The sequence below is a fragment of the Lissotriton vulgaris genome, chromosome 10 (genome assembly GCF_964263255.1).
Source record: "Lissotriton vulgaris chromosome 10, aLisVul1.2, whole genome shotgun sequence".
In the NCBI taxonomy this organism is placed as follows: domain Eukaryota; kingdom Metazoa; phylum Chordata; class Amphibia; order Caudata; family Salamandridae; genus Lissotriton; species Lissotriton vulgaris.
Genome location: NC_141698.1, coordinates 45,910,354 through 46,054,532, shown reverse-complemented (window position 1 = coordinate 46,054,532; position 144,179 = coordinate 45,910,354). Strand labels below are relative to the sequence as shown.

At 43.0% G+C, this 144,179-nt stretch overlaps 1 protein-coding gene across 1 annotated transcript; it reads right to left on the bottom strand.

Annotated features, from left to right (window-relative positions):
* Positions 1 to 51,457: 51,457 nt before the first annotated feature.
* Positions 51,458 to 116,468, bottom strand: LOC147684543 (extracellular calcium-sensing receptor-like). Its single transcript, XM_086939702.1, has 4 exons — positions 115,824 to 116,468; positions 95,522 to 95,749; positions 55,444 to 55,567; positions 51,458 to 52,377 (listed from the first exon to the last, which is right to left on the bottom strand). Exons 1-4 carry the CDS (start codon positions 116,466 to 116,468, stop codon positions 51,458 to 51,460), a joined length of 1,917 nt encoding a protein of 638 aa, XP_086795828.1.
* Positions 116,469 to 144,179: the final 27,711 nt, after the last annotated feature.

Genomic DNA, 144,179 nt, shown 5'->3' with positions numbered 1-144,179 from the left:
TTGTACCTGAGGGGTGTTGTTGAACTCTGAGGACCTCATTAATAAAAAGTGATGCATCGCTGTGAGAAAACAGCAATACGTCACTTTTCCTTGCGCCCTCCTTGCGACACCAATTTTGCGTCATATTTACAGTATGACGCATCAAGGATTTACAGATATGTTAGTGTTTCTGACGCATCTGTTGGTGCAAAAATGACGCATTGCTGGAGTGTGTCACAAAAGTGACGCAACTCCAGCAATGGGTAATTACTCCTGGGCAAGTCCCATGTGAAATGTGTCTTCGTCAGTCTTACGCCTGCCATGAGGCAGGCGTAAAATATTGACACATTTGCGTCCCAGAAGTGGCACAGTGAAATCTTATGGATTTCACTGCGTCACTTCCACGAGGCTAACTTACTTGGGAACGTCCCCCCCTGCATACATTATACCTGGCGCAGGTATAATGTGACGCAGGGGTTTACAAAGTGTCACATCTACCTAGATACGTCCTTCATAAATATAGTGCAACAAGGCACATTTTCTATGCTGCTGGTGCGTCACAAAAAGTGACGCACCAGCGGCGCAAAAGTGACGCAAGGGCTCATAAATAAGCCCCTCGGTTTCCAGCTATGGGCACAGTTGAAACATCGGGACTTTTAAACTAACACAATTTTTCGACAATCTGTAGCTAGCCTTTTCTTTAAAATATTTCTCTAAAAATTTCAGATTTACTGAAATGATTGATCATCCACCATATTTGCTAACACATCGTATCTCCGGAAAGTTTTTGTTTGTATACATAGCACCATACTCTATATAAGGGCATCAGCCATATCTGTACAAGGATATTTATCCCCTGAAATGTGATTCTATTGTAAGAAGCTAATTCCATTGCCGAAAAATGGATATGCTTACCATATGCTATAAGTATGGCCAATTTATTGATATCAGGCTCATTTTTGCATCTTAACGCTTGCGTTAACATAACTGTCCCATCTGAGGAATATCCCCAAATGCACTCTATTTAACATGGTTATTCATGCCTAGTTTATTATATTAAAGATTTGTATCATACCTGGGGGATTCTGTTGACACCTAGGATTCTGGCCATTGACACAGCTGATGAGGAGCGACTATCTCCAATAAATCCAACCATCTTGGGTGTTGGACAACAGATGAAGTTTGGAGTGGTCTTATTTCTGCCTGAGAGCAGCTGCAGCGTCACGGCAATGGGCCCGGCATCTGAACCACAAGAGTCGAAAATCTTGAATCCCAAAGTTGTTTTAGGCAAAAGCTTTGCATTTTGATTGATCTCATTGGTGGCAAATACCATGGCCAGGATAGTGAGGTAGGTGTCCATAGAAGGACTGCAAATACAGCAGGAATGATACATGTAACTGACCTGAAATTATACTTAAAACCAGACTGCTAAAAATACATCATTTACAGTAACTATCTTTAAAAAAGACAAGTTATGTGCATGGGTAATTGCCATTATAATATGCACACAAGAGTGTTTTCAACTTTGGATTACCCATTAAAATGAGTGTTTTAGAAGTCTGTATTAAGCTGTGCCAAAACCATTGATAAATATATCAAAAATGACATACCTGCTGAAATAGTGCCAATACAATATGAGACAAAAGTTGTGTCACAGGTTACAATTTTAGCATTGGTATTATCCCTTCATACAATATATTCATATGCATACTACATGGGCAATATTGGTGGACATATTGATTATCCTCTGGTACAAGCAAACCTATGCTGAAGTAATAAGCTGTACATCTTGGGACAACACAATTAGCAGAAAAACTCTGATTGGTTTATGGCAGTGCATAATCCTTGCCCCAATGATCTTTCACCTCTATGAACCAGATGGCATAGAAAACATACAGGAGACAAATTCATCAATGCTTAGGGCTGAATGCAGAACTTTTAGTATATACAATGCTTAATTTGTAAAAGAATAAGTGCAGGGGAGTTTTGCTCAGAAACCTGTGTCCGACACTATTAAATACTGGTGTCCTGAATACCAAGGCTGCATAGTCTTGATACCACCTCATGCCGCTTTAGTTCACCACCAGACACTTCCTGCCCATTTATCTTATGCTATATGATTTTTTATCCATGCTTGCTCCTTTTGTCATGCTTTTTTCTTTTCTTTCTCTTCCTTTTTGTTTCCTACTTGGATGCTTGTATCTCTCTTGCTCTGGGTCAAGGTCTGATGAGTAAATGTAAGTACCATTCTCCAAAAGTGAGTGCTGGTGGACCCTTTTCTGCAACCGCCGGTAAAAAGTAAGCACTGATCTTTTCTAGTGTTCCAAATATACTGTCAGACAAGGCACAGAAACAGTTACTAAATTCACTGAATAACTGGAATTGGTCCTGATTCCCATATATTTAAAATGGAAAGTAAAGAAAGTAAGAAGCAGTGTGTATGCTGGTTTGGAGGCCCTGTGAATCTGGCACTGGGACAATTGATAACCCAAATATAAAATGCATTTTCAGGTTTGCAGATCCTGCCTTTTTTTATATGGTGTGCGTATGTGATCATATGCTCTAAAACAGTGCTTACATTTTGAGAGCATGTAGTTCATTGATATTAAGGCTTATAAATATCCATGTTGGTTTTGGAAATGGATCTTGTAGATATATAATTTGATAAACACAAAAAGAAGAGGGTCTCCGTTTGCAGAATCGCTGTGATCTAGAGTCAGGCAGACCACCAAGAGTTTTAAAACTGCCCTTGCACACAGTATACTGTGTCATGCTTCATCATAGGGCTGCTAACACACCTCCGCGCCAGCCAAAGCTGGAGGTGGAGCAATAGGGAAGGGAAGACAATACAACACAAAAACATGTACCGAACAAGAGATCACAAGTGAATAAAGGTGCAGAAATAGTACCTAAAACTAGGCACCGGATATCCTCAATTCCAATTTAATTATGGATTCCTTGCCCAGGTTAAAAAAGGTCAAATAGGTGACAGATGGATGGTGGTATGGAAGGCTTTTATGAGTCTTCCACCTCTCCATTCTGCTATAATGTCAACATGTTTCAGCCAGTGAAGATAAAAAATACCCCGGCTTCCATGGACTCACAAAAAAGATCCCTTGGATTGTAGCCCTAACTCCTTGGTCCAGGGATAGAGGGTAGGTACACCTCTCAGTAAATTCTCCAAACTAATTCTGTCGGACTGATTTCCGCTGGGAACCGAGTTCCATATAATGAGAAACTTGAAATGGTGGGGGAGCCAGGGCAGCTCCCTATTGTCACACTTCCGTCAAGGGTAGCTATCGCTGGACCTGTTGTCCCTCCCGGCGCCGTGTAGAGACCAATATATAATATGGGCAATCCCTGACATTTGTTGAAATTGTACTGCATTTGTGGATTTACTATATTACCAAGTATAAGGTATCATGACTACTAGTAACCTGTCTAATCCAAGTGCTATGTGTAGTGTATGTGTTATATGGTCAGCATATTTTAAAACATTTCATTGCAAATGCCTTAATTGAAAATCACTACATGTACCCAGGGCCTGTAAATTAAATGCTACTAGTGGGCCTGCAGCACTTATTGAGCTGCCAGCTTAAGTAGCCTTTCATCATGTCTCAGGCTTTCCAGTGCAGGTCGTGTATGCAGTTTGTTTTAAACTGCCATTTCAACCTAGCAAAATAAACCTTTTTCCAGGCCTAACCCTTAATTTTAAGACTAGGGTAGCCTCTAAGTAGCCAATAAGGAAGGGTGCAGTGAATGTTAAAATATGGGCATGTACTTTAAACTTGTACATGTCCTGGGAATGCAAACCTTCTAAATGTGTTTGTCACTACTGCAAGGCCTGCCCCTCCCGTAGACAAATATTGGGTTAACTTATTACAATTAATACATGATAACTTTCAATTGAGAGCAGGTATGAATGTTGAATTGTATGTCTAACCCATTTTATTTTAAACCCCTTTTTGATGGTAAAGTTAGATTTTAAGTCACAATTCTGAAAAATGCCACTTTAAGAAAGTTTGTATTTTCTTGTACCAACCATTTGGTGTCTGCACCCTGTATCCTGTGTCACATGACTAGGTGTTGCTGGTAGTTGATCTTTGTGTATTGCTTTCAGAGAGTGAAACAAAGTGCAATAGGAGTTGGCAGGATGGGTAATCTCTGCCTTGATGAGGGGAGGAGTGGTCTCCTACCACACTTGCACATCACAAAGGTTCTCCCTGGGCATCCTCATAAAGGGTATGACACTAGTCTTTTGTAACCTCAGACAGGCTGGGGCCAGGGCACGGAGACAGAAAATTCCAAACACCTCTGAGGGTGGAAACCTCCAGAACCTTCTACTTCAAAGCTGGCACCAGGTATACATATTGAACTCTCAACCCCAACTCTTCAGTACACCTCTGGACCACTCGAAGACTCAAGTTGTGCTGCTCTGCAAGAAGAACTGCTACTCTGTTACTCTGCTGCCTGAGTGAAGGACTGGACCTGCACCTTAAACCAAGGATCACCAAAATGACTCCAAGGGCCATTTTGCTGGCCTTCTGATCTGAGCCTCAGGGACATAATAGGCTCCAACAACCTGGTCTCTCCCAGCAAGGACTCTTGACCCCCTCAAAAGGGTGGATCAATACCCCAGTCCTGGGCCATTGGAGGTGGGTGCTCTGCCAGCCCATTTGTGGATCCAGCCAAACTGACGCAGTGTGGCACATCACCTTAAAAGGCCCTGCATCCGAACTGCTGCACGATGCACCCCAAATGCAGGACTTCGCTGTGCAGCCGCTCGGAACCGCAACTGCATGATGCATCTCCTTGAAGGCCATCACTTTGCCACTGGATGCGATCAGAACCAAAGCTGTACTATATATCTCCATGCAAGACATTGCATTGCCAGATCAGCACCTTGAAACATCCACTGAACAACACATCACCGCACAAGGACCTCTGCTGTGGAGCACATCATTGATGCAAGACTGTGGAACACTCCACAAATAGGATTTAAATTTAAGTTACCTTTGTTCAGCGGGCCTGACTTGGTCCCTGTAGCCGGCCAACAGACTTTTGCAGTTGATCTGAATTTGTGACTTTTTATTGGTCTGGCATGACCAAATAACCACAGTTTGTTTTCACTTTAAGGGACTATTTTCACCTAAATCTTTACATCTGAATATCTTCGGTTACACTGATTGGATTTTGCCATTTTGGTGTTAAATGATTTATCACATTCACCTCTATTTATCTAAATTGTTGGGAGATTTTTCTTGTGTTGTGAATTCACTTTATTACTGTTGAAAGTGCTTCATCAATACCTTAGACATTGCTTCTAAGTTAAGTCAGACTGCTTGTTCCATGCTACCAGATGGGTTAAGAACAGGCTAATTTGGGGTTTGTTTGTAACTTCACTCTGATAAGAATTGTGGTGGCTGCTTGAGTAGGGTTCTACCCCCATCACCAGTAAGCCAGTTTCAAACAGCTACTTTATCTGTGTATTTGTTGCTTAAAAACTTCTACCACCATCAAATAGTGTTCAGGGGCACAGCAGTTTGGTAACTTTTCAGCGATCTGCTCCATAGAATAACTACATAAACAATACATAAGTAAAATAATATAACTTGGGAAACATTTTAGCAGGGGGATTTGGAGCTCTGAAGTGTGCTATTCATTACCACCTCTGAAGGAAAAGGAAATATATGTTACTTGCATTGGATTTGAGGACTATTGAATAGCCCTTTATATTGTCAAACCCTAAAGCTATAAGATGGACAAAAAGAGGAAACGTTTTTGCCATATCTCTCCTGTAGTATAGGCAAAGCAACAATATAGTAGCTGATACTTCATTTAGTTTCTTGTATATGTGGTACAGGGCAGCTAAACTTTGCAGCCCTAGGTGGCTGTCCACTATGGTAAAATCATTGCTCTCTGAAGTCTCACATTGTGGCTCTGTTTAGCATTCAAAACTGTGAATCTCAAGGGCATAGACTCGAGGATATTTCCAGTCTTTGCATAGATTGTTGGATTAAATTATGCTGGGCCTTAGTACAGCCTCATCCTAGTTTGATCAGAGAGAGATTCTGAAGTTTTTTCTTTCCTATCTTAAGATTTCACCATTTCTGGTGTTCCCTATTTCATATCAGTTTTTTTCCTTAATCTGGTGAATGTGTGAACTGGTATTCTGATCTTTTATGGTATGCCTCATTTATAATTGGGTTGTACAACACTCTTGGACCAGAAATTGTATGGCACACATTTTATCAGGAGTGGAACATTCAGTAAATTAAAGGAATACCTCTGGCAGCGCCTGGGAGCGGGGATGTCCTGGAATCGTAAATTGGAATCAGGAAAAAAGCTGTCCACATGAAAGGGCGCGGTCCCCCCGAAGATGAAATCACCTTTCAAGGAGTAAGCCTCTGTGTTCAGGCTGGGGAGCACACAGAGTGGTCTGGGGGTCTCCTGGGCAGATGACTTATATGCCCACAAGTTAAGCAGCAGAATCGTGCATATCAGCTCCATTTTTGGTGGTCTGTAAATATGCAGCAACACCAGATCTAGAAATGGAAACAGACAGCGTATTCATATTAGCTCATAGATATTTGTTGTTGTTTACACTACTGGCACAGAGGGTCAGGTGCTTCACTGGAAAAGTGACCAGTGGTTCCGGCTAAACTCCTTATGCAACACTATTAAACATTATCCAGGTTACACATTATCTGTGGGAAGTTGCATACATTGGGAAAGAGCTGGGTATCAATGCAAAACAGGTTCATTTATTGGCTTCCTGTCAATCTCTTCAAAAGTACTGGATGAGGTGTTTATGAGTGGCTTGGCAGAGTGAGGGGGTATGCAGGGTGGACAGATGAGACAAATAAAAAAAAACACTTACCTGCCACATTGCTAAATGCTTGATGCTCTTAGGCCTAGATCTCTGTACTGGGGTGAATGTATGACATAGTTCTGCATTCTGTCCATCAACTGTTGTTTTTGCATTTGTCACCCCGAGTGGCACGGGTATGCTCAGACGTGAGTCCCGTGCTCTCCATGCCACTGTAATCAAGCTATCCAGGCTGATTAGGGCTGAAAGCCTGAAACCGGTCCTTGGATGCTTGTTTCCAGGCGAGGGAGGACCTGGCTTGGCAGTTCCGGCTGGACTGTTCCCATGGGGCACAGGATCAAGATTGATTTGCATATGGCTGGGTTCAAACTGGAATTGCATGGTGAACAAAAAACGATGGATTTAGGCCCAGATCTCTGTACTGGGGTGAATGTATGACATTGTTCTGCATTCTGTCCATCAACTGTTGTTTTTGCGTCTGCAGGCACAGGCACCCAGAGTGCACTGCAGCCAATTCTGACGCTGATTACATGCTGCTGAAAGCAGTATCAGGATTGGCCTGACCGCCAATGATTTGCATTGCCAGTTAGACTGGGAGCCTGTTCTAGCTCTCTCCATCCAGGTAATGCAGCTCAGGTTGGAAAGAGCTTCAGTGAGCATGACGGTTTGGCCGTCCTGAGACAGCCAGTGAAACCGCAATGTGCACTGAGTAGCTGTCATTACCCTGGTCTCGCACCCAAGCCTCTGCTCTGAGAGAAAAAACAAAATGATCATAAACAAAGGTTTATTATCATTTTATTTTGAATTTTTTAGGCCGCTGGTAGGTGGGGAAATGCTCCTCCACCTTAGCGGAGAAGCCACCACTCTAATAATTGGCCTTTGCTGTAATTGCTCCAATTTCACAGTGATACTTCGCTTTCAGCTGTAGAAGTTAAGAGTCTCACAATTGCTTAACAGTGTCAAGAGCGTGGCTGACACTTGCTCCCCTGTTGTGGGCCGACTGATACTGGTCTGAGCAAATGACTCAACCCATGAATAAGACATAAAGAAGACTTAGGGGGAGATTCCGATGTTGTTCGGAAACTCTTCGACCAAATCAGTTTTGGAATCGTCTCTGACCGAATCAGGTTCTGCGAGTCCGACCGACAGATTATGATGCTTCTGTTTATCGTTCGGTCAGATTCGGAACAAGAACACAGACTCCCATTGAAAAAAGGGGTGGTTGGGAAAAACCATGCACCCTGTGACGGGCATCACATGGTGCCTGCCACACTGTGCGTTGTGGCAAAGAGGGGTCCCAGGATTACCCCCACGGGCCCCAACCGGAGGACTCCAGGTGAAGGGGGCTTGCTATAGACCTCAAAGTCAGATTCTAACAGCCATTTTCAAGTGGGGCAGACCAAATCAGAACAGCTGTCAGAATCGGTAATTGTATTCACTCGGTTAGAACCCGTGTCCAAAGAGCTGTACGATTCGGCTACAAATTACTGAATCAGACAGACCAAATGGTTTCCTTACATCATTATCGGTCGTTCAGAAATCGATCCGATTCGGTCGGAAACATGGGTTCCGATATGGATTCTCAGATTCTGAATCCCGTTCGGATACTTTCTGAAGTACATTGTATTCGGCACCTTAATAGGAAATGGAAACCGGCAGCCTAAAACATAAGTTATCAAACCAAATTGAGAACTATTATAATTTGCTGATGAACATTCTCAGGAGAGAAGATGAGGCTGGCCACAATGTTCAATAAATACTTGCTTCCCTTGTGACATACTGCTCACCAGACACAGGCCAATACTATTGCACAGCTTGGTCATATTTAATAAAGAATAGATTACACTGAGCTTATAGCGAGCTACAATGGTCAAATGTAATACTAACGTTTTTTTTAATGTTCTGTTAAAATATTTATAGAGTGCATGGCTGCACCAGCAACGGGGCCTCCCAGCGCTAACTGTCTAGTAAAGTGGGAGGCAGAGGCAGTTTAGCGATTGGAGAAGAGCCAAGTCTTCACCATCCTTCTAAAGGTCAAGTGATCAGTGATACTACGGATCAGGGGAGGTAGAGCATTCCAAAGGGCAGTTGCGAATGCTCTGAACAATCGGCCACCCGCTCCGGCCCTGCATATCTGTGGTACTTTTGCCAGATGCAGATCTGCTGAGCGCAGGGCACGGGTGGGTACATGAGGAGAGCACGTAGTGCTCAGGATCCCAGGGCAGAGTCAGGAAAAGATTTTATGGATGATACATAGAGCTTTGAAGTGAAATCTTTGTTCCTTGGGTAGCCAGTGTAGCTGGCGGAGGAGATCAGAGACGTGGCAATGTTTAGGGAATGCAAACAGAGCATGAGCTGCAGCGTTCTGGGCATGTTGGAGGCTTTGTATCACCGCTTTGTTGGATCCTATGAGTAACACATTGCAATAGTCCAGTCTATCCATGATGGTGGCTTGGAAACTCAGCTGACAGATGTGAGAATCGAAAACACTTAAAATAGGCTTAAGGTCCCTTAACAGTCCGAAACAGGTGCCTGTCACGGATTTGGCATGAGCCTTAAAGGAGAGTTTACTGTCCACCCAAACGCCCATGTTCTTGACCACAGATTTAGGTGAGAGGGGTGCACCTAGCGCAGGAGGCCACCACTGGTTACCCCAGAGGTTGGACTCCCTGCCCACCAAGAGGATTTCAGTTCAACTGAAATTATTGTTAGCCATCTAGTCAGAGATGGAAGTGCGATCTTCCTGAAATTTTGTAGAGTCCTGGCTGGGGTTATTAGAAAAGGTAAACACCAACTAGGTGTTACCCATGTATGACACCAGAGAGATTCCACGGGCTTTAGCCATCAGAGCAAATAGTCTGACGTAAATATTGAATAATGTAGGGCTCAAAGGTGAACCCTGGGGGACACCCCAACAAAGCAGGTGGTTATGGGAGGAGAAGGGGGGTACTGACTTGAAAAGTCTGGTCAGCCAGAAAAGACAAGAACCAGGAAAGGACCTTGCCCTTGACACCGATCTCCATCAGATGATGGAGCAGGATCTTGTGTGAGACTGTGTCGAAGGCTGCACTCAGATCAAGCAGAATCAGTCCTGTGGTTCTGCCCTCATCCAAAGAGAACTGCAGCTGTTCTTTGACTGCCAGCAGAGGGGACTTGCTGCTATGTTACGGCCGGAAGCCATTTTGAGATGGATCCAGTATTGAGTTGATTTCCAGGTATTGGGTTAAAATAGAGTTTACATAAGATTCCATGATTTTGGACCGATACGGGAGCAGAGAAATCAGACGAAGGTTTTCAGGCTTCGACACATCCAAAGCTGGCTTTTTCAGCAGTGAAACAACTTTGGTGTGTTTCCACGAATTAGGGACAGATGCCGAAGATAGGGACAGATTGATCAGCTCTAGGCAATCAGGTAGAAGACAATGTTGGGATTTTAAGAAAAAGTCAGGTTTCAGAGAGTTATCTGTAGACCTTGATTTTATCTTGGCAAACAGAGTTTCCAGAGCATTGGGGAGATAGGAGAAAACAAGGGAAGGGAGTGAGTTTCAAGGCCCAAGGAAAGTCTTCTCCCAAGGCAGTAGATATGCTCTACTTTATTAATATATAAAAAAATGTGGGCAGTACTTCGCAATGTATATTAGAGGATATGGGGCTGTTATGGGCCGGGGGGGGGGGGATTTTACCATATCCTTCAGGAGTGTAAAAATAGTTTTGGTGAGGTTGCTGCTAGTGGTGATCATGTTGGCATAGTGTGTGGCCCTAGTCTTTCGGACTAATTTGTGGTATGCTTTCATCGCAGTTCTATACTGTGCCATAGCCACCAGGTCATAGGATTGAATCCATGCCTGTTCTTGGACCTTACAGTTCTTCCTAGTTGTGGTGAGTGTAAAGTTCTAAACCCCACATTCTTGCCTTTTCTAAGTTCTGTAAACAAAAGATCATATTTGTAGCCTGGTTAGGGTCCTAATTTAAATCTGCAGGAGTGTACAGTGGTCAGCATTGCTCGGTCAACTGATAGACAGGTCTCTCAGTGCATTTCAGGCTAGTTACAATGCTCCAAGACCACTCATGGCATCAGCTGCTTTGGGAGTTCTTCCAAAAAGCATTGTAGGATGGCTCAAAGACAGTGTGTAGGCCTATGATGTGAGAATTCTTGGTCCAGTTTCTCGCATTGTTTGAAGCTTGAATGTTAAGCAGTGGCATTGGAATTATGCAAATGTTTGGACGCTGCTTTTGTGCATAGTTATTTACTTGCCCTATTTGCCACATAATCCCCCATGTGCTGCATAATACGCAGATTAATACAAAAATCTCTTTCAAGCTCAAACAGCTCAAAAGTAACTAAAAAAGAAGTGATGTGTTTGCTTGTGAGAGAAGGCCCTCCGCAAAGGTTAACTGGCCATCTTTCAGTTACTTGTTTCTGAATATGGCTATTATATTGGTACTAACGAGATGAAATCTTTGCCCTTACAGTATTAATATATGTAAACATGTCAAAATACTTAAGTAATACTATAAACCAATGCGCTACATTATGCTGCATAATTTGTCTTTTCTTCATGCTCCCCTGATGCATAATTCCAGTGGCCCTTATGTTAAAATCCATCAGACTATATCTCTCCAGCAGGAACCAGATGCATACAAATAGATCTGTCACAAAGGCAAAGGAAGTGCTGAGGGGACATTTCTGTCTGTATTACTTATTATAATATCAGTTCCTTAGACCTTATTGTCATTTACACTGATCTGGGTCATGTGACAAGAGGGGGGATTTTCCTGTGATGTCCATTGCAGGCATGACATGAAAATGTGACTGGGAGCAAAAGCACAGAGTTTGCACCAGACAAAGGCTTGGTGCAAATCTGAAATCTCACTGAGCGAATAGATCTTTAACTCAAATTGAGGCTTAACAGTGCCTGTTCAATAACGTATGCGTATCAATAACAGTGAAACATATTTTACCCCCCCAAAAAATGACAAAGAATATTATATGTGCAAACCTTGATGGTTTATTAGTAGATTAGCAAATTACATACTCAAATCAGCTACATTAGTCTTAAATCAATAGTCATCTGGTTACAGCAAGTGCCAAAATAATACAAGCAAGTCAAAATAGTAAATATAAGGTCAAGTCTTTGTAGGATTATTGTAGGCAAATCCTAAAAGATAAGGGGGCATATTTACAAGTCCTTAATGTGACGGGGACGCCACTTTAGTGATCTTTCTGTTGTGATAGGGTCTTTACCTTATTTACTAGGCAGCGTTAAGCTACTTAACATGGCTTAATGCTGCTTGGTAAATAAGGCCCCTTTCTCTCTATGATTAGCATGAAAGGGGTGGGCAGTAGGTGTTGCGGTGGCAGTTCCACCACAACACCCATTGATTTTGATGCTGCCCCCTATTTACAAGGGCAGCGTAAATGGGAGGCATTGCGAAAATTAAGACCAAGGAAAACCTGGTCTTAACCTGGCGAAACGAGGAGAAATGCTTTCTTTCTCCTCATTTTTGCTTTTTCCATGTGTGCCGCCTTGTGCAGCACACATGGAATAAGCCAAATGCCTTGGATTGTTCATGTGTAGGAAGGTGACCCTTCCTGCACATAAACAATCCTTAAACAAATGACATTTGGTCACTTCCATGTGTGCTGCATTAGTCTCTTCACTGCGGCGGTCCTTCCGCCGCAGTGCTCGACATTCCAATCGCCGGCGTGGTCATGACGGCTCCCGGGCATCACGAGCGCACGCCCACCGTGACTCATGATGGCCAGGAGCCATCATGAGCATGGTAGAGGTTAAACAGCAAACATAGAAGTGACAAAATGGCATTTCAAGATTGTTTATGTGCATGAGGGGGGACCTTCTTATACATATACATTCTTCGCCTGCACGCAGACACCCTTGCATTATGGTGGAAGGGTGCCTGCATTGGTGCTACACTGCTAAGTGTAGCGCCAGCACAGGGGGAAACGCAAAGCTTCACTATATCCTTGTAAATATGGTGCAGCCTTGCGTTTCTGAAGTGGTTGAATGAGATGTTAAGCCATTAAGGCTAACGCCTCACTCCGCCACTTCTCTGTAAATATCCCCCCTGGTTCCCTGGAAGGGAAAGTCCCTTATGCTAAATTAAGGTTTCAGAAGAGAAGTTGGGCAAGTTTAGACAGCAGGTGCCATCAGATATACAGCTAGATGCATCAAGCGAAATACTGTTCGCAAAGGGGCAGATTCTCACAATCTGCCCCTCTGCGACCGGTATTTATGCATTTGGGATTCATCATCCCAAATGCATAAATCGCTATTTGCGATTGCATTTAAGGAATCTCAAATTGAGATTCCTTAAATTCAATGCATGAATGTAAAATAGCTAGCGATTTCGTTGATAGGGGTCGCTATGTATGTTACACACACACATGCCCTTGGGACATGTGTGTGCGCAATACCAGTGTCGAACGTCAATTTATGGGGTGCAACAGGGTGTCCTGTGGACACCCGTCAACTTTGAGATTGCATTCTCAAATTGCGATTAGCTAATTGCTAATCGCAAATTGAGAATTCCTCCCCATACATTACTATGGGCCTCTTGGCCCATAGAAATCAATGAGATGTTGTTCCTTATTTGCGAATCGCACCCTGCGAGTCGCAGATAAGGAATATTTAGGAATTGCTAATATTTTAGCAAATCCTACATGCATCTGATTTTACGAGTCCCTAAATGTGAATCCTTAAACTTCGCAAATAAGGACTCGCAAAATTGAACGTTGATGCATCTAGCAGTTAGTCTCTAAGGTAGATGAAGGTTGCAATCAGACTGAGAAGGATTGTGCTTGCTCGAGTGTGAGCAGAAATAAAATAGGCATGGGTCTAAAGAGCAGCAGAGGGGCATCTCTACTTAAAGGTAGGCAGGCGCAAGTCTGACTGCCAAAGAGAGTGATCTCCATTTAAAACATGAAAATCGACAGGATAAACTCTCCGTACAGATCCCACAGAGAAGAAACCAATGACAGCTAAGCAAAACTCCTGGTGATGACCCTCTTCTCATGACTCATAACGAGGAAGATTTCAGATTTGTGGCTTTCACATATATCATACAAAATGGGTGCATTTTGACCAGCCAATCTCACACGTAGACGTTAAGATTTATGCTTCAGCTAATGAAAACTTACATACAGTAGCCTTCACACACAATCAAATAATAACAGTACAGTTTAATGAACATGTGGTTGAAACTTGGCTTCTGAATTGATAAACAGGATTATGCACAGCAAGCAGAAACACATTTAATTTGAAAATGGGCTTTTCAAATAGAAGCCTACAGTATCTATAGCTACTGTTTTGTGAGCGCACTCCATCTATGATTTTTTGTTAAATAAAAGTCACTAACTATGGTCAGTCTAAATATAAAATCATACATGGATATAAGTAAGCACTGATTATATGTAATATGCATGGACATGTCATCAAATAAAAATTAAAAATAGTGACAACACATCACCAATTCACCCCTCTGATGGCTTGCAGAACCATGGCAAAACAAGAAAATGTCCCAAATTTTCTTCATGACAGCTTCAGATACCTGTTATTCACTATTTCTGGTTATGTCTAGAATCCTCTAGTTCCTTCAATTCATCATAAACATTACATTGTCTCCAGTCTAATTATATCTCCTCTCAGTTTCTTTTCAGTCCCTTACTCTCTGCTGATTTATCTCCCTTGTTCTGATCCCTTCTTTACCTTCATCAGCTTGAATCCCTGCACCATCAAAAACAATCAATCACATAAACTGAGATAATGAATATGGCCTCAATATAGTGCCTAGTAGCCCAGTACTAATCTTGTTGAGCTAGTTACCTACTGTAGGAAACCCTTTCCCAATTTCTTTCCGGACACCTCCCTTTTTCAGCTCTTTTAAATCTTTATATAAAGTTGTGGTATTCTTTACATACTTGTTGATCTCCCAGCTCTTATCTGACACAGATATGCAACATTGCCAGAAGTGTAGCATCTTACAAACTCTGCCTTCCTTCATGAGCAAAATGTCTAAAGCAAGCCTATTTTGCAAAAACATTGCCCTAATGGCTAAGAATGCTGTAATAATGGATAAACACTAGCCGTATTGGTCACAAGCCTATTGACTAATGTAGACTGCTTTCTAATCATTAGGTGTTTAAAACTACTCCTACAAATCAATTATTGCTTCAAACATGTTGCTTACCATTTGTGAAGCACTACACTTGGCTCTTCCATAAACTCAATTCCCTGGTCACCTAGGCATCTAAATGATGCACCTTGGGATACACTAAGCTAAATAGCAGCCCCCTTCTCAATATGATGTCCTAGATATAGCAGGTCCTTCTGACAGTGCTGCAATTTGGTTGTGGACACCTTCATATCGATTATCAGTCAGGGCAACAGTTTCTTGCCGGCATGCATTCTGAGTTGTTGACACCACCAATAACCCAATGGATTTACTTTATTAGTGGGTATCTTCCGTATTATTGAAATCAAGGTGGGATGATAATCCGGTGAAATGGCTGATTCATGCAATTAAAGCCAACACATTTTCACCCTTACTTGTGTTGGCTATGGTCAGGGAAATTTGTCAGGGCTTCTGGGATCCCTATGCATAGACTATTTGCATGTTGCACACATACGTTGCAAAAGAAAAGTAGAAATCCTACCTCACCACTATTTCCATTTGCTAAATATCCACAATAAATGTCAATTTCATAACCTGTAGAGCAAATAACATGTGAATATAACTAATGTTAATATGAAGGTAGACAACCTTGTATCTATGGGTCATATGTAGAAATGTACAGAATTTATTTTTCCTAGTTACGATATTCGTGTATCACAATTAGGAAATCGTTATTCTTAACTTGTGAAACTCATTGAGTATCATGTAACAATACCTACTGGGTCTCAAATCAACCTATCTCATGAATATTAATGAGATAGGTTGCAGTTTGTGAGCCATTAGGAATTGCAACATGTCTGCGATTGTTTTTTAATATATACATTCTTTTTAAATGTATACCATTTTCAGTAAATGCAAACGTAATGCATTAAAAAAAATTTAATGAAATGTTTAAGTTTCATTTTTTAAGAGTAGGCAGTTGTCCTTTATGGTATTTTTTCAGCAAATGGGAAGGAGTCCCATGTGGAACCCTTCCCGGTTGCAGAAGGTTACCCCTACCCATGAGGTGTCAGCAACAAACAAATGTTTTGCGACCATAATTCGGTTGCAAAACATTCATACATATTACTACAATTCGGTATCAGGAAGGGTCACCCTCAACACGCCCCTTCTAAATGCCGAATTGCTAACCACAAATTGTGATTCGGTAACATATTACAGAATTGCAATTTGTGTTTGCTATGCATGAAAAGGCAGTTTTGAGGTAAAAAATAGACCGATTTTGTGAATCAGGCCATTTTCGCCCACAAAAATGTCTTTATACATATGGCCCTTTATTGCTTTAGCAACTCTCAAGCATGATGTAGGTGTGGCACAGCGAACCAACGTGCAAAATACACATGCTCAGTGATGTGTGTCCTCATTAGTAAAACAAACGACTTATCCTATCTCAAGGTTTGTTTTGGGCCTCATGGTTTGGTCGGTGGAGAGTAACCCCTATAGTCACACACTTATAAACAATTAAAAAACAATAACTTAGGTTAACTAAGTTAACTAAAACTAACTTAGTCAAGTTAACTAAAGTATCTATGCATCCATACATCATTAAGGGCAAAGGGAGCAATTATGGTAACATTTTAATTCACAACAAATGTGTATATGTGACACAGACTATGAACTTGCTCAAGATTATCGTAAGTTAAATGATATTGAAGACTGGTAACCTGTGAATTATGCTGAAAATATATCAGAATAAAAGCAGTGGTGGCAACAAGACATGCATATATCTGTGCATATATATGTGCCCATGCATGTCCTCACAAAAACAAAACACTCTGCTGAGTCAATAGCTGCCTTCAAATAAATTGGAATTTAAGTGTCCACCACGGGAAAAACACATACATTGGATTACAAGGATTCCCTGATATCCCCTTTAAGATGCCTTGCTCTAACATGGACTCATTTACCAGAGTACATCAAGCCACCACCTCTGGTGTGAAGTTGTACTGGGGCATTCAGGGGTACTCTGCATTCGGTTTTATTGTTATTCTCACAGGTTCAACAACTTTGACCAGGCCAATGTTTTCACCATTATAACCCCAGATTTCCTCCTTCACACATTCCCTTAAGTCAGGGGGTTAGTACTCTCTTGTCAAAGATGTGAACAACCGTCCTGCTGGTCTATGTGTGCTCAACTGAAAGTCTGCATCCTCATTGAGTGTCTGAAGCTTGACAACATCTGGTGTGCAATAGGGCGGAAACATAAAATGTCTCTGCCCTACAGACTAGCTGGACTTGAGTCACATATCACAAACTGATGGTACTTTTCAATGGGACCTATCTACGCGGGGACATCAACTGAAACAGGATTCACTAGCTGCTTGTTGGATATTCCTACAACTTGGAGTTATTTTCTTGAGAGGGGTAGGTTTGGGACTTCTACAGTTCTTTCAGTAGACTAGATAGCTAGACCGTTGAAAGCAAATGACATGCGATGGCTATTCATGTGGACTCTCAATCCATATAGCGGCCACTCTTGTCTACCTCAAAGAGAGTATCTTGCAGTCATTTTTCCTCCACACTTAGACACTGTCAGTGTTATTGATCACACCATGGATCTCTGAAACTGTTGAAGACTAGGTACTGTTGGAAAGTGTCAAAATTTGGGTTGAACTCTGGGGTTCTGGTTCACATTAAATCTTGGGTTATTCAAATGATGCTGTATTAATGTAGTTTGGGGCATATTAGGACTCTGCGGTCTTGCCATTTACATGAAACATTTGCCCATCAAGCTACATTCCAATCTGTTTTGATCTACACTCTCACTTCCAATGGTCCAACATGCTACAATAATGACATGGCGTAGTTTACTTTAGTATGGCTATATCCATCCCTAAATTTGGATCAACTGGCATACCTCACCCTCTACCATGTGGGACATCATTCTCAGTCTCAATCATCTGACCACCTCCTGGATATCCACTTCCCTGCATTCCATCACTAACACCACAACCATAACAATGATTTCCCACGCAGAGACCCCCTCTGAAATCCCTAATGCACTAACATTGTTTCAACCATGAATTTTGATTTTCCTCTGTCTTATTTCCAAATCATGATTGAAATACTTTTGTATTGCAGTTTTTCATCTAAGGGCTTAGACTGTTAATAAATCACATTCTGCTGAATATGCAAGCTAATTTGCGGGCACAATCCATCCCTCCAACTTTTACACTTTACGTTAACACTGACAAAGGCGGCAACGCCGAAACGCGTTTGTTAACTTAAGCCGCAGCACGAAAATAAATACGGCAAATTGAACTACGTTTAATGGCTCAGAGTGCTCTCTATATTGGTCTGCTGTGGAATGGTGACCAAGTGTTGGAAAAGTAAATACGCACTCCACCGTCGAGCAAGCACCCGTGGCATTGTGGAGCAACGGCTGGTGGTTTGGAGTGAAAGAAAAAAGAAATATATATATATATATATATATATATATATATATATATATATATATATATATATATATATATATATATATATATATATATATATATATATATATATATATATATATATGTGTGTATATATAAATATATATATAATATATATATATATATATATATATATATAATATTATATATATATATATATATATACACACACACACACACACCCTAAAGTGTATGCCTTACCCACCTGCCACTGTATGCATGATGCATGACTCCCTGTTTGCATGTAGTCTGTCTTTGCCTCCATGTGCATTGTCTGTGTGTATGTGGTAAGGTATGTGTTGCTTGTATTTGTGTGTGCCTTTGCTTGAATGCTTGTGATTTTATGTTCGGGCAGGTACCAGCATCTTAATATGTACCAACGTTTTGGATTACGAGTTCCCAAATGCGAGTTTTGGGTGTTCACATGGGTGTCTGCTGCTCTGTCTGCATTTATAAGACGTTGTTCCTGTGTTTGTATACATTATATTAGGGTCAGAACGTGTGGCTTTCTCCGTTCTTGTTTCTGTGCTTGAATCGATTTACCGAGCATGAATTAGCAACAAAAAAGCAACTAGTGTTAAAGAAAGTAAATGAAGAAACTTAGACTGAATAATACACAGTCTACTCTGGTTCTTTTCCGGACGAGGTTTGTTTATAAAAAACATGCCAAGCCTTCTAAAGAGCTGCCCCTAGAAATAATTCAACAGTACATAGGACCAAATATCTACACGTGACAAACGGTGACCTCTGAAACCCTTCAAAACAACTTAAGTTCACAAAAATGTGCTGTGATTTCCCTATATGTGTGCATGGGCAGAGGTGCCATTTCTAAGGTTATTCTTTCATTCTTGCCTGACTGGGAGGTGTGTGGTTGTGGCAATTTAAGCAATACTACATGCCCTAATCAGAAACAGATGAGGCTAATTACAAACATCAGCATCCCTCGTTAACCTCCAAGTGCACACGATCACCCGGAAGTGCTTGCACAGAAAACACAAGGATGAATCCAGATCCAGGCCTGCAGTCACACCCAAAACTGAACCTGCGCCTTTGTTCCACACGAGCAAGGTTGCACCAAATGAATATTACCATGTTTAAAGGTGTAAAAATAATTGCAGTAATTTTTCTTTACTTGTTTAAACCGTATACAATGACACACCAGATCACAGACAGGCAACTAGGCATACCAGCTCTGCACCCGCACACAAGGCACAACACACAATGCAGACCTGTGGTAATGCTCTGTTTGGGCTGAGAATGGGGCTTTGATGTGCGACTGAGGGGCAGATTTACAAGCCCCTTGCTCCACTTTTGCCTCATGTTTAACATGGGAAAAATGACGCAAAAGTGGCGCAAGGGGCTTGTAAATATGCTCCTCATAGTGTTGCGGGTCAGACACGCACCACACGTGGAAGAGGGAGTGGGATGGGTGACTTGAGGAATCTGGTTGGGGAGTTGTGAAAGCTGCTCTGAGATGCAAGTCAGTCTGGTACAGCCAATAGATAGACAAGTGGTACAGTCAGTAGTGCACGTCAGTTTGGAAGTGTGGCCTGGAATGGTGTGTGACTGTCGGTGAAGGACAAGCTTTGATATGATCACACGATTGGGGATACGGTACAAGAATCCGTGCAGGACCGTGGGTCCCATTCAGCACTTTCTCCCAGTCAGGGATGCTGGTCAGGGAGGGATGATGGCTGTTCAATGGTGAGGATCATTACATATTAGTTTTGAATTTTCCGCAAGAGCTGAAGGTGGAGACAGTCATATCTATGAGACTGACAGAACACTGACCATATTCATACAGTGAAAACATCACTCCTGCTATAAGCTGATATTCCTCATCACAATGGTAGCTACTGGTCTTCAAAGGCAGTTGTAGCACTGCCCAGGCAAGAAGCCAACTATGCAACACCCTTTGGTGGATGCTGGTGCAAAATACAGCATGATATTTTTTTTAGAATGGTGTATATTAGTGTTTTGGTAATATCTTTGGATGGTCAGTACTTTTTTCGCCGCCCAGTCATACTAATATTGAAATAGCTTCAGATTGCTAAATTATGTTCAAGTAATGGGCATTTGTGAAGCACCCATGGTTCAGAGGATTCTAGTGACCAAGCCCTCTGGAAATACTGATGCCAGGACATTTAGAAGGAGAGGAAGATTGAGGGAGTAGACAAGTCTTCTATGGCATCCAAAAAGTTGCAGAATAAGTTGAAAACAGAGATGCAAGAGCCAGAGTTCTGTCTGTACAGTGTGATACCCAAGAACAGAGGCTGTGGGATCTTAGGCTGGAATTTAGCATCTGCTGAGGGTGCAGTAAAGAGCTTTCTCTGTTGGAAAGTGAAGTTTCCATTGGTAAAATGCACTTTGTCAAAGAATAATCCAATAATGCTTTGAAGACTCAGATTTTCATGTGGAAGAGATCTAGAAGCCCCTTATCCTAAGAAGCTGTAAACTGAATTTGGCAGAATGGTTAATCGCGCTTAGGGGCACCCAAGAACATCTTCGTGGAGAAGTGTGGCTCAGGGGTTAGAGGCGGCAGACCCGGAAGCTGAGATTGGCCCTGGACCAGGGTTCAATTCCCCGCGTCGGCGGGTCTTGGGCTAAAAAATTCCACGGACTCGATAATTCTCTCTCCGGTGCCTTCTCGACTCATGGGTTCACACTCTGCGACTCTGGGCAATAGCTTGCTTAATCTCCACAACGGCCCCTCGCGGCGGGATGCCTGGCTTTCACCTTGTGGATACCCTGCTGGGGTTATCTCACTGGGGAATACCAGGACGGGTTCCCTAAGCAAGCGCCGGGACACCCACTCGGGTAGCTGTGCGCTATATAAGCTCAAATACATTTACATTTACATTCAATGACTAATTCTAACCACCAGGGTGGTACCAGCCAAGTGACTGATCATATCATAGACCCACTGTTTTTCTTTTACTGAAAAAAATGTGACGGGGTAGGTATAGCACAGTCGTGCATGGGAATGTTCACTTTCACTACTGTAAGAGGACATTGACCTAAATTGAACCTGATTTTATTTTTTGGGGCTAGGGTTAACTTGACCAACATATAAGTGCAGTGGTGGCTTCTGCTCAGAAGCGTAGGAGCAATGCCTAGCCTGCTGCAGCGCACAGACACACGCGAATAAATAAAATGGCATAGCAAGTTTATTGCCATGCCCTTTTATTTTCTACCTGCTAGAGCTAATGTGAGAGCAGGGAAAGGGGCCCAATCTTGCATTGTAGGATTACTGCTGACCCGGCAGTGCACATGTTGGGTTGGCCATCTCTCTTGCTACGGCCACCCTGGCATGCGCACTGTAGACCCAGCAATCCTCTGCCTGTGCAACAGCCAGGGGATTGATGCCACATGTTCCGAGCCCGAAAATGAGTGCTGGGAAAGCCTGCTCCTACCAATCCAAGAGCTGTTTGCAGCATGAGAGCTTAGATAGGATTGGTTGGATTTGCTTTCCATGAGCAGGAAGGAAGTCCTTCCCTTTCCTGCTCTTGGACATGATTGGGGATAGAACTGCTGCATAGGAGGGAGTAGTAGAGGTGAGTTTGGGGCCATCACACCCACCACATTTTTTATTGGGAGCCACCCCTGTATAAGTGTGGATCACACAGAAGCGACAGAAAGCAAGACGTGATGCTGTGTAAGTAAAACAATGTTGAATGATCACAGTAAGTACACTCATGAATTTACTTTTAAACTTATTGGACTAGCTGTGGTGTGCAGCATAACAAAGGAGAGATACTGCTTTAATTTGACTCATTGTAATTTCATTTGGATGCAGAATTTATATAGAGCAACATACATGATGAAATTGCTTCTTGATGCTATAAAATCAAATGCAGGGGCTGATCACTGCAAGAAAACACAAGGAGCAGATTTTGATAAATATCCTGCTGCTAAGAGTGAAGACACCTAAATGGGACATAAACTACATTCATAGAAGTTACACCATTTGGGTAGCAAATTAATGAGAGAGAAGTGTCACTAATAATTTGGCTTTAGAACAGATGTTGCATAACCTTCATCAATTTTTTCAATGCGCCATTGTGGTTTATATTGGTTTGACACCAGAAATGGATGGCCTTGGAAGGCACCCCAGTTTGGAAAGTAATCAATCCATTTGTCACAGCTTATCTGCAACAAAATATAGGCCGAATGCCCTGCTGCTGTACAGTCTTAGATTTTATTGTAAAGCACATGCCAGCATACCTTCAAGTTCAAGCAAAAAAAAAAGGGTCTCCTTTGACAAGAAATGATTCCCTCAATGTACTGATAGGACCAAAATGGGCTGCCACATGCCACCCATATAAGCCTGATGGCATTGGTATTAGTGCTCAAGGATTACCTTGTAAGCTGGTATGTCTTTTCAGACTGGCAGAATTGACAAGTGCATCAGGCACCTTCTGTCTCTCTGTTCAAGGTTCCCTATGACATTAGCATTCCCTCATTTGTGGATGGAACACACCTTGCTGGATGGCAGAGCAGAAGTCTAAATTGACGTACATCATCCTCTACCAAACATTGACAGAAGAACCTGTATCATCTATTAGGATTCAGCAGTGGCCACAGTACAACCAGTGTCAACATGAAGATTCCTGAAACCTCTTGCCAACTATGTGCAGAAATCTTAACATCTAAAGAAGAATCTATCATGGAAATATTTTGAACGCCTTACCGGTTGTATCAGTAGCTCATTTGGTGGCAATACGCAGTGAGCTCTTCAATGGGTGGTATGGGTCCTTAACGGAGAGATGGAATAGATTTAGGAAGATGACCTTCCAACAAATAATGTAAGCCTTTTGTGGCACCGGTTAGGAGAGAGCTTTTATTCTGAGTTCCTCATCACCCCACCTCCTGGGCACAGACAGCTGATTGCAGTGACATCTTATCATGTTCCCTTGACAGCCCCTCCTCATTCGAGTCACTCGACTTGCTATCTTCTCATAATTGTTAGGTAAATGTTGGACAATTACCAAAGTAACAATTATAATTAAATTGCAGGCTTTGAAGATGTGATTTGCAGATGTGAAATGCACAGTGATTTCTGTAAAATATTATTAGGTTGTGGCATGACTTTCTCTAAACCACATTTTCCACAGTCCTTCTACACTACAGTTTCATTAGTCTCTGTACCCATATCGGTTCCACATCATTGCTGTCCTTGTGTGTTGATGTATAATATTCATGGTTCCATTGAGATATCTATCATTTATTCTTCACTAATAAAATGCTGCCCTTCTGAGTAGGACCCTGCAGGCTCTTTCCTGATACCTTGCTATAATATTACTAGCCACAAATTGCATGACTATGCCGGGTTAGTAAATTACCAGTAAAGCATAGGGACACCTGTAGGACACTGGTATGGCACTGTACCAGCTGTGTTCATCAGATGCTTCTCTCTAGAAATAAGTTAATGCATATTTTTTGAAATACCTCTATGTTTCTTTTTGCACTGATGTACACTGATGTACACTGTACCTCTATGTTTCTTGCTGCACTGATGTACACTGTCTCCCCATCCACGTTACCTAATCCCACAATGAGGTCGATCATTCTCCTACATCGCACTCAAGACATGGAATGACCTGCCTTATCGCATCAGAGCCTCCTCCTCCATTCTTGAGTTCCACAAGAATCTGAAGACCTGGCTCTTCACATAAGCACTTTGTCACCACGAATCTACACACCTGCCCAAGCACAGGATACCCTCTTGGGTGATTAGTGTGCTATACCAATCAACATAACATACCATTATGCAATGTGAAAAGTTGCTGCTAGTACCAATCAAATTGTTTCTGCTCGGGCTCTATCTGGTGTGGTGACATAATTCATACATTATCCCTGTAGCTACCATCATTTAGTGTTCTGAAGAAGTTTTTTCTATCTTTTTGACTGTTTGCTTTGGACTCCACAGACCTCTCTATTACTGTTACAGCCTAGATTTTGTGCAAATGGAAATTTCTTAAAACTTGCACATCAGGGAATATTTGTAGCCTCGTTTAAAGCACAAGTCTAGGGGCCTCATTTACGAGAAATGTCGCATCACTGCGTGAAAGCAGCGATGTGCCACTTCTCAGTGTTCCCTCTTTGCGACACCAATGAAAAGTGGCGCATTGCTGGAGTTGTGTCAGAAGCCTGATGACACTCCAGCAATGTTCCTTTCACATGGGGCAAGCCTCATGTGAAAGGGCCTGTGTCACCCTTATGCCTGCCATGAGGCAGGCGTAAGGTTTTGACGTATTGGCGTCCTAGAAGTGGTGCATCTCATAGATTTTGCTGCATCACTCCTACGACCCTTTCTTGTGGGGGTACGCCCACCCTGCATACATGATACCAGGTGCAGGTATAATGTAGCGCAGGGGTTTACGAAGTGAGGCATCTACCTAGATGCGATACTTCGTAAATATGGTGCATCATGGTGCATTTCTTACGCCACTGGTTCGTCTCAGATAGTGACCCAATGTTGGCCAAAAGTGACGCAAGGGCTCATAAGCCCCTAGGTTTCCGGCGGATGTGCTAGATTAGGGGCCATGATAACTTCAGTGCTCAAGGTACAGGCTGAAAGCTTTCGGCATTTAATGATAATGATATATCTTAAAAAGTTATTCTACATTGTTACTTAGTTTCATAAACATCTAACACACAATCATGTCTAACAGTAAATGTTGCAGTGGGTAAAATGTCACTGCTGACTTACTCATAAAATAAACCCTACAATGAAATGTGTTCTTGTGAAGGACAGGAAAGCTAGTGTGACAGAATTCATTGTGACATGAAAAGAAGCTGAGGCAAGACACAAGCCAAGATTTACTAAGGGATGGGGGAGCTAGTGCAGCACAGCACAATTTTGAGCTGTGCTTACAGGTCTTGTTATTGGCAAGTGACTCAAGGTGATACTTTGTGTCTGAACAAACGCCAACATAAAGCAAATAACTGGCAGAATGTTGAGCTGCCTCTTTGAGCTAATACCCCCAGCCCCTCAATCTAGCCAGGCAAGCATTGTTAGCTACAGCTAGATAGAATGAGGTAAGGCTGCGCAATGTCAAACCAGAGATAAGGGCCTGAGAACACTTGGATCTCCAAAAAGTACTTTTGCGGTGTGCAATGTGATATTTCGTAGCATAATTAAATGTAAATAATGTAAATGTAAATGAGTATTTCTTAAGCGCAAGCTGTCACTCCGCAAGGCAGTCCGTCAGTTAATGCACAGCATACTTGCACCAATTTAACATGAGAAAAAATACGGCGCACCACAGTAACCACAAGGCCATGCAAGAGGCCACGCCCACTGGGGGTTAAGATGCGAATATTTAAATTGGTGCAAGTATGCTGTGCATTAACTGACGGACTGCCATTGAGGAAGAGATGTTTATCTCGAAACGCGTCTGGCACTTGGCATTAACCATTAATGAGGAGGCTGGTGTTCACGCTCGTACCTTGTGCAATTTGACCTTCAGTAAAAGAAATGGATTCAATTCTGCCTGTGGCTTCTCTCTGTTTTTGTGGCTGATTTCGATGGATATATATATATATATATATTCGGCATAAAGACGTCTTGCAGCAATGCAGCAGCAGAGAAGAGACGAGGTAAACCCAATTTCATGAGTAGTGATTTGTTTGCTAACCACCAAACCACCATGACGCGTTTCGGTGCAAACAGCACCTTGATTACATATATATATATATATATATATATATATTCACTGAAAAAACCATAGGTTTCACACCAGTTATAGTTAGGAATTAGCATTTAAAAAACCTATTAAATTAATTGAAAAAACCATAGGCTTCACACCAGTTATAGTTAGGTGGAAATTTTACTCGCATAAAACCATTGAAATTCCCACGTTACAGTTAGTTGGACTCACTATAACTTGCGCGTGCAATGCACTGCTGATGACGTCACATATTACATCACTCATGACATGATCAGTGACATCACTCATGACATCACTGACGACATCTCAAATGGCATCACTGATGACATCCTCCAGTGAATGTGTATCTTTTTTTCAAAAAATAAATATTTTTTATATATGTATATCTAAAGGTTGATGGAAGAATAAATGGGTAAATAAATGTCTAAATGGATGTTTTTTTTTTGTAAAATTGATTAGTTAACTGACTTATTAAATGTATCTTAGTGAATACATATATTAAATTGAAATTGAAATTGAAATTAAAATATTTATAAAGCGCACATACACCACGCGGTTTCTTGGCGCTGGAACATAAAACCAAGAGGGAGCGAAAAGACAGCCAACTAACATGAGAAAGCTTGAGTGAACAAAAATGTTTTTAGGGATTTGCGGAATTCTGAATAATGGGTGGAAAGTCTAAGGGAGGAAGGAAGGACATTCCAGAAGGTAGGCGCAAGCGTAGAAAATTTTGCGCCACCTGACCTCTTCTTCTGGGACAGTATGCCTTGATTCCAGAGGAGATAAAGTGAGGGGCTGTCCCTGCCCTTGCCTGGAAGGTGATACAACCCATCCTAAACAAGGCACGCTCCCGGATAGGCAACCAGTGCAGAGCTTTGAGCAGCGAGGTAACATCACAGGACTTGGACAAGTTGTAAACGAGTCGGGCTGCCTGATTCTGCACTAGTTGGAGTCTCCGAAGATAGTAGGCGGGGACTCCATTATACAAGGCGTTGCCATAGTCCAGGCGGGAGATCACCATTGCAGACAGAATGAGTTTGAGGGCACAGAAAGAAAGAAAAACGGGACACCTTACGGATCGTGCGAAGAGTGAGAAAGCACGAAGAAACAACTGGACTGATCTGAGAGTGTAGTGAGAGGTGCGCGTTAAGTTTAATCCCTAGGGTTTTGACCGAAAAAGAAGGGGTGGGAGGGGGACCCAGGGAAGAAGGCCAAAAGAGAGAGGACCAGGGACTGGAGGAGCCTCCCGTTAGTACCAGCTCGGTTTTGTCAGGGTTAAGCTTCAGATGATTAAAGCTCATCCAGTCCCTGATAAACAACATAATAGAGTGTAAATTGTGAATGGACTCAGGGGAGGGGGATAAATTAAAAACCAGTTGGAGATCGTCAGCATAGTTGTAAATGGTGACGTCCATCTGCTGAAGTGCAAAAATAAGAGGGGAGATGTACAAATCAAACAATAACGGGGACAAAGAAGAACCTTGCGGCACTCCGCAGTGGACCAATTGAAGGGGAGCAGAGAAGTTGGCCAGATGGACGGCCTGAGTGCGGTCCTTTAAAAAGGATGCAAGCCAGGCCAGGGCGGACCCCCTGATGCCAGCCGCCTCGACACGGGAGAGAAGGGTGGAATGATCCACCGTGTCGAAGGCGGCGGATAAATCAAGGAGGACCAAAGCCTGGGGCCGGCCAGCATCCATGCCCTCTCTAAGGTTGTCCAGCACAGAGAGGACATCAGACTCCGTGGAATGCGCCGGGCGAAACCCAGCCTGATGAGAGGCTAGGCAGCCGTTCTCCTCCACGAAGTTACTGAGCGTTCTCGTGATGTGGCGCTCCAAAATTTTGCCAAGGAAAGGGAGGAGGGAAATGGGATGGTAATTAGTAAGTGAGGATGGGTTGGAACCAGGTTATTTTAAGATGGGAATAATGATTGCCGATTTATGAGTCTTGGGAACAACACCATGAACCAGGGAGTTATTGAGAAGAGTGAGCGGAGGGGAGGGACAAGCCAAATAAATTTGTTTTAAGATATGTGCAGGGCAGATGTCAGATGGAGAGCCTGACTTAACCGTCGAGACGAGAGACAGGAAAGCTTCTATAGTCGGGGGGAAAAAGGTCCAGATACGTCTGAGGAAAGAAGGGCTGTGGATCCAAGTAGGAAGGGGGAGGGGGAACAACGTTAGACTTAATAGCCAAGACTTTGTCTAGGAAATAGCAATTAAGTGAATTGCAGAGAGTCTGGGAGGGGGAGGGTTTGAGGGTTACTCTATCAGAAAATGCCAGATCTTGCACAATAGAGAAGATTTCTCTAGGCTGATTTTCAGCGAGCAGAATTTTAGAGGAGAAGTACTCCGTTTTAGCCAGAAGGATAGACTTCTTATATCGGTTCAGAGTGGTATACTCAGTTTTAAGAGTAGGGCAGTAGGCACGTCGGCCAGGCACGCTCCGCTTGCCGGAGGGTCAGCTTTTCCTCTTTCAATGCGGTATTAAACCACCTATTGGCGTCATAATTGCGCCTGGCAGAAACTCGTCTGAGAGGAGCCACCTGATCACAGCCTCTACTGAGCCAATTATTTAGAGAGTCCATTTGCCGGTGAAAAGGGAGGTCTTGAAGGTTGGGGCAGGAGACAGAAAGGGAAGAGTAGAGTGATGGCACGTCCACATGAGTCCAATTCCGGGCCCATGTGTTCCTGGGAAGGGGGGATTTCCTAACAAGACTGGGGTGCAAAGAAAACAAAACTAAACAATGATCAGACCAAGTACAGGGGGAGACCACCAGGGAAGAAACAGGACAATTAAGCGACCAAACCTGGTCCAAAATATGACCCTGGATATGAGTGGGGCGGTGAACTTGGGACACCAAATTAAGAGAAGAAAGAGAGTCAGACGAAGGGTCCTCAGCTGCATCAAAAGGCCAGTAATTGAAGCCGCCAAGCAACAGGATAGAGGAGTTATTGACTGCTAGAGTAGCTAGCAAGTCCTGGAAAGCGTGAAGGAAGTGCACTGTGGTCTGTGGGGGACGATACACGAGCAGGCAGGTGAGGGGGGGCGAGAAGGAAGCAGAGCGAACAACCAGATAATCAATCATAGCAATGGGGGGAGCTGGTAGTATCTGGAAGTGAAGTAATGTTTAAATATTTAAATATCTGTATCTGTGTCTCACTTTGTGTATAAGTGGCTGCATGGGTTGGTGAGTGGCTACATGAGTGTGTATATGGGTTATTAGTTGTTTTTTTGAGTATCAGTGTCTTTATGGTTCGGTGGGGGATATTACTTAGAGCACAGATGCATGAATGAGTGACTCACTATTTGTGTGTATTTTGAAGACAGCATGTGTGCAAGACTGTATGGGTGGATGATTGTGTGTATGGGTGGGTTAGTGAGTATGTGTTTTTATAATTGATTGTTTAAGAGAGTAAATATGTTTCTGTAGAAGTATGTGTAGTGGTGTGTATATAGGCGTATAATCAAGTAAATGGTTTTTTGATAGTTTATTTGCATGTGTGAATTTGTGTGTGAGTAACTATATGGATGAGTATTAGTGTGTAACAGGATGTATAGGTGTATGAGTACATATGATGAGTAAGTACATGCATGAGTGACTATATAGAACTGTTGGTGAATGAGTGGATGTGTATGTAGATGTTGGAATTACCTAATAAGTTGTTGTAATTGGTATTGGTTTCTCCTTTTTTAAGAAAATGTTAGTTTCTATTTTTGAATGTGTGTGTCAAAGGTTATTTTATGCTGATAGGAGGTCTGCCACTTTGTCACAAGGATGTTGTCATCAATGATGTCATTTGAGATGTCATCAGTGATGTCATGAGTGATGTCACTGACCATGTCATGAGTGATGTAATATGTGACGTCATCAGCAGTGCATTGCACGCGCAAGTTATAGTGAGTCCAACTAAATATAACGTGGGAATTTCAATGGTTTTATGCGAGTAAAATTTCCACCTAACTATAACTGGTGTGAAACCTATGGTTTTTTCAGTGAATATATATATATATATATATATATATATATATATATATATATATATATATATATATATATATATATATATATATATATATATATATATATATATATATGTTTGACCCTGGACTCCCCTCTGGCCTCTGATTTCTTCCTACGAGGGAATGTTTTTGCCATATTTTTTGCACTGGTCGAGGGTGCAACACGGAAGGCCTCGCTCATCAAGTGTCCCGGAGTCTACTCGGCGCTTGGCTGCTTGCAGCGTTTCTTGATCGTGGTAACGATAACTCCGGTGACTGCCAGCCAATTCCAGGCATGTAAAGATGGACTGAGGTATTTGACCTCGCAGGGTAATGTTGCTTCCACAGGGCAGCCCCCACCTTACAGTGGACCTGGAACGACCGGCCGAGCGGAACGAGGGGACCCAAGGTCACAGACGCGGACTTCTCAAGGGACCAGAGTATTCCTGCACCTATTTCCTGCTTGTCAAAACGGACCTACCGTCTGTCCCACTCTCCCTTGCAACCAACCCAGTAGCGCCGACACAGTGCACTCTGGGATTGGTAGTTCCTTGCCACTTCCTGAACTACCATAGGTGGGTCTATCGCCTCAAGGGGAGGGGCACCAGTGCTGACAAGTACTTACACGCAGGAAATGACATTCTGGTGATGGACTCGTTACAGCGCAGGGCGCTGAGGAAGGCACTACTGCCGAAATGCATTCGCCGCCACTGTAACCTGAGAGAATAAAGCTGTGTGTTTGACCCTGGACTCCCCTCTGGCCTCTGATTTCTTCCTACGAGGGAATGTTTTTGCTATATATATATATATATATATATATATATATATATATATATATATATATATATATATATATATATATATATGCGGAGATGATTGTCCAGATGATGACCTGATGCCTGGAGCAAAACTTTTTCATCTTCAATGAGGTCCACTATAGACAGAGACAAGGAACGGCGATGGGTACTTGCTTTGCTCCCAGTTACGCCAATCTGTTCATGGCGAGCTGGGAGCAGCAGGTAGCGAGTACCCATGCCTTATACCGCAGCCACGTGAAAATGTGGCTACGGTATATAGATGAACTTTTTATCATCTGGGAGGGCCCTCAGGCCCAAGCTGAGCTCTTCATTGAAGATCTGAACAGAAATGATTTAAATCTTGCATTAGAAGGCCATATCAGCAACCAGACGATGGTGTTTCTGGATTTGACCATCAAGGTCTCTGATAAGATACTGGTGATGTCATTGTACTGCAAAGATACAGTGGGTAACACTTTGCTGCACGCTGAGAGTGGTCATCCGAAATCTTTGATCTGCAGTATTCCATTTGGAGAGTTCCTCCGGGCTCGGAGGAACTGTAGTACGGATCATGATTTCAATTTAAAGAGTGAGTGCATGAAAGAACGCTTCAGGGAAAGGGGATATCATCCCAAAGTCATTGAGGAAGCATTTTTAAAAGCCAGCAAGATTAGTCATTCCACTCTGCTGGTTCCCCATGATAAACAAGAATCCATGGACAATGGAAAGATAAGATTCATCTCAACATTCCATTCTAGATCATGGCAAGTTCGCAGTAGCCTTAAAAGACATTGGAAAGTGCTCAAGACGGAGCCTTCTTTGATGGACGTCTTGGGTGACATTCCTAACATGACATGTTGGAAGGCTGATTCACTCAGGGATAAGCTTAGTAAAAATGAAGTGAGTACCAACATATCTAGATACAGTGGCAATAAAGGTTTTTTTACCTGCATGAAATGCAAGGCCTGCAAGTTTAGCAATAATGTTAAAAAGGTCTTCTACCCTGTAGAAGAAAAAGCCCGTGCTCAAAAAAGTACCTAGGAAGCACGATGTTCCCGGCAAAGAAACTTGTTTTGGAACACATGCGGGCTATTGAAAATAAAGATCAGTCCTCGCCAGTTGCCCGTCATTTCGAAGAACTTCACCACAGTAATCACAATCTTTTGAAATTCTTCATGATTGATAAACTTCCATCTATGAAGAGGGGTGGGGACAAGATTCGTAAACTATGGCAATTAGAGAATCGTTACATTCTAGATCTTGATACGCTGATTCCCAGAGGTTTGAATTCCGAAGAAGAAATGATATGACACTTGGGGAGTAACATCTCTTTTTGAGCTAATATGATCGTTTTCTGATGGTATTCCTATATATCTGTATTTCCAAATTGCAGTATATGATTTTAATACCATGACCCTTTGAGTAATCCTATGTGCTATACTGTTGTTTTTCATTCTTAATTTTTAATTTGGTTTCTAGAAAGTGAGCACATTTAGAGTTTTTTGTTGACAATATAATGCACTATGCCCTGTTGGTCTATGATGGTTACACTGTGAGGTTTGTAGTCAGAGTCTGACTGACTCTTTTTCTCTTTTTGTTTAGGCACTACGAAGAAGCTGGTCACCTGTGCTTTATACCCACTGAGGTTGTAAAAGTTGCTTAAGTGTCTTGGTGTTCTTAAAATCACTCCCCTCCCACTAGGGAGTATGAACATTATAACAGAGCTGTATTACAGTTTTCTATTATTATGTCTGCAAATGTACCCACTGGGGTTTAGCATTCACATTATCACTATTACCACGTTTCTGACTCATACAGCATTAAGGCTGTGCGTGCATAGCCTTAATGGGATATATCCAAGTTTCCAGGAGACGTTATGTTGGATGACTGTATATATCATGAAATCACAGTGATGAGAATTAACTCAGTGTGAGATAACACTGAATTCTAATTATGTGTAGGATCATGCTTCTCTGTGCATTTTCAATTAGCACTTGCTAGATATGTCTAACAGTCAATCCATAGACATTAATGCTGTTGTATACCATTACAAGATGGCCGCCATGTAACGGTGCTCAGTCTTTTGTTTGTTTTTCACATTGGTAATCACATGAGATTTGTGTTCAGGAAAACTTTATTTATTGTTTTCAAACGCATTGTTGAAATCACCCGTGATCAAGGCGAGTTAATTGCTGAAACGCGTTTGGGCTACGGCTCTATTGCCTGATTTTCATGCTGAAATGAAATGAATAAATAACCCTTGGACTGCAGTTGGATTGGTGTGATAATTTGCTCGGATTGGAGTGCATTGGCGTAACAACAGTTGCGCTGTGTGAAACTGAATACATTGTAACAGGGAAACTTCTGACCCTGTGATGCACCGCTGTCACGGTGTCTCTGTGCCTTGTTGGAGGATGTGAAAATGGAGATATATATATATATACATATATATATATATATATATATATATATATATATATATATATATATATATATATATATATATATATATATATATATATATCAATCATGTGATATGTCATGTGATCAAGGCTCCGTTGAGCCGAAACGTCGGTGACTCTTTCTGCTTAATAAAGATCGTTTATGCACCTCGAGGTCCGTGTCTGGAGTCTGCTTGCTGGCGGTGCGAGCGCGCGAGCTAGGAGACAAACGGAGTACAGGATATATATATATATATATATATATATATATATATATATATATATATATATATATATATATATATATCAAGTCCGGGTTTCCCGGACGAAACACGTCATGCTGCCATCCCCATTGATGGAATAAAAGCACTTTATTTTCTTTGAAATCCTTGGTTTGTGGTCTGTACCTGGCTGTGTCCGTTTGGTTCCTTCGGCGCTTCAGGATTGTGGATTCTATTATATATATATATATATATATATATATATATATATATATATATATATATATATATATATATATATATATATATATATATATATATAATCTGTATTGCTTGATTAATTAAAAACATTGCAATCACAACATCTTACAACTTCAAGAAAAACACAATTAGAATACAAACATTGTACAGTACAATAGTTACCTATGAACCCCACTACCCTATTCCCTAGTCTACTTCTTACCTTTTCAGGCCTTACCAGCGACCTGCAAAGAATTAAATTTCACATTACTTCCTTATTGATCTTAAAGAAGGCATCCAAGGAAATACCTATTTGCCTAACACAAATAGAGACACCTTTGGTCTCTGTGCACACTACACCTCGGTCCTGAAGAAAGCCCATTTGACCGCCTGGCAACCAAAGGGCTGAAACATGTCGACCTAATGTTCACGAATACTAGTGTGCGAGAGCCAATATCACTCTCAGCCACACAACCTCAATATTAATTCTCACTATCTCAGAACTGGAACGAATAAAATGTATTATTCCAGTATGAAGATACGTTTTTAAACTATTCACCTCACTTTTTACCGCAAAATCTCTGATCACTACTGTTTTAACCAAAGGTAAAGCCTCCTGGTGGAGGATGCATAACAACTAAACCCCATGATAATGCATACAATGTGTTAAGTACAGCGGAGAAGCAAGATATACCGCTAAAATTACGAACTATACACATGCATGAGGGTTTTTTACTTGGGACTAGTCAGACTGATACCTGCATACCCTGGTTATGCGGGACAAGTGATCCTTCTTTCTTGATTATATGCTATAAGCCTAAGGAAACTGAATGGATCACGTTTTCCTTCTCCCCCCACCTTGATTTGTTGATGTAGTACTACCCACGTACATCTTTGGACACAGATATTGCAATATGTAGGTCACAAAGTCTCTCCTGCAGTTATATGAATTGCATATCTTGTTGTGGTTTCAAATAAATGTGATAATACTTTTCTTTACATTGAAAAGTGCTACACAAACAAATGAAGGATGGAATGCTGAATAAATCATGCATTCCCCCCAAGTCAAGAGATCTGGGTTAAATCCAGTGTTCTTTTGTTCACCATGCCACCCCAGTTTACACCGAGCCATATGCAAGTCAGTCTTGACACTGTCCGTCATGGGACCAGTACAGCCTGAAAGGCCGAGCAAGGTGCTCCCTGGACTGGAGACAAGCATCCTGGGACCCAATTCAGGGTATTACCCCATATCAGCCAGGTTAGCTTGAATCCAGTGTCTCAGTGAGCGAGGGACCTACATCTGGGCATAAACATCTCACTTAGGGCAAAAAGTGCTATCAGTGGCTGTATGAGTACTCGGTCGGAAGGGCACCGAATCGGGTTCGGCATTAGCAGATCAGATTCGGAGTATGAATTTCCTTCCGGTTCGTACAGGTCGAAGTACAAAGTACGATGCGAACAAGCGCGAAATCTCCGTCCGAATCATTTCTGGGACCGAACCGCTCCGTACGACTCGGTCACAAGCAAACCGTGGCGCGCAATGGAGACAAATTCCGACCGAGCCAGTACGATGCTCGATTCGGACAGCCAGATTGAGTCGGAGCTTCCAGCTCGCAATAGTTCCCTGAGGTGGGCTTTGGGGGGCCGCATTGGACCCCTGTTACCCGCAGCCTTACGACTCAGACATAGAGGGAGACCCATGGTTCTCCCCAACACAGGCATGTACGGTGAGGATGGCACCAACACGTACCCACTGTAGGGGGCGCACTTCTCCGCGATGTACCTATTCAGTCAATGGGAGCCCATGAAAGCGTTGTACGACCGGCTCCCATTAACTCAATGGGAGTCCGACCGAACTGAGTCCGACTGCATACGGCCGCATCGTACTCGCTCAGTCGGACTGCAGGAGACCGGATCGGTCGAAAAACACCCCGGATCCAGCTCAGTCGATGTGCTTTCCGGCCGAGATCCAAATCGGCCCCTAAGTTGTAACATCCACTAAGATTTTAGCACCTTTTTCCTATAATTGAATATTGTGTATTATATTTATTTCATACGTCACTCATTCATTGATTTCATATGTGTTTATCAAATAGTACATTAATAACTGGTTTTATTTTTAACAATTTTGTAAGTCAACACAACATTGTTGCATTTGCTGTGGAGAACCTGTCAACAGTAAATGTATTTCAAATACTGAAAAAAACAAATTTGTTTAAATACATTTTATTTCTAAATATTTAGCAAATATTGTTTTAACTTTCTGTAATCAATTTAGAAGAAAGCCAGCTTTACAACAAAAAAATGATATTAGTGACTATGAGATATTGCATGTTTTTCAACAACTCTGAAACATATGTAGAGGCATTGTGAGCAAGTTTAGTATAGCTGTTCACTATTATAGAATTGAAAGTTCTGCTTTTCTTTAAATTTGCAATGAAAGCTATTTTTAGCTCATATTTTCCCATTAAGTTGCTTTAAAAATCATCCTTCAGACCTATTTCCCTTTATCACAGCTATTCAGAAATCGCAATGATGTTGTTAACTGCAATGATTGTGCCTTTTCCATAAAGTGTAAAACACATATGTCCACAGATATTACCGTGTTTTACACACTAGGGATGTCTTACAATGTTCTCAAAAGTCAGGCTTTTCTAGAGAGTTTCTATAAAAACCATCTCTAAAAGCTATTTTAGCTTTTTTTTTGGTAAGCCCAGACCCTGCAATGGCATCGGTAATTGCGATCCCCGGGGGCACGTCGCGAAAATGAAGAACAAAAGCAGACATTCAATGACCACTAACTTATCCAAAAATAATATGTAAAAAAATCCATTCTGAACATTGCCCTACACTTATCAGTCAGTCAGTCAGTCAAATACTTTATTCGATAAATACATATCATAAAAAGTCATAGTACAATATCACAAATAATTACACAGAAAAAACAACATAGACAAAAAATTCATTATGTCAGTGTAAATATTATACAATATAAATATGTCTAAAAATATGATAAAAAGATACAAGGGCTTTTGTCCTATAATAAAATCATGGAATAAAAAAAACAGGCAATCTAATTCATAGGATATCGACAGGGGTAGGTGTGACCTTGGCAATTTTATTCCTTATCCGAGTAGCAGCAACTAGAAAACTAGCAACATGAAATATTATTTGTGGGGAGTTTAATTGTTGTAAATACAGAAACGCTGGCCTAACCTGTATAAGACCCACCTCCCTCAGAATTGGGAACAAGAATGTCTTTCTTATTTCGCGATAGTATTCGCAGAACATAATAAAATGTAGGGTGTCCTGGTTCGAGAAATCATCACATTGACAAGGATCAGCTCGCTCTGGGGGACACCAATTTTTAAAACAACCAAGAGAACAATTAATCAGATTAAAATGAAATCTTGTTAGAAGGTGCCGATGAAAGTAGCGATTAACTATGGTGAGGTAAGGTTCAGGACCTGGGGAGCAATTTAGGGCATAATTAGTACTGACGGTTGGTTTCATCAACTCTGCCTCCTCCCGCTCTAGAGAGAGTAAGTCCATCATAGCATTTTTGGTCAATCCGATGTCCTTCCTCACTATAGAATCTGGAGACGAAAAGAGTTCAGGACGTCCCAACTTGTGAAAACCCAATTTTATATAGGTCAACCAAGGAATTTTATTAGACTTATCCAGCTTTAAACAGTCTAACAGTATAGTGTGGTTCTAAGTAATTTTCATGTTTCAACCAAGTTTTCAACCAACATATTAGCGGGGCTACTTTAATTTGGTCTGTTACATATCCAAGCCCCAGCTCAGTATGGATAGAGAATGTTGGAGAAGACTGAGGGACAGTCAGAACTGATCTGAGGAATTTATTCTCAATGGTCTGGATTTCCACTTGCGGCGAGTAGCCCCATATCTGACAGCCATATGTCGCTACCGCTAGGCATTTGGCTTTATAAACCTTAGTAATGGCTTCTATCAGCCTAGCCCCTAGCTTTTTTGAGAAGCCCATAAGTGCAGATGTGGTTCTAGCGAAAGCCATACTAAGGCTGTTTTTTTCCGGGCCCCAGTTACCACCTTCATCAAAAAGAACTCCCAGGTATGGGAATGTGGGAACCCTACAAACTACCTCGCCACAGCAGTAGGTTTTGACTTTTGAGTCCCTACGGGCCTGTCCTGTAATCATGACTTGAGACTTTTTTGTATTAATTTTCAAGTCTAATTCCTCCATGAAGCTTCCAAAAGCATCTTACAGTTTTTGCAGACCCACCCCTGTGCGTGCCAGGAGGACCACGTCGTCCGCGTACAGGAGAACTGGAATAACCAGTTCACCAATACGCGGTACATCGTGTGACACGTCCTCCAAAGCAGGCTCCGGGGCGTTAATGTATAGTGTGAACAGGAGGGGGGCCAGAATACACCCCTGTCTCACCCCCCTCTCTGACCTAATATGACTTGTACATCGCCCCTCAGTATTTACTCTAATTACAGCTAAAAGACCTGAATGCAAGTCTGCTAAAAAGTGTACTAATGGTGGGTCAATACCAATGTTTAATAATATTTGCCACAGCTTTGACCTATTAACTAGGTCAAATGCTGAGGAGAGGTCCATAACCCCCATATAAAGTGACCCCTCATTAGCTATAGTGTACTTGCTGATTAAAAGTTCAAGGTTTAGACATTGGTCAAGGGTACTCCTTTTGGCTCTAAACCCGTATTGTGCATTGGACAGGACCCCTCTTTCAGACAACCAATCTGTTATTTTACGTAGGACCACCCTGCCCAATATTTTTACAGACAAATCAATAAGGGAAATCGGCCTGTAACAGGACGGGTCATGTCTATTCTCCTTCTTAAAAACTGGAATTATAATTGAGGTGGCCCAGGTAGCGGGCATGCTATTTGGTCCCAGAGAATTAAACACATTTAACAAAATGTTGGACCAAAAATGTGGAGCAGCTTTAAATAAATCAGCAGGAACCCCGTCAGGGCCCGGGCCTTATTCTGTGACATTTCTCCTATGGCCCTTTCCACTTCGGTGACGTCAGATACCACTGCGGGGGTAACATTCTCCGGGCGACAATTGTCTGTCCTATAGTCGTCTCCTGGCAGCCTACGGATATTCTCAAAATGAGTAATCCAGACACTATCGGGAATATTACAACTCAGGGGGAAATTTTCATCATTTGAGAACAGAGGTTCGTTTATGGTGGCCCAGAATTTCCCGCTGTCTCGCAACACTTCGGGAGATAGAAGTTTAGACCAGGCCTCCTCCTTCAGTTCCCGTTTTCTAGTTAATAATGCCTGTTTATAAGCTGCTCTAAAGCTAGCTATGACCCCCCCTGTTCTTTGGAGAGGATTTTAGTGCTTTAAGGAGGGCAACATGGGCTCTGGTGCAACTGCTATTGAACCACCTCTTACCAGTATGACTTGTCTGCCTTCCCTCTCTCTGTAAACTCATATTAATTTGTTGACTGATGATACCAAAGGCGTTGATCGTATGTGCACCCTGTGACTCAGTATCCAAACATATATTAACCTCCCTTTCCACTTTGGGTAAAACCTCACCTAAAAAGCTTTTGGGGACCACTTTAGACCATCTCAGTCTTCTACCTTGGTGTTTCAAGGTCACATCCATCCCCCCTATTAGCAGCGCATCCTTAAAACAAAGGAGGTCTCCCGGTTCCATCTCTAGTATCACAGGATTGTGATCACTATAGGCAGAGACCTCTGTAAAATAACTTAAAACTCTACACAGCATAAAAGATGTTAGGAAAATATAGTCTATGATTGTCCCTATGTCTCTCCCCTTAAACGTTGGCGTCCTAGTACTAGCCTTCACACAGCTGGACTCATAAAGGTTCCAGCTAGCTAGAAATAACTCCAGGTCCTCACCCTGCTTTGAGTGTTCAAAATGAGACAGGACTGAAAGCGAGGGACCCTCATAGCCTTCAGAACCACACAATTTATCACAGGGGTGAGTATTGAGGTCTCCCATAAATATGATCTCGAATGTATTTGACTTTAAAGAATACAATATAAGAAACTTTTCTAATAGCACCAAATTATTGTCTTCGCTATCCATAGAGTTATAAAAATGTATAAATAGTATTTTACTTGTCCCCGATACTGACAATTCCACTATTAGACTGTTATCGGAACCCATATCAAGTTGGGTAAACGATCCCTTTAGTTCTAAGGAGAACAGGCTTGTCAGCCCCCCCTTAGCTCTACCCACCCTACTACGTTGAGCTGGGATGGAAAAATGTTGATAGCCACCTAAGGAGAAACAGTTTGTTGGGTCCCAGGACCCATTTTTCATCCCCCATTTTTGCCCTTACACCTGCTACATTCTAGCTTATGATTCTGCAGGTCAGGACTTTTTTCATCGTATGGGTTGCAATATCTATGTTACCATTTAGTCAGTCGTTTTCATCCATTCCTGATAAGGGAGAAGAACGACTGGATAATGGCATACCCAAATTACTGGGTCTCTAGAGCCCGCAGTGAGTTCCCTGCTAAGTTATGCTGTTGGTAACATGGGGCGTTTAGGGGGAGTATAGGGGGTCTAATTGCCTGAACATGCAAATTTCGCCCCCTTCGTGTAGGTGGTGGATAGAAAAATCCCAGGGGAAGATGCCTAATACCTGAAATTGTAAATTCTGACCCATCCCAAAAGAGTCGGTTCGCCATGTCCTGTGTCTTAAAATTAATGACAACACAGTCACCTTTCAATGTTTTCTCTCTGGGATCCACCCACCCCACTGGTCTAACAATACTTATAAAATCAGCTATGTCAGCTTCCCTTCTAGAATACTGAGTACACCAATTCCTTGTTATTCTCATTAGTTTCTGGGTACTTTCTACCGCATTCGATTTTAGAGGAGGTACCCCTGTTAGGACCGCCACTAAGGGTGCGGCCTGAGGTGGAAGATGCAACTTAGATTGGCAGGGAACGAGGGATGACTCTTTAGCAGGCTGATACAAGACTACTGGGCTATGCCTGTTGGCCTTTTCTGGTATAAGTGCCCTAGGAAGAGAGTGTTTACCATTTACAGTGGTTGCCTTATCTACAAGCGGAGTGTTAACATTTAAGGGCAGATTACCCAGAACACAAGTCGCAGCGATGTTTGTCCGACTGGGATTGGTAATGATGGGGTTCTGTTTAGTGGGTGCTGGCTCTGGGTCCTGCGAAATTCTTGAATGAACATATCTATTGCCTCGCATCTCTTCAATAGTCCCGCTACACATGTGTTTAACGTGTCCACTATATCTTTCGCAATACTTGTCAAAACAGGCTCCAGGTGTGAATCAATTAGACCTTCAATTTTCAGACTTAGCCTATTTGTTAAGTCATCGTCCATATCTGGGAGACAGTTATTAGAGTGCTTAGTCTTCCTTTGGCATTTCTTTGCGGCCCTGCCCCCTTTTCCTTGTTGCCCAGATATGCTCTGGGTGTCCTCCTTGTGGGGCAACGATGCCTGGATACCTGCACTCGTTTCAGGGACTGAAATTAGCGAAGAAACAGGGTCAACCGCAGGGCCTGGCTGTGGGGGCTCAATGTCTTGTATTACTCCCTCATCACCAGGGTCAATAACGCCCCCTACTGAAGGTGGCATGCCCAGCTCTTTTTCAGCGTTAGCGATTTCCTTACTAATCACTCCCACAGCTGAAGTCAGGTAGGAGATTATTGTCTCTGCTTTTCTGGGCACCTTGGCTTTCTGGCCCCCAGGCCCCTCATCACAGACTTGTTTCCGCTTACCCATTTCCTTAGGGGGGTGGCCCCGCCCGGCCTCTTCTGGCGCCTGATGGCCACAGATGGGCCGCCCTCTGCCCGGGCTCAGCGACGCGGGAGGAAATGCTGTGCTTTGTGCGCCTCCGGGCGGAAGTGTGGCTGGTGGCTGGCAGGCGGCGTCCCCGTCAGACAGGGGACGTTGGGAAATGTAGTCCGCAGTTCGCAGTCCGTCCGCCCCTCTCAGCGCCCGCGGGGGCGAACAGCGCTGGCTTATCACTATATACATACTTCTTTCAAAGCATGTTTAAACTCATATTTTTGTACTAAGTTTCTTTAAATGCCGTCTTTAACACCTATTTTCAGTTATGGCGATCACTTCCTCAACCACGACGATTATGCCTTTTCTATAAAGTGTAAAACACATATATCTACACATATTATGGTATTTTACACAGTAGGGGTTTATTACAGTACACTTTAAATTCATGTTTTTCTAGTGTCAGAACAACCATCTCTAAAACCAAATATGTTATTTTGGCGGTGAGACCAGAGATCACAATGACATCAGTAGTCGTGATCCCTGCGGTTATGTTGTGAAAGCAGAAATCAAAAGTAGAAATTCAATAGCCAACATCACATAAAAAAAGTATAACTATATAAATAATTCTAACCATCACAATAGATACATTTCTTTATCAATACCTCTATAAAAACAGTTATCAAAATCACAATATCTTAATAACAATGCCTATTAATGATTGACTGATGTATTTTTTTATATTTTCACCAATATTCATGAGGACGTTGATTGTGCTGATGATACACGGAGGCCACACGGTGGGGCCGCACCGCCGCGAATATCAAACGTGATAAAAAAAATCGATTTGGGCCACTTTACTTGTGTCACCAACACCCCCATTTCTTAAACATGGTGTCAGAGTACCTCTACTCTGACACTGTATGTTAGCTTTTTCAAAAAATTTCAGACTGGGGTACCGATCCCAATAGATAAAATGACAGCTGCAACTTTCTGTGCAGGTTGCATCTAGCCAATCAGAGCATTCTCATTGGTGAGTGCATTCGCGATTCACCGCAAAACCACCACGAAATATCAGCAGCCTGAGACATCACTATAATTTTAACCTTAAATTCCTCAACAACTAATGTCCCTTCCTGCACAAAAACAATCATTCCCACAACACAGGCACCCTTTCACCATGCTGCAAGGGTACCTGGGTTGGCACATGGCAGGCATTTGTGTGGCAGCAAAGGGGAGAGCTTAGGGATATATCATATTTCTGTAAATATGACATATCACTTTGCTTCGAATGTAACTCAAAACGGCGCAGCCAAATGGTGTGCAGCCTCGCGCTGTGTTACTTCTCTAGAAATATAATCCATAGGGTGCTACAGTCTATTTTCATTTTTTAACATATTTAACTCTTTCTAAAAAGTCTAAATCTAGGTAAGTGGTAGGTTTTCAATGTTCTCCCTACCTAATGCCACTTTATGAAAGTTGGGTATAAGTAGGAAAAAATTATTATAATTTACAAATTCTTTTTTTACGTTACAAAGTTCTGCTGTACTACCTTGGAAGTGCTGCCGTAATTAAAAAAACAAAATACATTGTACTACTCTATACTTCACAAATAGAGTGTACTACAGTGTATTATCAATTTTTAATATATTTAATTTGACAGAAGAATTCTATGGAGTAACGTAGTAATATCTTAACATTTCTGCACTACTTACAAAAAACCTAACTCTTCAAAATAATAATAATAATAAATTGTGATACACTATATTTCAGTCATTTACAGGCTAATTATGATGCTGGTTGGAGTTGCCTCCAGCTGAAATCATTGCGGAATCAGGGCCAACTAATAGCCAGTCGACAGTCCCGATCGTAGAATTATGATGCGCCTGCACATGGTGCAGTTGCATACTCCCATTTCCACATGGGAGCTTGAGCTGCGGCCGTAAACCAGCTGCAGCACAACCTCTCATAGAGAAATGGGAGATTGTGTTCATCCCTGCACCGCGTAGCAGGCGCCTCATGGTCAGCCCACAACCAGGGGCCATAAAGAGAATGGGGCAATGCTAGGGGCCCTCATTCTACCTTTCCAAAAGGCTTGGAATGCCTGAAAACAGAGCATTGTAATCCAAATGGCGGAAATGCCGTGCATTGGGATTACGGGCCAGTCTCTGACTGTCTAACGGGCTCCTAGAGCCCATCGCTATCCAGCCAGAATGACCGTCTGGTTTCAATTCCAACTGCCTAGATTGTAATTAGGCAGTGAGAATTTAAACCGACGATCTCAGTCTGACAGCTTCCGCCCTTAGGTTGGAGGCTTTCCAACCGAGATTGTAATAGGCCTCATAGTCTACAACAGTGTATTAATAATTTTGTAGATATACTAGCAAGATACTCTGTAAGCCTATTTAAACATATACATGAATATATAAATATATTTTGTTTTCTATTAACACTTTCATGAGTGGTAATGGGCATGGATAACAATAAAACCCACTGCTTACCTATATTTAAGGTCCTAACCTACAATCCAGACAAGCTGCTGTGAAAACAACATGGCTGCCTTTACATTTTGTGAAGGCAGACATTCCTCTGCACTCTACACCACTCTACTCTACTGTATGACACGCTACTCCACAGTACACCACCACACTTATGCCACCCAACTGCATGCTTATTCCACTGCACGACACTCTAATCTCCGCCACTCCACTCTGAGCCACTTCATTCTACACTACAGCAAACCACTCTAAGACACTCTGCTTTTGCCACTCCACTCTGCACTATTCCTCTGTCAGCAGCTCCACTGTACGCCACTTATTTATTTATTTATGAGTTTATATAGCGCTGGAATCGACTCCAACTGGAGTATCTCTGTGCTTTGGTACCGGATAAGATTACAACAGATAAGCAGAAGAAGAGGCATGGAACTAGATTTTATTGGTAAAAAGCAAAGTTTTCAGTTGTTTTCTGAATTTTAAGTGATCTGTGCATAGCTTGAGGGCCAGAGGAAGTTTGTTCCACAGTGTGGGCCCTGCAAACAGATAGTGCTTTCCCTCCGTGTCTGGTTTTTTTGACACAAGGTACTGCCAACAGAAGATTTTTGCTAGATCTCAGTGATCTGGAGGGAGTATAGGGGGTGAATTTCTGTTCCAGGTAGGTCGGGCCATGTCCATTTAAGCATTTGTGGATAATGCAGCATATCTTAAATTTGGCCCTTTGTCGAATACTCAACCAATGCAGTTTGTCAAGGAGAGGTTTTGATATTGTTCTGGGAGGGGCATTTAGGACAAGGCGAGCTGCCGTATTCTGGACCACCTGGAGTCTGTCCAGGACTCCTTCATTAGCGGAGAGGAGCAATCCGTTGCAATAGTCGATACGACTCAGTATGAGGGCTTGCACTAGGGTTTTTCTAAAAGAATCTGGTAACAGGGGAAAGATTCTGCGCATCATACTAATGGTGTGAAAGCATGAGCCAGCTACCAGGTTACTATGCTGTTTGAGTGAAAGGTCGTGGTCAAGACGAATCCCCAGGTTTTTGACGACCTGTTTGGGCTCTGGGACAGTACCAAGATCAGACGGCCACCAATCTGGGGTCCACAGTAATTTGGCATCTCCAAACAGAATTTCTTCCGTCTTGTTGACATTGCACTGTAGGTAGTCTATGCCACTTCACTCTATGCTACTATACTGTACCGCACTCCACTGAATACTTTGCCACTCTATGCATCCCCACTCCATGCCACTATAATCTTTGCTATCCTACTGTATGCAAGCCCACCCTAGACCACAACTCTGTACTCTAATCCAGTGTATGTCACTCCAGTCTCCCAACTCTACTGTATGTCAATATACTATATGCTATTCCACTCTAAGCCATTCCTTTCTTTGCCACTCCACACTACACTATTCCACTCTTTGCCACTCCATTCTACCTTACTCCACTTTACACCACTCCACTGTACCACACTCCAGTCTATGCTATTATACTGTACACAACTTCACCATACTCCACTCCACTCTGTGCTTTTTCACTGTATGCCATTGTACTCTCCTCCACTAAACTGTATGCCATTCCATTGTACACTATTCTACTGTACCCTACTCCACTCTATGCCACTCTAGTTTACACCACTCCATTGTACGCTGCTCCACTCTATGGTATTCCATTGCATACCAATCCACTCTATGCCACTTCACTGTACGCTGTACCACTCTACTTGTTCTCCGTATCAGGCTTCAGTGTGGTATAAAAATGGTACTAAGAGTAAATGGGGTAAGGTGTCTCCCAAGTGTGTGGTCGTTTCATCCGGTCCCATTTTTATATCACACTAAAGCCTAACACAGAGAACATGTGGAACATGTTTCTGACAAGCTAAGCCCTGAAGAAGTCCCAGGTGGGACAAAACGAGTCAGCTGCAAATTCTGTTCTGCGGTTTTAAGAAACAACCATTGAATAAAAGAATAAAGAAAAAAAGTATTTTTTCCCGAAAAAAATGACTTGTACAATAGTTTATTTGGGAGATACCATTTCCCTCCTATTTGTGATGGACTATGGACGTTAATAGCCATTGACTATTAATCCACTTTTTTTGTTGAGTGCAGAGCCATTTGTGTCTAGGGGATTTCTTTCCCCATTAGTGGAGATGTAGGAGGGTCATGTCTCTGGCTCATTGCACCACTCCTGTAATCTTTCCTATTACCACTGTATGGTATTGACTGGTGCAGGACTTTGGTGCCTTGACCTTTCTCTGTGCTTTTGTGCTGTACCACTCTACGCCACTCCACTGTATGCAACTGCCCTCTACTCCACTCCTGTCTACACTATTTGACTCTACTGCACTCATCTCTAAGCACCCTAATCCACTCCTCTCTACACTATTCCACTCCATGCCACTTCAATGTACATCAATCCATCTCCTCCACTGAACGACACTACTCTCTTCGACATTCGCCTCCACTATAGTGAATAAACCTCCTCCATTAATAACACTGCACTCAACGATGTTCCAGTAATCCACTCTATCATTTGAAACACTTTTTTATTAAAAAATATAAAACATTGAAATTCAATAAACATTATTTTTAAAGCTTTCTTATAGTTAGGAGGACTTTATTTATTAACAAAACAAACTTAAACAAAATAAATATTAGAAATTCTAAATGTATAGTTATACCTAACCCTGGGCGTAGTAGGCGTAGTGGATACCAATGCGCATGAATGGCCGCCCGCGCATCCGCATTTCTCGTGAGAAATGCGCATGCGTGGGCGGCCGCGCATGCGCATTAGTATTCGAGATGGCGGTGCGATTACAAGAGGGAGCCCCGGGGACGCAGCGGACAAGGTAAGTGGTTATTCATTTTTAAAGGTAATTTAAGTATTTAGGGAGGGCGGGAGGGAGGCGGGTGGCGGGCAAATTCGCTACGCCCACAGAGTGGGCGTAGTGTTGCCTGCTACGCCTACTTCGCAAAGGGCGAAGTAGTCAAAACTACGCCCACTACGCCCACTCCGTGGGCGTAGCGAAGTACTTAGCCCAGGGTTAGTTATACCCTAAAGTTATATTTTCACTCACCACCGTTACATTACTATAACTTTATTTATACTTTCTATACAAGCCAAACTTAAACTACACAAACTTGACAAACTTGAAATTATACCTTACATTTTAAATGTATGCTCCAACTTCAAATTATTATAACACACACCACCATACTGTGAACATTGTAGCCACAGTACATTAACTTTAACTCGCAACTCTGTCATGGACTGTTATTTCACTCATGATGGGATTTGCGATGTCATGAAGGTTCTTATTAATGCTATGATTTCAGATGGTATAAGTGATGTAATATGAAAAGGCATAAACAGTGCATGGAGAAGGCACGAGTTATAGTTAATGTAAGTTAAAATGCTCTGGATTTCTCTAATATTAATTTTGTTATAATCTTAGCCAGGTTTACTTCACTGTCAAGTTGCAGCAGGATATGCTTTTATCTCTGCATGAAAGTCCCACTCAATGCACTAATTTGAAAACCATTCCGGAGCTGAAATGGGTGCAGAGTATCATAGAATGGAGGAGCCACAAGGAGAGACATTTCATGTGTCTGAGGAAAGTGCAAAGTTAAAAGTGTCAGTAAAGACTATAACCACTGCATGCCCCCTGTGTCTCATGAGACTTTCAGACTGCAGTGCCCATCTTGAATAGCTAGAACATAAGTTCCTCATAGTCCATAGTTGGCTTGCTATGCAACTGTGATACTCAGTTACTGTATCCAGGATCAATATTTAGACCTCTCATACTGTGTTATACTGAGAAGTTGATGTAAGACATCTTAGGAATCAAAAAAATATTCTTGCAACACATTGGTTTATTAGTTATTCCATTAGGATTACAAATGTTTTTTTTTTCCGAAAGGAGTCTTTAAAATAGATTACAAACCATATTTTGCACTTTGTTTATTTCCTGAAGGAGTCACCTGTTAGGATAAAGAACTATGCCTTCAATGCATGCTGTTAAAGTATTTCGAAGACTATATGATAGCTGGGTTTCTATACAAAGTACTCATTATTATTGAATGCTTTTCATATTACACTTATAAACAAAATACATTGAATGGATTAAAAGCAACATGTGGTTATCCTATGATATTGAAGGTAGATTTATTTACTAAACATTGTTTAAGAATTCAAAGTGTTGTTTCAAGTTATGACATCAGAGTTCAGTACATTTCAAGTCATGCGAGGATATCAAGCTTCATTCCTGAACAGACAGTCATAACTACAGAAAGTGGCATCTGATAAAGCAAATACAGTATCAGACATTAGATGCCAAACTCTATATCAAAGGTATGCTAAAAGTCTTCAAGTGTCTTTGAATATCTGCTCTCCTGTAGAATAGGCCAAATCCCGGTATGCTGTCAGGCTGTGTGCAGATATTTAACATCTCTCTGTCTCTACTTCCGAACTACATATTGTTAGTGTAAGGTTGTCACTGTGTGCAGTTACATTTGGAAGCTCACATAGCTCTTGTTTAAGCAAATTTGCAAAGTTGAGAACCTTGACATTATCCTATGTAAGGAGACTGTGTGTCCACTGGTCTCTCCGTTAATGAATTAATCTTTTTATTTAGGCTTAAAGTGTCATCATTCTGTGTAATATTTACTGAGTATGAACTATTTTGTGGGATTTATTTTCTTATTAAAATCATAGCATTATTAACATGAGTCAACTCAATTCCAACTGAACCAGAAACACTGTGACATATAGAACCTGTTTTACTAACCGATGTTAAAGTAGGGCTCAACTAGGCCTCGACTCCATTTGGGAACAACTTGGCTGCTGTTTCATAACATTTAATGTGTATTTACATTTTCTCCTCAATAGCACACGATGCTAAATGGGCACTGTTCATTTTGTATTCACAAGCTGAGCTTGAAGAACTATGGATGTACACTGTCTTGCATTCATTCATGAGTCTTTTCATTGTCCACGCAACTAGTTTGTTCTGAGACCACTGATGAGATTTGTCAGAAGGAACCAATAATTATTCATATTGTGGAGTAGTGCAAGGGTGGTGGTATTATATGATGTTTTGAAAATGCTGAACTGTGACTTGCTGCTATAGTGAAACATGTGCTCACCCCATGCTAACATTGTGATTTATATTACTTTCTATGGTGAAAATGACTTTAAAACATCATCACATGCTGGTGAGCCAGGTCTATTAGGGACGCTGCCCAATTCTCTGTCAATTTGTTCTATAATTTTAATGTAAATTTGTGGGGAGATATTGCTCAATAATGCATCTATTTCAATGCTAAAGAGCCTCCTTGAAAATGGATTCCTAAGTCTTAGGGTTGAGTCATTGAATTTGACCGTATTTTTGCATTCTATATTTAAATTTAAATTTTGATAAACATTTATGGTTTAAAAAAAATTACTGATATTGAACTTTATGACTTAATCTTTAAAAAGTGCCTATATTTTTAAATTGTTCTTTCAAATCTCATCTCTAAGGTCACACTTCTACACACTATTCTTGAGGACAACACCATCGCTGACCCTGCAATGCCTGTTATGATTCTTCTACAGATTATCCAAGAAATAGTGCCAATAATAGCCCCAATATTTTAATCAACTAGAGAATCTGTCAAGTCAATATCTCTTATCCTTTGTAGGAATTAACTAGGAAATTCAGATTTAGACCCTTTTCATCCCCCATTTAAATTGTACCTCATGGATCACCACTATCTCTGGCTCTATGGCAGATATTTATTTTGCATAGTCATAGCTGCTAGCTCTAGTTTGTCATACAACACAACACTTATCACACTGCATGGAGAGGTTAGAAATGTAGACACAGGGTTTTTTGCACAGATCATAATTTTGGAAGTCTTCTTGGGAGATAAACAAGCAAAATTCATGATATTGCAGATGTGTTTTTTCTATCACACTGCCAGGGTAGATGCATTCGGTGTAAGCCTTTCAACGAGGTCCAATTCGCAAAGCTAATGGTTAGTATCTAAATGTGAGTGTAATGATCAGTATGACAATGTGACCTATGTAAATCAACAATAGGGTAGCATAGGCCAGGTTGCAGCTTTGTGACTGTTAATATGACCAAATAAAGTTCAAGTTTCTTTTCCAGCTGTCTCAATGGAAATGTATCACACACTTTTAAATATCTTAAAACACAATGCGGTTGGCTCATTATTCAACCACACCACTGTGTGCAACAGCATTTTTTTTTATCTAGCATTAAAAAAAATTACATTTAAGGAACCGGGTAAACCACTCTAAAGCACTGAACAATTTTAGATCACTGGACTGGTCTTGTTGGCAGAAATTGCTGTTTACTTACTTCCAGCAAAAGCCGGAAGTAAGTTTACATTTATGAATAGTTCATATATGTCTATTAAATGGTAGCCAGCTTTTGTAAAGTCAGAGCATTCAAAATCATATTCTTAGCATACATGTATCTACTTAAATGTCTCTTACCTTAACTTTTATGCCATCAATGTCATGTCCTGTGACTAACATTGGGGCAACTTCCACCTGCTCTTTTGTCCCAAGACATCTCTGAATGGATTTAGATGGTTCTTGAAACATAGGGGGCATATTACCAAGCCCTCAATAAATTCGTTAGCGGCTTTTTAAAGTCGCTAACGCATTTATTTTCATTTCGCACTATTCCCAATACGTCTCTAACCTGAGCTAGAGACGTATTCTTAACGTTATCTATCGCCCCACGCTGGGGGCGATAGATAACGCTATTGGGATGCAGGGTGGGGGTTCCCACGTCCAACCACATGTAAAATGTGGTTGGAGGTGTTAACACCCTATCATCAAGGCAGGCGTTGGGAGAAGGAGACCTGCGATAAACGAGTTTATCGCAGGTCTCCCTACGCCTGCTTTGATCAGGTGTTAGGCATAGATAACATGGGGGTGTGGATCATAAAGCTGAATCCAACACCCCATATTATCAAGGCACACATTAGCACGTGAAAACAACGCTTGTTTTCATGCGCTAATGTTCCATATCGCAGACTATCGGCGGATTTAGTTTCGCCTACGTGATGCGCGTTGATAATTACGCGCTATCACGGCGAAAAAATCCGGCGATAGCCGGCGATATGAAAATGTGCGATGTGCGTTTTTTAACACACATCTAGATAATATGCCCAATAGTTTTTAATTTCTGGATAGCATTCTCGATACTAGACAGCACTCTAACTAATACATTTAAAGGTTTCAAACTGGAAAAAAGAGCCAGCATTGAATTGATTTGGACTTATGTACAGAAAGTTGAATAGGACATAGGTTGTAGAAGTAAAATGGATTACGTGAATCCTATATTTAATGCTAAGACAACGAATATAATATGCATCCTATTTTCTTTTATCAGATAGTACTGATTTTGACATTAAATACTGTCTAGTGTTTATTTCTGGTCTCAAGAAGATGATAAATATTTTGGGAGTAAAAATGCTGTACAGAAGACCAGCACCAGATGATAGAATTGCAAAAATTTCAACAGCTACCAGGTACTTTCCTTTTGTGCTGAGATAGGCTGGGATAAAAGAGAGCCAAACACTGAGAAACACCAGCATGCTAAAGGTGATAAACTTGGCTTCATTGAAGGTGTCAGGCAAATTCCGCGCTAAGAAAGCAACCACAAAACATATACAAGCTAACAGTCCCATAAAAATCAACATACAGTAGAACATTAAAAAGGAGCCCTCATTACATTCTGCTGTCATCTTCCCATGGATAGCCTTAGTGTTAAGTTCAGGGAAAGAAGGTGAGGTCCACAGCCAGACGGCTCCAATCACAAACTGGGTCAAAGAAGACATCATGACAATTGAGGAGGAAGTCCTGGGTCCTATCCATTTCTTTAAGTTGCTATTAGGTTTGGTGGCCTTGAAAGCTATGACCACTGTGATTGTTTTGGCTAATAGACAGGAAACACAGAGAGAAAATGAAATTCCAAAGATCACCTGCCGAAGCATGCATGTCACCCTTCTAGGCTGTCCAATAAAAAGCAGGGAACAGAGAAAGCACAGCATGAGGCCAACAAGTAAAATATAGCTAAGTTGGGTGTTGTTGGCTCGAACCACTGCTGTGTGACGATACCATCTGAAGAGCCACAGGACCCAGGTGGTATTAAGAAAAAGGAAGACAGAGATCAAAACTAAGACAAATCCTAGGGGTTCCTCAAAGGACAGGAATTCAATCTCCTTTGGGATGCAACCATCTCTTTTCCTGTTTGACCACTTGTCCTCTGGGCACTTCAAACAATTTAAGGAATCTGAGGAAAAAATAAAATAGTTTAATGTCTACAGGAAGATTACTTTAATGCTACTGATGGTTTTAAAGTAGTAAACAGGAGAAGGTTTTCTAGTGTTAAAGATAACATGCAAGCAAACATATTGCTATTTGTAAATCGATCTAAAGATATGTTTCCCATGGTTAAGGAAGATGAATCGTTTCTTCCATTAAAGCTAAAATGGTTTTTACTAGACAACACCATTAATCATAAATCTCTAATTCTGTTTATGTCACTGATTTTCAGTTGTGATCCGTGTTCCCTAGGTAGAATCAAAAGCAACAACAACATCTAGGACCAAAAGCAGCACGTTATCCCATCCTTGGAGCCATAATGTTATGAAAAATATTACATTTCAAATATTTTTACCTACAGTGCCTTATATTGTACCCACTCACTTTATTATGTATACCCTTAATTAGGTTTGGGTTTGGTTTGATTCATTTTTTAAATCAAATTAAGATGTTAATTTCTCGGATAAAAATAAATATAGGTACATAATTAAACATTGTGCCGATATGGATCTGGAAGTGAGAAAAACATATTTATGTTGTCAAAGAGTATTTTATTCCCACAGGTGAATATGCTGTATGAACCCTTACAAAATAATTGGCATTGAGTAAGAATTTTAGATAAGAAAACAATACCCCCCCTTCCTAAAGAAAAGACAAGGAATGTGTTTTCACTCTCAAATGGATATGCAAGGGCATATTAGATGTTCATCTTCTTGCATGGATGGCCAGGAACTACAATTGCAAATATGCAGCATTAATTTTCCTTTCTCTTCAGTTAAAAGTTGTCACTTGTAGTTTGAATCACTATAAAACAAAGCATGTGGGGTGGATCAAAATCATAATTCCTACTGTTCACCTTGGGCGTTTGAGTCAATGCGTACCATATATTTAAATGCATGTCAATTTCAAACTACAAACAGAGCATTAAGAAGTGCCCTATTAGCAATCTGAAAGAAATGGAAAGGAATAATCTTGTAATACTCAGGAGTTAAACACACCCTCTTTTACCATTAACAGTGCTTTGACCCTGCTATCACTCAATAAGAAACCCTATCTACCCAAACAATCTCCTCAGGCCTTTTGCTTGCTGAACCTTAGGGGTTCTCAAAGGATTTAAAATTCATCATTCTCTGTCAGATATATTTAACTACCTGTAGACGTCCTGCCCTTGACTCAACTGTTATTACCAAGTTTGGTGTAGTGAGGGTGAAAGTAAGGGATAGAAATAATGGCTAATCTTGTGTTTTCTTTTCTACACTTTTGAAGTCTCAGCTGCAGACACCATAAACTGCCTGTTGGAGACAGATATTTTTGCCAGTCAATTACATATACTAAGAGAGGTCTAATTTGCTGCAACTTACTCATGATTGGATGACCTTCTTCTCTATTTTGAATTCCCTGCTCCTGATTTGATATCTTCCATCGCTATTGTTATCTCTCCACACCCCCAGGCCTACTTCGGTCGTACAATGTTTCAACTGGTTAATGTATTCTTACACTGCTGAAGGCACACTTTGATTTTTGCTGCATATGAGGGACTATTTTATCCCATCTATCATTCTATCTCTGTCTACCTTGCTTCTCCTCCAATCCCCTCCTCCTTATCCCCCATTCCCTACTGCCACTAATGACTGCTTGCATCTCAAGCCTTCTGCTAGAAATGGTTGCTGTGAATGTGTGTGAAATACATTCAACAATGGCTGCCACAGATGCACATACCCTACAAGCACTTGGGCACCTCTTCTGTTTAACATTATTGGAGATCAGCATGTTTGGTCACATGCACAGAGTTTCCTTCTACATTTGTGTGATGCTCGTCATGTACACTCACAGTTCCATGGAAAGGCACAAGCACGATGCTTGAGTACCCAGAGGCAAACACACAGCAGTTCACTTCTTGGTGGAATTGAGGTGACTCCTTGTTAAACACCAAATGCAGTATCAAGTAGCTTTAGGGATGTGCCCAGGTATTGCATGGCTACCATTGCATGGTATTGAATCAGCACCACTGCCTGGATCATGCAGTCCGCTAGTCTCCAACACTGGAGTACATGCATAGCCCCTCATGCCATTGATCTAGGCTAGATTTGGTGAATGGGGACTGATTTCATTGCATCAGGGTGAACTCATCTTCTGCTTTCTGCACTCTCCTTCCTCCAGTCAGGGGCACACCAGCATTTCTTGGAGTAGCATCCTGGTGTCCACTGAACCAGGTGCTATTGCCACCAGTGATATTTGCCATCTCCTTCAAGTGTTGCTACCAGATCATATGTAAGCTCTCCAAATGTAAGATGCCTTTAATCCCCTGAACAATACTTGCAAACAATATTTTGTAACCGTATTCAGTACTTTAGCTGTGATTTTTACATGAGTGTTTATTTTGTTAAATACAAAGTATAATGCAGAATTGCATCCACTTCTAACTGGTGGTATTTGTTTGAGCAGAAAAGGGATGCAAAGAATGGGGAGTTAGTGGTTTGTTGAAGCTCATACAATGAATTGAATTCAGGATTATATGATACACCCTACTGTTCCCACAGTTGATCATTCAGTCATTAGACAAGTGGCCCACTTTCTACATGTCAGTAAAATAGGGTGTTATAATACTTATAAGTCACCCCCTAATGGAGGCTCTAAAGGCTTATAGAGCAGGGTGCATTGTTTGTTAAACATTGGACATGTGTGCCTAAGTTTTACATGTCCTAACACTGGAAAACTTCAAAAGCCATTTTCTACTTTTGTGATGAATTTGGACTGCAAGCAGATAGAGATATACTGTTTACACTAAAATGAATAATTTAAAATCCTTTAATGGAAGGTCAGCTTATGAGACACAATTCTGAAAGTTGGAAACTCGGGCACCACCTAGCGCACCCTTATGTCGCACTGCTGTATGGGAAACTTTCCTCATGTTAAATACTTACTGTTCACTTATCCATTTTCACAATTTTTTAAACGTATTATAAAAATATTGTGTCAAAAATATTTACCCGCTTCCTCTTTCAAATATTTTTAATAGAGTAATTAATCTCACCTGTATGGTTGGAGATAGTCCCCTCAGAACAGGGTAAACACTGAAAGCAGCAGGAAGGACGTCCAGAAACTGCTGATATCCTCTCTCCTGCTGGACAGCTTTTACTGCAGACCGACATAGGGGCCTAAGAAAGAGAGAGGGAGCAAAAACGAGAGAAAGCGAGTGAGAGAAGAACAAATAGAGAGAGAAAAACAGAGAGAGAGGAGAAGAGTGAGCAAGAAAGAGGGGTGATGAAATGTATCCATTGGAGCTATCTTCCTGATAAAGCATATCCCTCTTCTATTAACTCTGAATGGGTATTATGTTTAGATTAAAATATATTATTCTTTGCACAAATTACCTCCAGGAATATGTAGATGCCATTTATTTACTTTTTACCTAGTGACCAGGTTAGGTTTTGACAGTAAGATAAGGCTACCAAAAGGACCATCCTATAGGATGACTTCCTATGATATTCAACCCAGCAAGATAGGAAGGTAATTCAACAAACTAGAATGATCATTTTGAAGATCAGATGATAGACAGGTGTATGCTAATGGTGTCTTTGTCTTCTGACCCCTTTATGGGTGTGCAATAGTGATGTTGCTCGGTATTTTTTAATATAATAAAAGCCACGGGTCACCATTCTAGTTGTAGGAATCCTGCATCATCTAAAATTGAATAGTTAGACTTTGCAATAGCAGAATTGGAAAAGAAGTAAAGAATATAACTTCAAAATACCACATCTTGTTGTGATCAGGAAAGGGAAGCATAACATGAGAAGGTATGTATAATCCAGTGTTTCTCCAAGTAAAAAATAAAACTAAGACTGGCTTCGGAGTCTTCTTTTCTAGTCAGAGTATGAGCTCATACATGCCATATGTAACACATTAGGTTTTGCAACACAAGCAATTACCATGCAGCCCTGTAACATGGAGGCTTGTTTCTTTGGCATAACCTGCCTGTGTGTAGTACATTTTGAAAATAAACCACCAATGGTTCCTAGAGAGTACACCCCAAAGTCACTAAATTAACCTGACCTCAATACCCTGGTAGCTATGGCACAGGACACAAAGCTTTACTTAGGGTAATATGTAAAGTATTTGTACCAAAACAGTAATAAAACCAGAACAACAAACAATACAAATCCTAAACAGAGTAGAAAAGTAGAGTAAAATGTAATAAAATGACACCAAAACCTCAAAAATCCAATAAGGGAGACCTGAGATGTGATTTGTTAATGCCTTAAGTAGAAATAGGGCTAAAAACCACTGAACACCAATGACCATCTATGGAAGCAGTAGACCAGGACCTAGGCGTGATTTCAGGGTGACCGCTATGACTACAGGTTGGATATATGACACTGATTCGACACTGTCAAAGATTTTACTTTCCTGACTTAGTTTTTGTATGATGCTCAATTTCTTCCAGTAGGGGCAAGCATAAAGCTGTATCCAAAGAAAGTGCATCAAAATTTAACACCCTTGCTGCAGGACCCCTCTGAATGGCTTGAAAGTGTTTGGAAGTCCAAAACTTTTTGAAGTTTAGGAGTTTCAAAGTTTCTGCATCCGCTTCTGTGTGTCACTTAAAAAAGCTCCCAGGACCTAAGGAATATCACCTAAGGGCCAGTACTCACTCTAGCAAGGTGACCAGAAAGTTCCAGTCCAGGTCCATTTAGTACTGGTCAACTAGTCACTTCAGGAAAAGGCATCTTTCAGCTTGTTGTGTCCCTCTAGTCACAAAGTAGGTCAGCCAGCTAGTCCATGTCTTTATTCTGGGTATAAGACCAATCAGAACCCGTCCTTTAGGGTTCCTTTAAGGCTCCTGCTATCAGGATCCAGTACTCTTCTGGTCCTTCACAGGCCCCTAGACTTTCTGTGGAGTGTTACCTGGGGTATCACATTAATACTTGTTACTGGCCATTGGGTGGGAGTAACTCCTAGACACTACCTAACCAATGGGGAAAGAATACACAATGATAACCCTACCCACTCTTGAAGCAGTTCTTGTCTACTATAGAGCAAACATTACCAAAGTGTCCCTCACTCCCAAAATTCAAGATGGAGAAACCCTTTCTTCCTTGTGAAGAGCTTGTGTGTCCACATGGAAGTATGACCAGGGAAAGGAGCAGTTTTCTCCCATGATAGGGGTTGAATGCCCCACACCCATCCAGCTTATAACCAGACTGAAGCTGATGTTCTTTTCTTGGACCAGTGATTACACCTCAATAATACCAATCACTGGCATGCCTGCTTTCAATTGGCTAATGCTAGTTAGTGTACTGCAGTTCCAGGCAGGTAAAAAGTAACTTTCTATAATTTACCCTTTCTAAATATTGATTAAAAACCGTACTTTGGATTTTTATGAAATCTAAAAAAATGCTTGAATTACAATTTTATTAATTTCCTGCAAAAAGTTGAAAAATATAGTTTATAATCGGTACTTTTACTACTTACAGCCCTGCCAGTTAAAACAGACTTTTGGGGGAATAACTATTATCCTTCACTAGTCCGATGTGATTCAGTTCCGTTCCGTGTTTCACAGCGAGCCCTGAAAGCCGAAGCTGCCAAGCACCTGACAGCAGAGAGGAGGTGGAAGAGCCGTGCAGCCGAGCCTCCAACCCTTCACTGCACCGTAAAGCGCCGCAAGCAACCCAAACCGAACCAGCTTGCTCCTAGGCACGCTGAGACTCGCGACATGCTGAGACCCCCGGAGCACCACGCAACAGAGAGGTAGAGCGGGGAAGAAGCAGTCTGGTGGTTTAGCGGCGCAGCGGTAGAGTGTCAGGGCTTAGTCCCGGTTGGACTCCCGCTCCCACTCCCCCGCACCCCTGCCTCTACAGCAAGCAACAGAGGGGCAGAGCAGACCAGCGGTTTAGAGTGGAGCAGTGGAGCGGTAGAGCCCCTGTCCTGGTTGGCTCCTGCTCCTGCCTCGCCTGCTCCCTCGCTCCCCCGCCTCCACAGCCGTGCTTGAGCTTGAGCTTGAGCTTGAGCGCGGAGCCACTGTTCGTCACCCATCATCGCCCGCCAGCCCAGCCGACAAACCCAGGGAGGATCAGAGAGAACTAGGGAGAACCAGGTGCCCCCCAAACGTGAGTTATAAGGGGGTCTGCCGTTTCGTGTAACTGGACAACAAGGCGACAGGGATGCTGCAGAGGCAGTGGCAGAGGCTGGGCATAACTGCGGCAGCCGCAGAGATCGCAGAGACTGCAAGCTGCGAAAACAGGCAGAGGATACATCACGAGTGGGCCCAGGAGGAACCTGCAACCTTGACCTTGACCCTGACCGCAACCCTGACCTTGACCGTCACCCAAGTCCACAAGAGTTACTGAGAGCAGATACTAAGTTCTTCCTCAGTTTCCGAGCCGACTGCTTGGCATACGCACTCGCAGACCCAACTGTCCTCCCATTCGGAGGAGGAAAGAGTACAGGCTCATAGAAACAGAGGTAAGTGAAGTTATAATTCCTCTTCCCCTCTATACATACATATACAAATAAATAATAAATAACTAGGGGAAGCATACTTGGAGTGGGGATTGCTGTGCACCAAACACGTGGTGAAAACCCTAAGGTGAAGGAAATCCTTTCGCAACCTGTGGGAAGCTGAGAAGAAGAACGCAAAGCAAAGTAATGACACAGTAAAAGCAATGGCCCTAGGGAAAACTAAACCACGCAGAGTGTTAAGAAATAGCAAAAAAAGAGCAAATAAATCGGGAACAGCGGACGTGACCGGCTCACCTAAAGGCTTGGTTGACGTAAACAATGAGATGATAAAACCAACCGCTGGCAGAACAATATCCATTAGAGCAACCCCCCCCTTAAACACAACCCCGCAGCCACCGCCGGCATCTGCCAGGTCAACAGGCGCAAAAGGGGGGTCGGTGGTATCAAAAACCATTAAGGATTTTATTGGCAAACATTTCAAAGGAAAAGAGAGAGCAGAAAAGGACACAAGTGTTATTGAGACTACGCAAATTATCAAGGATCTGGCTGCATCAAGCATTGAGGCCTTGAATCAGACTGACTTTAACATCGCTGAGATACCAACGGAACCGCGTTTATCATCTTTGCCAAGAATGTTTCAGTCGATTTTCACCCAGGACTTAGGAGCAGATATGGTGAATGAAGAACGAGTAGACTGTAGTGACTCCATGGGAGACGGGAACATTACTGGAAAGGCTTCCTGCCATAAGGGTCATGAAAGTCCAGGGTCCCCAAAAATAGATGGATCAGATGTATCAGGCATATCTTTACGTAGCCTGGAGGTGACGGGTTCTACCGGCCAATCCATGCTGGAAGTTATGCTAATGCTCCAGAAGACTCTGCAGGGCATTTTAGAAGTTACAGTTCTAAACAATGACATTCTAAAAAGACATGGTGATCAATTTAAGGGCATAAATGGGGAATTAGCACAGATTAAAAACTTGATGCCCTCAGTTGTAAGACCTGTAGAAACACAGGAGGAAAATACAGTGGCCAGGGGGGAAGAAGTGGAAGAGGAGACTGGCCCCCAGAGAATGCACCCACAGAATATGTACCCTACCGCCCCATGCTTATAAAGAGGTATGGGGATGAGAGGTATAGAAGGCCTAATATACTAAGGTGAAGGAAAGGGATTAAGGCCCGACCCAGTTGCTACCCCATAAAGTACCAGGATCATAGGGGGGGGGATAACGCCGGTATATAAGACAATAGATAAGGTAGCAAGGCAAGGAACTAAAAAGTTAAATTTCGTAGAAAAAGGTGCAAGTAGCAGCAGACCTGAAGAACAATTCAGGGGGATAACGAGGAAGGATATGGGAAAGAACAAAAAGGTTACCAGGAGAAATCCCCCAGGGGTAAAAAAGAGTGCAAGAGTAGGGTGGGAGAGGGAGATGTCCCCAGGTGCGGAGTGACCCCACCCAAGCAACTGGAAGGGGGCCAAAAAAGGGGGAGGAGAAGAAGCTAGTAGGCACTTAAGGGGAGTAATGTTAGGAGGGAATCGCCAACATCAGCAGATAGTACCACCCACTGACACTTGGATATTTGTAGAGCCAATAGGACAGGTGAAAGGGGGGAAAAGAATCAAGAAATTAAACCCCTTGAATCGTTCCCAGCTACTATCCTCATTTGGAAAGTGCCCCAGCCTAAGATATGTTAGCACTGATGATCTAAAAGAAGTAGGGTTCATGGTAAACACTAAGGGGGAGGAAATAACTAAGGTCTTACTCCACTCAGCCCTAATAAAGGATGCTATAGAAAAGGCAGAGACCGAGATGCTACGGGAAGGCATTAGAATACTAAAAAGGAAGAAAGTATTATCGGATAAGTTAGGGAATTCATTCCTCAGAAATCATGCAGTTTTAGGCGAGAGACAAATAAAAATGATCAACCTGGGGAGAGGTATTAAAGACGCCCTAGAAATCACGATAAGACCTAACGACCAAAGGTGGGATATGGAAGATGTACTTGCTGGGAATAGATACAGAGGGCTGGCATACATGAGTGGTGAGGAAGATGGTTTTACGAGTGAGATCGATTAGGAAGTAGGATCGCCGCACAGCCTATCTATAATGACCTGGAACATAAATGGGTACAATAGAATAGTGGCACAGGAGGATTTTAAATATATCTTAAGGAAAAACGATACTGTTTGCCTCCAGGAAACTTGGCTGTGTGGCGAAATCCCTGCTACCGTAGGCTTTCCTTATTATGTAAAAGCCGATCAAAGCAAAACGGTGGGTAGAACTTCAGGGGGTTTGATGACATTGATTTCTACAAGGATTGCCAAGGACATTGAACCCCTGGAACTAAAGTGCAACTGGGCACTGGGCAATAGTGTGCGAACAATAAACAATATGTTGGGGGGTGAAAGCCTATGCATTATAAATGTATATATTCAGAAAGGGAAAGCAAATGAATATAAGGCAGACTTGGAACGTTTAAAAACTGACCTGGATAAGGTGTGTAACCGGTTTCCAAGGGATGTGCTCATAATATTGGGAGACTTCAGCCATACATTGAACCCTAAAATAATGGACTCTTGGTTGAAGGACTTGTTGGAAGCTTATAAAATAGAGCGGGCGAAATTTCCCTGCTGCGAGACTTCAACTAAAGATGATGAGCTCGTGCAACTGTTGGGGGTTATGGGATTTGTATGTACCAACGGTAGAAAGAAAGCAGACAGGCCTGCGAAGCGTACCTTTAAGGTAGGGCAACAATTGTGCCCCATAGATTACGTATTCATACAGGCCTGGCATTTCCATCTTATCAAACAGTTTGAAATTCTGGGGGTGGAGGGTATCGACCACTATCCACTGCAGGTTGAACTTCAGGTAAATGGCCCCCCGCAAAGACGAAAAGTGCTATTAGTAGACGTAGAATACCCCAAGCGGTTAACAACACGAATCACCGAGGAATATATACAGAAACTAAGTGCATATCAGCTAATTGTGAATTTGGGTAACCCTGTACCAGAAGAGAGCATAGCCTGGTACGAGGGTATAATAAGGCAATTGGTGGAATGCCTCTGGATTAAGTTAAAGTGTAATAACCATAAAACAGTAAACAATGCGACATTACACCCTAATAATACCAAACATTGGTTTGATGCTGAATGCCGGAAACTAAAGGCCGGTATTAAGATACAAGAAAGACGCCTCAGAGGTAACTACAGTAAGGAAGTGGTATCAGAACTCAGAAAAATGAAGTTAAGATATAAGACAGTTATCAGAGATAAATAGGCTTAAAGAATATTGTACTAGTAAAAAATTAGTGATAAATATGGATAAGACTAAAATTGTATATTTTGGGAGAAGGAAAGTGAAGTTCTTGTGGTATCTTGGCACAATTTAGCTTGAGAGGGTGACTAATTACAGATATTTGGGAATGTGGTTCTCAGGTAACTTGAAATGGCACACACACCTGCAAGCATTAAAAATAAGGGCATTGGCGTCGGTCAAAGGCCTAAAAAGATTTAATAATACCTATGGTGAGAGGTCAGATAGGCCGGTCTTAAAAGCCTATCAAGCAATGGTCCCCCCACAATTTTTGTATGGAGCCGAGGTTATTTATCTCAGTGGCAAGACCACCTGGGATAGAGAGGAGGGAAATATATTAAAAAGCATATTCGCACTGCCAAAATCCTCTATGGTGCAGGCAGCACGACTGGAGCTGGGAATAACCTCCTGGGCCATAACAGCTTATATGAGCCTTGTACGCTTCTGGCAGCGGTTGGGAGTAGGGGAAATCGCTAAAATCTCCCAATGGGCTAAGGAGGAAATTACCATTAGTGAGCTTCCCTGGGCAAAAGAGGTGAGGGCCTCAATAAGCAAGGCTTATGGGGTGTTAGATTTAAAGGTATGCTTGCCGCAAGACTCCATAATAATTGGGAAAAAAGAATTAAAGATTCAAGGGGTCAATATGTCCCGTATTTATGATCGGGACTACCTCGCTCAAAAGACCTCGGTAGCGCACATGAAAGTGGCTTGGGAGAGCAGCCAACACTTCCCGTACGTGGATCGGCTACCCAGCCATAGTCTGAGGCGAGAAGTCTTGAAAATGCGAATTGGCATAAGCCCAGGTTATGCGAATAACGGGGTCCGAAACCTAATAATAGGATGTAATGGGAAATGCACTTGCACTTTAGGAACCACCTGCAATATTTTACATATTTTATTAGATTGTACGAGATTTTTAGACTTTCGAAAGGAGTTTTTATGTCCGATTTTTAAAAAAAATAAGATTACGCACAGAATGCAAGCTGCTACTCTTTTGATGGAAAGGGAGAATCTAGATATAGCCTGTGCGTTGGGGAAATATATGAATAAAGTGAAGTTGTTCCTCAAATGCGCAGAAGAACATCTATAGTGCAGCCCTTACCTTTGAATAAAGGTAGAGATACCAAGGTATAACGGTAGTAAAAACTGCATTCTGAAGAAGTTATATATAGGCAAAATTTTTGCGATTTTAACAAATAAATGTTATAATACTCCGTCTTCAAAGGAATAAGAGAAGTTAAACTACATGTATCTTGAGGTGTAATTGTGGTTTTAATATTATCATGTTATGCTGCTGCTCTTTCTATTTGCTGAATATTGTCATGTTTCTTTTTGCTGAATATTGTCATGTTTTGCGGCTGTTCTTTCTCTTATCATGGAATGTGGGAAATGTACTTTTAAGGTTTTAACAAAACAAATAAAGTTTTGTTTGACTGACTGACTGACTTTTGGGGGTTTCACCAAATGAACAAGCCTACTGTAATTTTGCACATGCCCTACTTTTAAATGTCAGACACCCTACCTTTTGGGTGACATGGTGTACTAAGAGATGACTTATTATTATGTTAAAAGTAAAATAGGGGTTTGCACGTGTCCAAAAGAGGTATTTTGACACGTTTGACAGTGTTATGTTAGGCTGCTACATTTAGGGAGCACAGGTTCAGCCTGAAGCAATGTTTTACGGGCTCGCTCAGTGTATGGCCAAATAGGTGCTGCAGTCCACCAGAAGAATTTAACTTCGAGGACCTTGGTTTATTTTCTATATCATATGCAATGGACTTATCGGCAAGTTAATGAGGTAGAGCATGGGCACTTTACTCCTGTTTAGCAGAGGTTAAGAGCCAGTACAAATAGGGTCTAGAAAAAGGTGACAATCTTGGATAGCCGTACACTATAGGAGGTTATGCCACAAATGTGATGTTGCAAAGTGGGAGAAAATGATGGAAGTTGTATGTGTTAGTCTCCATCAGGCACATGCATCAACCTTTTTTGCAAGCGCAAACACTGCTATTCGCAAACATCGTCCGTTTGCGTCCGCAAAAAGGGCTTCTGCGATGCATCAATTTATAAGGCTCTCGCACTTTAAGAAATCAAAATTGTTTGCTATTTCTTAAATTGCAATTGCATTTAAGAAATCGCAAATTGATATTCCTTAAATGCAATGCATGATGAAATCACAAATAGCGATTTCGCTGATAGGGGTCGCAAATCACCATCAATTTGAACTTGATGGTAATTTGCAAAAACTTTGAAAAATTCACTAAAGTGCATTTTTTAAAGTTGTAGGTTACACACACACCTGCCCTTGGGGCATGTGTTTGCGCAACATGTGTGCACAGATCAATTTCAGGGGTTGCAACTGGATGTCCTTTTGACACCCTTGCACCCTTGAAATTGCATGCGCAATTTGCAAGTACCTATTGGGTACTCGCAAATTGCGCATGCAATTTCTCATTCTTTCCTATGGGCCTGTAGGCCCTTGGGAATGAATGGGAAGGCATTCCTTAATTGCGACTCACAATTTGCGAGTCGTAAGTAAGGAATGTTTGGGAATCGCTAATTTTATAGCAATTCCTACATGCATAGCTTTTTGTAATTCCTTAATTGCGATTCCTTAATAATCGCAATTAAGGAATCGCAAAAGCCTACATTGATGCATTATGCCTATATGTGTGTATTTTGCAAGTGCCACTTCCTGGTAAATAAATCAACACAGGGCAGTTGTTAGCCTTCCTTTACATACAGGACATCAGTCAAATTGTGCAGTAGCTCTTTGGAACAATGATGACACAGGAATAATGTGGGACACCCGTGTATATCCTGTTGTGAAGATCTATGCCATTATATTTACTGTTTCTGACATAATGTTTACTGGAACTAATGGTAGGCATCAGGTGCTTATTGTGGTATTTATGAAGTAATGGGGGCATCACCTGACAAGCTGGAGGCTTCTTTGTTATTAGTATGTCCATTTCTGGCACAATGGAGGCCCTATCTTAGGAATTCCTATCACCAGAATAGTGTAGGGACATGTGAAAAATGATTACCTGCCCTTACCTGCTACCTTAAAACGTTTCTGGCATCCTTTGAAATAGGGTGCTCATTCCTGGCTTATTAGAGGACATGGCATAAGGATGCTATTTTTGTGGACATTCCTGCCATATGTGTGGTGGGGATCCCGGACATAGCTTTTAAGGCTTAATATAGTAATAAGTGGGCATGATGTTTGAAGATCCAACCACCATTCATAAAAGTTTTGCTTCCGGACCTTCTGTTTTTGATGACTTCTTTATTGATGGCCTTAGGAGTCAATGCCCTTTAATGCTGCTAACAAGTGCTAAGATGCTTGTGCTCTTTTCCTAGAACATTGGAACATTGGCGTATTCCCAATTGGCATATTTAATTAATGTGTACGTCCCCACCTGTGGCCAGGGCCTGTAAATCAAATGCTGCTAGTGGGCCTGCAGCACTTATTGTGCTACCCACTTTAGTAGTCCTTTTAAACATGTCTCAGACTTGCCATTGCAGATCCTGTGAGTGCAGTTTTATACTGATATTTTGAAATGGCAAAATAAGCTCTGTGCCAGGCCTAAACCTTGTTTTTTACTTCATACAAGTCACCCCTAGTGTAGACCCTGGACAGGCCAGGTCGCAGGGTGCAACATATATAACTGTTTGACCATTTACTTTTAAGTTTTACATGTACTGGTATTGGAAATCTCTTACATTTGTTTTTCATTACTACAATGCCTATCTCTCCCATTGGATGACATTAAAGTTGCCTTATTACATTTTATGAGTGTAATTTCCAAATAGGAAGATATAATGAGCTCATGCTTGTTTTCTCTGGAATCAAAATTTAGAATCCTAAGTTGGATTTTAAATTGCAATCCTGAAAATGCTAATTTCAGAAAGCTGACATTTTCTTGCCTTGGCCATTTGGCGCCTGTAGCCTGTGTCTGATCACATGACTAGGTGTGAGTGACAGGTGGGTTTTGTGTAGACCTCCTAGATAGCCACACACAATGGGGAGCACAATGTGAATGTATAGGACATCACTAGTAGGATGGGAGGGGGAGCTTGACCCAGCCCCATTTCAGTAGACTGTGTGTTCTGTCTACATACAAAGGGCAGCATATCCCCAGTAGGTATTTTGGATAAAGCGCTAGGAAGGCAAGACATCTCTGCACTTCAAAAGCATGCCTCTAGATACCTCAGACACCAACTCCTCAGTACACTTCTGGACCTGTGGATACTCTGCCAGGAAGAAGGACTGCTATGTTGCTGAAATGACTGACACTCTTGCTATGGTTTGGAGGACTGGGCCTGCATCTCTTGACCCCCAGATCCCAGAGTGACTTAATTGGCTAGATATCTAGCCTCCTGATCTGAAGCCTCGGGGACATAACATGATTCCAGAAATCTTGCACCTGCACATCTATGAGTCTATATGTCCAATTGTGCCGCCCCAGTGCTGGACCCTTGGAAGTGAGCCTAAGGTGCTTGCCAGCCTCTGTGGTTCCACCAGAATCAAAACATCTCCCCTGCTGCATGGAGCAACCCCTAGCAGAAACAATGCATCTCTGCTGCTGTGTAGATTGAACACATCACAAATACCCGCCTCACCTCCACAGCCCACATCGCCTTTAGAACCGCTGTCTTGCATCCCTCATTGACCGGATGCTGGATGAGGGCGGACCATGCATCACAGCCTTTCAGCTCTTTGGAATCAAAGCATCACGCTGACTGAATGACTCATTCCCGAAGTCAAACTTTACATCACAAGCTCCGTCAACGGGATCCTCAATGACAACCCAGGCCTTCATATTTAGCCTGGCAATGATTCGGATGCATGATGCATCTCCAATGCTTCTCCAAGCAATGCTCCGCAAACCAGGATTCAAGGAACTTTGTTCAGCGGGCCCAACTGGGTCCCTGTAGCACATCCATGCTCCATCGCAGTTGGCCTGAACTTGAGACTCTGTACCTGTCCGGCGCAAACAGATAGCACAGTTGGCACTTTGTGCTTTTTGGCACTATTTTGACCAAAATTTTTAAAATGTTGTATCTCTGGTTCACGTCATTGGATTTTTGTCCTTTTGATATTGTTTTATTTTCTAAAGGCAGTTCTGTTCTTCAACTTGGTGTGGGACCATTTCTGTGTAGTGTTTTCACTTTATTACTGTTTGAAGTGTTGCACAAATACTTTACACCTTGCCTCTAAGTTAAGCCTGGCTGTTCTGTGCCAAGCTAAGAAAGGGTTGAACACAGGTTAATTTTGGCTTAGCTTGTGCCTCACCTTGACAAGGATTGGGCTTGCTTCATGGCCAGGGCTCACACCGCAGTCAACCAACAACCCAATTTCTCCCAATTAGTATTTTTCAGAAAATTACGCACTCATGTTAAGTTGAATTTCTTATACCATTCAAAAGTAAAACTTGCATTTGTAGCAAAATGAGTGCCAGTTTGAGAAAACATCAAGTTTGTGTGTTTGTGGTCCAAGTTGTTGCATTTTAAAACTATATTTCAAAACTATATTTGAGTGCTATTATATGCTTAAAAGGAAAGGCTGATTGCAAAAATCAATATACTGTTTGTAATGTGGAGGCATTTACTCATATATACACCTGGGCTTGTGGGATTACATTAACATAATGGATATTCTGACATCTACAACTGGTCATTTTCTGCTATATTAATGGTATCTCAGCTCTTTGAGCCTCTGGGAGTGGTCTAATTTGAGGAATATCTCAGTTGTCTACCTCCTGTGCCTGTGAAATATGTGTAATTTTTTATTCTCTCAGCCTGCACTTTCCAAGTAGGTTCTCAGATATATGAATTAGAAACTACTTTGAAGGGTTGGATGAAGAAATTAATGGGAGCAAAATTTGCAATCAAGTATATTTTTTTTAGAAAAAGATCATGAAAGGGTATGTCAAATTGCAAAAGCACATAGATTTGACTCCTGGTAAAAAAGAACTACCAATGACCCTTCTTATTTCTAGTGTGGGGAAAACTTACGTTCACTGCACTAACCAACTGAGTTTAACCTTCCAGGAAGTCTATGGTAGGTGCTGATGTTTTTAATCGTAGGACCATGGGTTGAGTCACCAAGATCAACATAATTTATATTAGCAGGATCAAACACCTCTTGCTGATGGAAGACTGGAAGCAAGTAGGACAGGTATGACTAGATTATCTGAAAAGCGTTCCCCTGGATTATCAACTCATAAATATTATTGGACCATATTGGGTTAAAAAATGTGTCTACACTCATTTACAATAATATCAAAGACTAAAAAATAATTTAGTGTATTAGTGATTTAATGTTACAGTCTAATTGTATCGCATCATGGGGGTCATTAGGATGGTGGGCGGACTTTGTCCGCCCGCAATCCTCCCGTGGAATGGGACTGCCCTACATCGGTGCAGGGGTTCCGTTGCAGAGATTAGGATGCGCCCGCTACACTGGGATCCTAATGGGGCCCTTATGTTTTTATCTCATTGTTTATGTTATTTTGAATTATATTCTTGTTGATTATTTAACCCTTTCCATGCTCATGAAGGCTCCACGCCATCATGAGCCATGGGCGGCGTGTGCTCATGACTGCGTGGAGCCGTCATGCAACTGCCGCTCCGCCCATGCTCCACCTATGCAGCATTAATTCCCTATCTGCGCGGGCGAATTAGTGAGTGGGCGGGGTCATGGCGGCTCCACGCTGTCATGAGCACACACCACCCTTCATGAGTAAGGGAGCGCCATCCCCACACCCTAGCCGCGGCGAAAAGGTTAGTAGTATGATTTTAATGTATTTCTGGTGGTTGGGGAAACCCGGAGTTTGGATGAGTAGTGATTTTATTTAAATTATATATTATTTCATCCTAATTGATTTATTTGATATGCATGTCCAAAAATATATAAATTGTTTATTAAATCTTCATTTGGTGTTAAAGTATTTTTCAATGTTTTTCATTTGTCATTTTTTTAAATGTTCATTATAATGTAAATTGTTTATTGCAATCTTTTCAAATTCAAATTCAAATACTTTATTCGGTTTTCATAAAGTCGGAAAAACCATAGAAGTACCTATCATAAAAAAAAACAATGATTATGTGATAAAAAGTTAAAAAAGTTCTATGTACATAAGCATTACGGCAATGGGTAAAAAAGCAATATTTTCATAAATTAAAAAAGATATCAGATTATCGGGGCCATTAGATAGAACAAGGAAAAACAGAATATTATGGATGACATTACACGATTCCGGATACATTCTCAACATAACAAATTCATACTATGGTCTAACCTTGCCCTACACCTAAGCGTTGATTTTAAAAATCAGGCTATCTGGTATGCTATAAACTCTTCCCCTAGGAATTGCAAGCGAAGAAATGCTGGGCAACATCTTCGAAGACCCATTGTCTTTAGAATAGGCATTAGCCAGTTCTTTCTTTAAACTACATAAAATTTGCAAAACAAAATGACGTGAATGGTGGTTTGGATAGATAAATCATCATAGGGGCATGGGGATAAACTTCTCGCCCAATCGTTGGTTCGGGGAAAGGTGACAAAGTGATGAAAAGTGTTCATCCTAAACCATGTTAAAAGTAACCTTTCGTAAATGGTTAAATTGAAGGTAAGGTATGGCTGAATGAACAAGGTTGTTTTAACCATTAACAAATGTATGCTTTTTTTTGTCACCTCGTTGGTCAATCGGAGCTGCTCTAAATGTGTCATACAGATTATTTTGAATGATTTTCTAGACATCTCAGCAATTGCTGGGGGCGTATGGAAGTAGTTTGGCATTCCGAGATCGTACAAAAAGTTCCTAATGTAAGCAATCCAGCCTATCTTGTGCGCATTTTCCAATAAAAAACAATCCAGAATAAGATCTTGACAGAATGTTGTTTTGGTGGATGTCAATATTCGGTGCCACAACAAGAGAGGCTGGATTCTCACCAAATCAGTCAGGAATGGCAGACCTAGCTCCATATGGCAGGAATAAGTTGCAGTGCCCTGTGGCACTGCAAGAAGATATCTAAGAATTTTTTTTCCATGTTTTGAATAGAGTCAACCTTCCCACAACCCCAAACTCCCACCCCATAGATTTCAGTGGCTATACATTTTGCCTTATATATGTGTATTAGTTCAGTTGGGGGCCGCTTCCCTAGTCTGCGTGAAAAACAAATTAGTACTGCGGTAGTCATAGTAAACAGCAATTTCCTAGTATAAATAGCTTGTTTCCAAGATTGCTTGTTGTCTATCACAATCCCCAAGTAGGGGCAGGTATTTGCACTTTCCAGCTTGGTGTTATCTATAAATATTGCCTTGGAACTATGTAAGTTACTGCCTAACGTCATGAAGTAGGTTTTTTTAATATTGATTTTTAAGTCTAGGTCAGCCATGTATGAATGGTATCTAGCTAAGACACACTGCAATTCTAATGGGGTATGGGCTAGTATCACCGCATCGTCCAGGTAAAGCCGGGCAGGTATAGGGCGATTCTTAATTTGTGGTAGGTCCCGACACCCTTTCACCATGGCTCGCTCGAGGCCATTGGTGTAGAGTGTAAAGAGAAAGGGTGCCAGGACACAGCTCTCCCTTACTCCCCGCCGTACAACGAACAGCGCCGTTAGTTGTCCGCACGTTCCTTACCTCACTCAGGCATTTGCTCCAGAATATAGCTCTCTTATAAAATGTATTATGGATGATTCTACCCCCATTTCCTGCAGAACAGACCATAACTTGCTGTGACTTATGCAGTTGAACGCTGCTGATAGGTCGACATACGCCAAGTACAATGACCCACCTTTGGCCGATACGTATTTGCCTGCCAGGAGTGTTAAGTTTAGTACCTGTTCTGTAGTAGCTAAACCCTCACGAAATCCAAATTGGAGGTCCGATAGAACCTTGCTCTCAATAGCCTAAAGTTGGAGTCGCTGGAGGGGGGCGCTAGAGGGCGCACTGCGGAATGGCTGGCATCTGAGTCAGCTCCGCCAGACGGGTGCGGGAAAAACGTTCCCCGCAGCCCCAAACTCGCCCCAACAGCCGAGCAAAACAGCTGCATGGACGTCGGAAAGCTATGACTCTGTGAAGTGGCAATATCAGTTATGAGGGGAAGGACGTGACGGAGAAATCGGCGAATAACCGGGTGAAGGTACGAGGCTGTCCAAGATGGCGGCGGCCGATTGCGGCGACGAAGGGCGCAAATGAACGTTGTCATCCCCAAACGCCTGCATGCCTGTGCTGAACCCACCCCACCAACAACGGAGCTCAAGCGCTGGCAAGGAAAAGGTACAGGACAATCGTAATGTGCGGCGATATTGCTGAGGAGTGGATGCGTTCCAGGGCTGCCAAAATGGAGGAGGCGGTGGAACGCACGACCAGCGAACCCGCGACTGGCGCTGCCGGTACTCTGTTAAATTAAAGCCGCGTGGGACCCGGGCAGAGACCGCTAAGCGGCAAAACAGAGGTGGGGGGGAGAGTGGCACAGCTGGAGGGAGGCCAGTGAGCAGAGCGCTGAATGGGAATCGGAGACGCTGCTGCACACCATTCCAGAAGGCGCGAATATGAACCAACGTCTCCCTGCCACTGGAGCAATAGAAGGCCCGCGAGCTGCCACCACTTAAGGAGACCAACAAAGACCCTGCGGTGCAGCGACCATATCGGTGTCACCGGCGCTGACTCCCATGTAGATGGCAAGTTCAAAGGGTGACCAGCGTGCTGCTACAAGGTGCTAATCTGCAACGAGGCGCTGTAAACAACGTAGCGAGGGCGTTTACTCACATTGGGCCCCACTAGTCCATGCTCACCGGGCAGGGGGAGCCTAAGTACCGACGTGATCCTTTCAAAACGACAACAACTCACAGCACACCCGCACCGGACGTTGCGCTGAGCAAGTATGTGGCTAGGTGAAGGCCCAAATGCCTAGGCCCACAGCGCTAGGGACGGTTGGTGCACAACAGCGACGCAAAAGGACGGCGGCCAAGCCAGCGGCCTTAACGAGCCCACGGATAAGTAGCCCAACTGTGTCTCCTGGTGAAATGGGGAAACCTGACAAGCAGCAGTCGAAATTGCCCTTCGAGACCAAGAAGCAGACGACGAAACCTGGATCTGCTCTGGAAACTGACGGGGAGCAGGTACTAGGGGACGGCGCCAACATGGAGACGGTGCTACGGGCTATCCAACAAAGCCTGCAGGATATGAATAACAAGATGGACAATGTCGTAGCGAGGGTGGATACTATGACGGCAAAATTGGAAAACCACAAGGAGAGACTGGTGGAAGCAGAGCAAAGGATCTCCGCGGTAGAAGATCAATCCAGGGATACCACAAAAGCATGCAGTGCCATCGAAAAGACCCTAGAAACCCTGAAAGCAAAGGTGGAGGACCAAGAAGTGAGGTCCCGCCGCAACAACGTACGTATTTCGGGCCTGCCGGAGTCCACCAATACTGGCAAGATGGAAACGTATGTGGAAAACATGTTGAAGGACATATTTGGGGCTGGGAGCTTCTCGGAAGTTTTCCTGATCGAACGCGCGCACCGTTCCCTGGCCCCCACCCCAAAACCAGGGGCTACGCCTCGGATGATCATTGCCCGAGTACTAAACTATAGAGACAGGGATACTATACTCAGGCTTGCAAGGGAAAAAGGTGCAATCAACTATCAGGGCAACACGCTGGAGTTTTACCCTGACCACACCATGGCGGTGCAGTTAGCACGGAAGGAGTTTGCTGCTGTAAAAAAGAAACTTCGAGAACTGGAAATCGGGTATGCGATGCTCTACCCAGCGAAACTTAAAATTCTAACGGAGGGCAAGCCGGTGATTCTTACGACGGTGCAAGCTGCACAAGACTACGTCAAAAAACTTGGCAAATGCCGAAAAGACCGGGAGAATGCGGGAAAAATGAGCGACAACGACTGACAACTCTAATGGCGGACCCACATGGACCACTGGATTACTATTTCAAGGATAGCTGCGGGCTGCGGACGCTAAATTTGGCACAAGACTACGGATTGCACTCTGCAAGAGTTCGGATGTTGCCGCATACGAACATTACGAGGAGGACGAGCTTGGCGGTAACGCAGTGAATACACTTGATGATCCTCGGAGGTGGGCTGACGAACGAGGCCCGCGTAATGAATGACTCAGGGTATATGGGCAGCAGACTGTGAAGAGTGCGCTGCCACTATGTGGAACTGGGACAGTGTCGACAAAGGTGGGTTGAGATGGGTAAGGGGAGGCACCCCACCTGCAAGTGTTTAAACCTCCGAGTGGTAATAGGGGAGGAAGGGATCGTATTGGTCACGTATGGGGTGAAGTGAGGGGAAGGGGAAGAATCCGACATTGACATTGTGGAGAAACGCAACTGTCCACATCCACTATGTGGATGGAGTTGTGTGCTTCAGGCGACACCCCCAGGTAGGTGTACCCCAATTTAAGTTCTACTACAGTTTTGAAGTTATGGGGGAGATGGCTTTGGCAAAGTTTGGGTGCTGAAGTGGGAGGAGGGGAGAAAGGGGAGTTGAGAATGGTTCAAATGTATGCACTGTGTCTGAGAAACATTGCGACCTCTTTTGTTGCCTGTAAGGATATTGTTCAGCTTGCACTCGTTGGCAGGAGACCACACCACACACACGACATGGGGCTGTTGGCCTGCAATCGGACTGCGACGAGCAGCGCAGCCGCAGGGAAACTTCAACCAACCTCACGGTAATGGCACGCTCTGACACACTAAACTTTCTAACATGGAACGTCAGGGGACTAGGGACTCCAAAAAAGATAAGACAAATGTTTGCGTACTTTGACAGGTTAAAGGTAGATGTGGCATTTCTACAAGAAACACACTTGGCACCCACTAGCGCGTCCAGGCTGGGAAACAAATGGGCGGAATCCACCACTGGCTCGAACTACTCGACATACTCACGGGGTGTAAGTATTCTGATAAAGAAAGGGACCCACTTTAAGATCTCAGAAACATACACCGATACGGGGGGACGATATGTCATAGTGGTGGGTAAGGTGAGACAGCAGCAAGTGGCCCTAGTGAATGTCTATGGCCCGAACGTAGACGATGCGGCATTCTTTGAAAGGTTATGGCACAAAATAGTGGACATACGGGCAGACAACATCATCTGGGGGGGTGATTTTAATGTCACACTTCAAGACGGGCACGGCAGAGCATCACACACACTTGAACAGCATACAAAGGCGAGGGAGATGCTACTTGATGCAATGTCCGATCTACATATAAGCGACATGTGGAGGATATCGCACCCAGGGGAACATGTAGCCACACACATTAATGCGGCCAATAGGAGCTGGTCCAGGTTGGACTATTGGTTAGGCACGCAGGATATTATAACATGGGTAGAGAAGATCACACACCTCCCGAGGACACTCTCGGATCACGGCCCGGTTCTCCTACACTTACGAATCCCACACTATGTCCCACCACCGTATGCCTGGCGATTCAATGCACAGGCCTTGCGTGATCCGCTTTATGTCGACACCATCATGAAAGCGATCACGGACTACTTCGAGCTGAATTCCCCCACAACGGAGGACCCGTGCCTCCTGTGGGAAGCCTTCAAAGCGACGATACGGGGCGTATGCATCAGCACAACCTCAGGCATATTGATGGACATTCGTCACCAGTTAAAGAGGAGGGAGGAGCTGATACAGGAGCTGGAACAGCGATACACATGCACTGGGGACACGGCGATATTGAGCGACATTCAGGTATTACTGTCAGAGTACCATAAATTTGCTGAGGATGAATTAAAATACATTTTCAAAAGGACAACAGCTAGACGGTATGGGGAGGGGGGAAGGCTGGGTAGGGCCTTAGCGGAAAAGATTTGTTCAGGCAGAGCACCACAGCACATAGCGGTAATAAGAACTAAGGATGGCACACGCACGCACGACATCAAGACAATAATGGGGGAGTTTAGGGATACATATGGGGCACTCTATGAGGCGAGGACGTAAATACCACAGGAAGAACTGTTGGCATACATGGCCGACGTGGAGATTGCCTGGCTGGCGGATGGTCACAGAGACTATTTAGCACGACCTATCACGGCACAAGAAGTTGTGGATACCATTAAAAGACTCCCTAACGGCAAAGCTCCGGGGCCGGATGGTTTTGTCATAGAATTTTACAAGGCGTTTGCAGACATACTAGCACCGCACCTGGTAAACCTCTATGAAACCGCCACGAAGCACAAACACTACCACCATCAATGAGAGAGGCGCTGATCATCGCTCTTCTGAAACCGGGTAAGGATGATGAGCACTGCGACTCTTACCGCCCTCTCTCACTGATCAACGTAGACACTAAAATACTAGCGACCATACTAGCAGACAGACTGAAACCGCTCATGCCACTGCTAATCAGACCCGACCAGGCAGGTTTCATACCAGACAGGTCGACCACCCACAACACTCGCACTCTATTTGCTCTGGCACACTATTTGGCCCCGCACATAAAGGCGGTGGCTGTCTTACTGGACGTGGCCAAGGAGTTCGATACGATCGACTGGCCCTTTCTCCTTGTTGTCCTGATTCGGATGGGGTTCCCACCGTTGTTCATTGGCTGGATAACAATGCTGTACTCGGGCCTGACAGCACGCATAAGGATAAACAAACATCTTTCAGCCCCGATAGAAATCAGACGTGGCACCAGGCAGGGATGCCCTTTATCGCCATTGCGGTTTGCCCTCATACTGGAACCATTGGCGTGTAAAATACGGCAACACCACCACTACTCAGCCATTCAGCTCCCCACACGACCCATACACATAGCCTTATACGCTGACGACATGGTCCTTTATGTTAAAAATCCAGAGCTACATCTCAATCCGCTGCTGCGGGAATATATTAAATTCGGCCAATACTCAGGACTCCATATTAACTGGAACAAATCCCTTGTACTTCCGTTGACGGATGGTACCCAGCCCTCTGCGCTGGATTACCCTCTGGAATGGCAGGATGAGCCGACGAGATACTTGGGCATTTGGTTCCACAGGGACCCGGAACTGGTCATCCGCACCAACTACGGGAGAACTATTTCAACGCTAGAAGATAAGGTCAAGAGATGGATTGGGCTACCGCTGTCACTGGCGGATAGACTCGCCATAGTAAAAATGGTACTCCTGCCTAAATTCTTATATTTATTCAATAACATACCTATCAAGCCCCCGGCGGAGGTGTTCCGCAACATAAAATCTCTCATGCTGTCCTTGATCTGGGCGGGGAAACAAGCTAGGTTAGATCTACAGACACTGACGCTACCATACGCTAAAGGAGGTTTCAAGGTACCAGACATTTACCTATACTATCTATGTGCCCAGGCGCAATTCGCGCATTATTGGTTCCATGAGATACCATTTCTGACACACGTTGCAGTAGAAAAAGGGGACGCTGATCCCATCCCACTGACGAGTATCCTGACACATAAACGTCCCAGGTTACATGACCATGACATTAATCCAGTGAACACCACGATCGAGGCATGGAGGACACTGAGTCAGATGGCGCAAAGCACGCCACTCTACGCCCCAGCACTCCCATTAGCCCACCATCCGGCCTTATCCATCACACAAGAACAGGTAGGAATGGACCTCCTTAAATGCGCTGGCATAGATACTCTAGGCGATTTATATAGGGACGGGCAATTTGTAACACTAGACACATTGACATATATCCAGAATCCTACCCTGCTGTTCAGTTTCAACTATTACAGATTGCAAAGGGCAGTGAGAGAGCACTATCCGACATTCCCGGCAGAACCACAGACACTTGCCCCTTTACAACTCGTACTCACCGCACCCTCAGCATCTCACTTAGTGTCCAGACTATACCACAGCGCACAAACTAGCATGGGGGGTAACACTATAAGGGCCAGGGAGAAATGGAGCACAGCGCTGGCGGATACCCTCACAGAAGAGGAATGGGAGACTTCCTGCATGCTAACGGGGATGCTGACACCGAACGGAAATCTTAGACTCATCCATTATAAATACTTGCATCACATGTTTAATACGCCTGAAAGACTGCATAGGTATGTCTTAAGGGATAACTCCAACTGTACTAGGTGCGGGCAGGAACATGCAGATTTTATGCATTTGGCATGGCACTGTGGTGCAGTAGCGCAATACTGGGATCAAGTGATACAGACCATCAACACTATCTTGGGGGCCGCATTACACTGTACAGCAAAAATGTGCCTATTGGGGTTGGTGCCACAATTGAGAGCGCGACGACGGAAACTGTGCGTGATCGCACTGCTAATGGCGAAGAGGAGAGTATCCTTGCACTGGCATAGTAAACTGAAGCCAAGGGTGAAAAACTGGCTGGAGGACTTGACCTATTGTAGAGATACATTAGCCACTTACGAGGAGGAACTACCTGCGGGGTCACATCCCAGAGACTACTGGGAACCTTTTAGACAATATCTGCTGACGGTGGTTTCAGACGATGATGCTTAATAGGCACACACCTAATACTGGTCTTATGCAACTATGCGTGGTACATTACGGAGTAATGAGGGGGGGAGAATGTTGTGACACAGTGCTTTAAGTTTTAAAGGGTTTTTTTGTTGTTTTTTTGTTATCTTGTTCCTCTAGGTTGCAGAGGTTCCTACTGTAATACATGAAAACGTAAGACTGAGAGAGCGTATATACCATATTGTTACATTGTCAAATGACAAGCATGACCCTCACACAATCAACTCGCCGCCGGACCTACGGTTGTCGGCTGAAGGGCTGTGCATGAACGAACTTCTGATTGTGTAAAATGTCAACATGGACATCCGGCCTTATCAGGTTGTAGGCGATATGTTTGTACTTTTTCTGTGACAATGTGCAATAAATGTCTTACACAAAAAAAAAAAACAAAAAAAAAAGTTGGAGTCGCTCCAAGATGATGCGGCCCGCCACTTTACCTAACGAATCCAACAACGATATTGGAGATTACCTGTCTCCCTTTTTAAAAATTGGGACCAAGATACTATCGGACCATGTGTTAAGCATCCCACCATGCAGGACGCTTCCAAGACACGGGTTAGGATGGGTGTCCACAGTTCCAGGTTTTGTTTGTAAAAATCTACAGGGACCCCATCAGGGCCTGGAGCTTTGATGCTCTTACTTGCAAGTAGCGTTAGCTCTACTTCCATTAGAGTGATATTATGGTAAATTGGGAAAGAGGATAAATCAGTTTGCACAGCACTTCCCCCATTTCCATTCAACAGGGGAGGATCTTCTTTGCATAAACCGAAAATCGGCGCAAACTAATTAACCCATGAATGTTCATCTATTGCTACATCTATCCTAGGATTATTAATGTGGTCCACTAGGAAGGAAGATTTAACTGTAGCCCAAAACGCAGTATTATCCTTTGTGGCACAGCTTTAATGGAGTTGTGCCCATAACTCATCTTTCAGTTCCTTTTTCCTTAGTTTTAATGCGTTATTATATTCTCTTCTGAGGTTTGTAATTTCGTTTTTATCCCTTATTGCAATCTATTTTGTTGTTGAGATAATAATCAATGTTAGCATTATTATTTATTTATTTACCTGTGAGTTATATTTTAAAAATATTTAATACATTTTAATTTTGGGTTGTGGTGGTAATTCTCATTTTGGATGCAGAACTTTTTGTTGACTCTTCTTTATTCCACTACAAGGAATCACATGAGTTACGGTCACCTCTAGTTTCAATCTAATGACACCACCAATGTGTCGCATGGGGCAGACTGGTACCACCGCAAACGGTGAGCTCAATTGATCTGTCTCTAATTTGGGTCTTCAAGTTTGGGTCCTCAAATTGAGACAGGCAGAAATAATGAGGTCCCAAGTAATTGCGTCTCATCTGATAAATGTTTAGGAGAACCCTGTTTGTTCCTAACCTTTTTAGCATAGTGACAATTAGTGTTTGAAGCTAAGGTAAATGCTTTAGTTTTGATAAGTCAATGATTAGATTTTCCGTGTCCTTTTTAACAAATTACACATTAATATGGTCCACTCAACTAATCTTAAAACTGAGCCCTGAGTTTTACAATTAGCAATGAAAGAGGGTGAATCATGATAACAATATCTGCAAGAAAACTTAGGAAAGAGGTTTATTCACAATGCCACCTCACCTGCAGATACCTGAATAATTTTTATACCAAAATCAAATAGGAACTATTGGTCAGTCATAAATTATCAAGAGTAAAAGGCTATCAACCTCAAAAACTACTACCCTCTCCCTCCCAAAACATATACTGTTTAATCAATTGCAAGCAGGCTAAAATATTTTCCAAGGTGAATCTTCGAGGAGCCTACAATTCGGTCAGAATTCCTTAGAGAGATGAGATTGAAACAGCGTCATCACTCTTTATAGCACACTGCGTATCTCGTGATGCTATTCAGTTTTTGTAATGACCCTACAACATTCCAGAATTTTAGGGACAACATTTTTAGAGATCCAATTGTCAATAAATCAATCAACCAATCAATCAATCAATCAATCAGGGGGTTTTTAGAGTGTGCAACTCACCCGTGAGGGTCTCTAGGAACTGGGGGAGGCAGCTCAACTTAAATGAAGAGCAAGGCCTTGAGGTCCTTATTGAAAACCTGCAGGTTCAGGGAGCGTCTGATGGTGACTGTAAGCTTGTGCCAAGTCTGGGCTGTGACGTAGGAGAAGGCCATTCCTTCTGTTATCCTTCTGTGGATATGGGGGTCTCTGCTAGGGCGAGCATGGCGGATTGAAGATTTCTTTTGTGTGCATGGAAACGGACTCTTACGTTGAGGAATTTGGGTCCGATGCTGTGGAGGGAGTTGTAGGTGTGGGTGAGAATCTTGAAGATTATTCTCTTCTCGATGGGGAGTCAGTGTAGGTCATGAAGGTGAGGAGTCATGCGTTCTTGCCGAGTGGTCCCGAGAACAAATCTGGCCACAGCGTTCTGGATGGTTTGGAGCTTGTGGAGAAGGGTCTTGTTGGTGCCGGCGGAGAGGGCATTTCCGTAGTCCTGTCTGCAAGTTATGAGTGCGTGGGTGACGGTTTTTCTGTGCTCGTGGGGGATCCATTTGAAGGTCTTTCGGAGGATGCGGAGGCAGTTGGAACTTGTGGAGGCGACATCTTTGAACTGGCGGGTCATGGTGAGTGAGGAGTCGAGGAGGACGCCGAGGTTCCGGGCGTGGTCTGTCGGGGTGTTGGACTCCCGAGGGCGGAGGGCCACCAAGTGTCATCCCATGCAGAGGTCAAGGGCCCCAGGATGACGACCTCTGTTTTCTCTGTGTTGAGCTTCAGGCAGCTGTCTTTCATCCAGACAGCGACATCCCTCATTCCTTCCTGGAAGCTGAGCCTGGTGTCTTCGGGATCCTTCATGAGGGAGAGGATGAGCTGGGTGTCATCGGTGTAAGATACTATGTTGAGCCCATGCTGTCTGACGATGGTGGCGAGGGGGACCATGTAGATGTTGAAGAGCGTGGGGCTGAGCAATGATCCGTGTGGTACTCTGCAGTTGATCTCAGTGGGTTTGGAGATGAAAGGGGGGAGTCTGGTACAATGGGTTCTGCCAGGGAGAAAGGATTGGATCCAGATGAGGGGTTTCCTTGTATTCCGGCGCCTTGCAGTTTGGCAGCGAAGGTGTGGTGTGAGACGTTGTCGAAGGCCACAGAGAGGTCTAGCAGCATGAGGGCTGCGGTGTGTCCCTGGTCGAGTAGCATGCAGATGTCATCAGTGGCGGCGAGGAGGGCAGTCTGGGTGCTAGAGTTGCTGCAGAATCTGGACTGGGAGGAGTCTAGGATGGAGTACTCTTCGATGAATGCGGTCAGCTGGGCATTTATGTGTTTTTCGGTGACTTTGGCTGTGAAAGGGAGTAGAGAGATGGGGCGATAATTCTTCAAGTTCGTAGGGTCGGCCATGGGTTTCTTCAGGAGGGGCTTGACTTCTGACTGCTTCTATTCATCCGGGAAGATGCTGGATTGAAAGGAGGCGTTGATGGTCCATCCTAGTTTAGGGGGCGATGGTGGTGGTGACCCTCTGGTAGATGTGTGGTGGGCAGGGGTCCGTGGGTGCTCCAGACCTCGTTTTCATCATGGTCCTGTTGATGAGTTCCACCGTGGCGGGAGTCCAGGTGGTGATGGTCGGGAGGGGTGGTGAACGGCGACTGGTTGGTGAAGTGGTCGTAGAGGGCCTTGATCTTCTGATAGAAGTAGGAGCTGAGCTTGTTGCAGAGTTCCTGGAATGGTGTGACGTCCATGGCCTCGCTGGGGGTGTTTGGTGAATTGCTGTATGACATATAAGAGTTCAATTCAATTCAATCTGCTTTATTTGATTTTAAAATTAATCATAAAAGCACAATACAATGTTGGAGACACTAGATACACACATTAAATTGTGAAAATCCATATAATGGCAGTGTAAGTCATATCCGATAGAGTTAAAAATATAATTTACATCATGATTGAATTTCTAAATTTTATCACCAGCTTTAAAAATATTAAAATTGAAACGGTCAACTGTTCTTCTCCTAGTGTTTGTAAAAACAGAAAAGCAGGCCGGCATTGTCTTAGGCCCCGTTTTTTTTTAAATTGGCAAAATCCACCTATGCTTATTGTGAGAGTAAAATTTACAGAAAAACAAAACGTGAATAGTCGATTGCAAAGACACATCATCACAAGGGCATTTACACAGTTCCTTTGACCAGTTGTTTTGGGCAGGAAAAGTAATGAGCCTATGAAAAATGCCCAATTTCAAACAGGTCGACAGTAATCTATCATGTTCTCTTGTAAACATGTTTAGGTAGGGCTGGAGTCTGTCACTTGCCACTATTAACTGCTGGGCTTGAACCGAAACTTTTGGGAATTCCGTGTGTCTTTTCTTATTATCCAGATAATATAGACAGCTAGTTTTAATCCTATTTACATCTAGTAAACTAAGGTGCTTCGAAAAATATTCAGGGGCCGAGATTACCAACAAAGTGTTTAATGCACTCAAGCCAACTAATCTTTCGCACCCCATCCAATTTACCACAGTCTAGAAGTATTTGTCTATTGAGCTCCAATGAGTCGGAAGTCCAGATTGTGTGCCACTGGAGTACAGGTTGGATTTTACATATATTCGATATATAAGGCAAGCCCAATTCAGTGTGGAAAATATAGGTAAAGGTGCTATCCGGGACAGCCAATAAAAATCTTAGGAACCGGTTTTCAATACATGGAAGTGATTTGACATTCTCGTGGCCCCAGATACCTGCCCCAGAGGTGGCTATTGAGATATATTTCACCTTGTAGATCTGTATTAGGACCTCTAGTACCCGTTTCCCTAATTTCTTACTAAAATTAAAAAGTGTGGCTACCGCTTTAGAAAACAGTAGCTTCCTAGTTCTAATAGCCTGGGTCCATGTCCCCCTCTTATCAAAAAGTATTCCAAGGTAGGAAAAGGTTGTGCAACAGTCGATATATTTCTTTTTGAGTGAAATGGGTCTAAAATTTGTATTTCCTGTCCCACAGATCATAACAAAGGTTTTAGAAATATTAATTTTTAGTCCTAGTTTGGCCATATAAACACCAAAACAATCAACTAGCCTCTGCATCCCTTAACGGGGTACGGGACATCAGGACCGCACCGTAGGCATACATTAATGTTGATATGGGTCTCTTACCCACTTGTGGAAGGTCCTGGCACTCTTTCCCCAGCGTACTGCCCAAATCGTTGATGTATAATATAAACAGAAAGGGTGCCAGCACTCATCCTTGTCTCACGCCCCTTCTCACCCTAAAGTGCTAAGTACATTCCCCTCTCACCCCATAGCGAATCCTAGCAATTACTTCCATATATAATTGTCTCAGAAATAAAACTATTGTGTAAGAGTTCTTTGGCGTTGGTTGAGTTGTGTCGATTTTGCTCTTGATGAAGGTCCATTTGGTTTGCCTTATGAGTTGGTGGTACCCCTTCAGGGCGCTCCTGTGGTTGTTAAGGTCTTCTGTGGTTTACTGGCTACGCCATGTTTCCTCGAGCCGTCTGCAGGTGCACCTGGCAACTTGGAGTTCAGTGGTGAACCAGGTAGCCTTCAGGGGGCAAGGTTTGGCAGGATAGCGGAGAGGGGCAACCTTGTCGGCACATCTGGAGATCCATCAGTGAAGTTCTTTGGCTGAAGAGCTGGCGTCGGTGGAGGTGATGGGTAATTACTCCAAAGATATCCAACAGCATCACACACATGTTCGAGGAAGAGAAGTCCTGTCTTGGTTAACTACATATTCACTGTACACGAAAGCTGAAAAATGTGTGTATTTAAACAGATTTGGTGCTAGGCTTTAAAAATCACTCCTACGACTGTCAAGGAAATGCAAAAATTCCCAGGCTTAGCAAATTCGAATATACATTTCATTAAATAGTTTTGCTCAATTGTGAGGCCAATCAAATTGGTTTGCTCTATCATTGTTAAATCTGATGCTTCAAAATTTGCAATTGGATTTGTACTGTCATAGAGAGTTGCAACAAGAAAAGCAGTGTTTTTTGATGCATTTTACTCCAAACGCTTACCATTTCTAAATGCAATTACAGTATCTATCACAGAAAAGTTACTCTGATTAAATAGGCATTCACACATGGCCCGATTCACAGAACTAACTTAACACAAAATCCTAAACTTACTACTTTTGGTATTCACAGAAGTTAGGATTTTGTCTTAAAACATACTTAAAACATACTTAAGACAAAATCCTAACTTAAGTCTGTCTTAAGTCTGTCTTAAGACAAACTTAAGACAAAATCCTAACTTCTGTGAATATCAAAAGTAGTAAGTTTAGGATGTTTTTTTAAGTTAGTTCTGTGAATCGGGCCCAATGTGTCAGCGTTACCTGGAAAGAGCAGTACAAGAGAACACAGTCTGAACAGACCAGAAAACCCTTTGATGTTTTTTATCTTGGAGGTTTTTGAACACCAGGCATGTAAGATGAGTTTTTATTGTGTCCTGATGTCGATACAAAGTTATCTGTATTTTATTTTAATTTTACGTAGTTTTATATAGCACAAACTTGACCTGAAAGTATCGGATATCAGAGCTCTTTACATAGCACCAGTTGTGTTACATGAGGGCACGTTCAGTTTTGTTAGGCACGGGGAGATTAAGTGATTTACCGAGAATCACCGGATGTTCAGCTTCATTGCCGGGACTCGAAACCATTTCCCCAGAATCGAGGTTGACCTCCCTAGCGCCCTAGCCCTTAGGGCAACTCCTTTCCCTGTATACCAGGAGATAGATATGACAAGGATGATTCATTGCCTAGACAAGGGTAAGACAAAGAAGAACCGGTGCCTGATCTTAATACCTACTTGGATACTACTCAAGAAAGAGAAATTGTACATCAATTAATGAACTAAGTCCATATCAGACAAGGACAGATGAATGATAAACAATTTCTACAGAAAGATTTGCAAGATTGTAGAGAGGAGGTAGCAGAACTATACAGGAAACATTACTTTTATTTGCCTCATTGGGATTTGCAATTTAAAAAAAGGAAGTGGTGGCACAATTCTCCCAATATAGAACACAATGGCCATGAAAAATGTAAGAGTTACTACAAAGGCACTTTTGGTGGCCAAATTAGTTCAGATTTGTTAATGATAACATAAAGAAATGTTCAGTTTACACTAAGGCAAAAACAGATAAAGCTAAACCTATAAGATTACTTCAACATCTTCACACCCTGGCCCAGCTGTGGTCTTTGATCTGTATGGATTTTGTTATTGAATAACCAGTATAGCTGATGTTATCCTCACTGACTAAGAAGCTCAAGTCAATGCCAATTGTTTTTTAAAAAGTGCTAAACACGTTGATGTCAACAGCTTCCATTTCTACTGATGGCGTCCACCAGGCGAGATGATACCACATTTGGAGGATATACTTAGAGCCAATCCTTGGTCCCTGTGAATCCGAATTTCTTCAGTTGTTCCAAACTTTTCAATAACAAAGCTGCAGACGGAGTAGTCGTGTCCTCCCCTTTCAAGTAACGAAGCCTAGACACGCCAATGGGGACACCATACAACGTTCCTTTAATAGGTCTCCTTAGCGGCAGCTGTTTGGGACCACACATTATATTCCACCTTTTGCATATCAGACGCTGCAAGTATCGAAATTGGTGCATGTCATACAAGTGGGTATATCATGACCTGCTGAGTAAATATACAAGCAGGAAATCATGGACATCGCCAAGGACAACTTAAAAACCACGCTCTTGACACTAGAAATCAATCCAAGAACTTCACGTACTAGACTTTCACTGTATTTGAAGTTTATTAGAGGTCATAAGAAACAAATATGCAATAAAAGGTTTCATATGATATACATACATGGCGTCCTGATGAAGGCTCCAAGCCGAAACGTGCATAGGATCTAACAATTCCAGAGCCATGCCTAAATGAATAGGTACCCTATCCCAACAATTAAATAGGAATTGGTGCAATATTTTGATAAATGTTTAATGAACTTCAGACCCAAAAGATATCATTGTATTCTTTGTCTAGAACAATTGATTCCTCATCTAGAACGATTGATGAAATTAAATGTCTAAATGTTTTTTAAATACATAGGACATCATTAACTCTAACGTATTTAGTTGTTTCTGTTCTTAAATTACATCAATATGTGATTATTGTATTAAATAGGAATACAAAATACATATTCTTGTACCTAGTGGTGTATGTATTGAATATTGTGTATGCTTTTCAGGTCCGCAATATTATTTCCAACGTTCCTAAATTGTTTTGATTCCAATAACAGTTTTCTTTTTATAGAGCACCTGTATAAGTTGAACAAGTAGATTTTCATGGCAGAGTTTGCCCACACAATTCTTTGCACTGCCTAGACACCACTCCTTTCTATGTTATGCAGCTATCCACCCTACTCCTTTATGGCATGTATTTTTCCTACCAGAATACCAGGTTGGGGGGAAAGGTATGGCTGTGTACAACATATCTATATCTACCAGGGTTCAACCCTATGTTTCCACCCAGATTTGTTGGTCTACATTCTATCCTTAAGTTAATAGGACAATCAGTTGTTCAGGTTGAAGGTGAAACATTCTCTATTTCATGTGTACTGTATTAAACATGGCGCCATTAAGGGAGACATTCCACTGCCACCCATATCGGTTGATGTCTGGCAGGACTTTAAGTTAGAACTATGCTTGATCACCATATACATTTTGGTCAGATCTAGGATTTAATTTCTAGTAAAGTATATGATGCCTCAGAAAGATACTGGGAGCTGGCCTGTACATGCACAATGACTGGTGACTTCATTTCATCAACAGTATGCAAATAATTGAGGCCCCAGCATAAGAGATTGAGGGATTTCTGGGGCAGTACTGTCAGGAATATCAGGAAAGATTGTGGCAGCTCAGTACCCTTACCAATGCACAGAGGGATATACAACCCACTTTATGTTCAGAAGAAGACAATTTTGGTGAAGATAGGATTAGTGGAAGCTAAGCAACTCCTTATTTCATAGTTGCAGACAGGATGCCTAGAGTCTCATGGATCAATGATTAACAAAAGGTCTGTGCAAGGATTTGGTCTGTGCCTGCAAATATCTCTGAGTTGTTTTGGCTTAGTTTGCTTCTGTCAGTTTATCACTCAGCATACGCTAGCCCTGACTATTATTTTTACTCTCCTCATTTTCCTACCCCTGCTTGAACTGTGAATCCCTGGCTTTCTATCATTTGTTTTCTGTTTACCTGTTTGTATCTGCAAAGTGCTTTTGCTCCATTACATATTTGTGCTTTGAGGCATTGTTATCACTTCAAGATGTAATATCTGCAATCATCATGCTGACCTATCAGGGTTCAAGCAAGCCGGGCCGAAGAAGGCTGAAATGCCAGAAACCGGTCCCCGGTAGCTTGTCTCCTTTCTGGTGAAGAATTGGCTTGGTAGTTTAGTCTGCCCTGTTCCCATGATGCACTGGGCCAGGGACAGACTGATTGATTTGACAGACTGATTTGCATATAGCCAGGTTCTGAGCTGGGATGGGGCAGTGAGATAAATAACGGTGATGGATCAAGCCCTGATCTTTGGACTGGGTAAGAGTGGTCTGTTTAACTCAGACACTCTGTTCATCACCACCCCCTTTTCTAAATCGTTTTTGGCCACTATACGTGTGGCAGGGTATACTCAGACATGAGTCCCTTTCTCACTGCTCCATCAGGGTTCAAGCAAGCCGGGCCGAAGAAGGCTGAAATGCCAGAAACCGGTCCCCGGTAGCTTGTCTCCTTTCTGGTGAAGAATTGGCTTGGTAGTTTAGTCTGCCCTGTTCCCATGATGCACTGGGCCAGGGACAGACTGATTTGCATATAGCCAGGTTCTGAGCTGGGATGGGGCAGTGAGATAAATAACGGTGATGGATCAAGCCCTGATCTTTGGACTGGGTAAGAGTGGTCTGTTTAACTCAGACACTCTGTTCATCACCACCCCCTTTTCTAAATCGTTTTTGGCCACTATACGTGTGGCAGGGTATACTCAGACATGAGTCCCTTTCTCACTGCTCCATCAGGGTTCAAGCAAGCCGGGCCGAAGAAGGCTGAAATGCCAGAAACCGGTCCCCGGTAGCTTGTCTCCTTTCTGGTGAAGAATTGGCTTGGTAGTTTAGTCTGCCCTGTTCCCATGATGCACTGGGCCAGGGACAGACTGATTTGCATATAGCCAGGTTCTGAGCTGGGATGGGGCAGTGAGATAAATAACGGTGATGGATCAAGCCCTGATCTTTGGACTGGGTAAGAGTGGTCTGTTTAACTCAGACACTCTGTTCATCACCACCCCCTTTTCTAAATCGTTTTTGGCCACTATACGTGTGGCAGGGTATACTCAGACATGAGTCCCTTTCTCACTGCTCCATCAGGGTTCAAGCAAGCCGGGCCGAAGAAGGCTGAAATGCCAGAAACCGGTCCCCGGTAGCTTGTCTCCTTTCTGGTGAAGAATTGGCTTGGTAGTTTAGTCTGCCCTGTTCCCATGATGCACTGGGCCAGGGACAGACTGATTTGCATATAGCCAGGTTCTGAGCTGGGATGGGGCAGTGAGATAAATAACGGTGATGGATCAAGCCCTGATCTTTGGACTGGGTAAGAGTGGTCTGTTTAACTCAGACACTCTGTTCATCACCACCCCCTTTTCTAAATCGTTTTTGGCCACTATACGTGTGGCAGGGTATACTCAGACATGAGTCCCTTTCTCACTGCTCCATCAGGGTTCAAGCAAGCCGGGCCGAAGAAGGCTGAAATGCCAGAAACCGGTCCCCGGTAGCTTGTCTCCTTTCTGGTGAAGAATTGGCTTGGTAGTTTAGTCTGCCCTGTTCCCATGATGCACTGGGCCAGGGACAGACTGATTTGCATATAGCCAGGTTCTGAGCTGGGATGGGGCAGTGAGATAAATAACGGTGATGGATCAAGCCCTGATCTTTGGACTGGGTAAGAGTGGTCTGTTTAACTCAGACACTCTGTTCATCACCACCCCCTTTTCTAAATCGTTTTTGGCCACTATACGTGTGGCAGGGTATACTCAGACATGAGTCCCTTTCTCACTGCTCCATCAGGGTTCAAGCAAGCCGGGCCGAAGAAGGCTGAAATGCCAGAAACCGGTCCCCGGTAGCTTGTCTCCTTTCTGGTGAAGAATTGGCTTGGTAGTTTAGTCTGCCCTGTTCCCATGATGCACTGGGCCAGGGACAGACTGATTTGCATATAGCCAGGTTCTGAGCTGGGATGGGGCAGTGAGATAAATAACGGTGATGGATCAAGCCCTGATCTTTGGACTGGGTAAGAGTGGTCTGTTTAACTCAGACACTCTGTTCATCACCACCCCCTTTTCTAAATCGTTTTTGGCCACTATACGTGTGGCAGGGTATACTCAGACATGAGTCCCTTTCTCACTGCTCCATCAGGGTTCAAGCAAGCCGGGCCGAAGAAGGCTGAAATGCCAGAAACCGGTCCCCGGTAGCTTGTCTCCTTTCTGGTGAAGAATTGGCTTGGTAGTTTAGTCTGCCCTGTTCCCATGATGCACTGGGCCAGGGACAGACTGATTTGCATATAGCCAGGTTCTGAGCTGGGATGGGGCAGTGAGATAAATAACGGTGATGGATCAAGCCCTGATCTTTGGACTGGGTAAGAGTGGTCTGTTTAACTCAGACACTCTGTTCATCACCACCCCCTTTTCTAAATCGTTTTTGGCCACTATACGTGTGGCAGGGTATACTCAGACATGAGTCCCTTTCTCACTGCTCCATCAGGGTTCAAGCAAGCCGGGCCGAAGAAGGCTGAAATGCCAGAAACCGGTCCCCGGTAGCTTGTCTCCTTTCTGGTGAAGAATTGGCTTGGTAGTTTAGTCTGCCCTGTTCCCATGATGCACTGGGCCAGGGACAGACTGATTTGCATATAGCCAGGTTCTGAGCTGGGATGGGGCAGTGAGATAAATAACGGTGATGGATCAAGCCCTGATCTTTGGACTGGGTAAGAGTGGTCTGTTTAACTCAGACACTCTGTTCATCACCACCCCCTTTTCTAAATCGTTTTTGGCCACTATACGTGTGGCAGGGTATACTCAGACATGAGTCCCTTTCTCACTGCTCCATCAGGGTTCAAGCAAGCCGGGCCGAAGAAGGCTGAAATGCCAGAAACCGGTCCCCGGTAGCTTGTCTCCTTTCTGGTGAAGAATTGGCTTGGTAGTTTAGTCTGCCCTGTTCCCATGATGCACTGGGCCAGGGACAGACTGATTTGCATATAGCCAGGTTCTGAGCTGGGATGGGGCAGTGAGATAAATAACGGTGATGGATCAAGCCCTGATCTTTGGACTGGGTAAGAGTGGTCTGTTTAACTCAGACACTCTGTTCATCACCACCCCCTTTTCTAAATCGTTTTTGGCCACTATACGTGTGGCAGGGTATACTCAGACATGAGTCCCTTTCTCACTGCTCCATCAGGGTTCAAGCAAGCCGGGCCGAAGAAGGCTGAAATGCCAGAAACCGGTCCCCGGTAGCTTGTCTCCTTTCTGGTGAAGAATTGGCTTGGTAGTTTAGTCTGCCCTGTTCCCATGATGCACTGGGCCAGGGACAGACTGATTTGCATATAGCCAGGTTCTGAGCTGGGATGGGGCAGTGAGATAAATAACGGTGATGGATCAAGCCCTGATCTTTGGACTGGGTAAGAGTGGTCTGTTTAACTCAGACACTCTGTTCATCACCACCCCCTTTTCTAAATCGTTTTTGGCCACTATACGTGTGGCAGGGTATACTCAGACATGAGTCCCTTTCTCACTGCTCCATCAGGGTTCAAGCAAGCCGGGCCGAAGAAGGCTGAAATGCCAGAAACCGGTCCCCGGTAGCTTGTCTCCTTTCTGGTGAAGAATTGGCTTGGTAGTTTAGTCTGCCCTGTTCCCATGATGCACTGGGCCAGGGACAGACTGATTTGCATATAGCCAGGTTCTGAGCTGGGATGGGGCAGTGAGATAAATAACGGTGATGGATCAAGCCCTGATCTTTGGACTGGGTAAGAGTGGTCTGTTTAACTCAGACACTCTGTTCATCACCACCCCCTTTTCTAAATCGTTTTTGGCCACTATACGTGTGGCAGGGTATACTCAGACATGAGTCCCTTTCTCACTGCTCCATCAGGGTTCAAGCAAGCCGGGCCGAAGAAGGCTGAAATGCCAGAAACCGGTCCCCGGTAGCTTGTCTCCTTTCTGGTGAAGAATTGGCTTGGTAGTTTAGTCTGCCCTGTTCCCATGATGCACTGGGCCAGGGACAGACTGATTTGCATATAGCCAGGTTCTGAGCTGGGATGGGGCAGTGAGATAAATAACGGTGATGGATCAAGCCCTGATCTTTGGACTGGGTAAGAGTGGTCTGTTTAACTCAGACACTCTGTTCATCACCACCCCCTTTTCTAAATCGTTTTTGGCCACTATACGTGTGGCAGGGTATACTCAGACATGAGTCCCTTTCTCACTGCTCCATCAGGGTTCAAGCAAGCCGGGCCGAAGAAGGCTGAAATGCCAGAAACCGGTCCCCGGTAGCTTGTCTCCTTTCTGGTGAAGAATTGGCTTGGTAGTTTAGTCTGCCCTGTTCCCATGATGCACTGGGCCAGGGACAGACTGATTTGCATATAGCCAGGTTCTGAGCTGGGATGGGGCAGTGAGATAAATAACGGTGATGGATCAAGCCCTGATCTTTGGACTGGGTAAGAGTGGTCTGTTTAACTCAGACACTCTGTTCATCACCACCCCCTTTTCTAAATCGTTTTTGGCCACTATACGTGTGGCAGGGTATACTCAGACATGAGTCCCTTTCTCACTGCTCCATCAGGGTTCAAGCAAGCCGGGCCGAAGAAGGCTGAAATGCCAGAAACCGGTCCCCGGTAGCTTGTCTCCTTTCTGGTGAAGAATTGGCTTGGTAGTTTAGTCTGCCCTGTTCCCATGATGCACTGGGCCAGGGACAGACTGATTTGCATATAGCCAGGTTCTGAGCTGGGATGGGGCAGTGAGATAAATAACGGTGATGGATCAAGCCCTGATCTTTGGACTGGGTAAGAGTGGTCTGTTCAACTCAGACACTCTGTTCATCACCACCCCCTTTTCTAAATCGTTTTTGGCCACTATACGTGTGGCAGGGTATACTCAGACATGAGTCCCTTTCTCACTGCTCCATCAGGGTTCAAGCAAGCCGGGCCGAAGAAGGCTGAAATGCCAGAAACCGGTCCCCGGTAGCTTGTCTCCTTTCTGGTGAAGAATTGGCTTGGTAGTTTAGTCTGCCCTGTTCCCATGATGCACTGGGCCAGGGACAGACTGATTTGCATATAGCCAGGTTCTGAGCTGGGATGGGGCAGTGAGATAAATAACGGTGATGGATCAAGCCCTGATCTTTGGACTGGGTAAGAGTGGTCTGTTTAACTCAGACACTCTGTTCATCACCACCCCCTTTTCTAAATCGTTTTTGGCCACTATACGTGTGGCAGGGTATACTCAGACATGAGTCCCTTTCTCACTGCTCCATCAGGGTTCAAGCAAGCCGGGCCGAAGAAGGCTGAAATGCCAGAAACCGGTCCCCGGTAGCTTGTCTCCTTTCTGGTGAAGAATTGGCTTGGTAGTTTAGTCTGCCCTGTTCCCATGATGCACTGGGCCAGGGACAGACTGATTTGCATATAGCCAGGTTCTGAGCTGGGATGGGGCAGTGAGATAAATAACGGTGATGGATCAAGCCCTGATCTTTGGACTGGGTAAGAGTGGTCTGTTTAACTCAGACACTCTGTTCATCACCACCCCCTTTTCTAAATCGTTTTTGGCCACTATACGTGTGGCAGGGTATACTCAGACATGAGTCCCTTTCTCACTGCTCCATCAGGGTTCAAGCAAGCCGGGCCGAAGAAGGCTGAAATGCCAGAAACCGGTCCCCGGTAGCTTGTCTCCTTTCTGGTGAAGAATTGGCTTGGTAGTTTAGTCTGCCCTGTTCCCATGATGCACTGGGCCAGGGACAGACTGATTTGCATATAGCCAGGTTCTGAGCTGGGATGGGGCAGTGAGATAAATAACGGTGATGGATCAAGCCCTGATCTTTGGACTGGGTAAGAGTGGTCTGTTTAACTCAGACACTCTGTTCATCACCACCCCCTTTTCTAAATCGTTTTTGGCCACTATACGTGTGGCAGGGTATACTCAGACATGAGTCCCTTTCTCACTGCTCCATCAGGGTTCAAGCAAGCCGGGCCGAAGAAGGCTGAAATGCCAGAAACCGGTCCCCGGTAGCTTGTCTCCTTTCTGGTGAAGAATTGGCTTGGTAGTTTAGTCTGCCCTGTTCCCATGATGCACTGGGCCAGGGACAGACTGATTTGCATATAGCCAGGTTCTGAGCTGGGATGGGGCAGTGAGATAAATAACGGTGATGGATCAAGCCCTGATCTTTGGACTGGGTAAGAGTGGTCTGTTTAACTCAGACACTCTGTTCATCACCACCCCCTTTTCTAAATCGTTTTTGGCCACTATACGTGTGGCAGGGTATACTCAGACATGAGTCCCTTTCTCACTGCTCCATCAGGGTTCAAGCAAGCCGGGCCGAAGAAGGCTGAAATGCCAGAAACCGGTCCCCGGTAGCTTGTCTCCTTTCTGGTGAAGAATTGGCTTGGTAGTTTAGTCTGCCCTGTTCCCATGATGCACTGGGCCAGGGACAGACTGATTTGCATATAGCCAGGTTCTGAGCTGGGATGGGGCAGTGAGATAAATAACGGTGATGGATCAAGCCCTGATCTTTGGACTGGGTAAGAGTGGTCTGTTTAACTCAGACACTCTGTTCATCACCACCCCCTTTTCTAAATCGTTTTTGGCCACTATACGTGTGGCAGGGTATACTCAGACATGAGTCCCTTTCTCACTGCTCCATCAGGGTTCAAGCAAGCCGGGCCGAAGAAGGCTGAAATGCCAGAAACCGGTCCCCGGTAGCTTGTCTCCTTTCTGGTGAAGAATTGGCTTGGTAGTTTAGTCTGCCCTGTTCCCATGATGCACTGGGCCAGGGACAGACTGATTTGCATATAGCCAGGTTCTGAGCTGGGATGGGGCAGTGAGATAAATAACGGTGATGGATCAAGCCCTGATCTTTGGACTGGGTAAGAGTGGTCTGTTTAACTCAGACACTCTGTTCATCACCACCCCCTTTTCTAAATCGTTTTTGGCCACTATACGTGTGGCAGGGTATACTCAGACATGAGTCCCTTTCTCACTGCTCCATCAGGGTTCAAGCAAGCCGGGCCGAAGAAGGCTGAAATGCCAGAAACCGGTCCCCGGTAGCTTGTCTCCTTTCTGGTGAAGAATTGGCTTGGTAGTTTAGTCTGCCCTGTTCCCATGATGCACTGGGCCAGGGACAGACTGATTTGCATATAGCCAGGTTCTGAGCTGGGATGGGGCAGTGAGATAAATAACGGTGATGGATCAAGCCCTGATCTTTGGACTGGGTAAGAGTGGTCTGTTTAACTCAGACACTCTGTTCATCACCACCCCCTTTTCTAAATCGTTTTTGGCCACTATACGTGTGGCAGGGTATACTCAGACATGAGTCCCTTTCTCACTGCTCCATCAGGGTTCAAGCAAGCCGGGCCGAAGAAGGCTGAAATGCCAGAAACCGGTCCCCGGTAGCTTGTCTCCTTTCTGGTGAAGAATTGGCTTGGTAGTTTAGTCTGCCCTGTTCCCATGATGCACTGGGCCAGGGACAGACTGATTTGCATATAGCCAGGTTCTGAGCTGGGATGGGGCAGTGAGATAAATAACGGTGATGGATCAAGCCCTGATCTTTGGACTGGGTAAGAGTGGTCTGTTTAACTCAGACACTCTGTTCATCACCACCCCCTTTTCTAAATCGACCTAGTGTGCTGCTTCACTACTTTTTGGCAGTTGTGGATCCTCCTCTTGGCCATTCATCTCCTGGCCTGGTTCCTGGAAGAACCAGAGTTAGTCAAAGTATGACCTTGTCCTGTGAGATGTAAATTATAAATACCTTTGATATGATATACTCAGTCTTTATTGATTTACAAAGTCTTATGCTGTCACTTTGTCTATTTCTTTATATACAGCATAGTTACAAAGTAGGAAAATGGGTTAAAAGATGTCAAAGCATATTATTTTGTACTAGAACACTGCCAGCACAAAAACCTATGCTTAACATTAGGCATACAACCTTGCACTATGGGGAAAATGTATATGTTACTGCTTAACAGCCTAAAGTATGCCAGCCCAAGGATAAAAAAAACAGCACTATATCATAATAGATGTGGTGCTGTTCTGTCCTCTCCCTTTCCTGCAGTACAGTTTGTCTTGTTTTTTGTATACAGCTTACTAAACTAACAAACTAAAATGTGGTGTGTTTGAAACCAGGGGTGCCTCTGTTCATTCCCATATCAAATTACACTGCGGAGGGGCTATAACTGAAATGTATGGTAAGCCAGAAGGTAAGTGATTTTGTGTTAAGACACACAGGTAATATGCATTTACCATGAAACAGATTTTCTTATAACTTATTTAAGAGGGAGAGCAGAGCTACAGTCCCCATCCTTCTCTAGCTTTTACTTATCGTCTCATTGTGACCTATGGATAGACATTGGCCATCAAAGAAACTGGGAAGATCTACTTTCCTTTGCGACCAGCCCTCGTCCGAATTTAGTCTTCACAGTTTTTTTGTGTATGTGTGTACTTCATACTTTATAAATCCAAAGTTACTTTATGCACCTCATTCATTATGCTCTAGTACTGTTCTAATGAGAAAAGAGTTACAAACCAACAGAAAACAAGTCTTAAAGGTGTGCTCAGAGGAATATCACCAAATTCTGACCTCAGCGTACTTTCCACCCCAGTGGATGGTGCTGATGTTGATAGTAAATTGGTGACCAGCTGGGGCATTTCCATCATAGGTGCCCACCCTGACAAAGCTGCTGGTGTTGCTGGATGTCATGTGCCAGTACAACAGATCAAGAAAAGGGGGTGAGTCCCCATTGGCATCAAAGAAAGCCTCACTTCCAGCAGAGTTCTTCATGCGGGCATTCTTCACATAGTGCAACATCTAAATACAGATGAAAACATATAATTAGGAGTGATGCTTGCCATTTCATTTATTTTAAAATTTTATTTGCACTAAATGAATGTCATTTAAATTTCACAACATAAGAACATGCCAAAGGGGAATACATATGCTGTGGTAATGCCCACTCAATCCACAGCTACCATTTGTCACAAAACCAGACATAAACGGACTTAGTTAAATGACCCCTTTTTGCATTTTGAAAATCAAGTATATAATAATGTTTTAGCAAAATCACAGGCTCATTAACTGTGCATGTAATGAAGGTCACCTGGTTGAAAGGTTATCAGCTTAGCCATATACAATCTGCAAGTGAACAGTGGCAGGTTTGTGCCATTCACATGCTAAATACTTACATTCATAGGGGTCGATTCACAAACTATATTTAGTAGTACTACATTTAGGTCTACTCACAAACTATAATATGCTATTTATTAACAAAAGGGCAGAGATTCCGCATTTCCAATATTTTCTGTGTGTAAATATGACCTTCTGTGCACATCTGCGAACATGTACACCTGCATTTTAGTAGTAGCAAGTAGAGTGGTTGTCCAGAAAATAGGAATACTTGTAACTAACTTGGAAGGGTTTAGGGGGAAGTAAGATAGGGTTAAGAAAGTATAATTGATTGGTTTGGGATATGGCATGCAGACACCCACAAAACATTAAGCCTCTTCTTATTTACACACTGCCCTACTAAAGTTACTCAAATCAGACCTGTAGTAAGTCCAGCACCACCCTTTGCCACTCACAGGTACTGCAATACTGTCCTGCAGAAAACAAAGGAGACAGACTTAAAATAAAACCTTACAGGAAATAGTGTTAAAATATATTAACTTATTTTGACCTAATAAAAAAAAGAATTAGTTTAATTTAATGTAAAACATATTTAAATAAGAAATAAATATGTTGTCTTTGTTTAAATTTAAATGAAACTTCATTTAAAAAATAATGTAATAGTTTGATTCTGTACATGCATTTAGAGGTTTTTAAAACATAATAAATAAATTTAGACATCTTAGGTGGGATTTTAAATAGTGTTTTTAAAATAGTTAAATATTTCAAACTAAATTCATGGGAATATAGCCTTTTCAATTGTCTTCTATTTTTATTTATTATTACATGACATTTCTTAATTTATTTAAAATGTTGTAATCTTTATTAATGTTTCTTTTACATTTCCATACCTGGTTTCACAACAATCAATCATATCATATTTATAAAGCGTGCAACTGCCCACTGAGCATCCCATCACTAGAAAGTAAGCAGTTTAGCTGATAAGAAAGACAGAATGCTACAAGTCGAAGAGCCATATCTTCCAGAGTCTTCCGGAGAGATCCTCATTGGAACTGTTTTGGAGCATAGGTGGCTGACCATTCCAAGGCCTTGGAGGTTAGATAGGTAAAGGAACAACAGCCTCATTTCAATCTCATCCTTGGTGTCCTCTGGAGGTGGACTTCTGATGAACTCAGAGAACTGAGGGTATGATAATGAGTGAGTCTATTTCTAAGATATTTTGCAGCCAACATATAAAAGGACCTATGAGCTAGGAAAAAGGATTCAAAAATAATTTATTTTATAACTCACAGCAAATTCAATTTTTTAGATATGGAACTATAGATAATTTAGTAGACTCAATTAGAGAGCATACGCATAATCCTTTTAAATGCAATCAATGTATGCATTATGGTTTTGTTGGTTTCCAAGGTAGTAAGTCCAAGGTCTTCCTCAATGCACACAGGAAGGAAAATCAAGTTCCTGCTATGGCCAGAATTTAAGGGTAAAAGAAAGCTCATTATCAAATTTTACCCCCCAGATTCTTGGATACAGATGCTGGTTTGGGTGGAGGAAGACACTGCATTCGGTCAGCCACCAGTTATTTGACCAATTAACTGTCCATCAGACTTGCACTTCAGGCAACTCTGCTCCATCCATTCAATTACATGAACCTAACTATTTTTATAGTAATGCTGGATACCCAAGCCTTTTCACCAAGGAGAGAATATGTATTATATGCATATGAGATAACCTGTATGCCATGCCATTTTGTCATAGAGGCTAGTGGGGCCATGTACTCATTGAAAAGTATAGGACTTATTGACGGTCCTGAATGACCTTGTAGTTGACAGATTTAGTAGCAGAAGAGAAGGTGTCCACTGATACCAATTGACCTCTGCTGCTCAGGATCGATTATAGACATTGCATGGCAGTTACACAGACCCCTTTATATGCTAGACACTATAAAAGTGTCTGAATGAAAACTGTGTTGAATGCCTCCGGCAGATCGATGACGACCAGTCTTGCTTTGATCTAAACAAGTCTGAATGGAGGGCAGTTTTTGATGCAATATCTAGGTCTAAAGCCAGATGAAGAAAGTCAAAATACTTTAGGCACCTTGATAGATGGATATTGATAAGCTTCTCCACTGTTTAAGAAGCTGCTGGAAGAAAGACAATAGGTCTAAAATGTGAGAGGGTGGCATAATCAGCAAATGAATTACTTTTCAACAGTGCTTGTACTTTGGCCTGCTTTCATTTATTCGAAACCATGGCTGTGTCTAGTGAGGTACTGAATAATGCATTGAATAATGGATTAATAACATCAGCACCCAGGTTTAGTATCCTGTGTGGTAATGGGATACTGGATGAGCTAGAATCACAGCTAGGAATGGTCAATGTCTGGATTCCTCTATGGAAATTTAGTTAAAATAAAGAGAGGAACTCGAGACCTTCAAAAAAAATTCTTATGGCTGCTTCTACTGTGAGTTTGTGGTGTCAGCACCAGAGAATGCTTGTTGGATTTTTAAACTTTCTCAGCAAAAGAAGTGGCACTGTTATTGCATAGTTCTGCTCATGGGGGAATGGGGGAATTTTTATATGAAAGCCTTAGCATTGAGGAAGGATTTATTTCATGTGGAACATTTGCGGCTGCACTGATTTATAAGTCTGAGCTGTTTTAATAGCTTTACAAATGGAATTTAAAGCTTTTATAATTTTTTGTATCCTCTGTGATATTGCTTTTTGCCATTTTTCTGTTAGCCCCCTCAGTTTCGGAAACTCTGATCAAACTTGAGAATAGGGATAAGGTTACGAACAACTCTCTGGAGAGTTTTGAACCAACCACCTTTGAAGAGGCCCAAAAGGCCTGTCCACAGGAAAATCTGGGTCACCGAACAACTTGTGTCCTCCAAAAATTATGGCTCTTCTAGCCACGAGCTGCACCCCAGCAATTTGTCTGCACTCCCTTGTCCCCTGACCTCCCAGCAGTGCATCTCTGGTAACTTCCAGCTCAATCCGCCCCTCATTCAAATTTGCGGTGCTGCGACAGTCTGGTGCATCCCATCTCTGATGTCGCTGTTGTTTGCACATTTTTACCTCTCTAAGGCTCTTGTAACCCTCATAACCCCCCATCCAGCCCATGGTACTTTGTCCCCTTGCCCCAGACCTTGCGGAACTTCTTCGGGCATCCTCTCGCTTTGTAAGTGACCCTTTCAGCTGCCATGTAAAGATCTAATCCTCTTTTCCATTCTTCTAATTCTGGTGGTGCTGCCGCTCCCCAGTACTTAGCTATGCCCCTCTTTGCAATTACCAGTGCCAAGACCAAAAAGATCAATAGGGGACATGCCAGGTCTATGTCATTCATCATGCCTAGCAGGGCCAGCTTCGGCTCAAGTCGAAGTGGGATCTCCAACACCTCGCCCAGCTCGCTAAACACTCTACCCCAGTAGTACTGAATCTTATGGCAGGACCTGAGGGTGTGATAGAAGTCCCCTCCAACAGCCCTACATCTAAGGCACCTCGTGTCTTCCGTCCAGCCTATTTTATGCAGTCACACTCTGTCGCAATAGGTTCTGTGGAGTACGTTGAATTGGATGAGTCGCAGCCGGGACTTAGCCACTTCCCTGGGATGCATTAACACCATGTCCCAGTCTACGTCCTCCATGTCTCCCACCTCACTCTCCCATAGCCTCCTAAGTTTGCCCAGGTCACCTGACATATTATTCATTAATGTTTTATATGTGAGTGATACCGCTTTTCCCTGTATCTGTTCCTGTAATAATCTGCCCTCTAGAGGTGCATAGTCTGGGAGCATATCTAGTTGGACCTTTTCTGCTCACCAAGCATGCCGCAACTGCGCATATTTAAGAAACTGCATGCGGTGCAGTCCGAAGTCTGACCTCAAGGCTGTGAATGATTTCAAGTCTCCCTTGGCCACTATGTCTCCCAAGGTGGAGATCCCTATATCGTCCCACCTCTGGAAGCCCTTTAACTTATTTAGTTCTGTTAGCCACATACAGTGCCAGATCGGTGTCTGTCGAGTGGGTTTTTCCCCCATCCCGCGCTGATTGTCGCTTTGTTCCACAGCTTTAGTGTAAGTCCAGTGGCAGGGAGAAGCTTCCCTCCCCTTTTACCCCCATATAGATAATACATCAATGGCCTGGCTGACATTCTATATCGCTCGAGGGCATAAGTGGGGTGATCCGCCTTTGCATGTAGCCAGTCATTGATTGGGGCTATTTGTTACGTCCAGTAATACGTCTCCAGGTTTGGGAGATGTATCCCTCCGCTGTATTGATGTCGCTGAAAGGTGCTCAGTACTACCCTTGATTGATTGCCCAACCACAGGAAGGACCTAAGTTCCGCATGTATTCTCTCAAATACTTTTCGAGGCAGAGGATAGTACTCATTCTGTATTGCGTATAAGAATTTGGGTAATGTGATCATCTTAAACATTGCCGCTCGACCTAGTATGATAAGGGGGAGCTGTCTCCACCGAGTCGCATCCTCTATGTAGTTCAGTATTATTTGTTCTATATTCTGTTCATAGGACTGTTTTTTGTCTAGGGTCACATACACTCCGAGGTACTTAAACCCCGCTACTGTCGTCAGCAGCCTTCCAGGTAATCCGGCCAGAGTCCCCGCCCCTTGGGGTCATAGAGGATCGACTTGTGCCAGTTTATCTGGTATCCCGCGTACGCTCCATACCGTCCAACTTCCGGTATCGTCTCTGGTATCATGGTCGCCGGCTTTGTGATGTATAGCAGGATGTCGTCCGCGTAGAGCAATATTTTCTCCTCTGCAAAGTCCTCCATCCCCCTCTGAATCCCCTAATGGCCTCATTCTGGTGTATTCTAGCTGCCAGCAACTCTATTGTGAGCGCAAAGAGGAGGGGGGACAGCGGGCAACCCCGTCTAGTCCCCCTCCGGACCAGGAATTCCCGCGATACAGCCCCATTCACTCTCACCTTGGCTCTAGGCTCCGTGTGCAGCAGCTGGACCCACTTCCATATTTTGGGCCAAAGCTGAACCTATCTAGGACGCCCTCAAGAAAGGGCCAGTGGACAGCGTTGAAGGCTTTCTCTGCGTCAAGGGACAGGAACCAATGTGGGTCCTCTCTCCCTTGTACCTCCTGCAGCCAGTTATGAGTGCGCCTGAGATTCAACCTGGTGGCCCTATCCGGGAGGAAACCCGTTTGGTCTAGATGTATTAGGTCGGAGATCACCGGCCGGAGTCGTAGCGCCAGGATAGTTGCCAGTAGTTTCGCCTCTATATTCAAGAGGGAGATGGGGCGGTAAGACGCACAATCGTCTTGCGGTTTTCCCGCTTTATGTATTGGGATTATTATCACCATACACAGGTCTGGGGGGAGTCGCCCCTCCTGTGTTGCGTCCTCAAATAGTCCCCTCAAATGGCGTGTCAGGCGGTCAGTTATGCGCTTAAAAAATTCAGCCGGGAAGTCATTCGGGCCCGGAGTCTTGCCTGTCCTCAGCCTAGTCTGGGCCCCCATGATTTCGTCTAAAGTAATGTCGGCCTCTAGGCCTCGTTGGACTTCAGGGGTCAGGGTCGGCAGTTCAATTGTTTCCATATAATGCGATGCCTCCTCACATGTCCCTAGGGCTCTATCCCCATAGAAAAGTTCGTAATGGTCGGCAAATGCTTCTGCGATTTGAGCGTCAGATCTAATCAGAGTCCCCTGAGGGTCTCTGACTTGCTCCACCCATCTGGCAGTGCGCTCCTTTTTACTGAGCCATGCCAATGATTTGCCAGACTTGTTCCCCACATCATATAGCCGGTGTAACGTGGCTAACGCCTGGGTTTTGGCCTCTCACGTCACTATCTCTCAGTACTGTTGCTGCGCGTCTGTCAGTCTCCTGAGTGTCCCTGCCTCCCTTGTGGCCTGGTATTCCCTCTCCAGGTCTAGTATGTTCGCCTCCAGCACCATGGTTTCAGCATGGAGCTTCCTCCTTTTGTCCGCCAACCTGTTTTGTACCCTGTCCCTCATTACTGTTTTAAGTGCCTCCCAGAAGACTACCTTAGATTGAACCGTCCCTTCGTTTTCTGCTATATAGACCTTCACATCCGCTCTCACACCCTTCAATATGGTCGCATTTTGTAGGTCCCAGGCCGTCAGTCTCCAGGATCCTCTGCTCCCACCCCTCCCTCCACCCATCCTCGCCAGAAGTGGGGAATGGTCGGAGATCCCTCTCGCTTTGTATTCAGCTGTGTCCTCTATCGTCAAGTTTTGTCTGGACAGAAAGATGTAGTCCAGCCTCGAATAGACTCTATGGGAGCCCGAGAAGAAGGAGTAGGTCTTCTGGTCAGGGCGTAGCCACCTCCACATATCTATCTGGGTCCATCACGTCAATAAAATCCCCCCTAAGAACCTGTATAGTGTCAGCTGTGTCCAGGATTATATCTACCACCCTCCTGAGCGTGTTGGCCTGCAGTTTCAGGGGAACATACACCGAAATTATCGTGTACTCTTGTCTTCTCCACGTCCCCTTCAACCCCACATATGTCCCTTGTGGATCCATCCATGTTTGAGCTATGCAGAACGGTGTAGTCTTCTTTAATTTATAAGTATAGCCACCTCTCTCGAGCCCTTGGTGTATCATGCATGTGCTAGTACTTTATACTGACCCCTAGCTAGGAAGGCACAATTTGTCCCCTTGAGGTGCGTTTCCTGGAGCAGTGATATGTCGGGGTTTAGCCTTTTAATGTATGAATTCACCAGACCTCTCTTGATCTTACTGCCAAGCCCGTTTACATTCCACGTTAGGACACTGAATCCCCCCTGCTCTCTATGGTCTCTCATATGGTCACCCGACATCCTGCCTTGTCTGCTGGATTATAGGGCTGATCTCTTGTGTGGAGATGGCTCTAGGACTACTCGAGTGTGCGGCCTTCATGACATGATTTCCCCTCCCTCTCCTCCCCAGCTCCTCTCCTCCCCCCACCCAACCCGTCCTGAACTGAACAACATCTGTGCCCTCACCCAACCCGCCCACCCCACCTTTCCCCCATCCGTCCCATCTGTGCAACAGGCTACGTACAGGACTGCCAGGCATAAAAGGTCTTATGCCCTCCCTACAGAACTCCCTATTAGCTTATCCCTATAACTCTATCCACACTGCATGCAGCGCTCCCCTTGTCATGAGTGGCACTTTGCTGGTGAAATAATACCCTTAAACAGTACGACAAGGAGAAAATAGGGGGTAGCGTAAAAACTTGCGTGTCTCTCAGCCAAGCGCCATAGCTTGATCGTCCATAACATCCCTCGTTCAAGAATGTGAGTCCTGGATGACCTCTGGCGAGGCCCCCGCCACTGTAACTGGTTCCTACTTCATCTCATTAATGGCTATCACCAGTGGGCGCATGGATTGCTCCTCTGGGTCCTCGCTGTCAGTTGTCGCTCCACCAGGTTCCCCCTCTCCCTCCGATCTGTCATTCCCAGCTAGGCAGCGGAATCTAGATCCAGTCTGATCTTCTATGCCTGAGGATGCTGAGTTGCATTTCCTTCTTGTGCACATACTTTTCGCGGGTATGGCGTTGTGTTCACCCTCTTGATGCCGCTCGTACTTCTCGTCCTTTGTGTCTTCGGTCGTTCCCACCGCGTACCATTAGTGGACAAGTGCATCTACGTCCCGCTCCTTCTTTCATCGGGCCTCCGAGGGGAAGGGCTCTCCTCTAGCCACTGCCATGCATCTTCAGGATGCATAAAGAAATAGGTTTTTCCTTTATAGATGACTTTCAATTATCGCCGGGAAAAGCAACATATAGTGAATATGGAAGTCTCGTAGTTTTGCCTTCACAGCGTCGAAGGAGCGCCTCATTTTCTGTACTTCCTGGCTGTAGTCTGGGAAGATCATTATTTGGGCATTTTCCAGACGTATCTCCCCAAGTTTCCAAGCTTCTCTCAAGATCAAATCACGGTCCGCAAAGTTCAGGAATCGGGCGATAACTGGCCTTGGTCTCGCACCCACTGGAGGTTTCACTAACAGCGCCCTATGTGCTCTTTCTATCACGAAGCATGTCGAGAATTTCGCCGTTGGGAAGATCTCATGTAGCCAGGTGTGCAGGAACTCCTCCATATTAGTCCCTTCAATTCCCTCCCTAAAACCTACAAAGCGGAGGTTGTTGCGGTGTGCCCTGTTCTCCGCGTCATCCACTTTCCACTGTAGTTGCTTGTGTGACGCTCGGAGCTTCGCCACACCCTTCTTCAGTGTGAGTATCGTGTCTTCGGCCTCACCCAATCTGTTCTCCGCGGTGGTGACCCTCTCTGTCAGATTGCGGAAATCTTGGCGCAGCAGATTGACCTCAGAGCCCACCTCTTTGATCTTGACTTCCAGGGCGCTCCGGGATGCCTGTATGTCGTCTCTAGATGCCTGTATGGCCCCCATCAGTAGTTCCGTGTCGGTGTGGGTACCCGGTGACCCCGTCTCATTGGACAGAGGAGCCATAGCGTATCTGTCGATGGTGCCTTGTTTCGGAGTCTTGGCGGTCATCTCTTTTTTGCCCATGTTGATCACGTCCGTGGCCTGGGTGCCTCCCATATAGTATGGGTCAGTCAAGCTTCGCAGTCAAGACGGCTCTGGGTCTTCATCTATTTCCTCAGGTTCAGCGCCGAACGTCTTTCCTCCGTTCTCCCGCGACCTTCCCCGGCTAATGGTGCATACACGGGCTAAGCTCTCAAAGATCGCCCCGTCCAGGGCGTCAGAGCCGGGTCTAGTGCGCCACCAGAACTCAGTAGTAGGGCTCTCGCAACAGCATAGGTATTGCTCTGTGGTGCTGGTGCTTCAGTAATCCTCCCTTAGCCGGGCCTAATGTCCAAGGTTCAGGTCGCCCCAGTTAGTATGCTGTCGGCGGGTGTTCTTGGATGTCCCCAGGCCAACTCTCAATTGCCTGGGTCTTGTCGCCCCACAAGCTGTATGGGGCGCTCAGCTCTGCCGGTAGGCCCAGAAACAGGAGGTGCCGCCAATCTCCGGGTCCACCATCTCCGCTTCCAATCCCCTCAATCCAGGTTGTTTCCCCGCTTGTAGGCAGGCAGCTCCGGCCCTTCTCTCCCGTACCGGGCTTTCGGCGGGTCGTCTACTCCGGCTGTGGTGTGGCCTACCTCATCAGGCCTCCCGGGGAGGTGTCCTCAATGTGTCTCTCAGTCCTTCAGCGCCCTGCCTCTGGGACGTAGACGGAGTTCTGCAATCGTCTGCTGGCCGCTCCGTGTCCCCCACAGGCCGATCTGCTTCGCCAGGGACTGTTTCGCCACCCCCCTAAGCCCGCCTGAATACTCTCGGAGCTCCGTCAGCTTCTCCCGATCTCGCAGTCAGGGCGCCGCCATCTTGAATTTCGGGTAGAATCAAGCCGCGGCGGGACGGCTCATCGCCAAAAGGTAGGTTCCTCATTTCCAGTTTAAATTTTTCCCCAATCCAGGGTGCGACTGGATATTCATACGTCTGTACTGATCTAAATCTGGGCCATTGGACGTCTTTTTTACGGCGGATTTTGATCGGCTGGCCGGAGCAGCAGAGGGTTCCGACTTACACGGCCATGCTGTTGGCCACACGCCCCAATTTGCAAAATGTTTAACTGCTCCAAGAAACCGCTCAGGTGTACGTTGCGCTTAACAAATATTTTAAACTTAAACTTAAACTCCATAGAAACCGCTATTCTGGCGGTGACAGATTCGCTCAGACAGACAATAGATTCAGAGGGCTCCATGATACTGATTCTCCTAGATCTCTCCACGGCTTTTGATACCATCTCTCACATAAAGCTGGCGGAGATGATTTCTGCTTGTGGTATCAAAGGGACAGCCCTGAAGTGGTTACAACATTTCCTGTCTTAGAGAACTCAAACTGTCACCTTAGGACCCTATTCTTCGGCTAAAATGTCCTTGGAGAAGGGTGTCCCATAGGGCTCCTGCCTGAATCCAACCCTTTTTTAATACATATATGGCCCCCCTGGTGCAAATAGTTGTACAGCTGGGTTTTGAAATCATCTCATATGCAGATGATATGCAGCTTATGTTCACTATCAGAGAAAATCCAGAGCTAGAGAAAACACGCTTTGCCACTGGCAAGAAGGCGATCTCTGACTGGATGACACGAAACTGCCTTCAATTAAATCCAGAAAAAACAGAGATCATGTTAAAGGGGAAAGCCTCTGACATTTGGTCAGACGATTGGTGGCCTGTCCAATTCAGCTCTGCTCCCATCCCCAAATCTTCAGTAAAAAACGTAGGCATAAAAGTGGATCAGACACTGTCCATGAAGGACCATATTGCGGCTACAACCAGCTCATGCTACTATAGCCTACGACTCCTTCGAAAAATGGTTCCGTTCATATCTACCCTCATTGCAGGACATTAGTGCAGGCTAAGGTAACCAGTCATTTAGACTATGGCAATGCTTTGCTGGCAGAAGTGGGGGAGACTCTTCTGGCCAAACTACAAGTTGTTCAGAATACGGCAGCGAGAATGCTTTTAAATCATCCTACAGGCTCTTCCTCAAACCCGCTGTTTAGAGAATTACATTGGCTATCTGTGAAAAAGAGATCCTTCTTTAAAATCTGCTGTTTAACTAACCTATAATGCTCTCAACAACAAAGGCCTTCGCCATCTACAAAATAAACTGCTTAAATACTGTCCCCCAAGGATACTTAGATCTAGCTCGCTGGGGTTTCTTCAGGATCCTCGAATCCGCCTCTCCGGGACCAAGGGCAGAGCCTTTTCATATCTGGCCCGAGATATTAGAACCAGCTCCCCCAGGCTCTGCGAGCTATCCCGAGCTTTGGCATTTTTTTGGAAACAACTAAAAGCCTTCTTGCGCTAACTCACTCTTCAGGGCCTCTGTGCCCCCTCGTAGGGTCCCAATCTTTTAGGCAGCGCCGAGATGCCCCAGGGTGAGTTGAGCGCTTAATAAACCATTTAACATAACATAACATTTAACATACTCTCCGTAATAAAATTCAGCAAGAAATGGGGTGGACAGGCAAAAAGGGGCATTTTTTTCATGTAACATATTGCTGCATGGAAACATTTTCTGAATACCAAATCCATTAAATATCTATAACATATCATCACAGTGTTAAGAATGCTAGAATTTTGATTGTTCAACAATATGTTTTATTTCAAGTACTTTGACTCACCAACTATGTGAAACATCCATATGTATCTGGTTGCTCCCAGTTTTGCCACAGCTACAAATAGCTGGTCATATGGATGTAGGAGAAGCAGTTAGTCTGAACAGTGGATATGATAAGGTATACTGACAATGTAATTTTCTTGTTAAAAGACATCAGACAACCTTTTGTGAAATGGAGATATTTCAATAGCAAGATATTTTTTGTCTCAACTTAATAGGAATAATTTGAATTTGCATCCCACAAATGAAATTCTAAGCATAAAGTTGCATGCCTAGGTGGCCGTGTGAAAGAAGAACATGTTATGCTTTTATCATTCGTATTTACACTTTTGTAACTTCTTTTGCAGGACATCCCAAATATTGACTGCTGATTGATCATCAATTTTTACTTTCCCTATTTTAGGTGTATTTAGTCACAGGGGAACACAGTCCAGCTTTGTTATCAGAGCAGCCCGGGGTATGTAAGGCGCCAGCCCCCTATTTTCCCGGGCTTGTTTGTCGGTCATTTTGTACACATTTTCTTAGCTCATTACAAGGTGTGGTGGGGTCAGGAGGATCTCTGGTCCCATCCCACCCTCTGACAAGTTGATAAAGGGTGGGGTACAAGGAACATGCTACCTGTGAATGATTTGGGGGCGTGTGACCTGACACCACAAAGTCATCGGGTGACATGCATGCTGTAAACAAATGTACTGCACATGCTTGCAGAGTATTGCTTCACATCATTAGCTTCTCAATGATCGGTGGCTTGAGGTTGAGAAGGCAGCAACACTTGACAATGCCACTCTCCCCCGCTTGGCACCTCCTCTCCTGACTGGCTCAGCAGCATAGTGGCCAGCGTATGTGCTGCTGTAATCTAGCCAGATATAAAACCAAGGTGCTGGATAGAATGCATGAATTAATCTCAGCCACTGGCAAACACTCAGGCCGCATCCTAATCCATTGTTTTCACCCACAAAGCCAACTCAGTTTGGATCCAACCATGAGCAAATAAGTTTTGACCCTGCTCCTGATGGGAGCAGTCCAGCCCAATCTGCCAGGCCAGGTCCTCCCTGAACCAGAACATAAGCAACCTAGGACTGGTTTTGCCCTTGTAGGGGCTCTTCAGCCAGATATAGCTTGGTTCCAGTGGCACCGTGAGCCCAAGACCCAGGTCTGGGCATATCCGGAACGCTTAGGGCATCAAATATAAAAACAACAAGGTGTTGGATGGATGGAGTGAATTAATCTCAGCCACTGGCAATCACTTGGGCCTCATCCCAATCCATCGTGTTTTACCCATCATGCCACCTCAGTTTGGACCCAGCCATGTGTAAATCAGTATTGACCATGCTCCTTATGGGAACAGTCCAGCCTGAACAGATGGGCCAGGTCCTCCCTGAACTGGAAAACAAGCAATCTAGGGCAAGGGTTGCCCTACTTAGGGCTCTGCAATCAAGAATACATTGATTCCAGTGGCACAGAGTTTCCTGGGCTTACATTTATAAAAATCTGGAAAACATGAAAACCACAGTGGCAACATAATGTTTTAAACAAAAAAGCAGTAAATCCAACACCTATAGATATCTCTAGTAACTGCAACTTGTGCCATACAGTATTTATAACTTGCACCCTCCCTATACACAACTAATTTCCTCACATATTACATCACTCATGACATGTTCCATGACATTGTTGATAACATCACTTCAACATCTGAAATTACATCATTGATATCAACATTGTGCATGGAATGTTCTGATTTGTCATCACATTTCCCTCTACCTGTGGAGCCTCCCCTGGCTGCTTGTCAGAAGGAGAATTGATTTTAAAGCACTGTCTATTGCCATCAGAGCCACCAGAAATTGGGGACCAGGCTATTAGAAACAGAGACTCCAGCACTATCACTTTGGCAGGGCTCTTAGATCTAATCATCAGAATCTGCTCAGGATTCCTCGCTACTCTGAGGTTAGGTGGACCTGCTTTCTCAGTGAGAACTGCTTCTCTCTGGAACTATATGTCTCCCCATCTTCGCAAGTTGGAGAAAGTGCTGAAAACCTGTTTTTTAGCCTTCCGTAGTCCTTCCCTCCTCTTCATCGCTGCATACTCCGCCTAGCGCCGGGACACCTCTGTTGGAGATAGCCATGTGCTCTATAAATGACCTATTATTATTATTATTATTATTATTATTATTATTATTAAGGGCACACGTTCTAGTTACTTTAGAGCTCAGACACAGCCACATCCAAAATGGTGGAACAGAGTTACACCAAATTCCAAAGGCAACGGATTTCTCACTTCCTTCTGTGCTCTCACACATTTCAATCCCTTATCAAAACAAAGCTTACAAAAGTCTCCACCAGTGCAGGAAACAAAACAACCTTTAACGTGAATAGCCTAAACAACTTGAGTAATCTGGAGGCCTGCCTATGCCCAAAGCTTAAGCCAGACAGAGTCACAATTCAAGATGGCATGAGGGCATGTCAAAGCCAATAATCAGAACTTCAAAATATTTCCCAATGTGCGCTTTTGAGACTTGTCGTAATTCCATTCAGTAGTTTTTGAGAAATAAGTATTAAAACAATAAAGGTATGTCATATCTTGCTCAACCATGCATTGAGATTGGTTGGCCACATCCTGAAGAAAAAGTTGTCGCCACCATTTTTGGACTCTGTGACTGTGTACTTGAGTCTTAAAGATGAAACATAATAAGGTATAAGGGGCATTGTAGAGACACCCTGAACATCTGTGCCTCTTGCAGTGTCTCACAGGCATCCCTCTGAGAGCAAATGCATTCAAAAAAATAAATTGGTATGGTTCTGGATGCACCGCAATGCCAATATTGACATCCTTTTGGATCTTCACAGTGGATCTGAGGATCCAGAATGAATCCCCTAAGGGGTGGGGTGGCATTGCGTTCGACTCGCGGATCAACAGAACTCAAAAATATTTTTAAAAGCCAGTTGTGTGCCTGCGGTGGTTTGAGCTCCTAGAGTGGGTTGGGTGCAGGGCCTGACCAGATCCCACACCCAAACCCACACCATCCTTGTCCCTAGGACATCCATTGCGGGGTGCTGGGTGCTTCGCCCTATGCTGCACACGAGGAAGAACTTATTACTTTTTGTTAAAAATAGACACAGAATTCACAGAAAACAACAGATGTTAAAGTGACATTGTAGTTAGGAACTGGAATAATATCTCACTTTATAATGAAAAAAAGATGCTTAGAAACTTACTGAAAATCATGAACATTAAAGGGACATTATAATTAGGTTAAAATGTCAGTTAAAGAATAGTGTTTTTAATTAGCAAGATCACAGAAATTCACCAGTAACTATAAATGTTGCCCTAAAGTAACTATAATTCACGCTCTTGCCATGCACTGCTTCTACCCTCGCATATTACATCACTCATGACGTATTCAGTGACTGCATTGATAACATTCCTAATGACATCTGACATTACATAATTGATAACCAAATTGTGAATGGTGTGGGGTGTATACAATATTTTGATTGTATACACTTATCTACTATAGTCAGAGTTAATGTCATTAAGATGACCATGTTCCCCAAGATATTGTATCTTTTTCGTAGTATCCCATCGGTGGTTGGGGAGGAAGTGCTTACATCTATAGAGGCAGCCTTTGCGAATTTTATCTGGCAATATGGGAAAATTAGACGGTCTATGAGGTATCTCTCACTCCCATCGGATAAGGGGGGGCCAGCGGCTCCTAACATCAGATTTTATATGTTGGGCTGTCTTTTCAGTCAGATGGCTACTTTATTAGACTGCGTATTAAGCGTGTATGACTCTTCCTTAGGGTTAAGATACCCCCCTTCTATTTTTGAATTGCTGCTAGGTAAGGAAGCTACTGGTGTCTTGTTGCGTAAAACGGACAAACGCTATTTTAATAAAAAACGATACAAGGTATTGGACAGTGCCTGGAAGGTCTGGAAATCCATACAGAAGCATCTGGGAATCCCGAAAATTAATTATTATACCCCACTCTGGAACTCTAGTCTGTTTCCTTATTTTAGTATGGATAGACTTTGGAGATTGTGGGAGGGCCAAGGAATCAGAAGATTGGGAGATCTGTTTGGTGGAAGTACGATGTTGAGTTTTGATGATATTCAGGGAAAATATGGAATTTTAGCTTCGCAAGGCTTTAAATTCGTACAGATTCACCAAACACTATTAAGGATCAGGCCACCCATTACTCCAGGGTGTAAAAACAATGTGATGGAGTATGTTTTGGGTAGGGGTGTTAAAATTAAGCCGATCTATAAAGTCCTAATTTCAACTCTCCAAGATGATGTGGATAAAATCGAAGCAGCTTGGATGGTAAAACTAGGGGACCCAGACATTGACTTAGATAAGACTCTGCAACTAGCTGGGAAATGGTTCCGCTCTACGAATTTGAGAGCCCAAACATTATAATACGGTATTCAATTTATATTTTACCCCCAGCTAAGTTATTTGGGTGGGGCATGAGGGAAGATGACAACTGTCCTAGATGCTCAGAGGGGTCAGCTGATCTTGCCAACATGTTTTATCACTGCTAAAAGCTAGTAAAGATTTTTATCAATATCCAGAAATTTTGGGAGGGGCTGCTAGGCATTAAGATCATCCTATCCCCTACCCTAATGATCTTAGGGCATGATAGTAACTTAAATCTGAATAAGGAAGAAGAACTGTTTGTTTTTATGTCTGTGGCGATCATCCGGATTATTCTGGCGGCAGGCTGGAAGGATACTGCGGCCTCTCCTTCCAGATGTGGCTTTCTCGGCTGTTAGGGATTCATAATATCGAGGTAGCCCTATATAGGGGAAGAGGTAGGAGAATGAGAGAACTAGGGCAAAACCTATGGGCCCGTTAAAAAAATAGAGAGAATCTTGCCTATAATACAAAATCGGGATTTTATGATGTGGTATCTGATTTTATCGATTGGATTTCTGACTTAGATGAACTTTTGCCTCGCTTATGTATTTGTATATCCTTGGTAATTGAATTGATAGCTGTCCTTTTTTTTACTTTGTGATACGTGCATGGTGGTATTATGACTATTGTATATTGTTTTCAATGATTTGTACCAGGTAATCAATAAAAAAAAATTAAAAAGTGAATGGTGGGTTGTGAACTATGGTTACTTTAAGACACAAGTTTAATTACAGTTGCCACATAATTTGAAGAATAATGTTGACAGACTTGCAACATAATTTAGTCCTTCATGAGACATAATTATAATAGTCCTGACAATGGTAAAGGTCATCAAAGTGGTTATGGAGGCTATCATGATGTTGACGAAATCCATGTTTACAAGGGAACCATGGAATATTTTTCATAGGTCTCTGTTCACTGAGAAATATATGTTTTTCTTCCTTGCAATTTGTGCAATAAAATCTACCAAACATGTAGGGTGAGTGTATGTGAGTGTGTGTGTGTCTGTGTGCATTTGTGTGTGTGTTTGTATGTGAATGAAAAAGAACAATGCTGAGAATTCACAAACAGGCTGGTGCCAACCTAGCAGAAAACCTTAACACCCTCTATTTACTTCATAATTACTTGCACAGTTGTAGACTGCGGGTACACGATCAGTCGTTAGGATTGACGTTATTGTGAATGGATGGCAGTGTTTGTGGCAATGGAGGGAGTTTGGATAATGTAACTGCGTAATGAGGACAGATAGATCAGGAGACTAAGGAGAGTTTATGGAGTAGTAAAAGGCTTAGGAATGCACTGACCAGGTGTCAACACAAAATCAGTTGAACTCAGAGTATTGTAAGAGTTGATTTTGATTTAGTACATATGTATGCCTAGTATTATGACCATTTCTGATTAATAGCAAAACACTGCCCTTTGGAATATTATATATTTCCTGACCTTGACACTGAACTAGGCCTCAACTCCATTTTGATTCTTCATACATCCATGAAGTGCATTTTCATTTCCCTTTTCATCGAACTTAAGCAAAATGTGCACTATGTAATGCTCTGTATTGACATGCTACTCTAAAAGAACCATGGAGGAAGCCTTTTGCAACATTTTTAAATACTGTAGGCCATTTGGGAGACTCTCATTGTTTTGTGCAACTAGATCGGTATGTTACTAGGGGGCATTAATATTCATTTAGGAAAGGTACTGGTGGAAATAGATAATGTATATTTCTAAACGGTGAGTCATTTAACTTTGATCGCCTTATGCTGACTGTGCGATTTCCATTGTTTTTAAATGTGAATTTTCCCTTAAAAGTACATATTGGAGGTGGAGGTTTATTTTGCCCCAACTGTATGAGAGTAGAACTTTGGGTAGGCTGTTTTTTGCTTTAAGACTTAACTTCATGTCAGACTTTGCTGCATCTGATTGAGCCTTTTGCTTATTCCCTATATTGATTTACCATGCTTCTGATTAACCTTGATGTTGCCTTCTGTATTGCTCTTCAATTTTAAAAATAAACCTTATGGTTTCTAAATTTTACTGGACAACATCCTTTTTGATTTTAGGTCTATTTAATTGACTGTAATGTTTTATTTGCTGACAGAACTGTAAACTGTCCAGAAGTATTGTCTCATATGTTCTTGATATGATCACCATCTTTGATCATGCCAAACGTTTTAATCTAAGATCCTTGCATATGATGGTGTCAACAATTTAACTTCCTGATCTTCACTATCTGGTTTAAAGTGTAAAATCAATATCAGTTGATATTATGTTAAATTCATTGACAAAGCATTAGTTGGGGAGTGAACTCCTTATTGACCTTCAATGCTGTCAATTACAGGTGGTGACCTAACTGCCAAAGGGTCATCATCTTTCAGGCGTTAGGTTGTCTGTCTTTTGTTAAATGGTCATCCCCACTCATACTAAAGCTTTTGATCAGTGTTTTCAATTTCTAGCCACAGGTTTTTTCCACTTTTACAGCCTTTAATCCTTTGGAGATTCACAGGATTTAGGGGCCGATTAGGATGGCGGACGGACCTGCGTCCGTCCGCCACCCCTGAGTAGGAGGGACCGTCCGCATGGGCAGCGGCGGTCCCTCCATGGCAATAAGGATGTGACCGCCACCCTGGCGGTCACATCCTGTATGTTTTACATTGCGGCGGGTGCTGCTTGAAGCAGCACCCGCCGCAATGTAAAAAATGAAAGCAGTGCATTTGCATGCACAAAGCGGCAGGCCCGCGCGGTGCCTGCCGCTTCGTGCACGCAAAGGCAGGGGGGTACCATAGGTACCCCCCATGTGCACCCCCCACGCAACCTTCACCCAGGGGGCCCGCAACGGGACCCCAAAGTGAATGTCCGTATGCTTTTCCACGGCGGAAAAGCCGCCGCGGAAAAGCATTACTTTCCCTACATCCTAATATGGATGGCGGTGCTTTTCCGCCGTGGTCGCCTTCCGACCGCGGCGGAAAAGCGGAGGACAGATTGTGAGACCCACCAGCCATCCTAATTTGGCGGTGGGTCTTTCAAGCCTCCTCGGCGGATTTCCCGCATCCTCCTGGCCGGTGGTGGCTTCCGCCGGCCCGGAGTATGCGGGGAATCTGCCATCATAATGGCCCCCTTAGTGTGGTTTGGGGATCCTGAGCAGCATCAGTAACTAGAAGATATAAGTGAGCCAGGTAAATAAACACAGTACAACAATCACACAGTTAATTAGCAGGAGTAGCAATTGTAAAAATGTGAGGTTGTGTTTCTTCCATGTTCTGATGGATTCGCCATTTACAACAGTTTATATAATTATATGGTGTGGTGGTATCTCTAGTTATGGTAAGTTTCCTTTCTCAGCCACAGATAAATGAGATGCAAAGATGGACTCCAGGGTGTGCAGTCAGACTGAATGAGACTGGACACCTGCTGTTGGATGCTCAGAGTTCTATCATGCTTTAAAAGAAACTCATTGTCTAATAGGTTATATATGTTACATCTGGGCCATAATGTACAACGACTGTGTGTTGGCAAAAAGTTACACAAAGCAGTTTAAAGTATTACAGGTAAATTTACTTTCCCATGCAAAAGGTATTTTGATTGGAAGAGTGCATGTTTCTGAGCACATATAGCACTTTGCTCTACTTTACACCACTCTGCATCATGGGGGCTTTACTTGGTTGCAATGTGGGTGGATCTGTGCACGCCTACTTCATTTTTGAAGCCAAATCTACAAAGATAGACACTCTGGGCATCGCATAAAAAACCAACGCCTCCTTGAAGCCGGTACTAACAACAAGAAATATTTAATGTCTTCAAACATTTTACACAAACAATGTGAGGAATGTGTCAGAATTGTCTTGTCATAGGATTTTGTACTGGAAGGCTATGCTTTCAGTGCACATTATATGCTACATAGCATGCTCATTCATTTGTACTATGGTTTAAAGGTTGTGTGTGATGCTAGGCAGTATTTATAGTGCACCAACACAGGGGATGACAGCAACAGCAGGCCATTTTTTGAATATGGCTATGCATTGATTTCTCCCTGTTAAACAAAACAGTGAAGCAACTTAAGTTGTTGAGCTGATTGACCTAAAAAAGTATAAATCTGCCCCGTACAGTTCAAGTTAGGCAGAATGCAAAGGATTGAGTGATTGACTGACGCAAATTTATATGTTCACTAAACAAATGCTGAAAAGTAAAATGTCATTCACTAATACACTAGCGCTCTCACCTGCCACGGTTTGAAGTTCTGGGGATCGGCACATGAATTATTGGCAAATGGACCTTCGTGTGGTTTGCAGGAAATCAAATCATGGAGCGCGTGTGCCAAAGCATAGATGGCATTGTATGCAGTTAATGTAAACTTTGCTTCAAGCACTGAAGAATCAAGCCCTCGTAGACTTTCTGTCCCAGAGCATTGTGTCGTCCAATGTAAAGCATTTCCTGGACCTTGCTTCAAATCTCCCACCCAGGTGCAGCGAAAGACATGCTCCCAAATCCTTCTCAGAAATATGTCATCTGGGTTCCTAGATGGATGGATTCCATAGGTGAATTCTTTAAACCCAGGAATGTCTCTGTTTGGCACTGCCATCCCCAATGTGCCATTCAGCATTTTCCATAATTCTCTTGGAGAAAACATAGGAGATGCCATCAAGCTTGTGATACCAATCCACATTTTGTCAGAGAAGCCAAGCATAGATATTTCCTTCAGTACTGGGAGAATATGAACTTCATAGGCATAGCAGACGATCACAGTGGCGGTGGATCGAAGCAGAATCCCAATGAAACGGTCTAGGGAGGCACGGCTAGGAACTGTTGGCAGCGTCTCAAAAAACTCAACACAGATCCTCCTTTTCTCTGCCTCTTCTTTCAGCATCTGGCTGCCTTGAAGACAAACATCATTGTTGGAGATCAAAATTCCAATCCATGTCCATCTAAATGTGAGCAAAAGCTGAACTAATGCCAAAGGCTGGATGTCAACACTGGTCACTGTTCGAAGAAAGGATGGAAATTGTGTTTTGTCACTTAGGGCTGGGAGTGCTGCTCCATGACTGATCTGTTTAACAGGAAAATAATTTGATTTAAAACTGTTCAGAGTAAAAGGTTTAGATGAGATTTAATCACACATTCTATCATAATTTATGATTCATAAAATATTTCTACAGGCAATGCTTTTACAAGTATCATGACATGGATTGTCTTTGTCTAGTGTACACTCCATTGTAGATTATTGCTATCCTTTTCTTCTGTAACCACTTTTTTATTTTTACAACATGCTGTCATGGGCCATTCAATAATGATCATTCATTGCACTATTACACTGTTTGTGTTAAAGAGTTAGTTACACTACACACATAGCTAGGCAGGGCAATATTTTGTACTCTTGTCTATTGGAGGGAATCAGGTTCTAAAGAACGTTCCCACGCAGACTGCATCAGTTTGCTTCTGGCTATCCGTACCAGTTAAGGGACCTGACCTTGGTTAGCCTCCACCATCCTGTCCCTTTCCATGAACATCGTCTAAGGTAGCTGTGAAAAAGTGGATTATTAGTTGGGGTGGCTGAAAGTTCTCCACAAGTGAGTTTTGTCACTATTCCTGCAAGGTTTCAGTAACTTAAGCCTAAGATTATCCCTGTTTCCTAGAACACAGACAGGACAGACTAAAGTTAAGAAAAAGTTTAAAGCATTTAGAAGTACAAAAAAAACAAAAAAGTCAAAAACACAGCACAATAAAAATCCCACTGGAGTTTATAAAAATAGAGAATATTTCAATGAACAATACAACGAAATTCCAATAAGGGTAACTCAATATATATGAATTTGTAAAGTTTTAAATGGTTCACTGACAAAATATCAACACTCTAAATATGTTGAAACAAAAATATTGTGTCAAATATTGAGCACAAATATATTGTTTTCCTATACATACAATTGTAAATACAAAAATATTGAAAAAAAATATCGTTTTGCACCAATATCAGAACATATAAACAAAAAATATACTTTTTTAAGTTAAATATAGTTAACAATGATAAACTTTAAATACATTAACATGTAACAGCTATATCATGTGAATTAAATATATTTAAATAATATAAAAAATGTTTACAAATATATACTTATTTAAAAAAAACGCACACACATACATATGTATGTGTGTATGGTAACTAGGTCCTAAGTATAACTATCTAACCGCCAGTAGTTAATTAATATATATGCATCTGATTAAGATCTGTGAGGGTCGAAACCGGTAATGCTGTACCTGCTGATTAAAGTGGTTCCTCTGATGTCCGACTGGTGGGCTTGATTTCTGCGCTGGAGATGGCGAGGAAAATTCTTTTCTATGCATAGGCGGTGACGTCGCCAAACAAGCCCCGACCTGGCAGGCTGGGTTTCCCTTCGTCAAACTCTGTTTTCGTTTATCGACACATTTAACAGGCAGAACCCGCCCGCTGCACCCGCAATTGGAGGGATGGATTGAGCCAAGTGAGCACCACTGGGGTATGCGGGAGGTGCTGCCACCAAGCCTTAGGAGGTCTACGGGCAAGTGTTATACTGCCTTTCTTGTGGACAGCCAAGGTTTGTGGGATACTACATTCCCACACAGTCGGACCCCGGGGGACAGAAAACCAGCAGGACGCCACATTGTTTATCGGAACAGTGGGCATCTGGCAGAACAGTGTGCGCAGGGAAGGATACTAAAGCCGAATTAATAATAACAACGATGGAAAATAAATAAAGAAATTACTTTTGTGGGGCAACTACCAGCGCATGTTATGAATGATGGGACATGTAGTCCGGAAGTGCTTAACAACCCAACCGAAGGAGAGACCTTCAATAACTGCGAAATATGAGCACTAAGGCAAAAAAACGGAGGAGAAAGGTCGGGAAATATCCGGAAGTTGGTGATAAACTGAGCGAAATTATAAAGTGTAAATTACAAACAAAACGATAAATTGGATTTGAAACTTGTCCGCAAGTCCTTCTTCACTCTTGGTGAAACTAAAAACTATTTGAACCCTAATCACCTGCTCTCTCAGAAATGCATATGATTAAGACCTGTAAGGGTCGAAACCGGTAATGCTGTACCTGCTGATTAAAGTGGTTCCTCATATGTCCGACTGGTGGGCTTGATTTTTGCGCTGGAAATGGTGAGGAAAATTATTTTCTATGCAAAGGCGGTGACGTCGCCAAACAAGCCCCGACCTGGCAGGCTGGGTGTCCCTTCGCCAAACTCTGTTTTCGTTTCTGGACACATTTAACAGGGAGAACCCACCGGCTGCACCCGCAATTGGAGGGATGGATTGAGCCAAGTGAGCACCACTGGGGTATGCGGAGGCGCTGCCACCAAGCCTTAGGAGGTCTACGGGCCAGTGTTATCCTGCCTTTCTTGGGGACAGCCAAGGTTTGTGGGATACTACATTCCCGCACAGTCGGACCCCGGGGGACAGAAAATCAGCAGGACGCAACACTGTTTATCGGAATAGTGGGCATCTGGCAGAACAGTGTGCGCAGGGAAGGATACTAAAGCCGAATTAATAATAACAACGATGGAAAATAAATAAAGAAATGACTTTTGTGGAGCAACTAACAGCGCATGTTATGAATGATGGGACATGTAGTCCAGAAGTGCCTAACAACCCAACCGAAGGAGAGACCTTCAATAACTGCGAAATATGAGCACTAAGGCAAAAAAACGGAGGAGAAAGGTCGGGAAATATCCGGAGGTTGGTGATAAACTGAGCTAAATAATTAAGTGTAAATTACAAACAAAACTATAAATTGGATTTGAAACTTGTCCACAAGTCCTTCTTCACTCTTGGTGAAACTAAAAACTATTTGAACCCTAATCACCTGCTCTCTCAGAAATGCATATGATTAAGACCTGTGAGGGTCGAAACCGGTAATGCTGTACCTGCTGATTAAAGTGGTTCCTCTGATGTCCGAATGGTGGGCTTGATTTTTGCGCTGGAGATGGCGAGGAAAATTATATATATATATATATATATAATTATTATAATTAGGACCCAGTTACCATAGGAAATTGCCAACATTCGATTCCCAATAACTTTGCCGCCGGTTGACGAATCTTCGCGTAATTTTCAAAACTCGTGGCCCGCTCCTATCTTAAAAGTTTTGGGGTGATTTGTCAAGAGGATATATATATTTATTTACATGTATCCCAGAAGGCTTAAATATGGAGGAAGATGTACACACTCACCTATAGAATATGTATTCAACTAATGAATTCCTGTACGCTTTATTGCAGTTTTTAACCATTCACCTAAAATTTATTTTTTTGTTTTATCCACTTTTCACTTTATTAGAGCACTTGCAGTTTCAGAAGAAATCGTACACTTGTATCAATGGATTTCTGCTTTTAAAAGGTGCCCACTTGGGCATCACAGGTAAAGATTTATACAAAATTATCAGAAGCTGAATAACTTTGCAGTGATTTGTGCATAATGTTGTTTCCAGGTAAACTGCTATTTTGGTTTATCTTGGTTGCGTTCATTTTTCTGGGCACATTCTCATGATAATGATCGGGACATTGTGTAATTATAAAATGAATGCCAATGAATATCACAAACTAGTTTTTAATCATACTAATGTGTTTAAATGCAGAGATAGATTGAACAAATTGCTAAAACATTAAATTTGTAATTGGAACTACTAGTCTGTCTTCTGATACACTGCTGTAGTAGTTATCAACACGTGACACGCCATTCGTGGCATTTAAAAAGGCTGAAACATTATTGTAACTGTTGGTGAACAAGCCTGCAAGACAGGTGAAATGCGTCCAGCAGCTGACAATTAATTTAATATTTCAGCAAGACACAGCGTTGTCATCTTTTGCTTTTGGCAGAAGGAGATTTTTTTAAATTTGTTACGGATCGAGCTTAGATGATCCAGGTAGGCTATATGCAAATCAGTCTTGATCCTGTGCCTCATGGGAACAGTCCAGCCCGAACTGCCAAGACAGGTATTCCTTGTACCCGAAACAAGCATCCTGCAACTGGTTTCGGGGTAATGCCCCTCAATGGCCAGGCTTGCTTGAATCCAGGGGCAAAGTGAGCAAGGGACCCACGTCCCGGCATACCCTGCCAACTTAGGGTGAACAAAGCAAACACAAGGGGATGATGGACGGAGCACTGAAACTTTTCAGACACTCAGCCCCAGTCACAGATCTGAGTTGAATCCATCATCCTTCTTTATCTCACTTCACCACCCTAGTTAAGACCCAGCCATATGCAAATCAGTCGACCCTATGCCTCATGGGAAAAGTCCAGCCTGAACTGCCAAGCCAGGTTTTCCCTGGACTCGAAACAAGCATCTTGGAACCGGTTTTGGGGCTAAGTCCCCTCATTAACCTGGCTAGCTTGAATCCATTGGCAAAGTGAGCACTAGAGCACATTCATCTTATCAACGCATATGTGTGGTTTAGGCAAATGTGTTGTTCGGGCATGCATGGTTATGCTTGCAGGCTTCTGGAAAGCGTTGTTCTTGCAACATAGTTCCATATGTTTCTCCCACCGAAGTCATAATCAGGCTCTTAGTATTTATAATTACAATCAATTATTATTAGTTTTATTAACTTATTATTTATATTTAATTAATAATGTTACGTTTTAATTACTGTTTACTACTTTTTGTATATATTTTTGCTTCATGCTTGTGAGTTATGCAATGTTTTATATCATTTTAAAATGGAACATTATTTTTAAATGTTATATAAAGTTTCAAATTAATATAATTTTCAATGCATACAATTTGATATACTTACTCATTTTATTACAATATTGTGGTCCTCTATATTTTTGTTGTCAATGTATTTGGCTTCCATACAAAGATGGTAAAGTCAATACCAACAACTAGCGATAATTATCGCTATGTTGGTTTAGCGGATATATTTTTAATGCCGAGCTGCGGCGATTTTGAAGCGTTAAAAATCAGCCGAAATGCATGCATATCGCTGAAAATTCAGCAATATTCATGCATTACCGAGCTAATGCTCTTAGCCATGTTATCCAACTACCATTGGATAACATGGCTAAGAACTGCTCAGGGGCAGGTGTTAGCTTTTGGAGATATTCGTGCTTAGCGCGAATATCTCCAAAAGTTGGTAATAGGAGATAGCGATGTTAGTGACTGTTTCCAGTCGCTAACATCTTGGCACGCCCACTTTGCATGTCATTAGTGATAAATATCACTGACATGCAAAGCGGGGCCCAAGATGGTCGCTATCTCCTACTAGCTGTCGCTAACTGGTGTTGGCGACAACTAGGTAATAGGGAGATACTTTTATCTCTGCTTTCTTGGCTTTGAAAGCCAAAAAAGCGTAGATAAACCCCCTTGATAATATGCCCCAATATTTCTGTCTGTTTTGTTTTTGTAACTGATATTGTTGTTGTCAATATTTTTGTCACTGATATTTCAAAATGCAACCCACTGAATGTCACATAGCAGCACAAACAACTTTTGTACTTGAATGTCGATGGCTGACATCTTTTAGTGTTTCTGTGATATTTAACAGCCTAACAAAATGTATATGCCAAAAAATCAATTAGTATAGATTTCATTATAGACCAGACATTGGAATCAAAGGCCAGACTATATCCAGTTCATACTCAACACACACACATCTGAGGGTAACTGAAAAATACAAAGGTATTACAGGCTATATAAGGGTGCAAATAAGTGCCCCATATATGTGCCCTATGTGCAAACCTATCACTGACTGTAAAAAAAACAGGTTTGCTGGGGGAACTTAGGGGCATATTATCAAGGGATTTATCTCTGCTTTCTTGGCTTTAAAAGCCAAGAAAGCGGAGATAAAATTATCTCCCTATCAGCAACAGGGTGCTAACACGCAAATTCGCATGTTGGCACACTTTTTCTCTACGGTTCCCCTTGCATCTCTAATGAGATGCAAAGGGGGCATGCCAGAGAAAAATAATAGGAGAAATGTTGTTAAGTGACATTTCTCCTATTATCAAGGATATCGCTAACCCTGTTAGTGATAACAAAAGCAGCGACATTTCTCCTATTATCAAGGATATCGCTAACCCTGTTAGTGATAAAAAAAGCAGCGCTAACCGCGGTTAGCGCTGCTTTTTTTACACCTGGTATTTTACTGACTTAGCCATGATATCCTATGGAAGGTGGATATCATGGCTAAGTTTGTGAGCCCCTATCATCAAGCTAATGCCAAACTTCGAGAGATTATTGTGGGTTTCCAGCGATAATCTCTGATTTGGCAGTTAGCGTGAGGATTTTTATCACTCCTGAGATAAACGTTGCTAATAGCAAGTTATCTTAGCGATAATTTCCGGCGATGCTTAGCGATAAAAAAATCGTTGCAAAGCCTCGTTAGCGATAAATATCGTTACTCGTTGGTGATTTTCCCCTTGGTGTGCAGCACCACTGATCAATGTGCCTGGGTTTTTGATGAAGGTGATTCAGGTAACTTGATCTAATAAACACGGGACCCCATCATGTGGTGGAGTACACTTTCCACCAAACTAATGGTCTGCCCATTCTATTTAAAGTCAGGCAGATTGTCATGTTTCTGATGGTGGTGCCCACGCTGGCTCTGCAGGTAGAAATCTTACACCAATGACCCAGTGGATTCAGAGCAGATAGTCTAATCTTCTTGTTTTAACTCTTTCTGGGCCAACTGAAAAAACCTAGGGGTTCTGGTGAGAAAAAAGAAAAATTGTCAAAGTTTGTGAGGAAATGTATCATAAATAAATATAAACATTCCTTTGCCCCTTACTGCAAGCGGGTGATGTGTTGTGAAAATATAAATAAACTGTGGTCAGTAGACCTCCAGCACATGCCGACGCTTATACTTTTGAAAAAGGATAGAATTGGAGCTCTTGGCAGATTAGCCCAAATCCATGGTATGTAACTCAGAACTCTAAGGTGGAAATCATCTCTTCCAGAGACTTTTATTCCACCCAAATGTTTAGATTTAGGAAGAAGTAGAATTGAGGAACACAAACTAATTCACTGCTCTTTCAAAAGTTCCTGTTTTAATGGAACCATGCTAAAAAATATATATCTATCCTACTATTATAAAGAGAGAACTTGCACCTTTTGGCCAGGTAAACTCGGGAACCACAGCGCCAATCCACACACCCGATACATCATTGTAATCGTCAGGGTGTGCAGATGGACATAGGCTATATAAAGTATAACAATATTTGTTATTTAAAAAGTTAACATTTAAAAAAAAGTAGTCCCTTGGAAGAAGAGCCGGCTGTGACCTGCGCGTTGACGTCAGGAGCGTGGGGAGGAGCAGCGTCCAGGAAGGTGAGTGACCTGCAGTTGGGGCTTCAGAAGCGGCAGGTACGTGCCCCTGCCAGCATGTCTAAATTTCCGCCAGCTGCTGGATCGCCGGGACGAGAGTGCCAACAGAGCCTGGATGAAGAACAGGCTGCAGAGTGCACCATCAATGTAGCAGCAGTCACGGACCGGCATAGTCTCCGACAGTGACAAGTAAGTGATTTATTCGGTGACGGGGCACTAAGGTTAGCACGTGCATACATGCAAAATTGGTAGCGAGAGTGCCAACTAAATGTGGAAAGTTAGTAACCCTAAGTGCTGAGCAAGGCTGTGTACACGGTACAAAATATTACATCTCTCTGAAACATTTTTAAAACTATCCCGCCCGTCGGATCAGCTGAACTCCCCACGGACTATTTCCCACAAGCATACACCGGCGGGGGCCCCCTCCTATGCAGCTACTGCTGAGCTACACAATTTAATCATGCCCGGGCCAGTTCTTACTGAGGTGGAAGTCGTTGCGGCGAGGTGCTGGCAGTGCCTGCACAATTGACAATACTCAAATCTACTCATTAAATATGTTGTGCTTCAGTGAGGTATCTCTTTTCAGTGCACTCTACATTTTATTAATAGCACTAGCGCGCCAACAGTGCTGCCCCCTACTTAACGTGGTCAGTGCCTGCCAGTGTGTGTCGGTGTAGTTGCTCTGTGACAGCCCATAACTGGAAACAAATATATGAAGGAGCCCCTCTGTTAATCTGGGCAGTGTCCTGCTCTGTATTCGCATTTCATTACGCCAATGCAACTTAGACTTGTTGTAGAGGGCGGCCTGCTTTGAAATTGTTTAGGACACTAGCAAATTTAAATTGATTAGAACCCCCTTTGTTATGCACATGCACTGACTGCATCTGATCTCCATGACCGCGTTTTTGTACAAACGTTTACATTTTATTTTCAACAGGTTGTTTTCTTTAGTGCGTCATGGCGTCTAGAGGTCACCTAAAAGCGCTGGGAATTCTGGAGTCAGTTTTCATCTTTCAGAGTGTTGTCATCCTAACGTGGTGTCCTGCTCTCCACAAGCGGCCTTAGCAGCATATTGTTTGTAAGACCTGAACGCTTCTGTTTAGACAAAACATTTTTTTGAAAAGCAATATGAAAACGGAAAAGGCAGAAATAGTCCAATCTTAGAAAGTGGCTTAAAAGTCTTTCCAATGCTTATTTTTGTTTTAAAGGACATTATTTCTGATATTTAGCTTTTTCCATGGACATAAGTGCTTGGTTTTATTGTGCCTGTACGAGTGCAGGGTGAGCGGTGTTCCAGTGTGAGTGCAGGGTGAGTGGTTTTCCTGTAGGAGTGTAGGTTGTGCAGTGTTCCTGTATTAGTGCAGGGTAAGCAAATGTGCCTGTATGAGTGCAGGGTGAGCAGTGTTCCTGTATGAGTGCAGGGTGAGCGGTGTTCCTGTATGAGTGCAGGGTGGAGCCAATAGAGTAAGTGAGTGGTGCCAGTGAGGAAGTGGGTGGAGCTGGGGCAGTGGGTGTGGCCTCCTACAAAATGTGAGCACCTGCACTTAATATTTTACAAATTAAGCACTGGGTGGCAGAAAGATAAACCCTCCGTGGCTCTGCTGGGATGTACAAGGAGGGTCAAGGACATGCCAGCTGGATACCGCTGTGAATTGCTTTTTACCCGTAAAAGGGATGCGTCACTGGAAGCATGCAATTGTTTTCTCTCACAAACAGACAACATTCATCTCCAGGCACCCAGAGTAGTGTGCGCACATTTATCAGAAGCATTCTACAGTGCAGATAGTTGCAATCTGCAAAGCAGTGTGGACATTCAAGGTGGCCTCGCTCTCTGGGAATCTTGGTCACTGAGCAGTCCCCTTCTTACACCCCTTTGCCTTTCATGAATTATAGGAAGGTCCATTGGAGTTATGTGACTGTGGGGCTGCAGGGCTTTTCGCATAATTGTACATTTGCAGCATTTGCCACATAATCCATCCATCATCTGCCTCATTTTCTGCAGAGTTTAACAAAAAAGTTTCTAGCCCAGTTGAAAAGTTAGAAAAAACACAGCGACATGTTGCCGCGCGGTGGAAAGACCTTCGCAAAGAATAACTGGTCACCTTTCTATAACTTATTGCTATATTTGGGTGTTAAACTGGTAGTAAGGAGGTACAACTAATGCATAGACACTGCTATCAAGTTTAAAAATGTCAAAAGCTATACTACTATTATAAAAGAAGAACTTTGCACCTTTGAGGCGGGTAAACTCGGGAACCACAGCGCCAATCCACACACCCGATACATCATTGTACACGTCAGGGTGTGCAGATGGACATAGGCTATATAAAGTATAAAAATATGCGTTATTTAAAAAATGAACATTACGGGGCGTGGCTTGAGCGCCGCACAAGATGGCGGCTTGATACCGGAGCTCCGCAAATCGAGCACTGGCACCGGCAAATTTCTCCGTGTACACTGGACGTATGTGCACGCTACAACCATATTACGCTGTCGGAATATGAGGTGAGCAGAACGATCTACACTGCTTTCCTCTACTCCAGCGTTATGCGCTTCCTCCACAGATGACGCGGTTCGCTATTGCGGCGGCCGCCATTTTCTTGCATTTTGCTGCGTTACTATCTCGACCAGCAAATGCCGTATTTCTACTTCAGCGTTACCTTTGCTGAACATTCCACTGTCAGCTTCTTGCCTCCGCTGATATTCACACCGGCATGATGCTTCTTCAGCTGCAACTCTTCTGTTTCATTATCTGACATACAGGCGCCATTTTTCCTTCGCACTGCCTCAGAGACCCACGTTATGTCTTCCTGACTGGAGCCTCTCCTCATCGCAATTTACTATACGCAAACCTGCATATCTTCCACAAGGTTTCTCACTACACATGGTCATTGCAGTAATCTTCCTCACAACTAATGACTATGGTGTCTTATTCGCTTCATGAACTTACTGCATATCCTCTTTGCTGCTGACCTTGTGCGTTTGCGTTTTTCTGTTTATTGGCTTGCGGTGATACTTTATTGGCGCAACATATGTATCTATTTTCATATTTGTGGAAATTTTCTGTGGAGAAGCTGTATGTGTTGCAACTACCATTTGGCTTTATCTCATCAGTGTTCGGCGCATCTCTGTTACGCTTTCTACAATATCTCATCACAGAGAGTATTCCTTGAAATTTATTCATAACTTCTTTTCCTCAGGAATCTGTGGTGGTACTGATATTTTTTCTCCCTTGCCTTTTTTATTGGGAAATTACGTACCCTCAAACTTACTGCTTCTAAAGCCAAACAACCTCTTTCCTCAGATTCTGACTCCACAGTACAGACCATGGATGAACATGTCTCCACTAAACCGGAAGTCACCCCTGGGGCAGTTCCTAAAGGTATTCCTTCAAGCAAGCTTTTGCAACCTGGTTCAACGAAACGTCTGAAAAAAGATCCCCCATCTCCAGGTTCTTCGTCGCACTCAGCATCTATGGATCTTATCCTTGAGGAACTTCGTGCGCTCAAACCCTTTATGGCTGAAACTACTAAAACTTTGCAATTTCTTCATGACAAATGGTCTACTCTTGAATCGCGGGTTCTTCTGGTGGAACAATCTACGGAGACTCTTCAAACTTCCTGTGCTAAAATTTCAATGCTGGAAAAGGATGTCTCTCTCCTGAGGCGACAGACTGAGGAGTTGGAAAATCGCAATCGTAGAAACAACCTACGCCTTTATAATCTTCCAGAACTTACAGAAGGGTCCAATCCAACAGCTTTTTTCCAAACCTTTCTACCAAAAATTAAGGATCTTCCTCCTTCCTCTTCACTTAACATTCAACGTGCACACAGACTTGGTCCTAAAATTTCCACCAAACCCCGCGGGGCATCATGTTGTTCTTACAATACACTGACCTCCTTCAAGTACTTTCAGCAGCAAAAGCCAAGAAGCAAGTTATGTGGGAAGGGCATCGATTATATCTTTCTCAAGATGTCGCTAAAGTGACAGCCGACCGTCGGAAACAGTTCCTTGATTTGAGACCACGACTGGGAGCTCTTGGCGCCAGGTTTGGACTGCTCCACCCATGCCTCTTCAAGGTGACCTACAAAGACAAGACAACCACTTTCGAAGATCCACAAGTCCTTGAAGAGTTTCTTCGTCATCATGAGACCGACAGCATGGACACTGCAAGAGCTGTTTAACCATCCTTGTTTTAACATGTTCGACTAAATGTTTACCTTTCTGTCACCCTGCCGTATCTTGTTTTTGTTGCCTCTATTTTGTTGAATACATTTTACCCCATTATATCTAGCCCTAATATTGTGCAGTGTATTGTGGAGTTTATTTCTCTTGTATACCATATGTCTCCCTAACACCCCTTTTTAATTTTGTCTTCTTACAGATCCTCTCCCCATGTTCTTCGCCCCGGTGTACTTATGCTTCCCTTCAATTCGGTCCTTTGCTGGTTCCTCAGGTGTTCGATGGTGTGAGTTCCCGTTGTCGATGTCGTCTTCTTCTGGCGTCGTCACCCCTCATTCTTCTTCATTCTATATCTGTTGGTATGTTTCTATATTCTTCTCACATTTTTCTATCTTTTATATTGTTCTCTTTTACTATCTTCTTTCTTCATTCTTTCTCTTCCCTTTTCTTACTAAATTCTCAATATTTTCTCCTGATTTCTTCTCTTACATGTTCTATTTTTGTATTCTTGTTACTATTCACTTATCTTCTTAGCTCACTTTCTACTTCATCTTTTCTTTTATATTTTTCTATTGATGATTTATATTCCGTGTAGTTACTTGGAATGTTAAGGGGTTAAATAACCCCATTAAACGTCAACGTGTACTAACGCACTTGACAAGGCTTAAAGCTGATGTAGCCCTCCTCCAAGAATCCCACCTTTCGGACACGGAGGCTATCAAACTCAAGCGTTGCTGGGTGGGACATGTTTTTCACTCTCCTGCTTTGGGTAAGAAAAATTGTACCGTTATATTGTGTCATAAAAAGTTAACTGTTTCTGTTTTATCTCAAGAAAGCGATGTTAATGGTCGTTGGGTTCTTATTAATCTTCTTATTGATAAAATACTTATAGTTATTTTCAATGTTTATGCTCCTACAGGTGTTGATAAATTGTTTTGGCCTGCTATTTCTGACAAACTTTTTACACTTAATGAACAATATGTTATCTTCGGTGGTGATTGCAATCAAGTCCTAGACCCCTTTTATAGACAGGAATTCCAAAGTTAAGTTTGTTCCCTCCAAAATGCACTCCCAATTTTTTTACTTCTATTCGAAACAATGCTTTAGTAGACATTTGGAGATTATGTAATCCTGACCTTCGAGAGTACACATTTTATTCCCCCACCCACCATTCCCAATCTCGTATTGATTACCTCTTCCTCAGCAAACTCCTAGCACAACTTGCCACTCACTCAGACATAGGTTCCATTTTAATCTCAGACCACGCTCCCGTTTTTGTTGATATTGATCTTATCCCCTTCTATCCTCACTCAGGACGCTGGCGATTTAATAACTCTTTACTCCTTGACTCCATTTTCTGCACTCAATTTACGGCTTTTACCACTGAATTCTTTACACTCAATCACCTCCCTGAGTCTCCCTTTGTCACGGTGTGGGATTCTTTTAAAGCGGCTGCTAGGGGCTTTATCATTAATTTTGTTTCTCAAAAGAAAGAACAATCAATCTCTAAATCAACTCAACTTTTAGATAAAATTAAGAAGTTAGAATATGCCTATTATAATTCTAATTCTGAATCTTCTCTTCGCGAACTTATATCTGCCAAATTTGATTTTAATAAATTTACCACAAATGCAGCATCAAATTCTCTTCTTAAATGCAATTCTCGTTATTACCGTGGCCAAAACAAAATGGGCAAACTCCTAGCCAACTATCTCAAGATACGAAGAGATAGAACTAAAATTGAATCATTACAAGGTCCTGCTGGTGTTTCTCTGTTTAAGGACAAGGACATATTAGCTCAATTTGTTTCTTTCTACCAAACTTTATATACTCCCGAATCTAGTCCTGATTCTACTGACCTTCTTGCTTATTTTCAAGATATCCCCTCCCCTCACTCCTCCCATGTTGATTTTCAATCACTAGATTTGGATATTTCCCTCTCTGAAATGTCCCATGCTGTTTCCATCCTCCGTCGCGGTAAGGCGCCTGGGCCTGACGGTTTCACCATTGAGTTTTACAACCACTTTTCCTCCCTTCTCCTCCCTAAATTACTCCTATTATTTCAAACCTTTGTGGACTCCGGATCTTCTCGAGGCACTTTCCAAGAAGCATTAATTTGTTTAATTCCCAAACCTGATAAGGATCATACTTTATGCAAAAATTACCGCCCCATTTCTCTGGTAAACACAGATTATAAAATATTCGCCAAAATTATAGCTCTCAGATTAGATCCTCTGTTACCGGAACTTATCGGCCCTGAACAATCTGGTTTCGTTAAAGGCCGATTATCGTCAGATAACTCTCGTGTCTTCTTTAACATTTTGAGCAAGGCCACCTCCCTCTCTACTCCTCTAGCTGCCATTTCTCTTGACGCCGAGAAGGCTTTTGATAGAATAGGATGGGACTTTATGTTTCAGGCTCTTCGTTGGTTCGGTTTCTCACCTAAATTCATTTCTCTTATTTCTTTACTTTATTCTAGCCCCCATGCTTCTATTTTTGCAAATGGTATCACTTCCGATTACTTTCCCCTTCAACGGGGTGTCCGTCAAGGATGTCCTCTGTCTCCTCTTTTGTTTATTTTAGCTTTAGAACCCTTTTTAACTAAGATTAGACTCGATGATAATATTTCTGGTTTTCATTATGGCTCTCAACAGCAAATTAAGTTATCGGTATATGCAGATGATATTTTATTTTATTGTTCAAACCCTCAAACAACTTTGCCTTCCTTTTTAACTCAAGTTTCCTCTTTCTCTAATGTTTCTGGTTATCGTCTTAATACTGACAAATGCGAAATTCTGCCCTTAAACCCCCTCTGTCAAAAACATCTCTTTGATGCCTCTGGCTTTTCCTGGCAGCCCTTCAAGATTAAATATCTTGGTGTTTGGTTCGCCCCTCGTCTCTCCTACACTCTTAAGTTTAATTTTGAATCTCTTTCCAGTAAACTTACTGTTTCCATCAATCGTTGGAATCCCCTCTTTCTTTCTTGGTGGGGTCGTCTTGACTCCATCAAAATGATGCTAGCACCGTTAGTCCTTTACTCTATTTCCATGATTCCCATTCGTATCCCAGAGCATTATTTCAAGTCGATAGATTCTATTCTGTTAAAATTTCTGTGGAAGGGTAAGAAATCTCGACTAGCTCTCTCTGCTTTGAAAAAGGATAAATCCCTAGGTGGAGTCAAATTTCCTGATTTCAAATCATATCACAATGCTTTTTCTTTACAGCAAGCCTTACGTTGGCTCTCTACAGATCTTCCTCATTATCCTCCCCTATGGTTGACGTTAGAATCTTCTTTCCTTCATCCTTATGAATTTAGTGAGGTTCTTTCCTTTTCCTCTAATGTAATGTCTCTTCGTTCCCCCATTATTTCTTACTCACGCTCTCTTCTTCAACCTTACTTATTGTCCTCCTACCCTTCTACATCCTCTACCCATACACAACCTATTTGGCATAATAAACATCTTAAGATTCGTAATCGCTCATTATATTGGAAATCCTGGCACTCTCTTGGTTTAAAATGGGTATCTCAACTTCTTTCCGGTACTCAGCCTCTTCCTTTTCAACTCCTCCAAACTCAATTTTCATTGCCCTCCTCTTCTCGTAAACAATACTTATCACTGATTCCCTCCCTTACTCACTATCTCTCTTTTCTCCCTGCCACCAACTCTATTCCTATATCACATCTTCCTATTTCTAATGCCCTCGACCAATCCCCTTCTGCTTCATTTCTCTATAAATCTATGCAGTCTTCTACGGAACGTACTAAATCTAAAGTTGAGTTGGCTTGGGAAAAAGATTTGTCTCAAATTTGGTCCTTTACTTTATGGGATAAAATTTGGTCTAAGATTCACAGTACATCCAGAGCCGCCAACACTACCCAAACTTTATTCTTTGTTTATAACCGTACACTATTCACTCCTTTAATTCTGTCATCTTTCTCCTCAGACACTCCCTCCACTTGCTGGTCCTGCCCCTGCCCTTTGGCTGATTTGAAACATATGCTTTTTGAATGTCCTCCCATTTTGCATTTCTGGCACTTAGTTTGGTCCCAATTTCAAAAGATTTTTAATTTTAGTTTCTCCTTTTCCAATGTCTATATTTTCCTAGGTTCTCTATCTCCTGTCTCTGGGTCACAACACAAACACAAATTACTTGACCTCTTGATAGCCATTGCCTTTCACCATATTACATCACATTGGAAACAGGCTAAAGATGTTTCCTTTACTGCTTGGTGGAACGCGGTTTGTTTTAATCATCGTCTAGACACCAATTTTGTTTCCCCGATCTCTTTAGCAATTAAACGTGATCTTCTATGGCTCCCCCTTACCGAATATCTATCTAGAATTGTCAGACTTCCTCCCACTCTTCCAGTACGTAATGCTGAAGTTCAAAAACCACCATGATTGCATTTTTCTTAATTGTATGTAATGTTTATTACTTGCATCTTCTGTTTCTTTTACATCAATTGTACGTTTTATTATTCAGAATGTTTTCTCATTCCCCTATTTCCTGAGCATTTTATTGTTTATCTTATTTTCGGTATAAGATTTTATTTTATTCAGTTCACCATTTTGTAAGAGAGATTTCTTGTTTTTCATAACTTATGACTGTTTCTTCATTTTCTGTCATTGCTCTTTTATGCTTTAATAAACTTCAAACAAAAAAAAAAAAAATAATTAACATTACAAAAAAAAGTAGTCCCTTCGAAGTAGCGCCGGCCGCGACCTGCGTGCTGAGGTCAGGAGCGCGGGGAGGAGCGGTGTCCAGGAACGCGAGGAGGAGCGGCGGACATGGCGCGGGGGAGGAGCGGTGACGAACGCCAGAATGGCGGTGAGGACCGGCGGACAGGTGGGAGGAGCGGTAAGCGGCGAGGAACGGCGGAGCGGCGAAATGAGGAGCGCGGGGGAGGAGCGGCGGCTGAGGTAAGGCTCAAGGTAGGCGGGGGTCGGGGCAGGCGGGGGACGGGGCGAGCAGGGGCACAGGCTGCTTGGCAATGTCGGGGCGGGCGGGGGGCCGGGCTGCTGCACAATGTGCGGTGAAATGAGGAGCACGGGGGAGGAGCGGCGGCTGAGGTAAGGCTTCGGGCAGGCGGGGGACGGGGCGGGCAGGGGCCCGGGCTGCTTGACAAAGTCGGGGCGGGCGGGGGTCGGGGAAGCCTGATTGCTCCCGGACAAGGTCGGGACGGGCTGCTAGTTCCTGATAAAGACAGAATGTTGTAGCAGGTGATTCGTTTACCACATTATTGCCTGGAACAGTTTCTTAGGTTTGTAGATCATCAAAGCTCTGTTAAATGTACCCAATTAATAAGTTGGCGCCAATGTTGCAAAGTCTCCTACTCATCACTGCACACCACCTGACTTGGTATGGGAGATGCAGGGAAAACACGATCTGCTACTGACTAATGTTGGGATCAGATTTGTACACAGTGCCATGTCCCCCCCAGATCCCTCACACTCCAATGGGCATACAATCGCCCAGATGGACTGCACAGTGTGGGGTGACATGACTCTCAACTGAGGGGCAGTTACAATGAAATACAATGCGAGAGCTGTACATTTTACATTTTGAAAGGTACAGCAAGAGGGTATGATTGAATGGTTTACCCATTATTGTTTCCTGATGGCTGCTTCCAGTCACACTTCGCAGTTGGGCAGCAGACCTGCCAAACCACACTGTGCCACTTTGTGATACACAATATCAACCCCCTTAACACAGTCTGCCACTAAAGAGCTGCTATCATACAGTGGCACAAAAGATGAACTGGAAACCATTGCAGAGTGGGCTGCCAGCTTGTTTTTCGAGGCCCTGCACAGCCAATGGGCATGTGGGGTGTGAAATGTGGGTGTGCCCAGGCTTGGAAGGTTGGGGGAGGGGTGTAGTAAGGCCTGAGGCTGTGCCTGGCTCTAATGATTGCACCATCAAGGTCCCAACACCTCCTAGCAAAAGGTGACATTTTATCAGATGTCAGCAGGTCTGAGACAGAGGTGAAGAGGTCCGGCTAGGCAGAGCATGCATAAGCAAAGCATCAGTGTATAATGACTCATCAAAATGAGGAATGCATAAGACTGTTGAAGTGTGATGATGCACTGACAACATGTAAATGCTTAACATACATGATATGATACCTGTTGAGGTAGTCAGGAAATAAATTATTAATTCAATATCTAAGAGAAGCAAAATTATTATTGGGACAGACACACAGGAGGACTATTCACTGAGTTCTTGTTCCCGAAAATTAAGAGCCAATGGCGTTCACTGGCAACCACCATCACAAATTAAGCAACGGCTTAAAGTTCAACAATAACAAAACTAAACGTCCTTATTGTTAGTGGAAGCCTGTATATTTAGTCCCCTCTGCTTGCAATCTGGGATTTATTATTGATCTTGTTTTTAGTATCTCTCTGATTGCTACAGTCAATTCAACCTGCTTTGTTAACTTAGAGTTCCTTAAAAAAGGTCCTTCCTTTCATTTCAGGCCAGAATCATTGTGGTGATTTTGGTCATTCTTGAGTGTTAATCTTGATTAAGGATATTCCCTTTACCTTTGTCTTCCCACTGCCTTTTGCAGCTCATTCAACTAATTCAGATCTCTTTTACACACTTGCTCTTAAGAGTACCATGCTGTATGCCAGTTTCTTATAATCTGGCCCATGGTCAGGTGTTTTACATTCAGAAGCTGATGGGTTTTCCTCCACTGTACTGTTCAATTCTACCTCTGCCTGTCACCTGAAGATAGAAGGATTGGCAGAATAGGCAAAGGTAGTTATTCATTGTCATTCCTCTTAGTATATTAGAACTCTATTCCCTGAGCACTTTACAACTCTGTTAACCAACCAGAAGTGGTCTCCCCTGCTTGAGTCACATCAGTTAACTCTAGCAACAGGATTCCATAACTGGTGTTTGTATACTTTACAAAACGCCCTGAAATAAAATAAAATGAATTAAAGAAAATAATATGCATATAAGTCAAGCTGCTGTAAGAGGCAGTTTATCATGGAATCCAAACAAGTTTACAATTAATTCTGAACATTTCAGAGCAAGCTTGCTTTTAGATGTTTTCTAGGATAAAAGAATGGTGTGAGCTCAGTGAGTAAAGAGCACCAGCAGGAAGTGGAAATGTAATGTAGTAAAAATGAAACCATAATGTAAATTCTGGTGCAGCATGGCAGTACTCTCTCCACTCCCCTTAACCAAGGTTTGATTTCCTGCCTCACATCCAATTTCAAGGCAGGGGGGAATGTGGGGATTGCATCATCCAGATGGTGGCATTGCTGCCCTTCCTCAGGCCAGCGTTCCTCCAAAGACTGCCAAGTAAGAATGCTCAATTTTGGCATTGCCGTAGCAGAGGCAGGATGGTGGTGATGTGTTGGTGGAGCCCAACAGCTTGAAGTAGCCACTTGATACCCCTCTTCCCCAGGCTCAGTGAACACCTGTGGATTCCCTAAGCAACAAGAAGATTGAGACAGCTTCAATCTCTCCTGCAGCCTAAGGCGCAAAGGTAATTCCATTGTTTACTTTTTAGCCATGCACATGCATTTACCTGGAAGACAATCCCAGGAATTTCCTGTTACCACAAGGGGATAATAGAGACGGATTCAATACCAGTGTGTAATGTCCTTAACAGAACACGCATGCCATAGATTAAATTCACCAGATTGTCTTATTTATTTACCATATCAGGTATATGCTACTGTCATGCCTGCAAATAGAAGTGATCCACACAGGTTTAGCTGTGGAAAAGAATGTTCATTCTTGGGGTTTAGGCCAGTCACCGAAGGGACTGCTATTAGGCCTTTACTTTATTGAAGAAGACTCTCAGCAGCCCTGGAGCAGCTCTCTTACAGAAGAGGGCTGGAAGAGATATTGGGCATTTAGGGGGCAGGGGACCTACCCTGACTCAAATACATCAGAGATACTTTATATATTTATTTAACACGTTTTATTTAGCACTGGCTAGACCCGTAGGTATCCGATAGCTTTACATTAGGTTACACAATGTTACAGAAAATGATAACAAATACACATTACATCAAAAATAAGCAACACATTGAGAGAGGAAAGAAAGGTGAGACAAATAGAACGTAGGAGGGCAAGGGGGGAGAGTGAAGGGGGAGGATGAGGGAAAAGACGGCAGGAGAGACAAAAGGAAGTCTGCCCAAAGACCCACTGGGTAGGTGACGTCCAAGGGGGGAACCCACAGCCCGTCTCCCCTATAGCTAAACAAGGTAGCTCACTTGGGCTGTGGTCAAATAGCTAGGTCTCAACTGATGAGGTAAAGTTCACAGAAGAAAGTCCAGTGGATAAACAGGGTGGGAACTATGAGCAAGAACAGGTGAGGGCAAAGGTCAATAGCTGGGAAGAGGAGAAGAGTAGAGAGGAGAGGGGTAGAGGGTAGGGTGAAGGGGGAGGAGGGAGATGAGGTCAGGAGAGATGCAGGAGAGTTTGCCCAAAGACCGGCTGGGTAGGTGATGGTCAAGGAGGGAATCCATAGCCCATCTCCCCTTCAGCTCGTGAGGTAGCTCCACCGGGCATCAGTCAAAATGGCTAGGTCTCAGCTGTCGAGGGAAAGTTCTCAGAGTAAGTGTCCTGGTGGGTGAGCAGATAAAGGGTTGGGTGAGGGCTGATAAAGATCAGGATGCTGACCAATGATTTTAGACCGGGAGAGATAGAGCATCAAGGAGGGTCCCACTGAGGAGGCCATCTTGAGGTCAGGCAAGGGGGGTAAGTCTTTGCATCTCGAATTCAGTCAGTCCCCATTATTCTCTGTAACACAGAAGGAAAGTGGGTGTAAGCTAAGCAGTGGATCGGCAAGGGTCAGAGCCAGGGTCCGCATGTATTCATAGGGGGCATGTGATGTCGAGAATATCCGCCCGTGGAAGACCCTGCCGCCATTAGCAGGTCAGGCGGGGTGTCTTTCTCGCTTATTCATAGCACTAATCAGGGAAATCCCCAAAGGCCAGAGCAGTAGTTGCAGTTTCAGTTCAATTTTGCACCTTTACGCTATAGAAGGAAACAGGGGGTCTGCCTTGGGGGTTGCTATGACCCATGCTGACGATCGACTGCAGGCGCCATTTTAGAGTCAGGTGCGATACTAAAATGGTATTCAATTAAAAATGCTTTGCCCAAAAGGTCTTAAGGAGGACAAGGTCAGGAGCCCCAGCCTCCTGGGCTCACCATCTGGACTCCCAGTGCTCTCTGTGATGTTAATAATGTCCCCACTCACCGTCTTCCATCTCGCGATGAGTGTTAGAAATGGCGGGCAGGATCCTCAGGGGATGGGTTTTGCCTCCACTCTATGATGTGAGCGTCCCCATCCAACTGGCAGGCTTCTCACTGTGCCTCTGCCATGTATCTCTTTGGTGGGCCGCTGTTTAATAGAGAACGATTGTGCTGAGCTCTAGTTGCTCTGTTAGCTCAGCACAAAACAAGCCCCGACGAAGTCGATACGCTGTCAGCACTAATATCTCCGCGATGATAGATCGGAGAAGGAGATAAGTTAGCTCCAGGGGATCCACCTGTGTTCCCGTTGCGGAATCAATGGTTTAGGTGGCAGAATAAGGCAGTGGAGCACTGCTCAAGAGTATGAAAAGAGAGTTCACAATGGATCTACAGCTCTGAGCGGCCCTCTTGCTTCAGGCCACGCCTCATTCTTTGCGCTGTATTGGTAAAGATAGGCTCTGGGATCACCCTGGGTGAGCCTGCATACAAATCACTAAACTGGAACTTAAAATGAGCTTTAAGAACTATAAACTAAGTAGTCTTCTTTCAACCCAAATTTTGGTTGCACTGGCAAATTGTTTTTATAATACGCAATGTCCAAGATAAAGCTGAAGAATTCTTTGATGAGATTGAACCCAACCTAGCTATGAAGCTCTACATCAAATTGAGACATGGGTCACTCCATCTGTGCTCAATAAATGGGCATGGCCTAATAACACATAGGAGCAGGTCTGTCCGACTTGTGGCTTGGCTGACAAAAACTATGGTGCATGCTCAGAATATTATACAGCAAGGCCAAAATGGATAATTAACATCAGCAGAAACTTGGAAATTGCTCAGTAACTAGAGGCACATAGATTATAATGCTAGTCAAATGGTCCAATTCTACTACCATGGAGGTCTCATTGTCAGCTGTGTCCCCCTCCCCTAACATATCGCTGCAAGTTGGTACAAAAGCACAGAAAACATGTGCAGTTGTACACACTTGAATGACACATGTGGGCCATGCCTTGTACACTATGTACCCTATCTCTGCAGTATGGTGATATGTGCATTAAGACCTGACCTGGCAGTTTTGTCTGCACTGAGCCCATGGAGAACAGTGTCAAGAGTGATTTGAATACAGCTGGGCCCAAACTGGAATGGTGTGGTGAACCAAAAAACTGGTCTCTGTACTAGGGGTGAATGTTTGACATTTTCCAGCATTCCATCCATCAATTGCACTTTTTGCAAAATGCAGCCTTCTTGCAGCTCTTCTCAAATTGGCCAGCCTCTGCCAGGCTGAGTCAAGCTGTCTAAATGAGGTGTGAAGTGGCCTTAGCTGAGACAATGGAAGCCTCTGGTGGTATCAGAACTGCAGCTGTAGAGCAAAAGTCAGGGTGGGGGTAGAGTATCCAAACTGGGCTTTAAAGAGGGAATGGCAGTTAGTACAGTGCACATGCTCGAAGTGAAGGAGTGTACTCCATGAAAGATACAGGTCAAAAGAGCCCCACCTGTATCATCACCACCAAGAAGAACCCAACTGGACACCCTGCAGTGGACCTTTAAGATTTGGCCAGATGCATTCTGGGAAGAATGGTCTCAACATCCCAAAGACCATCACAGAGCTTGTAGACCCTTGGATTGCTGCTTTGGACACTTTTAACCCACAAATTAACCTTCTGGAAAAGTTCCAGAGATTTGGAGTTCCTTTTGAAGAAAGCTCCATAAGGTGACCTGACCGACCAGTCGACAAGAGTCAAGCCACTGACGTCAAACCAAGACCCGGCCTGTATTTCGGGTTTGTCTAGCTAAAGGCTCCAGAGCGCAAGACTTCCAGGATTTTTCAGAGGCCTTGCCTGAACCAAGCTGCTGAAAATGCTCCCGAAAAATGATTAAGGTAAAAACTTGACCGAGGACTCCTACTCAGTGTATCCGACCCCCCTCAATTGCGGTTAGGATCAAACTTTGACTTTGTCCTGGTCAAGCGTGACCAAACTTCTCAAAGTGGCGCTTTTGTCTTTTAGACATTAGAAAGTGTTTATGTTTTAAAAATTCATCTCTCCGGTTTCCCACATTGGATTTTTGTCATTTTGGTATCATTGTTGTCAGAAGAATATTTCCTTTTCTTATAAATTGTTGTTGGGGTTTCATTGTGTGTTGTGTCTTACTTATTTATTGTATTGGTATTTGTAAATGATATACACGCCTGTTTCCTAAGTTAAGTCTGCCTGCTTGCAGCCAGTTACCAAGGGTTAAGCAAGGAAATAATTTACTGAGGCCTTGAACGGACCTTATATTGCGATTGTGGCCTTATTACTATTGACTGACATCAATTGAGCCATCTGTAAAAGGTTTCCGCTAGTGGAGGCAGAGGAAGAGAAACTCTCTGGAAACAGGCAGTGCACTCAACTATAAATAGAGGGGGAAACAGAAAGACTCGAAGACAGGTTACCCTGCCACATTTGAGGCAGAGTACCCTGTACCATCAAACTCTAACTAAGACCCTTCATGACCGATTTAGAGCATTGCAGATGGGATACACTGTCACAAACAAGATGGATCCACAAATGAATTATGTCCTATTTCACTTGTAATAAAGTTGAAAGGCTAACCATCATGTTAAGGATGGAGAATCCCATCAGCCTATCCTGAAATCAGGCCCTTAGTCACAAAAGACACTGTTTGTTTCTAATTGCCAGCCAATGTGAAATATCTAGACTTAAATCAACAGTATTTTCCAGCAATCTGCAACTTGCCTTTTCTTTAGGATTAACTATTATTTCTCAAACGTTTTCGGAGTTCCTGATCTGACTGATATCCGACATATTTGCTAAAACGTATTTTCTGTTGATACCTTTTGTTTGTTTATGTAACACCACACGCTGCATAAGCACATCTGACATATCTGTACCAAGAAGGTTGTCCCCTGAAGTTATTAATTGATATCAGCCTCAAATTTGCATGTTCATGTTTGTGTTTGTATAATTGGCCCATCTGAGGAATATCCCCAAATGTGTTCTATTTCACATAGTTACATATGCCAATTTTATCAAAATAAATGTTTTCCTCATACCTGAGGGGTGTTGTTGACCCCTAGACCTCTGGCCATGGATACAGTTGAAACATCAGAACTTTTAGACCAACATTATATTTCTACAATCTGCAGTTCACCTTTCCTTTAGGATAATCTAGTATTTCACAAAAAGTTTCAGATTTGCTGAAATGACTGATCATCTACCATATTTGATAACACATCTTATCTGTTGAAACCTTTAGTGTGTGTACAACCCACTCTACATGAGTGCATCACTGTATCTGTACCAAGATGATTGGCCCTGAAATTAGACTCTCTTACAGGATGCCAGTTCCATTGCAGAGAAATAGATACACTTACCATATGCTAAAAGCGGGTGCCAAGTTTTTGATATTGGGTTCAGATTTGCAAGTTCATGTTTGTGTTGGCATACCTGGCACATCAGAATAATAGCCCTAAATGCACTCCATTTCTCGTGGGTATTTATGTCTAATATATTAAATTAAAGATTTGTCTCATACCTGAGGGATGCTGCTGACCCCTAGGACTCTGGCCATGGACACAGCTGATGATGAGCGACTATCTCCAATAAATCCAACCATCTTGGGTTTTGAGCAACAGATGAAGTTTGGAGTGGTCTTATTTCTGCCTGAGAGCAAGTGCAGCGCCTCTGCAATAGGTCCAGAATCTGAACCACAAGAGTCAAAAATCTTGAATCCCAACGTTGTGTTGGGCAAAAGCTTTTCATTTCGATTGATTTCATTGGTGGCAAACACCATGGCCAGGATAGCAATGTAGGAGTCAATAGAAGGACTGCAGATACAGCAGAAAAGAAATTAAATGTATTGAATTGAGATTATGGTTAAAACTAGGCATCTAAGAATTAATTTACTGCAGTAACTATCTTTACAAAAAAACAAGTGATCAAATAGTGAATTTAACATTAAAATGAGTACTAAGTTATGCCATGGGTTACAATAATAGCAGTGGTATTATTCTGTCATAAAATATATACTACATGTGCAATATCGGTGCACATATTGATTATTCTCTGGTACAACAATGCCTGCACTGAAGTAATGAGCTGCCCATCCAGGGACAAAAGATTTTGAAGTCAAACTCAGAATGGTTTGTGACAGTGCATAATACTTGCCCCAATGCTCTTTCACCTCTAAGAATCAGATCTCATACAAAACATACAGGAGGCATAGTCATTGATGGCTAAGGTGAATGCTAAACTGTTAATATCCAGTGCTTAATTTGTAAAAGAACAACTGCCTGTGAGCAAAGTTTTCTTTCTTTCTCTTCCTGCTATTTCTTCCTTGTATATTGTTCTTTCTCTTGCTCTGAGTCAAGGTCTGATGAGTAAAGATAAGTGGCATTCTCCAACTATTATTATTACTGGGCCTCTATATGCAACCAATGGTTCAAATTAAGCACTGATAGTAAACAGTATTTGAAATACACTACCAGGCAAGGCACAGAAACAGTTACCTAGAGCCAATGAATAGCAGGATTTGGTCTTGATTCCTGAATATTCAAAAGAGAAAGAAAAGAAAATAAAAAAAACTGTGTAGCTGCTGGTTTGGAGGTCCTGAGATTCTGAAACGTGTGCAATACATAACCCTAATTTTTAATGCATTTTCAGATTTGCTCTGCCTGTTTTTTTTAATATGATGTGGGTATGTGATCATGTGCTCTAAAACAGTTTGACTACCCGTCGATCAGGGGCAACCCCAGTCCCACTACTCCTGTATGCCGACGATGCAGCTATTTTGTCGCGAACCAGGTTAGGTCTGCAAAGAGCTGTCCAAAAATTTACAACTTATATGACAGAAAAGGGGCTAAAAGTTAATATTGCAAAAACTTATACCATGGCCTGTGGGCATGGTACCAACAAAGCCCCCTGCCCCATATTCCTGGAGGGCAAAAGGATAGAAACAACTGGCCAATTTTCCTATCTAGGAATAATGTTTGATAGGAAAGGAAAATGGCACTCAGCAGTAAAAGCCAGAAAATTATTCTTTTCTAGGGCAGTAGGAGCTTTAAATATTTTTGCAGCCAAACTTGGGGGAAGACCCGTCAGGGAACTGATCACCATCTACAAAGCCAAATGCATTTCTACGGCCACATATGGATCGGGTATATGGGGTATAGAAAATGTAACATTGATTCAATTAATTGAAAATCAATACCTCAGATATCTCTTAGGGGTACCTAAATCAACAACAAACTACCTCACACATATTAAATTAGGCCTACCATACATTTTAGATGCAATTAAAATTGCACCCATATTACTCTGGCATAAGGTCTGGGTCACCCCTGAGACAGCTCTTAACCGCAACCTGATTTCTGACTGTCTCACCCTTGATGGTGTCTCCAATATCAAATGGCTGGCCTATGTCGAAAATATGCTGACTGACATGGGCCATCCAGAGTATTTCTCGAGACCTTCTAGTCTGGAGGCAGTCGATAGAAAATCACTAAAACAACTGGCCCTAGACCATCTAGAAAATAAAAGATGGGCTTTAGAAAAACTTAAACCTTCTGTTCTGGCCTTCCAGCAAATTACCAACAATCGAAGGCCACAATTGTATTTAACAGGTGACTTGAGGTGTTATTCCAGAATGTTATTAAGTCGTTTCAGGCTCGGAACTTTTTTTCGTTTAATAACTTTCCCAGCCTGTAACATTTGGTCGAGGGAGATTCTTATTTGTCTGTGTGATGACACCTTTGCCCAATCGAACATTCACTGTGTTTTCTTCTGTAAATACTACACTGTCCCCAGGCGGATTTTTATTAAACCAATTTTGAAGGCATGGGGACATCGCTCTTGTCGTATAGCCTTTACTAGATTACAAAATTTAGAAGATAACACTGTGGCTTATGCTGTATCCCGTTTTTTAAAATCTTTGATCAAGTACAGGACAACTTTGAAAAATTTATAAAACTAAATTTTAAATTTCAAATTTTAATCAATTAGTATTATTATCTTTGAGAACCGCTGACTGAAATAACTCTGATTTTTAAATGTATTGAACATGTTTTTTGCACAATTGTATGTATGCTTTTATGATTTTACTCATGAAATCGAATAAAGCTTATTTGAATTCTAAAAAAAAAACTAAAAAAAACAGTGCTTACATTTTGAGAGAATGTAGCTCATTAACTTTAAGACTTATAATTATCTATGTTGGTTTTAGAAATGGATCTTGGTATGATATACAATCTCACCAATCCCTGACATTTGTTGCGATTTCACTGGATTTGTGGATTTTTATATGTCCAAGTATGAGCTACTATGACTACTAGCAGCCTGTTCAATTTAAGTGCTATGTGTAGTGTATGTGCATTACATGATCGCCACATTTAAAAAAAAATCTTTGCAAATGTCTTATTTGAAAACTATTCGGTGTACAAAAAGCCACTGTTAGACCTCTCAGCCTTTTAATTTACTTGTAAATCCCTAGTAAAGTGGTACTACATGTGCACAGGGCCTGCAGTTTAAACACTACAGGCCAGATTCACAGAACTAGCTTAAGATAAATTCCTAAACGTACTACTTTTGGTATTCACAGAAGGCAATTAGTAGTCTTAATTTAGGATTTTGTCTTAAATTAGGATTTAGTCTTAAGTAAGGATTTTGTCCTAAATTAGGATTTTGTCTTAAATTAGGATTTTGTCCTAAATTAGGATTTTGTCTTAAATTAGGATTTTGTCTTGTTAGGATTTTGTCCTAAATTAGGATTTTGTCTTAAGTTAGGATTTTGTCTTAAGTTAGAATTTTGTCTTAAATTAGAATTTTGTCTTAAATTAGGATTTTTTCCTAAATTAGGATTTTATCCTAAAATAGGAT

Excerpts from the sequence above, each read along its gene's own strand:
- LOC147684543 (XM_086939702.1), bottom strand. The coding sequence starts at position 116,468 with ATGCTGAAAGAAGAGGCAGAGAAAAGGAGGATCTGTGTTGAGTTTTTT. Across the intron at positions 95,750-115,823 it reads AGAACTTCAAACCGTGGCAG|ATGTTGCACTATGTGAAGAA; the intron begins GTGAGAGCGCTA and ends ATCTGTATTTAG. Across the intron at positions 55,568-95,521 it reads GGGGTGGAAAGTACGCTGAG|GCCCCTATGTCGGTCTGCAG; the intron begins GTCAGAATTTGG and ends TCTCTTTCTTAG.